The sequence below is a fragment of the Lepus europaeus genome, chromosome 2, assembly GCF_033115175.1.
Source record: "Lepus europaeus isolate LE1 chromosome 2, mLepTim1.pri, whole genome shotgun sequence".
Classification (NCBI taxonomy): Eukaryota; Metazoa; Chordata; class Mammalia; order Lagomorpha; family Leporidae; genus Lepus; species Lepus europaeus.
This window is the reverse complement of record NC_084828.1, coordinates 147,664,941-147,801,963: the sequence shown is the minus strand read 5'-3', so window position 1 is coordinate 147,801,963 and position 137,023 is coordinate 147,664,941. Positions and strand designations below refer to the sequence as shown.

At 52.8% G+C, this 137,023-nt stretch overlaps 1 protein-coding gene across 1 annotated transcript; it reads right to left on the bottom strand.

Annotated features, from left to right (window-relative positions):
* Nucleotides 1-41,699: 41,699 nt before the first annotated feature.
* Nucleotides 41,700-115,589, bottom strand: SLCO2A1 (solute carrier organic anion transporter family member 2A1). The gene is made up of 14 exons (XM_062178985.1): nucleotides 115,494-115,589; nucleotides 82,175-82,312; nucleotides 79,040-79,202; nucleotides 61,033-61,260; nucleotides 60,208-60,306; nucleotides 56,486-56,622; nucleotides 54,907-54,985; nucleotides 54,316-54,480; nucleotides 52,725-52,914; nucleotides 50,626-50,791; nucleotides 47,979-48,142; nucleotides 45,708-45,772; nucleotides 42,915-43,038; nucleotides 41,700-42,221 (listed from the first exon to the last, which is right to left on the bottom strand). The coding sequence occupies exons 1-14, from the start codon at nucleotides 115,587-115,589 to the stop codon at nucleotides 42,101-42,103; spliced, it is 1,935 nt and encodes a 644-aa protein (XP_062034969.1). The 3' UTR covers nucleotides 41,700-42,100.
* Between the last annotated feature and the right edge of the window lie 21,434 nt (nucleotides 115,590-137,023).

Below are 137,023 nucleotides of genomic sequence, written 5' to 3'. Positions count from 1 at the left end.
TTCCTCTTCCAGTCCAGCTCTCTGCTGTGGCCCGGGAGTGCAGTGGAGGATGGCCCAAGTCCTTGGGCCCTGCACCCACATGGGAGACCAGGAGAGGCACCTGGCTCCTGGCTTTGGATCAGCGCAGTGCACTGGCCGCATCGGCCATTGGGGGGTGAACCAATGGAAAAGGAAGACCTTTCTCTCTGTCTCTCTCTCTCACTGTCAACTCTGCCTGTCAAACAAACAAACAAACAAAAAAAAAAAAAAACATGTGTTCCCACTGGTTAATGGTGCTGCACAGCCTGTAGGTGTTCACTGCCCAGTTAGCTCTGCTCATAAGCAGGTGTAGGCTCAAGCATGTCCCCCCCTTTTCTATTGCGTCTTCTGGCATTTTCTTATCGGGTTGTAGAAATGCATTGCATTTTCCAGATTCTGTTCATTATATGTATGACAAATCTCTTGGTCTATGGATGGCTTTTGTATTTTCTTCATGATATATTTTTCTTAAAAAAAGATTTATTGGCCGGTGCTGCAGCTCACTAGGCTAATCCTCCACCTGTGGTGCCGGCACCCCGGGGTTCTAGTCTCAGTCGGGGCGCCGGATTCTGTCCCAGTTGCTCCTCTTCCAGTCCGGCTCTCTGCTGTGGCCTGGGAGGGCAGTGGAGGATGGCCCAAGTGCTTGGGCCCCTGCACCCGCATGGGAGACCAGGAGGAAGCACCTGGCTCCTGGCTTCGGATCAGCACAGCGCAACGGCCGTAGTGGCCATTTGAGGGGTGAGCCAATGGAAGGAGGATCTTTCTCTCTGTCTCTCTCTCACTGCCTAACTCTGCCTGTCAAGAAAAAAAAAAAAGATTTATTTATTATTTATTTGAAAGAGTTACAGAGAGAGATCATCCATAAATTGGTTCACTCCCCAAATGGCTACCATGACCAGAGCTGGTCCAAGCCAAAGCCAGAAGCCAGGAGCTTCCTCCAGGTCTCCCATCTGGGTGACAAAGGCCCAAGCTCCTGGGCCATCCGGAAGAGGGCTAGCGTTGTGGTGTAGTGGGTTAAGTCATAATGCCAGCCCCTCTTCATGGTACCTTTTGATGAACAGATCTTATTTTCAATGTGGTCAATGTATTAATCATTTCCGTTATTGTTTAGGCATTTTGTGTCCTGTTTAAATAATCTTTGTCTACTCCAGCATCATGAAGAAATTATTTGTTATCTGTTAGAAAAAGCAGTGTGTTGCCTTTCACATTTAAGCCTACAAAGCACCCAGAGCTGATTTTTGTGTGTGATGACGCATTTTTCTTATACGAATATCTAATTGGTGCAACAGTGTTTATTAACAAGTCATCTTTTCCACATGGTACCACAGTTGTGCCTTCTTCATCAGCCATGATGATTTATAAGTGGTCTGCTTAGGGAGTTGCCATTCTTTGCCTTTGGTCTATTTGGTTTTCCTTAGCTCAACACTATATACTCTAAATTATTATGACCATGTAATTTTTTCTTCAAAAATTATCTTGTTTCTTTTTACATTGTCTACATATATTTAAGAAACAGATTACCAATTCCCAGACACATACACACTCAAGCACACCTGCACACCTATAAACTCCCTGGAGAGGATTGTGATTGAAATTTTATTGAATTTATAAATCAGCTTGGGGAGAATTACATCTTTACAATATTATTTAAATCCATGAACATAATATGTGCTTCCATTTATTGGAATCTTTTTCAGTTTCCTTCAAGTTATAAGCTAATCAGTATTTAATAAATTTATGTAGAGGCCATGCCTATCTTTGTTGAACTTATTGAAAGGTATTTATTGTTTTCTGATATTTAACTTGCATCATATAATACATATTGATAAATAATTGTTGGTAGGATAGAAAAATATAAATGACTTTCCTACATTGACTTTACATGGAATTATCATGATAAATTCACATATGTATTGTAATAGGTTAGTCCACTCACAAATCCCTTGTTATAAATGTTGCTGGTAAATATTTTATTATTTGGGTTATATTACAGTACTGCTTTTCACTCTATTGTTCATACTGCTTCACTTTAGCAGCAGGGATTCCCCCCAGATTGGCTCCCATTCTTTTGATATACCTTCATCTTTGCTTTTCTTTCTTTTTCCTTTGTATTTCCAATCTATGCATTTGAAACCCATGCATGCATTTTTCAAATACACGTTTTCCATAAACTTAAAAAAAGTTTATCTTTTTATGTGCTTAAAAGGCAGAGAGAGAGAGAGAGAAAGAGAGACAGAGACCGAGAGAGATTTCATCCACTAGTTCATTCTCTGAATGCCTGCAATGGCCAGGTATGGTACTGAAGCCTAGCACTCAATCCAGGTCACCCACGTGGGTGTCAGACACCCAGTTATTTGGGCCATCACCACTGCTTCCTGGGGTCTACATTAGCAGGAAGCTGGAGTCAGGAGCCAGAGCCAGGAGGCAAACCCAGGTCCTTTGGTATATGGAACTCAGCTGTCTTAACTGCTATGCCAAATACCTGCTCCCATGATTATGTTTTAAATTTGTAATATAGTTAGATTCATCTATCACAGCCTGCATTCCACATTGAGTTCTCTTGACATCCTAGTTGATTTCTTAAAATTTTGTAGTGTACAGTTCTATGGAGTTTGACAAGTGCACTAAGTTATCCACTACTATTGAGATCTGCTCTGCTGTCCACGGTAGTCCACACTTCCCTTCACCCCGAATCTGGGCGACAACTCACTTCATTTATGTTGTTGCCTGAGAAAAAAATAATTTATTCCTTTTTATTGCTGGGCAGTACTCCATTGTATGATTCTACTAATTTTTCTTTATTCAACAGTTGAAGAGCAGTTTAGCTGTTTCAGTTTATAGCACTTAATTAAACTGCTATATACATTTACATATAGGTTTTGATGTTGACATACATTTTCAGTGGACTTAAGGATAAGTCCTAAGGTACGTGTGGGTTTAAGTTTCTAGGAGACACCAGTGATGCACATTTGGCATAGCAGTTAAGACACTGCTCAGGACACCTGCCTCCCATATTGCAGTGCCTGGGCTTGAGTCCCGCCTCTACTCTTGATTCTCAATTCCTACTGGTGTGCACCCTGGGAGGCCACAGGTGGTGGCTCAGGTGGGTGAGTCCCTGCCATCCATGTGGGAGACCAGATTGAGTTCCCAACTTCTAATTCAGCCTGACCCAACATCAGCTGTTGCAGACATTTGGGGAGTGACCAGCAGATGGTATCTCTCTCTCTTTCAAATAATATAATATCAAGCAAAAAATTTAAAAATTAGTTACCAAACTCTTTTCTTAACAAATGTGTTGGTCAAACAAATGTGGCTGGTGTGACAGTTTAAGTATAAAAAACTGAAGCTGTGGAGAATATTTTCTTATTAAATACAACTTTATCATTTTATTAGACCTCTAGCTTTTTAGCTATCACATTATGTAATATATTATGTTTGTGTCAGTGTCTGCTGGGCAGTAGCTTCTAGAATTATACATATGCACATCATGTTTCTAGTCAGTGTCAATGGATGGACTCAGTGTGAATTTTTTTCTACTCATGAATGCAAGTTGTATTATTTTACATAGATAACAGGATAACAGGGGTATCTAAATAAGTTGCAATTGGTAATGAAATTGCTTTCCTAATTTAAAAAATAACTATAAAGATTTTTAATTTTTTAAAGATTTATTTTATTTATTTGAAAGACGGAGTTACAGAGAGAAGTAGAGACAGAGAGAGAGGTCTTCTGTCCGCTGGTTCACTCTCCATATGGCTGCAGTGGCTGGAACTGCGCCGATCTGAAGCCAGGAGCCAGGAGCTTCTTCTGGGTCTCCCACGTGGGTGCAGGGGCCCAAGGACTTGGGCCATCCTTTACTGCTATCCCAGGCCATAGCAGAGAGCTGGATCGGAAGAGAAGCAGCTGGGACTAGAACCGGCACCCTTATGGGATGCCGATGCTGCAGGCCAGGGCTTTAACCCACTGTGCCACAGCGCCGGCCCCAAGATTTTTAATTTTAAAATAAAGAAGTACAAGGATACTCAAAAAAGTTCTTGGAAACTTGAATTAAATGATAAGTTCACTTTGGCACAAAACATTTTTTAAATCCACAGAGGTTTTCAACAAGTTCATAGTACTGAAAATGTATACTCTGAAGAAGCTATGCGTGGATTCCAAGGTGTTTATGCGCCAAAATAAACCTATCTTTTCATTCCATTTCAGTGAACTTTTTGAAGTATCTTCACAGATGCAGAATCTGGGAGAAACGCCAGTTCTATGACCAGGGTAGTGGCAGAGAGGTTGGCTGCTTCATGATGAAGACAAGTGCAGTTTGAGATTGGCTGAGCAAAGCAAAAGTTACTCATTATGTAAAAAATGAGTAATATTCACAGCGATTTTCAGCAAACAGTGAATTGATGTTTTCCTGACTGTAAAGTGAAATAAGAAGTGACAAAATGATTCTTCTGAAATCAGAATTAAATATACGATAAAAATTTAGGCAATTTTTCACAGGGCCTAAGCTATAATGTTGGCTAAGAGATAACTGAGCTTCTTGAACATAAAGGGAAATTATGGGACAGGCGCTGTGGTAAAGCCGTTGCCTGCAGTGCCCACATCCCGTATGGGCACCGGTTTGAGTCTCAGCTGCTCCACTTCCAATCCAGCTCTCTGCTATGGCCTGGGAAAGCAGTACGAGATGGCCCAAGTTCTTGGGCATCTGCACCCGCATGGGAGACCTGGAAGAAGCTCCTGGCTCCTGGTTTCAGACCGGCTCAGCTCCGCCCGTTGCGGCCAACTGGGGAGTGAACCATCAGATGGAAGACCTCTCTCTCTCTCTCTCTCTCTGCCTCTCCTTCTCTCTCTGACTTTCAAATGAAATAAAAAATAAATCTTTTTAAAAAAGGGATATTATTTTTAAATGGAGAAACTTCGGTTATGGTGATTTTTAAAATCATGAAGAAAATTAACATATTTTACAAAATATGATCTCCAGTTAAGGCAACAGAAAGTTGTCCATAGAATACAAGACCCTTCTAATAATAGCAAAGAGGAATTGATTCAGTTTGGAAACCTCACAAGTATTTTCCTTTAGCTTAAATAAATCATGCTCTGTAAGAGGCACTGCCCAGTTAACATTTCGGTATGTTTTGTCTCAAAGGACTACCAAATTTATAAAGAGGGAGTGCTATTTGTTGGGGCCTAAAAGATTGAACTGAATTTTTGGCAAGAATGTTTTAAATATTTTGTATCTTTCAAAAAATAATTTCTGTTAGATATGAATAAGATTGGTTTTGTCACCATGGAAGCTGCTCCATCATTGTTAAATAAAGACTCCAGACATACTGAAGTTAAAACTCGGGACTGATATGTCAAGATCTTTTGAAACAAAGCAAATGTTGACCGAATACTAAAGAACCAAAGATAAGGACATCAGTGGGATTCAAGTTTTCTTACCAGATTTACAATGCATGTGGATGACCTAAAGATAGAACAGGAAAGGAAGAAAAACATTGATTTATTAACTAGCTAAATAGGTACAAGAATTTATTATGAAAGTACAACTCTTCATAATACAAACCAATAGCAATGATTTGACACATTTTTCTAGAATGGATCAATACGTAGAAGATTTCATTTGTACTTGTCTCCACTACGTACACTGGCTGCAAAACTATGAGAAAAATTTAAAGAATATTTTGTTAATATTAAAAGCTTCAAATTGCTTTTTCAACTATGTAATACCTCTTTGATGTGATATTAATAATAGTTATTTGACATAGGTTATTGAATTAACTCAGACAAATGTAATTTAGAAGCCAGTATGCTTCTGCCTCAGGTTAAACCAATTCTAAAAACAACAAATGGGGACCAGCCCTGTGGCACAGAAGGTTAAATCTCAGCCTGAGGCACATGTATCCCATATGGGCACAGTTTATGTCCCGGCTGCTCCACTTCCCATCCAGCTCCCTGCTAATGCACCTGGAAAAGCAGCAGAGGATGGCCCAAGTGCTTGGACCACTGCACCCATGTGGGAGACCCAAATGAAGCTCTTGGCCTTCAGTCCTAGACATTGTGGCAATTTGGGGAGGGAAACAAGAGATGGAAGATCTCTCTCTCTCTCTCTCTCTCTCTCTCTCTGTATTAAAAAAAGAATGGGTTTTGTTTAAGTGTGCATGCAAATATTAAAAGAAAGCTATAATTTTGAAGGGAAAAATGTGATAATTCCATTATTAAAGCACTTTAATATATTTTGGAAGCAATTTAAATATATGAACCTAATGTTTAATCCATAAATTTAATGGAAATGAAGCACCAAATGTGCTATAAATGTAAACTGCACCCTGGATTTTCAGAACTTAATATGAAGAAATATGTAAAACCTCCCCTTAATAATTCCTTATATGTTTAATGTGTGTTTAAATAACAGGTTAAATAAGCTTTATTATTAAAAATTAGTTTTCCTTGTGTTTTTTAAAAAGATTTATTTATTTATTTGGAAGTCAGAGTTACATAGAGAAAGGAAAAGCAGAGAGAAAAAGAGAGAGAGGTCTTCCATCCAATGGTTCACTCTCCAATTGGCTGCAATTGCCGGAGCTGTGCAGATCCGAAGCCAGGAGCCGGGAGCCAGGAGCGTCTTGCAGGTCTCCCACGTGGGTGCAGGGGCCCAAGAACTTGGGCCATTTTCTACTGCTTTCCCAGGCCATAGCAGAGAGCTGGATCAGAAGTGGAGCAGCCAGGACTCAAACCGGCACCCGTATGGGATGCTGGCATTGTAGGCAGAGCCTTCACACACTATGCCACAGCGCTGCCCCACCCTGTGCTTTTTACTCTTTTGTTTTTTAAATGTCAGTGACAGTCCTCCCATGGAAAGATAATCTATCTCCCTATTGCTTCCTTTTGTAAATAATTAATTAATCCAAAAGGTAGAGCATCAGAGAGAGAGATGTTCCATCTACTGGTTCACTCCGCAAAGAGCCGCAAAAGCCAGGGCAAGGCTGGGCTGAAGCCAGGAACTCCATCCACATCTCCCACACGGGTAGCAGGGGCCCAAGCACTTGGGCCATCCTCTGGGGCCTTCTGAGGCACAAGGCACAGTAACAGGAAGCTGGACCGGAAGCAGAGCAGCCAGGACTCTAACTGGCAGTTAGATACAGGATGCTGGTGTTGCAGGCGGCAGCTTAATTGGCTGTGCTGCAATGCTGGCCCTTGTTTTTACACTTGTTAATGTGGCTACTAAGAATGTAAAACTTTGTCACATTTTATTTCCACTAGACAATGCTGCTCAGTGCTCGTTTAGGTTATTTACATACTTTAGAAATGTAGGAAATAGAACTAAAAGATACGTTTATTTTGGTGCAAAACATTTTGAAATCTATGCATAGTTGTACTTGCCAATTTGCTTTTCTACACTCCTGAATCTGCCTTCTGGAATCATTTTGTATGTGTGTGTGTGTGTGTGTGTCTGAGGAAGTTCTTAAGTGTTACTGTGTTGTTGCCAGTGATGAATTTTCTATGAAAAAAATTTTGCCTTCATTCTTTCTTTTTAATATAGCTTGCTTATTTATTTATTTATTTATTTATTTTCAAAAGATTTATGTATTGGTTTGAAAGTCAGAGAGTTACAGAGAGAGAGGCAGAGACAGAGAGAGATCTTCCACTTGCTGGTTCACTTCCCATATGGCCACAACAGCCAGGGCTGGGCCAGGTTGAAGCCAGGAGCCAGGAGCTATATCCAGGTCTCTCACGTGGGTAGCAGGGGCCCAGGCATTTGAGCCATCCTCTGTTGCTTTTCCTAGGACATTAGTAGGCAGCTAGATCAGAAGTGGAGCAGCCAGGACACAAACTAGTCTATATGGAATGGCAGCATCGCAGGAGACGGCTTTACTAGCTATGCCACAATGCCAGCCCCACTTTTTTTTAAAGGAATTTTTAAAAAGATTTTATTTATTTATTTGAGAGGTAGAGTTACAAACAGTGAAAAGAAGAGACAGAGAGAAAGGTCTTCCTTCCATTGGTTCACTCCCCAAATGGCTGCAATGGCCGGAACTGCACCAATCCGAAGCCAGGAGCCAGGAGCTTCCTCTGGGTCTCTCATGTGGGTGCAGGGGCCCAAGCACTGCTCTCCCAGGCCATAGCCGAGAGATGGATTGGAAGAGGAGCAGCTGGGACTTGAACCGGCGCCCATATGGGATGCTGGTGCCGCAGTGGAGGATTAACCTACTGTGCCACAGTGCTGGTCCCTAAAGGAATTCTTAAAAAATCTTATGAGTGGCAGAGACAGACAGACACAGACCTCCAACCCACTGATTCACTTTTCAAATGCCTGGGATCTGGGCACACAATCCAGATCCCCATGCGGGTGGCAGGAATCCAGTTACCTAAGCCATTACCTGCTGCCTCCCAGGGTCGCATCAGCAGAAACCTGGAATCAGGAGCAGAGCTTCAACTTGGGCCCAGGCCCTCTGACGGGGGATGCAGGCATGCTCACCGGCATTAGCAGAAAGCCGGACAGAGGTGGAGTGACTGGAACTCCAGTCAGCACTCCAGTGTGGCTTGCCACATCGTAACCGGCAGCTTAAACTATTGCACCACAATGTGGGCCTCCTTAGCATTCTTAAGTCTGCAGCTTTATGGCTTTCATCAGTTTGGGAAAATTCCCAGTCATTATCTTAAAATATATTTTCTTCCTCATTTTCTCACTTCTCTCTTTCTGGGACTACAGTTAACAGCTAGGTTAGACCTTTGTACTGTATACCATACACCTCTTATTTCCAGATCTTTCATCATTTCTTGTTCCACTATAAATACTTTTCTAATTAACCTTTTAATTTGCTGGTTTTCTCTTCAGCTGTGTTTAATCTTTTAAAATTCTTCCAATGCATTCCTAATTTTTTTTTAAAGATTTATTTATTTACTTGAAAGTCAGAGTTACACAGAAAGAGGAAAGGTAGAGAGAGTGAGAGAGAGAGAGGTCTTCCATTCGCTGGTTCACTCCCCAGATGGCTTCAACAGCTGGAGCTGCTCCAATCCGAAGCCAGGAGCCAAGAGCTTCTTGTGGGTCTCCCATGCAGGTGCAGGGGCTCAAGGACTTGGGCCATCCTCTATTTCTTTTCCAGGCCACAGCAGAGAGCTGGATCAGAAGTGGAGCAGCTGGTCTCAAACTGGCGCCCATATGGGATGCCAGTGTTTCAGGCCAGGGCGTTAACCTGCTGTGCCACAGCACCGGCCCTGCATTTCTAATTGATTGTTGCATTGTAAGGTCTAGAATCTTTGTATATTTGTTTTTAAAATCTAATATACTCTTTTAAAATATATCATTTTTATTGGCATTGTATTTGAGAAACTGCATGAATAGAAATAAGTTGTGGGGGGACGGGTGGTATTGTGGCATAGAGGATAAAGCTTCCTGAGATACTGGCATCCTTTATGGGCACAGGTTCATGTCCTGGCTGCTCCAGTTCCAATCCAGCTCCTTGTCAATGTGCCTGGGAAAGCAGTGCAAGATGGCCTTAGTGCTTGGGCCCCTAAACCCATGTGGAAGTTGCCAAAGAAGCTCCTGGCTTTGGCCTGGCTCAGTCCCAGTCATTGCAGCCATCTGGGGAGTGAACCAATGAATGAAGATCTGTCTGTCTGGCTCTTCCTCTCTTGCTATACACTCTGACTTTTAAATAAATAAAATCTTTTAAAAAACAGAAATAAGCTGGAGCCTAGAAGCTGTTATCCACCTCTGGGGAGGGTTTGCAGTTGTCAATGGCAGGCACCAGGGAATTCTAGCAAACTCGTGCTGCCTAAATCTGGTTTCAGAGCTGAGCTGAGCGGAGACTAGGCTGAAGGCTCCAGGAGCGCCGCCCTGTTTGTCCTAGCCTTGTTCCCATACTGCAGTTTTTTGGGTTCTCATCCCAGCACTAGGCTATTTCCCCTGGTGAGTCCTAAATTCTGCCTTTTTACCCCAATCCTTTGAGTCTGTCCAAAGCACTGCTGAGGCTCCCAGGTGACTTCCAGAATTAGTAAGTGCTCCCACGCTAGTAGCCCGAAGTTTCCTGGTCTCCGGTCTTTCAAAATCTAGGCCTACAATTTTTTTGTTTCTACCTGGTATCTCTCCAGTATCTTCAAGTGTATTTTCAAAAATTGTGCCTAGTTTTTTCTTGATGTCCTGAATGAATTCTCTGTTTTTCCATCAGAAGAAGAATATAGTTTTTCTGTATGACTTTGTGTTCCTTCATTTTACTACTAGTTCATCTTTAAATATATTTGTAATACTTATTGTGTGTATTTTCCACCATATATCTTTCTGAGATATTCATTATGTTCACTTTGTTGTGTAGTTTTTATAGTGGGGATGGCTTCTGTAAGGAGATTATTGTTAGAGGATCCAATGTATATAGGATACCACAAGACCCACACTTTGTTCCAAGATTCTATTATTTAAAAACATTTTACTTATTTATTTGAAAGGCAGAGTTACGGGGCGGGGGGAGGGAGAGGGAGAGAGAATCTTCCACCCACTGGTTCACTCTCCAAATAGCCACAATGGCCAGGACTGGAACAGACTGAAGCCAGAATCCAGGAACTTCTTCCAGGTCTCCCACGTGGGTGCAGGGGCCCGAGTACTTGGGCCATCTTCCACTGATTTCTGAGGTGTATTACCAAGGGACTGAACTGAAAGTGGAGCAGTCAAGACACGAACTGCTGCTTATATGGGATGCCAGTGTCACCGGCATCCTATACACCACAATGCTGGCGCCTGTTGCAAGATTCCTATTTGGGCGAGAGATGACCAGAGTTTGAGTTCACAGATCTTCTAATGCTCATGGAATGCTGTAGTCTTCTCTTGGTAGCCAGGAAATGGAATGAGATCAGGAGAGTCATGGAACAAGACTGTGTTCTGTTCTATGGAAGAGCTTGGTTTCAAGGAAATCAGATAAATTGATGAATTGGTTGGATGAGTAGATTAATTAATAGAAAGAATAAATGATGGATGGGAGATGGCATGGAATGATTTATGGATGGATAGCTTGGTGATGGGTAGATGGATAGGTGGAAATCTGCATGAATAGTTGTATCTATGTATGCATGTATGAATGGGTTGATGGCTGGATGGATGTTGGAGTGAATGGATAAATAAATGGATAGGTAGGGGAAGAGAAGGTTGTTGGGAGCACTGACACATGGTTTAGGTGGAAGGTCTGGAGAAGTGAATGGCTGTGTTATGTAAATGCAAGTCTGTGCTAATATGTGTGAATGGAGTAATGAGGAAGTGAGTAGATGGATTCTTGATACACGAATGGTGTAACAGATGGACACAAGGATAGAAAGCGAAAATGGATAACAAGTGGATGATAATGGGCAGATAACAGAAGGAAGTCTGGAATTAGACCTATATTTGCATCCTGAATCTGCACACGGGTTGCATATGTGACATTGAGTAATTTCTCTAAGCTTGGGCAAAACTTACAGATTCAAGGAAAACAAAGGCACACATTGCAGGGAAAACTTCAAAGGAAAAATATTGAAAATATTTTTGAGATTAAAAACATCAAAGAATACTGGACTGGTGCTGTGGATAATGGGTAAAGCCACTACCTGCAGTGCTGGCATCCCATATGGACCCTGGTTTGAGTCCCGGCTGCTCCACTTCCAATCCAGTGCTCTGCTATGGCCTGGGAAAGCAGCAAAAGATGGCCCAAGACTTGGGCCCCTGCGCCCACATGGGAGACCTGGAAAAAGCTCCTGGCTTCAGATCGGCCCACCTCCAGTGGTTGTGACCATTTGGAGAGTGAACCAGCAGATAGAAGACCTCTCTCTCTCTGTGTGCCTCTGCCTCTCTGTAACACTGCCTTTCAAATAAATAAATAAATCTTTTTTAAAAATCAAAGAATAAATATCATTAGTTGAGGGTTTCATCTGAGATTAAATTTCTGTCAATCAAAGCAGGAGCTGAGAGCTGTGGTAAGGTGTGTAATGCTAAGACTTGGAAACAATGAACTATACGATTGTATTAATGCAAAAACACCTTACAAACAGTTGTTACAAAATAAACTATAAATACTAGTTATGTAAGAAGATAATTTCACAATATATGAAAATAGGGAAAAGAGGAGAAAGAATGGCTTTGAATCTAATGTCTTCATTTTGCGGAGCAAGGGAGTTCGATGATGATGCCTAAATTGAAATATGGATGTAAAAACAATTACTCTAATGTGAAGTTTTTAAATTAACTACTTTTTAGTTTTTCTTTTTTTAAGATTTATTTTATTTATTTGAAGGTCAGGGTTACAGAGAAAGAGAGGAAGAGACAGACAGATATCTTCCATCCACTGATTCACTCCCCAAGTGGCTGCAATGGCTGGGGCTAGGCCAAGCCAAAGCCAGTAGACTAGAACTTCATCCAGGCCTCCCATGTGGGTCCAAACACTTAAGCCATCCTCTGCTGCTCTCCCTGGCACATTAGCAGGGAGCTGGATCAGAAGTGGACTAGCCAGGACTCAAACCAGTGCTCATATGGAATGCCAACATCCCAGGCGGTGCCACAATGCTGGCCTAGTAAAATTTTTGATTCACATAAGAAACTTACACATTTCCACAGGTACTTGTTTCTTGTATCTGTGTTTTGGTACCTATTATCCAACCTACTTCTGTCCTCCCTCCCCCTCCCCTTCCCAGCCTGTAGCAAACACTATTCTAAGTTCAAATCAACCATTTTTAACTGCCATATACGAAGGAGAGCATACCATGTAATAATGGTCTCCAGTCCATCAATTTAGCTGCAAATGTCAGGATTTTATTATTTTTAGTAATTATATCTGTAAATTATATAAATTATAAGAATAATGATAATAGTACTTAACAATATTTTAAAGTAATATTCCACTGTGTGGATACTCCACATTATCTTCACCCAGTCACCCATCATGGACATCTAGATTGTTCCATCTGGCTGTTGTGGATGTTGCCACAGTGAACACCAAAGCGCAGGTTTCTCTTTCATATGCTGATTTCATCTCCTTTGGATTTACACCCAGAAGTGGGATAGCTGGATCAGACGCTAGATCTGATATTAGGTTTGGAGGAACCCTGATGCTGTCCTCCATAATGGTTGTACTGCAAGGTTTTTTAGGTTTTTTCCTGCAATTATAGAAGGATCATTTATTTTCAAAAAAAAAAAAGCTCTTGAGATGCATTAACATTTATTTGGAATTTTATAATTCGTTCAGATTCTCTTTGGTTCTTTTTCAAGTTTTAAACACATAAAATTAAATACAATAATGTATTTCAAATAACACATACAAAACAATCAAATATTTGTAAAACTGTTTCAATATATCACTTAGCCCTTCTGAGCATATGCACAGAAAGATGTGTAGAATGAGGCTGTGCTAATGTAAAAGCTAATTATTTATGAGTGGTGGCATTTGAATATTTTGACTTCTATGCAGTGCTTGAATAATTTATAATAAGCAGGCTTTCTTTTTACAAAACCCATACTGATTTTTCTTTACATGAAAGAGAAAACTTAGGAAAATGAATTCTCTGCTTGTTCTAATCTTGTCATCGTGACCTTTAGTCTTTTGTTTGCAAACGCGCTCTTGTAACCTTCCAGAGTTTAACTCCAGGCTTGCCTCTAGTTCTCCGGGGAATGTGCCGCTGAAGCTGGAGACTGGCAATTGTGTTGTTTGTTTTTTGGGCATGTTTGCTACAGAAAAGCGAAGCTCTTAGGACACTTAGTGTAAAGCTGGTGACTGTCCACCAGCGTTGTGAAAGGTCTTTGGGCTAGGAAATTGAACTTGCTCTCCAGCCACTTGACAAGCAATCCCTGTCAATGTCCCCTCTGGTCTTGCCATAGCTTAGAGTTTATAAACTAAGTGGAGGCTTTGGTGAATAGGAAACTTCATGGTTCATTACTATAGTTTGGTTGTTTGCTTTTTAAAAGATTTATGAATTTATTTGAAAGGCAGAGTTACAGAGAGAGAAGGAGATCTGAGAGAGAGGGAGAGAGAGGGAGAGAGAGAGAGAGATCTTCCATCTGCTGATTCACTTCCCATACAGCTGCAACAGCCAGGGGTGGGCCAGGCTGAAGCCAAGATTCAGGAACTCCATCTGGGCCTCCCACGTACCCAAACACTTGGGTCATCTGCTGCTTTTCCAGGCGCATTAGCAGGGAGCTGGATCAGAAGTGGAACAGCCGAGACTCCAACTTGCGCCATATGGATGCCGGCATCACAGGTGATGGTTTAACCCACTGTGCCACAATGTTGGCCCAGCAATTTTTTTCTAATTCATAAAGAATGTCATTGGTATTTTGGTAGGGATTACACTGAATCTGTAAATTGCTTTATGTAGCATGGACATTTTAATGATATTAATTTTTCCAGGGTGTGTAGAAGTCACAAAAGGTTATAAAAAAAAGAAATATTGAACATGCTAACTGCTGCTCTGAGAGGTATCTGTGCCATGCTCCAGGAAGAATGTTGTCTCTGGGTCAATCAGATTGGACAGGTACAAACCCAAATTTGTACTTTTTCTGGACAATTCCAAACAGCTCCAGGACCAGGCCAAGCAGGGCTGGGATTTCTGGCCTGACATCTGGTCATGGAAATCCTGCCTATTTTCCCTCCTTGGCACAATAACTTCTGTAATCTTGCTGCTTCTCTTTGGACCTTATGTTTTTAATGCCCTTGTTCCTTTTGTCTCTAACAGACTAAAGGCTGTCAAACTCCAAATGGTCGTCAGAAAAGGCTTCCAGCCCATTCCATTGGACGACCTGAGCAGCCCTCTGGACCGAGCAGGACAGTCTTTCCAAGGCCACTGTTGCAAACCATAAGACAGATAGCAAGAGGAAAATACCCAAATCCTCCTCGATGCCCACATGCCAGCTTTGAAGAAGTTACAGAAAACAGAACTCCATCCATAATCCCAAAGAATAATTTTGGGTATTACCTCTTGAGGGGGGAATGTTAGGTAGGAAGTCAGTTATGAGCTTATGTGTGTGTAACAGGCCTAAAGAGAAGACATCTATGTCCAGCATGAGATGCATCTGCATCTCAAAGTCATCCTGACAATGTTTCAGGGGCAGCCCAGAGTTCACATCCTGCCCTGCCCCCTTCTGCCTGATAACCTGCCAGGTGGAGGTTCCCACCCCTTCTGCCTGACAATCTTCCACAATCTCCCAGGTGCAGCTTAGTATCTGCATCTCAAACACCCTGCTCCCTTCCTCCCATCTGATAACATTTACATCCATAAAGTCCTTTGTTTCAGACCTTCAAGAGAAGTTTTTCTATTTACATCCAAAAAGCCCTTTGTTCCAAGAGGAGCAGAGGTGGGGAAGCAAGACCCATCTCCTTAAAAACCCCCAGCCTCAACTGGACTGTGCGCTCAGCTCTCTGCATCTTTGCTGAGCCGCCCGCCTGGCCTGATCAGGTGTAATCTCTCCACTCAACATGTAACCTCCCTCCTTCCTCTTCCCCGGTCTCTCAGGCTCTGTCTGGAGAGGTGCCCATCCATCCTTACAGATGTCCCTTCCTAATAAACCTTGCTATTTTACCTCCCACTAAAAAAAAAAAAAGAGAGAGAGAGAGATATTAATTTTTCCAATCCAGGAACAAGGAATAGCATTCCATTTTTTTGTGCACCCATGATGAATTTTTTATTATAATATTCATTGTAGAGATCTTCAACTTTGTTGGTTAAATTTTTTTGTAAATATTTCAATTTTTTGTAGGTATTGTGAATGAGACTTCCCTTTCAGCAAGATCATTATTCTTGTATAAAAATGCTGCTGTTTGTGTGTTAACCTTGTATCCTGTGACTTTACTGAACTGCTTTATTAGTTCTAACAGCTTTTTGCTAGAGTGTTTAGGTTTTTCCACGCACAAAATCATGTCATCTGCGTGGGAATAAGAGATGGAGGAGATGTACAATTTGGGACATGCTCAATTGGACTTGACCCAAATGGTGGAGTTAGAAATGTGCAAGGGGATTCCAATACAATCCCATCAGGGTGGCATGTACCAATGCCATCTCACTAGTCCAGGTGGTCAATTTTAGTTCAGAAATGATCACACTGATAGGTCTAAGAGTCAAAGGGATCACACAAACAAGACTAGTTTCTGCTAACATTAACTGATAGAATCAAAAAGGGAGAGAAGGATCCAACATGGGAAGTGGGAGACACAGCAGACTCATAGAATGGCAGATGTCCTAAACAGCACTCTGGCCTCAGAATCAGCCCTTAAGGCATTCAGATATGGCTGAAGAGCCCATGAGAGTATGGTAGGCATGGAAAGCCAAGACACTGCGGCAAAAAAGAAGAAGAAGAAGAAGAAGAAGAAGAAGAAGGAGGAGGAGGAGGAGGAGGAGGAGGAGGAGGAGGAGGAGGAGGAGGAGAAGACGAAGAAGAAGAGCTAAATGAAAGATCTCTATGAGTGAGATACAGAACCGGGCCATCAAAGAAGGAGGTACTTTTCTCTGAAGGGAGGAGAGAACTTCCACTTTGACTATGACCCTGTCGGAATAAGATCGAAGTCGGCGAACTCAAAAGGCCTCCATAGCCTTGGAAACTCATGACTAGAGCCTAGGGGGATTACTGACACCATAAACAAGAGTGTCAAATTGTTAAGTCAACAACAGGAGTCACTGTGTACTTACTTCTCATGTGGGATCTGTCCTTAAATTAGGGTCCAATGTGAAGTAATGCTATAACTAGTACTGAAACAGTATTCTACACTTTGTGTTTCTGTGTGGGTCCAAACTGATGAAATCTTTACTTAATATATACTAAATCAATCTTCTGTATATAAAGATAATTGAAAATGGATCTTGATGTGAATGGAATGGGAGAGGGAGCCGGAGATGGGAGGGGTGTGAAGGGGAGGGAAATTGTGGTGAGGGGAAAGCCATTGTAATCCATAAACTGTACGTTGGAAATTTATTTTTACTAAATAAAAAATTTTAAAAAATCCTGTCATCTGCAAGCATGGAATTTTGACTTCCTCCATTCCAATTTTGGTGCCCTTAATTTCCCCCTGTTTTCATATCACTCTTGTTAATACCTCCAATACCATACTGACTAAGAGTGGTGAATGTGAACACCCTTGTCTAGTTCTAGATCTGAACAGCATGTTAAGTGCAATAAACCAGACACAGAAAGACAAATGCCACACGTTCTCCCTCATGGGCAGGAGCTCAGTCTGAACATAGAGTGTGATTACTGGGACAGGAAGGATGGGGATCGAGGGAGTTTGGATAACCGGCTCCAAACCAGAGCTCAAAGGAGAGAGCTCCTAGTGTTGCACAGCATTGCAGGGTGACCATAGGCCTCCATCATCTGGTGGACATCGTACAAATAGAAGAAAGAAGCTCCAAGCCTCCAAACACAAAGCCAAGTCCAAGAGGGGACGGACGTGTTGATTACCCTGTTTTGGTCGGCACCCATTGTATACCTGTATTAAAATATCACATGAGTCCACAAATACAATTATGTTAACAGAATTTTTTAAAGATTTATTTATTTATTTTAAAGTCAGAGCTATGTATATATAGAGAGAATGAGAGAGAGAGAGAGAGAGGTCTTCCATCTGCTGGTCCACTCCCCAGATGGTTGCAATGGCCAGGGCTGGGCCAGACTGAAACCAGGAGCCAGGAGCCTCCTCCAGGTCTCCCATGTGAGTGCAGAGGCCCAAGCACTTGGAGTATCCTCTGCTGCTTTCCCAGGCACATCAGCAGGGAGCTGGATTGGAAGTGGAGCAGCTGGGACTTGAACTGACACCCATATGGGATGCTGGCTGCAGATGGTGGCCCAACCAGCTACACAACAGCGCTGGCCCCCGAACTTTTCTTTCTTTTTTAAAGAAGCTTCATGGGAAATGCTATTCCTTTTAAAAAATTTTGTAAGCATTTGTAGCTGATTTTTTTAGATGAAAGACAAAATGTCTTATATGACAGTTAAGAGCCAGGGTTCAGATGCAAACGGGAAGCGGGGAAAGTGTCCCTGGGGTCTGTCTGCTGCTGCTGGGGGCTCCAGGCTGGCAGGGGCAGACTCTGCTTTGTAACCCCTGCGTCACACATGTAAAGAAATGTCTGCCTTCAGGCAGGTTGCTTGAGACCCAAGACTTGAGAAACCTATGAGTAAGGAAGTTTTCCGACTGTAGTGGTGTCATCGCAGCACATGGGTGCTATAACAAATGGGTGGCTCCAAGCCTTACAAATGAATTCGCTCGAGGGTCTGGCAGCCAAAAGTCCTCAGTGCCCTGCGCTGAGATTAAGGCGTGAGCAGTCTCGGTCCCTTCGCAGGCGCCAGGGCAGCTTCGGCTCCAGGCCTCCTCCAGAGCTCGGTGGCCGCGGCGCTCCTTGTCCGGGGCCCCTTCCCTCCGGTCTCTGCCGCCATTGTCACTTGCCTGCTTTGCTGGGACCGAGCGTCCAGTCTCCCTCTTCTGCCCTCTTGCAGGGACACTTGTGATTGTACTTGGGGCTCACACAGACAACCAAGGATAATCTCCCTGCTTTATGATACTAAACAGAATGACAGCTGCAGATTCTGGGGATCAGGATGTGGCGTATCTTTGGGGGTCATGATTTAACCCACAGTGGTAGAAAAAGTGGCAAGATTCATGAAGAGCCAGAGGCAGCTACTTCACACCCCAGAAATCAAGGATCGACCTGAGAGATGTCAAGGGGGGGATTCGCCCTGACCTGAATGGTGAAGCCGCCACCTGAGACTCTGCATCTCTGCCAAGGCAAAGCCCTCTGCCCTCCTGTGGGCAGGCAGATAGGATAAAATGGATTAGATTTGTGAGCTGGAAGACCACGCCTTCACCACGCCCCCTGTGTGATCTCATGCCCCCACCTGACCCCACCTGTACGCCCACCTGCCCATCAGACTACATGACCACGCCCCCTTGGAAGTGGATAAAAGGCCTGGAGCATGGTGGGCTCCTCTCTGTTGCCCCTGCTGCCTGTGCCTTCGGGCCGCCCGCCCTCTCTGCTTTTGCTTTGCTAGCCATCGTAAACTGCTAGTAGCTGCTCAGAGCCAAACGCTTGCTGCACGTGGCTCCTGGCCGGTTCTCTGCTTGGTGCGGCCCCAACCCAATTTCCAGACTTCCCTTTCTCCTTTAGATAGAGCCCTCACTCTCCTATGCATTTCTCTCACCGAATAAAAGCTAAAACACTTACCATGTCGTCTCATCTATTTGAGCCAGCATTCAGAATTCTCTGAATTCGTGGCAAGAACCCACACAGGTTATTGATTTCAGAAATATTGATAAGCAGATCAGTTTCACCCGGGGCTCGCCAGGTGCCCAGCACCCACCCGACCTGTAGGCCCTCTGGCCAGGGGGCAGAGCTCCCCTTGGCGACATGTCCACACTGGCTGCTGGGAACGTTCCTGGGAGCGGAAGGAAGGCAGAAAGGGGTGCACTGCTCCATGAGTGACTTGCCTGCTATCAGCCCTGCCTGCTGCACAGCGGTCAGCTCTGGCCAAGAGCGTCCCTTTGCCTGATCACACAGGGACACTCGTGGGGTCATAGCCCTCGTATTGAAGTAGGGCCCACAGCTCACGAGCCACAGAAAGGGCGGATGCTTCCCTGGGTGTGTCAGGCTGCACAGTCTTTCTCTGGACATGTGGCTTCTGCTTCGCATCCTAAAAAATCTCCATATGTACTTGACAAAGCCTGGCAGCACAGCGTAAGCTGGGGGGGGGGGGCTGGTGCTCTCCCGCCCCAGGAGGGTCCAGTCCTCTCTTCCGTTAAGTGGGGGGGGTCCTCTCCTGCTCCGCACAGGCAGATCATGGCCGTGAGGCTGTCACTCCAAAGGTGTGGAGGAGCAGCTCAGGGTAGGAGTGACTTGTCACTTCCCGACTCGCTGCTGTCACACGCAGAGGAACCTTTTGTTTCTTCTCTTCGCCTGCACCTGTCCCTACAGTCCCAGGGGCCGATTGTCAGAACTGCATAAAACTTCGTGCCAAACTGGCATTTTTAAACACTGAGATGTGTGTATGCATATTAAATGGATTTTTTTTTTTAATTCGGGAATTGAAAACCTGGATTTTATAAAAAACAAAAAAGTTATCCTTGGGAGAGGTGCCTTGTGACCCTAAACTGAATTATGTGTTTAATGATTAAGCGTTCATTTAACAAGTCAATATTGTGCTGTGACAAGAGAGAACAAATACATGCAGATATCTGGGGATGAAAACATTCAATGATAACATTTTGCCTTCCAGATGAGTTTCAAACAATAAAGACTAAAGTGTTATCACAATTTGTGCTGGTGTTCAGAGTGGTAACCCATTTTCCCCTCCACCATGTGACCTGTTTTCTCCCCTATCAAATTGTGTCAATTGAGGAAGTGGGGAAGGAAATTGTGCCTCCCTTCTTTGTTTTACTAAGTTACAATAAAATCAGACTTTTGGCTTGCTGCCATCTCTGGCTAAAATAATTAGCAGGGCGGGTGTTGCCTCCCAACCTGGTTATAGCAGCTTCGAGAACACCAATGTCAGCTGGTAGATGTCTGATAATTAGAAATACTTTCCACTGGAGGACGTTTTGTTACAAAAATCATTTCTTTAAAAAGGCAGTGGCATGCTATTGTGTAATAAGACCATGGTGTTGATTTCAATTTAAAATGCACTCAAAAAATCCCTAATTAAATGAACCTTTGGAATATCAAATATTAGATATTTGAGTTTTACTGTAAGGGTGATTTATGTGTTATCCCTGGGTGATGAGGCGATTATAACAGGGTACAAATGAGGAATGTGTGTGCACGGTACCGTGTCACATTGTAAACTTTTAAACACAGAAGCACCTGAAGCATGAACATAAGACCCAAGGAATTATGACAAAACAGCATGCCTACCGTGAGCTCAGGAAGCAGAACACTGCCATACCCACGGGCGCCCCCTCCTGCTCCCTCCCCGCTTCGGAGCCTTTCTTCCTTTCCAAATCTAACTGCCTTTTGGTCTCAAAAGGTGACGGTTTAATTTTGCCTGTTTCTGGAATCACTGGGTATGTATTCTGTTTCGTGTTCGTTTTTTTGCACAGTGAAATGTATTACATTGATCTGTGATGCTTTGGTTACCACGGTTCATGGGTATCCACTGCTGTAAGTTTTGTACACGTGTCTGTGAGTGTGTGTGCGTGAGGTTGCCAGCGAGGGGCTGTTATGAAGAGCACTGTGAGGACACATCTGCTACGGGTCTCTTGGTGCATGTGAGCAGTGCATTTCTGTTGAGGCTGAGCCTTGGAGTAGAGTTTCTGGGTCAGGTGATGTACAGGTTTTTAAATTTAGTGGAAAATTACAAAAATATTTCCAAAAGGATTACATCCCACCAGCAATCATAACAGTTCCAAATTAGCTTCTTAAAGATTTATTTATTTATTTATTTATTTTGAAAGGTAGAGTTATAGAGAGAGGAGGGGAGGTAGAGTGAGAGAGAAGGAGAGAGATCTTCCATCCACTGGTTCACTCCCCAAATGGCTTCAATAGCCAGGGCAGGGCCAGGCTGAAGCTGGGAGCCTGGAACTCAATTCAGGTCTCCCACATGGGTGGTAGAGGTCCAAACACTTGGATGATTTTCTGCTGTCTTCCCAGGAAGTGGAGCAGCCAGTAGTCAAACTAGCACTCATATGGTTGCTGGCATCACAGGCAGCGGCTTAACCCACTGCACCACAATACCAGCCCCTGCACCACATTCTTGGCAACACTTAGTAATTCCTGCTTGCTTGCTCGCTTGCTTTCTCTCTTTCTTTCTTTCTCTCTCTCTCTTTCTTTCTCTTTCCCCTCCCTCCCTCCCTCCCTCCCTCCCTCCCTCCCTTCCTCCCTTCCTTCCTTCCTTCCTTCCTTCCCTTTCTCTCTCTCTCTCTTTTTCTTTCTTTCTCTTTCCCCTCCCTCCCTCCCTTCCTCCCTTCCTCCCTTCCTTCCTTCCTTCCTTCCTTCCTTCCTTCCTTTCTCTCTCTCTTTTTCTTTCTTTCTCTTTCCCCTTCCTTCCTTCCTTCCTTCCTTCCTTCCTTCCTTCCTTCCTTCCTTCCTTCCTAGAGAGTGTGCTCCCATCTGCTGATTTACTTGCCAAATGCCTGTAATAGTTGCGGCTGGGCTGCGGTCGGACCAGGAGTCGAGGAGGCAATCCAGGTCTCCCACATGGGGGACAGGAACCCAATCACTTGAACCTCCCTGCAGCTTCCTGGGGTCTGCAGTGGCAGGAAGCCAGAGTCAGGAGCCAGAGCTGGAAGTTGAATCCAGCCACTCTGATGCAGGATGTGGTTCTTGACCGCTAGCCTAAATGCCTGCTCCCAACACTCTTTTAAACATTAGCCATTCTGGTTGAAATATTATAGAACTGTGTTTTGTTTAATTTTCATTCCCTTGATGACTAATGGTATTAAATACTCTTAAAAGTAGGTTGTTTGGGGGCCGGTGCTGTGGCTCACTTGGCTAATCCTCTGCCTGTGGCGCTGGCATTCCCATATGGGAGCCGGGTTCTAGTCCTGGTTGCTCCTCTTCCAGTCCTGCTCTCTGCTGTGGCCTGGGAAGGCAGTGAAGGATGGCCCAAGTGCTTGTGCCCCTGCACCCGCATGGGAGACCAGGAGGAAGCACCTGGCTCCTGGCTTCGGATCAGCGTAGTTCCAGCGATGGCGGCCATTTGGGGGGGGTGAACCAATGGAAGGAAGACCTTTCTCTCTGTCTCTCTCTCTCACTGTCTGACTCTGCCTGTCAAATAAAAAAAAAAAAAAGAAAAAAAAGAATAGTAGGTTGTTTGTTTGATTAAGAGACAAAGAGACAGACAGAGCTTCCATCTGCTGGTTCACTCTCTAAATGCCAGCCATGGCTGGGGCTGGGCCACCTTAAAGTCTGGAGCCAGGAACTCAGTCCAAGTCTCCCATGTGGGTGGCAGGGACTCAACGGCCAGGCTCACACCATCTGCTGCCTCTCAGGGTGTGCACTAGCAGGAAGCTGGATCAGAAGCAGAGGAGAAGACAAAGTGATTGCTAACTTAAAAGACAGAAGACTTGTGTTGACAATCTATACAGGAAGTTCTATTCTATTTTGCAATAAAAAGAAGTTAATGTAGTTGCCCAGGTTAGCGAGCTGGGAGTCTTCAGTATACTAAGATTTGTATGTAATACATTTGTGTGGGTATGCTGTTGTAATTACAGTTTTGAACATCTTCTCCATGATTTGCTGTTTTAATGATGTTTTTGATAAAACTATTTCATTTTAATGTAATTCAAATACTGTGGGGTGGGAGGGGTTGTGTGTGTAGTGTTGTAGTATTATGGGTTAAATGGCCACCTATGGTGCCAGCATCCCTTATGCATGCTGATTTGAGTCCTGGCTGCTTCACTTCTGATCCAGCTCCCTGCTAATGCACCTGGGAAAGCAGTGGAAGATGGCTCAAGTGCTTGGGCCCCTGCACCTATGTGGGAGACCTGGATGAAGCTCCAGGCTCCTGGCCCAGCCCGGGCTGTTGTGGCCATTTGGGTGCATGAACTAGTGGATGGAAGAACTCTCTCTCTGTCTCTCCCTCCCTCCCTCTCTCTCTCTCTCTCTCTCTCTCTGTAACTCTGTCCTTCAAAAAATTAAAATAAATTATCATCAAAAAGAAAAAAAAAGAGAGAGAGAGATAATTCCTGGGGACTTCTGCTTTCACCTGGGAGGGACAAAGCTGCAAGAAAACTTTGCTCCCAAAAGCAACAAGCCTGGACAACCTGCAGAGGTAGAACTTTGCATGAATCCATCAGAGAGTTGAGGCTGGAAGGCAACCAAGGAGAAACAGGACAAACAAAGCCTTTTACCTTTGTTGAATGCATAGGAGGCGTCGGCCACCATCTAAGCAGGAAAAGAAGTTAGCTGATATTGTAATAAAAGACTCAGCCAAATTTGGTCTGGTCTACCTGCGAAGAATAACTGGGAGTCTCAGACTCAAGTGGCACCTACATGGATCCTCAAGGCTTTCTCTACAGGTCTCCCCAGGTGCTCATGAGAAAGGCAGGGCAGAACAAGAGATCAAACAAGGCTCTTTTTGGTGGCACAGATGGCCAGGAGGGGATCGGCTGTGGCTGAAACACCACCCCCCACCCCCACCCCTCCCCCGATTCCTGATCTTTCATGGATTGAAACCCTGAAGACCTTGGCCTGGAGCAGCAAACCTCAACCAGGGCTATCAGAAGAGGGGTGGGAACATGTTCTAGAACAGGTCTACTTGACACCTGCCTTTAAAATGCCTAAACTTGAGCCCTGAGGAGATTCTGAGAGGACGCAGAATTTGGATGTTGAGTGTCACTAAATCAGAGGGACATACCTTGGGGCTGGCATCGATTTACCCTGACAAAATACACAAAGCCAAGTCTCCCACATGGCAATCGGCCAATAAGGGAACTGCCTATTAGGACAAAAATTAACATTCTGTAAAGATTTCAGCAATTTGCACACACACAGACACACACGGACAAACTGTTTGAGAGCTAGGTTTACAGTTAACTCTGCTAATACAACTCATTGAGACCAGAGGTCCTGCATGGGGAGTTAGTGCACAGTGACTCCTGTTTTACTTATTTAACAATTAATACTCTTATGTGTGATGTCAGTGACCACCCGAGGCTCTTGACATGAGCTGCCTAGGCTATAGAAGCCTTTTGAATACACAAACTCTGTCACTATTCAGACAAGGTCATAAGCAAAGAGGAAGTTCTCTCCTCCCTTTAGAGAAAAGTACATCCTTCTTCGATGGCCACTTCTTTCCACTGGGGTCTCACTCTCAGAGATTCTTCATGTAGGGCATTTTTGCCACTTTGTCTTGGCTTTCCATGCCTGAAATCCTCTCATGGGACTGTTCTTCAGGCTAAAGGTAAATGATTCCAGATGGAAATGAACAAAGAGGGCCCACAATGGTAAATAAAGAGTAACCGAGGTCTAACTTGATAACTTTGGTAAACAGATTGGCATTTCTACAAAGTTAATTATATACCATATAATCCATATATTAATTATATACCATATAATCCAGTAATTCTTCTCCTGGGTATTACCCAAGAGACATGAGAACATATGTTTGTAAGACACACAAGCGCTCATAGAAGCTTTTTTCAGAATGGCCTCAAGCTGGAACAGTCCAAAATGCTCCTCAGCAGGTCATGGACAAAACATTGAGATATACGTGTTGCATTATGGAGCAATAAAAGGAATGAACTCCGCACCAAAAGCACCATCCAAGAAAGGAGATGTTAATGACTTGGATCTCATCAAAATTTGAAACTTTTGCCTAATGAAAGCCCATGTGAAGAGGCTGGGATGCAAAGGTAAATGACAGACTGGGAAGAAACACCTGTAAATCATACATTGAACAGGAGACTAGCATGTAGGATTCATGAAGAACTCTAAAATGCAGCAGCAGCAAAGACAGTGTAATTGGGGACCACTGTTGTCATGCAGCAAGCAAAGCAGCCACCTGCAATGCTGGCATCCCGTACCTGCGCTCTGGTGGAGTCCCAGCTGCTCTGCTTCTGATGCAGCTCCTTGCTATTGTGTTCAGGAAGGCAGCGCATGAAGGCCCAAGTCCTTGGACCTCTGCCACCCACATGGAAGACTGTCCAGCAAATTGTGTTGTGTGAAGACACTATGTACTACCTGATTCTATAATACATATGACATCGAGGAAATGGCGAGAGATTGGAAATGAAGGATAGGTTAGAGTGGCTGCGAGGGGCAAGGGAGGGAGCAGGTGGGGTTCGTGAAAGGGCAACAGGAAAGGTCTCTATAGTATAACCTCTGTGGAGGTGGACACTCAAACCTCCATAGCTAATGGAATGTATGTCACTGAACACACACATACACACACATGCACACACATGCACACACATGCACACATACACATGAGCATACACATGCATGCATGCATATAAACATATATGCACACATGCACACACACACACATACATACACACATGTTCATACACACATACACATTCACATACACATGTACGTACACACACATGCAGATAAAGCCAAGGGAATCCAAGTAAGATAGGTGGCCCACATCAATGTCAATATTTTGGTCACTATCAACATAACAGGAAATTATACTATAATTTTGTGAACTGTTACATTTAGGGGAAACTAGGCAAATTACAAAAGGGATTTCTCTTACAACCACATATGAATCTGCAATTATCCCAATAAAATTTTCAATGAAAATATCCTACAGAAAATGAACCAAGTTCAAGATAGTTAAGACATATTTCCACTTTTTTAGTCATATAAGCATTCCCACGCAAGACTGAAGAAAGCAGATTCTAAATTTATGCCTCACCGAAACCTAGATGATCTGATCATCATAGCTCGTCCCACTTACGACACCACCCATGGATATTCTGGGAAACGAAATATTTAGCAAGTGGTCTTCAAGTATGCCTGGACTAGGTTCTCTCTACAAATATGTGACTTTTACAAGTGTACATTTTGTTAGCTGTTGAAGAAGCAGTAAAATACTTAAAGATGTAAGATGATGGGCTTAAGTCATTTGGAAAACATCCCATGACTCTTTAAGATGTGCATAATGTAAAGATTGAGAAATATTTTATAAAGTTAAAATAAGATGCATTTTGCATGAGAAGTGAACTACTGATTCATGCAACATAAATGAGTCTCAAAAGCATTATGGTGAGAGGCCATGCTTAAGATTCCACTTCTATTGAGTTCTAGAGCAGACGCAGTATTCTGTGGTGATAGACATGAGCTGACCAGTTCCCCAGGGGCAGGGGTGTGGCCACAAGGAGAGGTTGTGAGAGGACAAGGGGAGATGGAAATCTTCTATGTCTCATTGAGGTACAGAGGCTACATTTATCAAAACAAATTGACAGGCAGTGAGCATTGTTGTGGTGCAAGGGGTTAAACCACCACCTCTGATGCTGGCATCCCATATGGGAGTTGGTTGGTATCCCAGCTGCTCCACTTCCAGTCAGCTCCCTGCTAATGGCCTGGGAAAAGCATCAGAAGATGGACCAAGTGTTTGGACCCCTGCCACCCATGTGGGAGACCTGGATAAAGCTCCTGGCTTTCCATCCCTGGCCATTGCAGCCATCTAGGGAGTGCAGTAGCAGATGGAAGATCTCTTTCTCCCTCTCCCCACTCCCATCCCCACCATAACTCTGACTTTCAATAAATAAATAAATCCTTTTAAAAATTTATTTGGGAAGTAGAGTTACAGACAGAAAGAGGGAAAGACACAGAGAGGTCTTCCATCTGCTGGTTCATTCCCCAAATGGCCACAACAGTCGAACAGTTGGAGCTGAGCCGATACAAAGTCAGGAGCCAGGAGCTTCTTCTAGGTCTCCTACATGGTGTAGGGGCCCAAACAAATGGTTCATCTTCCGTTGCTTTCCCAGGCCACAGCAGAGTGCTGGATGGGACGAGGAGCAGTCAGGACATGAACTGGTGCCTATGTGGGATGCCAGTGTCACAGGTTTAGCCTACTATAACACAGCAGTGGCTCCCTCTTCAAAATTCATGCATTTCATAAGGACATTAGAAACAGTGATTCTTCCCACTGTAACCAATCTCCCATCTATACTCCCACCCCTTTTCCTCCTCCCTCGTCTATTCTCATTCTTATTTTTTATTAAGATTTATTTTCAATTAACTTTATACACATGTGATTAACTCCATACTTAGTAAAGAGTTCAAAAAACAGTATGAAAAAAATGTTCCTCAATAGTCCAGACAAGGGCTGTTCAAAGCCATTACATCACAAAGTGTCAATTGCACTTCTAGAGATTACCTTTTAGCTGCTCTATTAGTTATCACAGATCAGGGAGAACGTGGTATTTGTCCTTCTGGGACTGGCTTATTTAACTAAGTATGATGTTTTCCAATTTCATCCATTTTGTTGCAAATGACAGGATTTCTTTCTTTTATTTATTTTTTTTACCACTGTGTAGTATTCCATGGTGTATATATCCAATAATTTCTTTATCCAATCTTTAGTTGATAGATTTTTGGGTAGATTCCATATCTTAGCTATTGTAAATTGAGCTGCAATAAACATGGGGGTATAGATAACTATTTCATATGCTGATTTCATTTCCCTTGGATAAATTCCCAGGAGTGGGATGGCTGGGTCATATGGTAGGTCTATATTCAGATTTCTGAGGTATCTCCATACTGTCTTCCACAGTGACTGTACCAATTTACATTCTCACCAACAGTGGATTAGGGTACCTTTTCCCCCAAATCCTCACCAGCACTTGTTGTTTGTTGATTTCTGTATGAAAGCCATTCTAACTGAGGTGAAGAATGTCTTCATGGTTTTGATTTGCATTTCTCTGATGGCTAGTGATTCTGAGCATTTTTTCATTTATCTGTTGGCCATTTGGATTTCTTTTGAAAAATGCCTATTTCAGTCCTTAGCCCATTTCTTAAATAGGTTGTTTATTTTGTTTTTGTTGGGTTTCTTGATCTCTTTATATCTTCTTGCTATTAATCCTTTATCAGTTACATATTTGCAAATAATTTCTCCCATTCTGTTGGTTGCCTCTTCACTCTGTTGAGTGTTTCTTTTTTTTTAAGATTTATTTATTTATTTATTTGAAAGTCAGAGTTACACAGAGAGAGGAGAAGCAGAGAGAAAGAGAAGTCTTCCATCCGCTGGTTCACTTCCCAATTGGCTGCAATGGCTGAAGCTGCGCCAATCTGAAGCCAGTACCCAGGAGCTTCTTCTGGGTCTCCCACGTGGGTGCAGGGGTCCAAGGGCTAGGGCTATCTTCTACTGCTTTCCCAGGCCATAGCAGAGAGATGGATGAGAAGTGGAGCAGTTGGGACTAGAACCGGTGCCCATATGGGATGCCAGTGCTTCAGGCCAGGGCTTTAACCTGCTGTGCTACAGCGCCAGCCCCTAGTGTTTCTTTAGCAGTTCAGAAGCTTCTCAATTTGATGTAATCCCATTTGTCAATTTTGGCTTTGATTGCCTGTGCCTTTGGGGTCTTTTCCAAGGAATCTTGGTGTATGTCAATGTCTTGCAGAGTTTTCCCAATGTTCTATAGTAAGTTGATGGTATAAGTTTGTAGATTTAGGTCTTTAATAAATTTTGGGTGGATTTTTGTGTAAGGTGTAAGGTAGGGATCATGTTTCATACTTCTGCATGTGGAAATCCAGTTTTCCCAGCACTATTTGTTCAGGAGACTGTCCTAGATCCTTTGTCAAAGATAAATTGGTTGTAGATGTGTGATGTGATGTGTGGTTACAGATGTGTTGATTTCTGGCATTTCTATTCTGTTCAATTGATCTATCCATCTGTTTTATACTAGTACCAGGTAGTTTTGATTATAACTGCCCTGTACTATGTCTTGAAATCTGGTATTTCCTGTGGCTTTGTTTTTGTAGTATAAGATTGTTTTAATGATTCAGGGTCTCCTGTGTTTCCATGTGAATTTCATCATCATTTTTTCTAGATCTGAGAAGAATGTTGTTGGTATTTTGATTGGGATCACATTGAGTCTATAAATTGCTTTTGGTAGAATGGAAATTTTGATGATATTGATACTTCCAATCCGTGAACATGGAAGATTTTTCTGTGTCTTCTTCTAATTCTTTCCTTAATGCTTATTAATCCCCATTGTTAGAGATCTTTGATATCCTTGGTTAAATTTATTCCAAGGTATTTTTTTGTAGCTATTATGATCTCAGAAGTTCTTTTTCAGCAATGGTATTGTCTGTGTATACAAAGGCTATTGATTTTTGTGTGTTGATTTTTATATCCTGCCACAGGATATAAACTCTTCTATGAGTTCCAATAGTCTCTTAGTGGAGTCTTTTGGATCCCCTATATATAGAATCGTGTCATCTGCAAATGGGGATAGTTTGACTTCCTCATTCCCAATTTGTATCCCTTTGATTTCTTTTTCTTGCTTAATGGCTCTGGCTAAAACTTCCAGGACTATATTGAATAGCAGTGGTGAGAGTGGGCATCCCTGTCTGGTTCTGAATCTCAGTGGGATGCTTCCAACATTTCCCCATTCAATAGGTTGCTGGCCATGGGTTTGTCATAAATTGCTTTCATTGTGTTGAGGAATGTTCCTTTCCCTTCTTTACCCAATTTACATAAAGTTTTCATCATGAATGAATGTTGTATTTTATCAAATGCTTTCTCTGCATCTAATGAGATAATCATATGGTTTTTATTCTTCATTTTGTTAATGTGATGTATCATATTGATTGATTTGCAAATGTTGAACCATCCCTGCATACCAGAGATAAATCCCACTTGGTCCAGGTGAATGAGGTTTCTGATATGTTGTTGGATTCGACTGCCTAGTATTTTATTGAGGATTTTTGCGTCTATGTTCATCAGGGAAATTGGTCTGTAGTTCTTTCTCTGTTATATCCTTTTCAGGTTTAGGAATTAAAGTGATGCTGGCTTCATAGAAGGAATTTGAGAGGATTCCTTCCCTTTCAATTATTTTGAATAGCTTGAAAAGAATTGGAGTTAGTTCTTAAAATGTCTGGTAAAATTCAGCAGTGAAGTCATCCGGTTCTGGACTTTTCTTTGTTGGGAGGGTCTTTATTATTGATTCAACTTCCATTTTTGTTATTGCTCTGTTTGAGTTTTCTATGTTTTCATGGCTCAATTTAAGTAGGTTGTATGTGTCCAGGAATCTATCCATTTGTTCTAGGTTTCCCAATTTGTTTCCATACAGCTCTAAAATTAAAAATTAAAATTAAAAATTACAGTAGTAATTTTTGATGATTCTGTTGTCTTTACTTCAGTGTCTTTACTTCACCTTCATTTATCAATGAGATCTTTGCAGGGTACAGTAGTCTGGGTTGACAGGTTTTTTTTTTTTTTTTCTTAAGACCTGGAGTATATCTCACCATTCTCTCCTAGCCTGTGGAGTTTCTGATGAGAAGTCAGCCATGAGTCCAATCTGAAAGTAATCTGGTGCTTCTTTCATTACATTTTAGAATCGCTTTTTAACGTTTCGCTGTGGAGAGTTTGACTACAATTTGTCATGGTGAAGATCTTTTCTGGTTGTCTATTAGCAGTTTTGTGTGCTTCCTGTACTTGGATGTCTCTTTCTTTTTCCAAATTAGGGAAGTTTTCTGTAGTTATTTCACTAAAAAAGCCTTCCAATCCATTCTCTCATTCTACACCTTTAGGAACTCCTAAGACCTGTTTATTGGATCAGGTCTACTTTTTTTTCTAATTATTATTTCTTTTTTTTCTCCTCCTCCTTTTCCTTCTTTTGGTCTGACTGTAAAATTTCCAGAGATTTGTCTTCTAATTTGGATATTCTTTCTTCTGCCTGAGTCTATTCTTAAGGCTTTCCACTGCATTTTTATTTGTTCTTTTAAATTCTTTATTTCCAATAGTTCATTTTAATTTCTCTCTCTTTTTTTAAGATTTTATTTATTTATTTGAGAGGTAGACTTACAGACAGTCAGAGGGAGAGAGAGTGAGGTCCTCCATCCTCAGATAGCCGCATCGGCCAGAGCTGCGCTGATCCGAAGCCAGGAGCCAGGTGCTTCCTCCTGGTCTCCCATGCAGGTGCAAGGGTCCAAGGACTTGGACCATCCTCTACTGCTTTCCCAGGCCATAGCAGAGAGCTGGATTGGAAGAGGAGCAGCCAGGACTAGAACCAGCGCCCATATGGGATGCTGGCACCACAGGTAGAGGATTAACCCACTGCACCATGACACCAGCCCCTTTTGATTTCTCTTTAAAATCTCAATGTCATGAGAAAATTTTTCATTCATGTTATGTACCTATTAATTTGGTTCGTGGATTTACTTCTGATTACTTCTAAGTCATCACACAATCAATTTTTTGAATTCTGTTTCTGGCATTTCATCAATCTCTTCATCCTCATATTCTAGTATTGAAGTGTTGTGATCTTTGGGGGCGGAATGTCATGTTGCCTTCCTTGTTCTTGTTTCTTGAATTGCTGTGTTTATTATTAGGCATTTGTGGAGAAACTTGTTTTCTTTTCTTTTTTCCCCCTGTGATGGCTTTTTTCTTTGGACTATGCCTCTGTGGTTTAGTAGGGTGCCTGCTCTTCCCGTGAACACCTGGAGGCTTGTGCTGGCTGTGGCCAGGGAGCTCTGTTCAGTGCTCCAGGGTGAGGGGGGGTCCAAAGTGACACCCAATTTGGGCGTGGTAATCTCTTCTCCTCCTCCTCCCCCTTCTCCTCCTCTTCCTCCTTCTTCTTATCAGAGGAGAGGTTTGTTCTGCTCTGTTGGTGTATTCTCATGCTCACCTCTCCTCAAAGGAGACCGGTGCCTGGGCGTTAGCCCCAGTGTGTGCAATCTTCGTCTACACTGCCACAAGAACCACACAAAGGATCCATGTAGTCCTCAGTGTGAGCGCAGACCTTGCAGCAATGACCCTCACCAGGAAACAGGGAACCCTGAGCATGGGGAGCCATCCACCGCGGCTGCCCAGAGACCCAGCCACACCCTGCAGCCACAGTGTTCTCACAGCCCCAGCACACAAGGCTTCCACTGTTGCAAGCACCCAGCCCCCTGTCAATTTTCCCAGCCAGACTCAAGCATCTCCTCCCAGCTGGTTGCTGGGCAGAGACACAAGCTGGTGCAACTGCTTTGTAGGCCCAACATGGTGCCCACCTCCTCTCGGCTAGTTACAGGACGCTGCTGCTGGGTGGCTGGGGAGAGAGAAATGTGTCCCCTTTTTATGCTCCAGGTCGGCAGGTACACTGTCACCCACAGGGCTCTAAGCCAGACTCGGGCCAGGCTCTTCCTGCAGTTTTATAGCCAGTGGCTTGGGCTCCTGCAGTCTGGTCTCACCTCACTCTCCAAAGCTGGTGCTGAAGCTGCTGGGGTCCTGGGTTGTGTGCATCCACACCCTCCACGTAGGTCCACACTGTCCCTCTAATTTACGTGGAGCTTCCTCTGGGGTTTTCTCCCTAACTTTTACCTGAGTTTGCACTCTCTCCATTTTTCCAGTAAGAAGGTTTAACATGAATGCTTTTCATTGCATGTAAATTCCATGTAAATAAAGTAGACTTTTTAAAAATTAAGCTTATTTATTATAATCTTTTATTTAATTTTTTAGCCATACAGATCAACTTCCAAGCAGAAAACCATTAATATATGTGGATGACACTATTGTACACAGAGATAATCCAATATAATCCAAAAAACACATACCAATTAATAAGAGACTTCAGAAAAATAACTGGGTATGAGATCAGCATACACAATCAAAGGGTTGTCATGTGCCGGCAAAAAACAAAGAACCAGCTTCAAAAGACAAAATACAGACTAGCAAATGAAAAATCTATAACAGAAATGAGATGGGAAGGGCTAATGTATGTAATTACCGTCAAAATTTTAACAAATCTATAGTAGTATATAATTCCTATCTGTTTGACAGATTTACTGATTTATTTATTTATTTATAAAGATTTCTTTATTTGAAATGTTGTGTTACAGAGAAAGAATGAGAGAGAGAGAGAGAGAGAGAGAGAGAGAGAGAGAGAGATGAGAGAGACAAGACAGACAGAGACAGAGAGATTCTCCCTCTGCTGGTTCACTCCCCAAATGGCCGCACTGGCCAGACTGAGCCAGGCCAAAGCCAGGAGCCAGGAACTTCCTCCGGGTCCCTGACATGGGTCCAGGGGCCCAAGCACTTGGGCCATTTTCCGCTGCCCTTCCAGGCACATTAGCAGGGAACTCAGTCAGAAGTGGAGCAGCCAGGACTTAAATCAGTGCCCATATGGGATGTTGGCAGTGCAGACGGAGGCTCAACCCACAGTGCCAGATCCATTGACAAAGATTTAAAACAAAGTTTGAAAATTTGACAAAAGACTGTATTTGCAGGAAAACTGATACAGTTATTTCCTTCTTCTTATTTCTCTTCTTCTTCCTCTTCTTCTCCATCTTATCTTCCTCCTCCTCCTTCCCCACCTCCCCCCTCCTCCTTTTCCTCTCTCCCCTTCCCCCACCTCCTCTAAATCTTAGCTCCCACATACAAGAGAGAGCAGGTATTTGTCTTTCCACATCTGGCTATTTTCTTTTTTTTTTTTTTAAAGATTTATTTATTTATTTGAAAGTCAGAGTTACACACAGAGAGAAGGAAAACCAGGGAGAGAGAGAGAGAGAGAGATCTTCCATCCACTGGTTTACTCCCCAAATGACTGCAACGGCCAGAGCTGAGCTGATCCGAAGCCAGAAGCCAGGAGCTTCTTCCAGGTCTCCCACGTGCGTGCAGGAGCCCAAGGACTTGGGCCATCCTCCACTGCTTTCCCAGGCCATAGCAGAGAGCTGGATCGGAAGTGGAGCAGCAGGAACTGGAACTGGCGCCCATATGGGATGCGGACACTGCAGGGTGTGGTTTCATCTGCTACGCCTCTGGCTATTTTCAATTGTCTCCAGGTTTTTGGTCCAATCAGCTAAGGCTGGAACACCACTAACTAGGACGGGAAAGTCATGATGGGAGGTTTGGGGAAAAAGAGCATTCCGTGTTGGGTTTTGTCCTCTAGCAGGCCAAAGGCACCCATGATCACCACCTACTCCTCATGCCTGCTCCCCTGTGTCTTTGAGCACTGCCTGGTCCCCTGGCCCTTATCTCTCAGGCCCTTGCTCCACTTCTCCAGCTCCCCCTCCTGGGCTGTCATTCCCCACACTTAGGTATCCCATGGCTTAGCTGGACCCTTAAATGGTGTGGGTGTGTGCGTGAAAATGTGAATGGCCATGGGGCTAGGCCGGTGATGCAGGGACCATTGGAAGAGGTGGCCTCTACTTAGCTCCAATCCATCGTTGTTGGCCTGGAGGGATGGCCCAGAGTTTTGCAGGAGAAAACCCGAGATCCAAACTCTCTGAATGTAGCTCATTAAAAAACAAACAAACAAACATGTAGAAGTCACATAGGCCAATTAGAACCCACGTGTCAGCATCTGCTTTATAACAAGGCAAGTCTGGCTCCAGGACTGGCCCCTGCATGGCCACATGCTAACCCCTAGCCATCTGGGCAAGACCCAGAAGTCCCTGGGTGCAGGGGAGGGTCTGGCTGCATGCTGGTCCTGCCTGGGCTGTGGGCCCAGCATGGCATCCCAGGTCTGATCCTCTCCACCCGCCATGGCCTTAACGACAAGCAGGATGCCTCCCTCTTAAAAACCTGCCTATGACAGCCAGGTTCCCTCTCCCAAGTAAAACACGCCACTCCAGTGGCCTTCTCTGCCCAGAAATCTGTTTGCATCTCACCTCCGTTAAAACCCGCCAGGGGCTCCCCATCACCGAGAGGCAGGCAGTGTGCCCCAGTTCTGTAAGGAGGCGTGCCTGCCACCCTGTCTGCCTCAGACAGCTTGGAACTGGGTATACCACCTTCCACAAACTTGGGCTAGCACTCAGGACTGGAGGGACTCACCCCTGCTGCCCACCCCCAGCGCCCCGAGGAGCTGGCTTCCATCACCTTTGTGGTACCACCACATATACACTCCCCGCATCCCGCACTTGCACGCAGGTCTGTCTGTCTGTCTGTGCTTCTCCTTCATGGGCTGCTGCACCTCTAACTGCCCAGCTGGGGGCAGCCCTGCAGCAGGTGTGGCCTTTTGGTTATGTACCTGTCTTCCTTCCCCAAACCGTTAAATCCCAAGGAGGAAGAGGCTCCGCTTGTCTTGTTCACCCCCACAGCCTGGTGCCCAGTACTTGTCTCACTGCTCCCATCTGGGAAAGGTGGATGGTGCCTGGACACTGACCCAGCTCTGTCTCTGATGGCCGCTGCTATGTCGGGCCAGGCCGCGGCAGGTGCCCTGGTAAACGTTTGGGGATTGGAGAAGGAGCTAGCGCAGGCTCCCGAACCACCTACCCCGGCTGGGTGGGGTCCCCCAGGAGTGCTGCTGCACCTCCCGGCTAATGGCCGCCCTCTGTGGTAGGTGATCTGGGCGCCTCGGGGAAGCCGAGTGCTTCCGGGACCTCATGGCACCTGACTGTCCACTGGCCTTGTTCTTCAATGCCTCCTTTACACTCTGGTACTGAAGATGCAGACAGACCCAATGGTGCTTTGTCCTGGGGCAGGGACGGAGGCAAAGGTCTCAAGGCCGAGTTCAGAGAGCCGGCGCCGGAAGGCTCAGCCTCCAGCCCCCTTCCTCGCCCGGGGGAAGGGGCTACGGGCATGGGGTGGCGCGCGGTAACCCGCAGGACCAGGCAGCCTGCCTGCTGTGGGGCGCCCGGGGCCGCGGGCAGGGGTGCCCCCAGCCCGCCGCGAGAGCGCAGCAGCTTTGGCGAGTCGCACGGCCGATCGCGGCGGCGCCCCCTGGTGGCCGACTGCGACCCAGGGCGCCGCTGGGGCCAGGCCCAGCCGGACTCGCGCTCCGCAGACCTGGGTGCCAGAGGCCTGGGCAGGAGCACAGCTCTCTCTCAGGAAAGCAGGAGGAGGGAGGCCGGCCCAGGTTCCTGGCTGAGAGAGTGCCTTGAACTGGCATCTCACAGGGCTCCCGTGAAGACTCGATGGGCAGAGGCATGTGAAGCACGCCGGATGCCTGGAACACGCTCAGCCGTGCAGGTGCACGAGCTGTTGATGGGCACTCTGTTGAGAGCCCTTGTGGAATCCGATCTGCGTCTGCAGGGGCCGCGTGCATCGGACGGGAACGGTGTGAAAGGTGCACCTGCCGCGTCCCAATGTGCACTGAGGGGCAATGTCTGCTTCTTCCTAAGCAGGTGGTCGCCAGGTGTAAGGAGCTCGCGGTCACTTGTATGGATTTGGGGATTTTAGTATTAACCAGGGATGGGGGAGAGGGGTGAGTAACACACGGGGTCCTTTGAAATGAGCTGCGTGGCTCTGTCCTGACACCAGGGCTTCCTGAGTAGCAGTGCCATACCTGGGGCACCTGCTTCTACACTGGAGGAGAGAAAGAAAGTTGGAGTTGGAGGGAAGGAGGGGCTGGAGCAGCTCCCATTGCGCCCAGGGCTGGGGCAGGCTGTCTAGGGGCAGTTGTTCCAATATCCCTTCCAGGCCTGGGCCCAGCGAGCTCTCACAGCTGGCACAGCTCATCCCCCAAGATTGGAATCAAACCGCTTCTCGGAGCTCAGGGCACCTGTACTTCGCCCGTGCCAGAGGTCTCGCAGTGCTCTGAAGTACCTAACCCTGAAGGGCGCTAGATGAGGAATGGAGAGGGCGTGCACGATAACTGGATGGGGCCACGTCTCCTGCACCTGCAGGGTGGGCCTGCTCCTGCAGGGTCACGGGGCTGGTGAGCGCCCAGCACCATCCCCGGCTGCAGTCAGCCCACCTCCTCCACCCCATTCCTCAGCCCCTCCACCTGCCCATCCTCTGGCCCCTGACCCCACCTGGCTCCGCATCTCCCTCAGCGTCACTCCCACTCCTCCTCCTCTGAGCCAATCTTCTTCCCACCTCCTACAAACAGCCTTGGCCTTGCCTGGAACTCATTCCCCACCTTTTGGGACCCACCATCCGTGCTTCCTCCTTGGAGAAACTTTTCTGGACTGTCTTCCCCCCTCCCCACCCCCACACCTGCCCTGGCTGGCTCAGGTGTCCCCGTGAGCCACCATGTCCTCCCAGATTTGCTCCCTGTGGAGAGGATTCCAGTGCCCATCCACACCTGCTCTCCCTTTCTGCTGAGCACAGGGGTGCTCTTTCTTGCCCTCTTGGCGGGCAGGCGTGGCCATGTGACAAACTCTGGCCAATGAGCTTACAGCAGAGTGAAGCGTATTCTTTCTGGGCAAAACGCCACTTCCTCGTGCAGACCTTCCAGAACTTTCTCCCACCCCACCCCCACCCCCCGCCTCCATGGCAGCATGACCAAATGTAGGAGGCTTGGGGTCCAGGCAGTCGGGATCACTGAGGCACCTCTGGAAGTCACTGCCCTGGACTATCACTCAGACCCGCCATGGACTTGATGTGAGACAGGAACTTCTGCCAGGCCAAGTTTCTGGGCTTGGTGAGGTTTGTTTCCAGGGCACAGCCGAGCCTGTGCTGACTGATTTGCCCATGAAAGGAGCCTGTGGACTGAATGGATGGCTCAGGGGAGCTGTGGAGGTCAGCGTGTGCTTTACTCTTGTTATTATCCGGGGGCAGCAGGTCTCTGAGGGGCAGGGACTTTGCTGGGTGAGCCCGGGGCAGTGTGGTGACAGCACAGGGTTCAGGGCAGGGGTGCAGAGGGGACAAATGGGCAGGGCGTGCTGTGCAGAGAAACTTCCTTCCATTCACGATTTACCAAGGGCTTGCCCGGGACCTGTGTACGTATTTAATTCCTGCTGGAAGGTTACAATGAGCCTGCTGCTGTTGGCAGGAGACGGATGGATGCTTCTCCCAGGTATTGAGTTCCTCTGGTTGTGCAAGATGGGATTTTCTCCTGGATTTGTGCCCTCTCTGCTCTCCCCTCTCCCCCGCCCCCACCCCTCACATACACACACACGGCCACTGACACTCTGGAAGTCTGTAATATAATATTTTCATATCAGTTTGGTGCTGATGGGATTGAGGCCCCAGCCTAACCGTCTCTCTCCACCTTCAAGAGAATCACAATGTAGCTTTGTTTCTCACTGGGGCCCTCACTGGGCGGGCGGTGCTCCCATGAAGATCTGATTGATGCAGAGTTCTCAAGGCTGTTTCTTCCTAAAAATGCTCCCTCCCTCTCCCTCCTCCCTGACTCCCTCTCTCTTGTAAAAGATTTATTTTATTTATTTGAAAGGCAGAGTTAGAGACACACATAGAGAGGATCTTTCACCTGCTGGTTTCACTCCCCAGATGACCGCAATGACAGGAGCTGGGCCAGGCTGAATTAAGGAGCCTGGAACCCTATCGGGGTCTCCCACGTGGGTGCAGGGCCCAAGTACATGGGCCGTCTTCGCTGCCTTCCCAGGTGCTCTAGCAGGGAGCCAGATGGAAAACGGAGCAGACAGGGCTTGAACAGGTGCTCTGACATGGGACACTGGTGTGGCAGGTGGTGGCTGAAGCTGCTGCACCACAGCGCCGGCCCCTCTGTGACGTTCTTCTAACTCACGGTGCTGTGGGGCTCAGTCAGCCCTTTTTAATGAGCAGCTATAAGGTGCTGCTACCTGAACGGAAGTGGGTTGGTGCAGTGTTGCCTGGTTCTCCTCACCCATCTTCCGTGGCCTGGGGCTGTGGTAAGGACCACTGCTGAGGCCTCCAGGCCAAAGGGCAGTAGAGGAAGCCGTGGTGCTTGGTTCACTCTGCCTTTCCCCTTGCCTGTTCCGGGGTGGGGGGAGGGCAAGGAAAGATGGCGTCAGAAGCTCCCTGCAGACTCTCCCCTTCCTGCAGCTTTGTTCAGCCCTTGAAGGGCTGGATTGTGTGGGGAGGGGGACAGGTGGTGAGGGGCAGGCTCCCTAGGACTGGGGAATTGGGGAGGAGAGAAGGGCAGGTGGATGGCACAGATGTGGGTGTGCACAGACAGGGGACCCCAGCCCTGGGTTTGCCTCCACAGGGTTTCCAGGCTCGGGGAAAGGCAGAGGTGGGGGCAGGGAGAGGCCTCAGATTGGAAAGGGACCAAGGACCCTCAGTGGCTTTGAATGCCTCGGCACCCAAGGACCTGTGCACTGGAGCCAGAGCCAAGCAGAGGTGGGGTTACATCCCCAGCCAGCCAGGCAGCAGGATGGGGGCTGCTGACTTAAAGACGTGACCATGGCTTGTAGGAGGAGAACCGTCTCTCTCCATCCAGACCAGATCCCGGGAGAAATGTGAGCTCTTGGATGGCTTTTCGAGCCTGCCCAGTCCTGCCTACAACCATGCAGGAATCCGGCTCAGGAGCTCCGCTCCACCGTGCCATCCTCTGCTTGCAGCTGGATCTACCAAGGGCCCGTGGAGCCTCATGTCTCTCAGCGGCCAGAGGGCAGGTGCACACCCTGTGTTCTGCTGCTCTGCTGGCCTCACTCGAGAGGGGCCAGTTCAAAATGCTGTTGCTCAGCCCCTCAGGCCCATAGACACAACCTCTGGGGTGGAGAGGAAGGAGGCGGCATTGCATTTTGACAGCTTCCTCTGAGTGTCTGATGCTCACGGAAGCTTGTTAATAAGCTTTGCTCTAGAAGAGCAATGGAAGCGACACTGCCATTCCCTGCTGGCAGATGAGGGCAGATCTGATGGCTGGAGGTAGGAACGTTGGCTGAATATCCTAACTTATAGTTAGGATATTCATTCATGGACTCTGTCTCATGAACTTTGCTGCTCGTGTTGAACCCCACTTCTGGATTTAAACTCCAGGGCAGTGATTAGGACTCGGAGAGCCAAGCTCCACGGGCCGAGACACTGACCTGCAGAATAGCACTCAGAGAGCGGGAAGCTCCTGCTGCCCGCTGGTGCTGTGCCAGCAGGCTAAGAGTGCCAGTGCCTCCAGGTCTCCATGGCCGTGGGTCCCGGAGGGCTGGGAGATGTGTGTGAGAGCACAAACTCATGGGCAAGTTATGTCAATAGCAACATTATAATTATTACATCATTATAATAATAGAACAGACTGAGGGTCGAGCGGACAGCCAGCCTTCCAGATGATGGCTGGCGTGTACTGTTCAGCTCAGCTGAAGGCAGTGCCCTCAGGATTTGGTTAAACTGCAGTGAGAAAGTCCAGGGCTAGCTGCAGGCACACGTTTGTGAAGCAGAGGCATCGCCGATCCCGGCCCCTGAGGTTACGCTGGACCCCACTGCCCGAGTGAGGTCTGCACACAAGGCTTCCACGGGGACTTGCTCCAGTCTCACAGCTTGGCCAGCGACACGCACAGCGAAGCACCGCAGGAGGCCTTTGCAGAGTGGCTTCTACTATACTTCTGGAAGGGTCTGCTGGAGGCGTGGTGCTCAAGAGCCAACATCTGGCTGCTCCCTCGAGCAGGGTGGGTAGGTGCAGAGCTAGGCTGGTGGGGCCATGGGTGGGGAGGTTTGCCAGTCTCTGGGTTCTGAGAGCGTCACCCCTCCTCCCACTGTCCCTTGTTTTGGGAGGAGGCCTTCGTGTGGGTGGAGGAGGCGAGGTAAGAGCTGAAGGCGTGTGGAGAAGTGTGTATTAGAATGGCCTCGAGTCTTTATCACCAACAGGCCTCTCTCGTGGGCTCCCACCTCTGACCGCCATCACACAGCAGCAGGGTCTCTAGCCCCAGGCCCACGGGGTGCCCACCTCGCTGGGGGCAGGGAGAAGAGGCTGAGAAAATGTTGATGGACATCTGTGTGCTTTGGAACCTGGAAAGCCAGCCCCGCTGGACTGCTCGGTGGGTGACAGCCAACACCCGCGTGGCTCTGTCGCTCATCCTGGGGCCCATCTCAGCCGTGTCGCCTCACTCCTCGGTATATGGGCGGAAGTCCAACACAGAAGTCCACCTGAAGCCACCTCATCCCTCCCAGGGGAACATGGGGAGGGTCTCACCGTGATTCTGAGATGAGAGGAGCCACCAGACCCACATTGTGAGGCTGGGAGGCTGGGTGTGGTGACTGGTCCACGGGCCCCGCTCTGGTCTTCACCAGGCAGTGGCTTTCTCAGATTGACAGGTGCCCCAGGAAGGCAGAGCTAAACACAGCCAGATCCAAGGGCAGCGAGGTCCAGAGTTCCGGTCTGGACTCCGCAGGTGGTTAATCAGTGCGCTCCAACCTCCCACTATAGCAGATTCTAAGAGGGCTGGGAGTGAGGATCTGGCGGGGGAGGGAGCCTGCCTCCTGCGGGTTCCTTGCTGATTCTGAACCCAGACGCAAAGGGGCTACCACCAGGCCTCCCCCACCCCCAGCGCTGTCTTCCTTCCCCCTCTGCCCTGCCCCTCTGCAGGGTGTGTGCACTGGAGAGGGAGCTGGGTGCCCCCACAAGGAAGGCAAGGGGGGGAGGTAGCCTTTTGCTCCCAGGCTGGCCTGGCGAGGGGCAGACAGGGCTGCCTCAGTGGGCATCCAGAGTGGGTATCCCTCAGTGGGTATCCAGCACCGAGAGGAACCTGGGCGCATGGGGGCCCGCCGGCTCCGTGCCCACCCAGCCAGGGTGCACAGTGGCTCTCAGCTCTCAGCCAGGGTGCACAGTGGGGTCCTCCGGGAGGCAGAGGCAGGGAAGGCAAATGGTGACCGGGGTTTTTCTCTCTAACTTAAAGAACACAAAGGAAAGGGTGCGTTAACACTAGTAAATAAGGCAGTGTGGAGGGCGGCCAGGCTCGGGCCGGGCCGTGGTCAGATGAGGCCAGCGGCCTTCTCCTGCACGTTGTACTCTCTGTTCCTCTTCACCCGCCAGCTGACCAGGAAGAGGAGCAGCGTGCCCAGCACCTTGTAGCCCAACTGCAGGCCCAGGTACCTGTGGGGCAGGAGGGGACAGGGCCCGTGAGGCAGGGGCTCTGCGACATGGGGGCGAGGGCCACAAGGAAGAGCATCCTTCTCAGTGGCCCAGGATGGCAGCGGTCACCACCCAGCTAAGCACCAGCCATCACCCAGCTGGGGACCACTTTCTTCCTCCCCTTCATGCAAAAGGCAAGGGAGAGCAGGGTGCTCCTAACCCAGCCATCCTCACCTGTCTGCAGGGCCCCTGCAGCTCCAGACAGCCCTGAGCAGAGCCAGACACGCGGGCATCTGCTCCCTGCCCTTTGAGTCTGTCCCTCCCCCAGCCTGCTCTGCAGCGCCCGCAGCAGTCCCAGCCCCCGGCCTGGCTCCCCAGGCCCCACCTTAACCACCATTTTTGGCCAGCTGGCTGCAAGGAGTTAGATCCCAACAGTGCTGCCAGCAGCCACAGAGGGAAGGGATCCCCGGCTCTGAGCTGTGGGGCGCTGGCCTGGCGTCACTGCATGGCCACGGCCTAACCCTTAGCCTCCAGCGTCCCCCTCTCTTTGTCACACTTCCTGCTGTTATCCCTACTGAGGGAGCAGGGAGTGACACTACACTGTCAGGGTCCCCCCTCAGAGCACGGTCCCTGGGTCTCAGTGCCTGGTCTGCCTCCTGTCTTGGAAGCCTCACAGCCCCGCCATAGCCACGGGGTTCTGCTCTGGGGTCTCACCTGTCCCGGAGGGCATCATTGTCATAGTAGATGCAGGCCCCTCGCCGCCCTGAACACTGCAGGCTCCACCGGACGCAGGAGTAGTCGATGGTGAGGCCGTACAGGGCTGGAGCTGGCAGCCAGGCTGGCAGTGGCGAGGAGAGAGGCCAGAGATCCAAGATCACACAGAGCTGCAGGCAGAGCGCCGGGGGCCAGCCCCCTACTCCCCTGCAGGTTCAAGTGTGTGAGCAGTGCCCTGCCTGCCCCGGGGACCTGCAGGGACTCCGGAAAGCAGCACAGTTCACAGTGAAAGCCTGAGCTGCACTCTCAGCAGCTGCTCAGAACAGAAAAGGCCAGGGTGAGCCACAGGGTGACATGGGCGCCAACTCACATACCACACGGTGCTCACGCCCGGGGCCAGTCCCAGGTAGAGACACGCTGACCTCCACCGTGTGGCAGGCAGCACTGCGGGGTAGGGGAGGGTGCCTCACCCAGGGCCCAGGCGTACAGGTGCCGTCTTTGCAACCAGGAGGCAGGAGAGCTAGGCTAAACAACAGTTGTAGCCGCAAGGGCTCAGGGCTGCAATCTAAGATGCTTTGCAAAGGTGCACATCCTACATTTCCCCCTGTACCTAGCTGCCCTGAACACCCCAGCCCCTGGTCCCAGCTCAGCAGGGGCTCTGCCCAACGTGGGCTGCACCGTGCTGTTAGAGGCTGTTCTAGGCAGCACTGCCCGGGGACTGGGCTGTCCGTTCTTAGGGCCACTGGCTGCAGAGGGGGCCTCCCAGACTCTCCTGTGAGGGCCCTGTGAGCTGCTGCTTCCGGAGAAAGGCGATGTTCTACCTGGGGCCCCACCCACACATGGGACAGTTCTCCACTCCAGGCTCTGCTCGCTCCTGGGTCTCCAGGTGAGCGGAAGATGGGCGCTGGCTGGACACCTGGCCTCTGGGGATGCAGCCACATCCCGGTTGGAAGCAATAAACCTGCCAGGGTTCCTGCAGGAAGCCTGTTTCTTGCCCCAGAGGGCAACTGCATCCTGGGGGCGCGTGGAAGCCCCCAGGCCCACCCAGGGGTTCCAGCTGTGGTACCCACTGAGTTATCTGAGCACTGCAAAAGAACAAAAGCAGCAGGTGCTTGCAGCAGCGCCCCAGCGTTCAAGGCCAAGGCCACTAGGAGAAGAAGGGAGGCGCCCAGGGGCCTGCCTGGGGGCTGCTTGGGCTGGGAGCAAGGCGAGGTTTCCCGCCCAGGGAAGGTTTCAGCCTGGGTCCCAGATGAAGATAGGTGGTGACAGGAGAGCCTCTGCTGGGAGCCCAGGGCACAGCCCACTCCCCACGGCCCCGGTGCACGGCAGCATGGTCTGACAGCTCTAAGAACAGTAGGTCCGGGGCCAAGAAAACCCACTGAAAAAGCTGGTTTGTTCCTCAGCCTCCAACAGGCAGTGGGACTGAGCCCAGCAGGGGCTCCTGTCGGCTGGTCCTGAGAACACCGCCCTTCCTGGGCTATGAGGGAAGCCGCGGCAGGAGCACGTGTGGTGGACCCGGCTCCCTGGAAGTGCAATCCAGCTCCTTACTAAGGCACCTGGGAAAGCAGTGGAACGTGGTGCACATGCTTGGGCCCCTCCCACCCACATAGGAGATCTGGATGGAGTTCCAGCTCCTGGCTTCGGCCTGGCCCAGCCCCAGCCATTGTGGCCATTTGGGGAGTGAACCAGTGGATGAAAGACCTTTCTCTCTCTCTTTCTTTGTCTCTCTCTCTCTCCCTCTCTCTGTAACTCTACCTTTCAGATAAATACATAAATAAATCTTAAAGAAACAAATACACCCTCAGTTGAATCACTCTCAGCTTCTGTATGTTCGAGGTTTCCTGGTGAGTGGCTCCTGTTTCCATGTAGTGCAAGGCACAGCCTGGCATAAGCAGAGCAGAGAAAGCTGCCATGTCCCCTCCCCAGTGGATGCACCGGGGAGGGTCTGGTCCTCCCCTCCGTGTGTGTGTGTGTGTGTGTGTCGGAGCACGGCCAATCACTTGAGTACAGCCCTGTTCCCCCAGGCATCCAGGCCTGTGCATCCAAGGCCCCATGTAGGAGACACATGTGCTGAGTAACGGTGGGAGGAATGAATTTCATGAAGCAGAAAGGAAGCCAGGGCTGGGCTCAGCTGCTGTTCTTGCTGAGGAAGGAGTGCAAGGTTTTGTCTACAGCCAAGTCTTGGGAAAAGATCGGAAAAGAACCTGCACGTAAGGCGCTACTGGGTGCTCTCAGCTGTGTCCACTTTCTACTTCTCTCTCTTTATTAAAAAAAGATTTATTTTATATTTATTTGAAAGAATTACACAGAGAGAAGGAGAGGCAGAGAGAGAGAGGTCCTGTATCCGCTGGTCTACTCCCCAATTGGCCGGAGATGCGCTGTTCCGAAGCCTGGAGCCAGGAGCCTCCCCTGGATCTTTCCACTCAAGTGCAGAGGTCCAAGGATTTGGGCCATCTTCCAGCACTCTCCCAGGCCATAGCAGAGAGCTGGATCAGAAGCAGAGCAGCCAGGATCTGAACCGGCACCCATATGGGACGCCAGCACTGCAGGCAGCAGCTCCACCCGCTATGCCACAGCGCCGGGCCCCTGCACTTCTCTTATATCTTAGATTTGGGATTAATGTGCTAGATGAAACCTGTCCTGCCCTGGGGCACTGAGGGGAGCCGTCCAAATGTGGGGTGTCAGCACCAGCCCTGAATTATCCATTGCGCGTCTCCCGGTTTTACCCCCGCCCCACAATAGCTCTCAGACGCCCTGGAGCCTCGGCAGGCCAGGAGGGTCTTCGGCACTCACCCAGTAAGCGCATCAGCAGGAACTGGACCCCGATGGCAAAGGACTTTTCTTCCTGGTTCACCACACTGAGAAGGAAAGCGGGAGGTCAGTAGGGTTTGGGACTGCAGTGCCCCTTATCTGGGGATGAGGGGCAGCCAGCCACGCAGCATGTCAGAGGCTGCCCTGGCGTGGGCCAAATGCTCTGCCAGTGGCTCTCAAAGCAGGGTCCCTGGGTCAGCAGGAGACCCCGGGCAATGGTTAGACACGCACCTTCTTACCCTTCCCCAGTGAGTCAGAGACTCTGGGGTGGGGCCCAGTGACCCAACCTTCCAGGAGGCTCTGACACAGGTGCAAGTTGGAGAATGTGGTTGGTGTGATCCTCAGGATGGCCCGGGCCCCCCCCCCCTTCCAGGAGTGCAGGGCAGAAGATGCCAGAAGCCAAGAGCGGGGAGCCGGCAGGTGTGTTTGTGGAGGCAGGTCTGAACAACTGTCTGTGTCTCCTACCGGGAAGACGGCCCCGGCACACAGTGCCACCAGGGCCCTTGGGCTGCAGGCTTCTGCGCACAGCAGAAAGAGGGTCCTGCCTCGGGCCAGCGCTGCGGGCTCCTGACCCGCACCGCGGCACTGGGTTCCACCCTCCGAACAGCCTCGGGTTTGGGTTAATGCTCTGCTGTGGCTCTCTGCAAAATTTCTTAATCATTTGCAGCTTTATATTTTCAATTGCAACTCGTGTGGCCGCTGCTGTCGCTACACTTGCTCGCTGCAGAAGGGGAATGTGTTTGATGGAAGAAGTGTGGAGAGAAGATGGATAGCCAGCCAGGCTGTGGAGCAGGGAGGGCGGGCCTCCTGCTCCCAGGGGCCGGCCAGCAGAGGCACCTGCTGAGCGACTGGGCCCCAGGCTTCTGTGTGGCCCGAGGATGCACCGGCTCAGGTGAGTGTGTGTTAGGGCAGGCGTTCCAGGCTGAGGCACAGTGGGGAAGGGAATTCAGAAGGAGCCCCCAGGTCTCTGCCTCTGGTTGGCTTCATCCCTCCACCATCACCACCACAGCTCTGCTGGCAAATGGGAAGGGGTCCTTCTTGCAGCCCCCAAGGGATGGCCCGGTGAGGGAATACTGTAGTGCAGGCAGGGGAGACACCCACTGGGCTCCCCCAGTGGAAAGGGCCTCAAACTGAATGGAAGGGATATTCCCTTTACACCTTCAGATCCTCTGCTGGCTTCACCCACGACAGGTGCTCCCCTGGTCTTGGTCCTTGTCCTAGGCAGACTCCCTCAGACCCTCAACTGCACCCCTATTGGGCCTTTTCTGGGGCTCTTGGGCCCCCTCTGGTCTTTGTGCAGTCTGGCCCTGGCTTTCTGGCTACCCCGTCTCCTTCCACATCTCCAGTGTTTCCAGTAGTCCTATGCGTGCCCAGGGGCCAGGATGGGTGCCAGTCACGCCTGGGGGCCCTGAAGCACCATCTTTAAGCCCCGGCTCCTTGACATAAGGAGCTCTGAGCAGCTCCACGTGCTCCTGCTGAACGTTGGGAACACTGTCTCCCTGGGCCTCCTCCAGGGTGCTGGTTGCAAGGGGCACCTGTGGGGCACCAACTGGGGTCTTCCCTAGCCCAGGAGCAGGCTTGCCTGCTGCTCCCTGCATGGGCATGGCTCTCCCGAGCTGTGATGGATACCCACGAAATGCAAAGCATACATCCGGGTCCTTCTGGCTCACCCCGGGAGGCCTTGGGGGACACCAATAAACAATGCAGCAAGAGGTCCATGCTGCTCTCCGTGTGTACCAGAGCTCTTTGTGGCCCAGGAGTCTCCCATCTCCTGCCTTCAGCGTCCTTGGAACAGTGGCAGAAATGGCAGCTTGGTACCCAGCAAGCTGATGGATGCTAACTTGTCAATGGGTCCCAACAAGCGGCTGCTGCTGCTCCTGGTGCCTCTCCTAAGCTAGGCAAGGCAGGGCACGGGCACCCAGGTACTTGTTGGAACTTGGTCGGCAGTGGTCATTAGCCAGTGTGTAGAGCACCTTGCGCTTACAAAGCAGCTTGCCATGTGCTCCAGACAACGACCTGTAAGGTCAACTCTCTACACTCGTTTCAAACACGAGGAAACTGAGGCTGAGGGAGGTCAGGCCACACCCAAGGACACTCAGCCACTACATGACCAAGCTTCCCGTTATCCACACAGGACTTGGCTCATGGGGCTCACAGGAGCACAGAAGGGAGAGGAGATGAGGGCCACGGGGCATCCGGCAGAGACACGAGGGGAAGCAGAGGACAAGCCCAGGCCCTGGAGGCGCCACTCACCGCAGAACCATCATGTAGAGGGGATTGTGGGAAATGCAGGCGATCAGGGCCGCAAAGGAGATGAGGAAGATGGTGGGGAGCAGGAAGTGGGCGCAGGGGATGGGGCAGGGTCCCGCTCTCGCTGACGCCGATCCCCCGCTCACGCAGCTGCAGTTCAAGTAGACCTTCAAGAGTAAAAGGAGGGAGGGTGTTAGGATGCCACCTCCATGCAGGCCACACATCCATGCCGGCCCCTGCAGCTGGGTGAGGCTGGACGTGCAGGCTGCAGAGGAGAGCAGGCGAGGGGTTCAAGGCCCAGGGGTCCTGCCTCCGTCATCGCCTGCTGACTCTTTACACTTGCACCTGAATGCCGAGAACCCACACCAGGCAAGGCCCACCCGGCAAGGAACCAGGGCCCTGGGGAGGGGGCTCCCTGCCGGGCCAGGCCACCAGTTGCGCTGGCTTTGCAGGGGGCTGTCTGGCTGCCGTGCGTGTTATTGCAAGGGAAGACAGACACAGGGGGAGAGAAGCGGGGACACAGTAGGGCCCCCTGAGCTCTGTGCCTGTCGGGTCTCGGTGCAGCTTCCTGTCTAGGAAGAATTTCAGAGAACGAGGCCTCCGTCTCAAGCCTGCAAGTCAATATGGCGCCGCCGCTGACGTCTGGTGGGCGTCGCCTACTCTTAGGGTGTCTGAGAGCCCAGCCCATGACCACGAAGCGTCACAGCAGTTATGGGGCCCATTCTAGAACTAATCAATGGGTTTGCTTCCTGTTATCAGACATGGGGAACTCCGTCCTCTCTTTACCTTGGCTCCTGGGAAGCTCACACGTGATTTGTACACAAATTACTCTTATCTCTCTCAGTCCGGATTTTAATAGATTTTTTTCCCCTTATAATTTACTATTTTTTCCTTGATATAATGCTACTGGATTTTTATCTTGATGCACTTATGCTTTTATTGGAAACTTGTCAAGATTATTTCTGAAAGTAGATGAGTCAGAGGTAAGTAAATAAAGATAAGAAAACCACAAAAGCCACCATGGGTTCCTCCAAGCAGAAGGTAACCAAGAGAGCATCCTGTCCTCCCTCTGCCTGCGGGCCGGGGGCGGCCTTGCCTTGGCCCTTCAGAGCGGGGTGGTCCGTGGGTGCTGGCTTAGCCTGTGCCCTCCACATGGATCACCGTCCTCTGGCCATCCTCCTGGTTACAGCACAGACTTCTGTCTGCTCTTAGGAGAAAACGTGGCCCTAACCTGGCCTGCCCAGCTCTGGCCCCTGCCTGCTCCCTGACACCCCCCCGGCTCTCAGTGCCCACCCTGGTCTTTTCGTTTTTCTCTGACAGTGTGCCCAGCATATACATGCCCTAAAGACCTGTACCTGCTGTTTAAAGAATTGGTGGCACCTTTCCCCTCCTCCCTGTCTTCTTCGCCTCCCCCCCCCCCATCCTCCGTTTAGTTGAGATCCTTGGTGCCTAACCTGACCCTTCTCAACTCCTTGCACTGCAAATGGCAAAGCAGATGAGCTGCACAGGGCAGCCATGAAACAGATAAGGGGAAATTCCTGGAGACTTCAAAGAGCCCCCCACTCTTCCACCAGCTGCCTTCTACACCCCCCACCCCCAAATTCTCTTCTAACCAGATAAAACCTGAGTCCCAAATGCGCCCTGCACGCAATCTCTTTGCAAGAACAGACTGGTGCCAACCTCTCTGCATCCAATAAAGCAAGCTGTCTCTGTTGAGGTTGGTCTCCATCTCCTCTCTGGGGGTACGAAAGACCAGAACCCTGAGCTATGCCAGACCTAACACTGTTCCCTTTACCTGAAATGCTTTGCTCCCAGATCTTGGTAGGTTTTCTTTTTCTGGTTGCACAGCTCTAGACACCTCCTTGGGAAGGCCTCCAGGCACTTTCTGTCCCAATAAATCTCTGTATGGTGTGTGGACTACTTTTCCAAAACTCTTGTGCATTTATGGGACAGAATTCCAGAGACCTTGTCAGATGGACCCACGCGACATCCTCTGCACCCGTGGCTGTGCCGGGGTTTTCTCTTTGCTGAATAGCTAAACCAATGACTCGAGTCAGTTTGCAGCTGGCTGAGCCTGGAAAGCCTGGAGCCGCAGCATTCAAAGAGGGATGGATAGGACCTTGCCGAGAGAGAGCACAGGGAATGTGGCTGCCCGAGTGGCAGGCTGGTGGCCTGGAGACGCACGGGCTTCAACAGAAGTGCCCCACAGTGAGCTAGGGCCCCATCTCCTGGTCCCAGATCTGTCCCTAAACAGCTGCATGGCCTCCGGCTTCCTGGGGGCTGAGTTGTTGAACCACAGGCCTTTGAATGCCACTTCTGGCTCTGGCCTTCCAGACCTGGATCACCAGGGCCAGTCCACTCCCTGTGCAATGCAGCCAGCACGTGGCACCCAGAGGTGCGGGGCCGTTGAAGGAGTGCTTTGACTGTTCCTGCTCTGAGTATCATTAGGCTTCAAGAATGTGTGCTGGGCCTCGGCCAATCTCTAATTGACTTCGAGCTGCAGGCATGACCGGAGGGGAGGTGGAGGGAGTGGGAGGCCAGGATGCTGCTAACGAGCCTGTTGGGAGCCCCACCCAAGCCCTGCCCACCTTGGAGCCAGGAGCTACCCCCGAGAGTCCACACTGGGCTCCCGGACCCCGGCTGCCCTCACCGGTTGCTTGGAGGCTGCAGAGCTCACGTTGATGTTGCTGCAGCCGGCGTGGCAAGGGGACAGGTACTCGACACCGTTGTCTCCGCAGACAGGGTGGAAGACGGAATCCGGGCACGCGCAGTCCCCGCGGCAGGCAGGAGGCTGCGGATGTATAGAACTTGATGTGCTGCCAGCAAAACAGGAAATGAGGAATCAAACAAAGCGAGACCGAAGAAAAAACTCCAGGCTCCAGCCCAGCGTGAGTTCCTGGTTAATGGGCCTGTGCGTCTCTGTTTGTCTTGGGCCAGCGCCACCCTAGGCTGCCGGAGCCGATGGTGAGTCCACCGCTGCTGGGTAGTCACAGCACCTCCCTGTTTCTTCTGCTACTTGGAGCCCAAAGCCACTAATGACTGCCTTGGAAAGCCCCCATCAGCACCCCTTACTACAAAATGGGGTCAGGACAGCCAACTAGCCAGTCAAACCAGCCAACCATGAGTCCCAGGACAGAAATAAAGATGTAACAGAAAAGTTTCAGACAACGCAAGGGAGCGTCAGAAAGTTCATAGAAAATGGAAAATTTGGGGCTGGCGTTGTGGCGTAGTGGGTTAAACTGCCACCTGCCACGCTGGCATCCCATATAGACACCGTTTCGAGGCCCAGCTGCTCCACGTCTGATCCAGCTCCCTGCTAATGCACCTGGGAAAGCAGCAGAAGATGGCCCAAGTCTTTGGGCCCCTGTACCCACATGGGAGACCCGGAAGAAGCTCCTGGCTCCTTGTGGCCATCTGGGGAGTAAAGCAGCATACGGAATGTCTCTCTCTGTCTCTGTGCCTCTCTCTCTGTGTAACTCTTTTATATAAATAAATCTTTTTAAAAAAAAAGAAAATGGAAAATTTAAGTTCATTTTGGTGCAAAAACAAGTGAAATCCATGCTGCGTTTTCATAAGACACCCTTTTCAGGAACTCTCTGAGGCTCTCTCCTGGCTGCCCTCCCTCTACTCCTAGCTGGAAGGAGCAGCGGGACTCTGTGGGGCAAGCTGGGCTCTCATTGGCGGCCTGTGCTCTGGGTCACCATAGACGCTGCTCTACCCCCAGATTTCACGACCGATCTTCCTGTTCCCACCGTGCCTCCTGGGTATCTGACAGTCCTGGTCTGGGGGTAAGGGGTGGCACGGGGTAGGGCTGGCAGCCGAGAGTAGCTCCACTCACGATCCTCAGCCCCCGCCCCGCGGTGGGTGTCTCTGCTTGCACAGTTAACACAGGAGTTGACCACTGATTCACCTTGTCTGAGACAACAAAAGCCTGAAAGGGAGAAACAGCTCCCCCAGGCAGCACGGAGGGCCAAGACCAGACCTCACGCATGTCTGAGGACGGAGCTGGTGCTGACTTCACAGCAAGGACCCTTGGTGCACGGCCAGGGGGTGTTTGCCACGCTGAGCAGCCCTCCCGGCGCCGGGACCCCGTTTCTCCCTTGCCCAGCAAAGACAGAGGACTGCATCTCACAGAGAAAGGCAGAGGAGACACGGAGACAGGAAGACGCGGCACCCCCAGGAGACACAGCCTGAACAAAGGCAAAGTTGTTGCAGGGCAGCTTCCGGGAAGACGGAAACGCGCTCTAGCTCAGCATCCTCGGCCTCCTGCCTGGAGCCCTGGGAGCCGCACCGCTGGCCGCAGACCGCGGTGCGCGTCCCCTGCCCTCCTGCTTTAGTCTGCCTCGCTCCCGCTCCTCCTGCAGATCTCTGCCGCGCTCCTCTCATCTTTCTTCAGCAGCTCAACGAGACGCTGCGATTCTAGCCAGCCCAGAGCTGATGCTAAACACAGCCTCGTTCCTGCCTTCCTGGGGCTCACAGCCCTACAGATTCTTGAGACCAAACTGATTCGTTTCTGGCGCTTCTCAACAGAAAAACAAAAAAGGCCCGACCTCTGCTGGCTGGTGGTCCACCAGGACCCTCTGAGTGCTCCTCCTCTGGAGTACGTTCAAGACCTGATTTTCGAAGTTACAGCCTGAGAGATCAGACCAAAAGTGAAGAGAAGAGAGGCGTGAAGAAGGAAGGCCCGCGGCAGCCAGTCCCAGGCTCCAGCCCTCTGGGGAGGGTCTCTGCACCCCATTTGCCCCTCACCTGGGTGGGTAGACCTCAGCCACGGCCGGGGTGGAGCACCCCATGAAGAAGAGCGGGGCGCAGAGGATCATGGAGATGGTGATGATGGTGGCGGCCACCCGGGGGATGGTTTGCAGAGGGAACACGAACCGCTTCATGAGGATGCCTCCGAACAGCATCCCCAAGGCCGCAGCGGGCAGGTTCACCGCACCTGCGAACAGGGAGAGGAAGCCGCGTGGGCTCGTGGTCCTGGGTGTGCGCAGGCCCCAGGCTCAGCACTGGACCGCTGGGGATGGAGCGTGGCTTCAGGAAGAACACTTGATGAGTCGCACTCCAATGGGAGCAGCTGGCGATAACTGCCAGGCACACCCAGAGAGCTCCCTTGACATAGAGGATTGCCTTAGCTGGGCAACAAGTCAAGAAGCAAAGCCTGAGGCCAGCACTGTGGCATAGTGGCTTAAGCTGCCACCTGCAGTGCCGGCATCCCATATGGTTCAAGAGCTGGTTCGAGACCTGGCTGCTCCATTTCCAATCAAGCTCTCTGCTGTGGCCTGGGAAAGCAGTAGAAGATGGCCCAAGTCCTCGGGCCCCTGCACCCATGTGGGAGACCCAGAAGAAGCTCCTGGCTCCTGGCTTTGGATTGGTACAGCTCCAGCTGCTGCAGCCAATTGGGGAGTGAACCAGCTGATGGAAAACTCTCTCTCTCTCCCTCTCCTTCTTTCTCTGTGTAACTCTGACTTTCAAATAAAAAAATAAATAAATAAATATATTTTTTAAAAAAAGCAGAGCCCTTGCAGTCAGAGGGATGTGGGATAATGTGCATTTATTAAGCACCTTTCATTACCTGGGGCCACAGTGCACCACCTCACCGTGACCACATGGAGCTGGCCAGGCATGGGTGACGACCTTCGTTGCAGCAGGCAGAGTGATGGCCAGAAGTGCAACGTCAGGGCCAGGGGCCATACAAGAGGCCGGGGCTGCAGGAGCCACCCTCAAATCGCAGTTGAGTTCCGGTGGTCAAGCTCACCGGTGGGTTGGGCCAGATCATTCCCTTTGTTACCAGGTTTGGGGGTTTGGAGGGGCACCAACATGAGTGGTTGTCAACCTCAGCTGCAAAAGCAATGATGTTGGGCCCCCTCCAGAGCTGCCTCCATTGACCTGGGGTGGCCCCGGGCATCTGCGTTTTGTCAGACCCCACAGAGCGCAGCCGAGCTGAGGCCCACTGGGCCACATGCTCAGAAGCGAATGTCGCCAGTCCCCGGAGAAGGAGGAGAGAGCCCAGGAGCACCGGCCTGAGCGGCGGTCCCATAGGCCCCTTCTCCTCTGCGGCCCCAGATGACGTCAGGGCCTCTGGGAGGCTGTCAGGCTGCCAGGTCCTCGTCGGGGAGGAAGGCGCCCCCCCACGCCCCCAGCCTCCTCCCTCATCTGCCGGGAATGAGAGGAGCCCCAGCGACCTGCCAAGAACAGCCCAGATTGCCAACCAGGAAAAATGTCCTTGAAATTCTTTCTCCGAGGAAGTCCTCCCCAGTCTCCTGCCTGTGTCCGGTCTGGTCCCCCCGGGGCCCTGCCTGGGAGGCGGGCTGCCTGCCTGGCCCGCCCTCAAGGCACCCACCGATGAGGAAGTTGGCATAGGCAGCTGAGGTGCCGTACTGCTTCTCCAGGAACTTGTTGAGGAACGTGGAGAGGCCGGCGATGACGGAGGAGAAGGTGCACTGGGCCAGCACCACCAGCACGAAGAGCGGGTTCATCAGCAGCCTCAGGAAGATGCGTGGGAACCCTGCAAGCAGACACCGGGGCATCAGGGCCCCTGCCAGGCCTCCCCCTCCCCCTCGTGGAGGCTTTCCTTGCCTCCTTGGGGTCCGGGGTGCGGGAGCCACCCCCAAATCACACCTGCTGCTCAGAGGCCCATCTAGGGGCACAGAGCCCCCTCCCCCCGGGATACCCACTCAGCATGCATGTGGGCTCCAGAAAGCAAGGGTGTGCCTCAAAGAGATAGGGCAGGTGTAGGGCTGAAATGGGACTACCCCTCCACTCAAAGGGGCTGGGGGCTGGGCGGAGGGGGCGGCACACAGGATCCCAGGCAGAATCCCTCTTGGGCTGCAGGCACAGGTGCCCCGATGGCAGAGCACAGCCCCCTGTTCTTGCTGCCCACCCCCACCCCGCACCTTGCCCACCCGGGGGGGCTGCCAGCTCAGTCAGTTACGTTTAATGAAATCCACCAGGGAGCCTCTGGACTTGACCTCCTCCATCTTCGTTGCCTCATCCACTGTGGCAGGAGACCTCTGATGGCAGCAAAGGGAGTGAGCGTTAATGGTCCCTGGTCCCGATGGCTCAGGGCCGGCGTGTGTGCATGGGGTGCGGTGGGGGGGGGGGCATCAAAGAACGAGCACTTGGAGCAAACCCCACCTGCCTTCCAGCCAGCCTGGGGCTTGGGCACCAACACCTCCCACTGCACTAACGACCCGTCACTGCATATCTAGCCTCTCCAAGGCCAAGGCCAAGGCTACCTTCCTGGGTCTCGCCCCTTGTCCGTCACAGCTGCACTTCTCCCCGGCCCTCAGCTTCCAGCGCCACTGGCTTCTGAGACACTCTGGTCTCGAATGCCTTCTTTTTCCACGTCTCCCTTTCTGTCTCCTCCCTGGAGTCCCCAAGGATGAGGCCTGCTCAAGGCTCTGGGGGTGGGGGGCAGTTCCTGGCCTGCACCTGGGCACACAGCCTCAGCCGTTCGCCTGCCTCTTTGGAGCCCCTGGCTCTGCCCCATGCGGAGCCTGGCCGAGCCCTGGGGGCACGCATCAGCAGGAACAGGTGCTTCCTTGTGCTGGGCAGTACCTGGCATTGCACAAGCATCGTCTCACTCCTCGCTACCTCCTTCCCAGATCATCTCGAGTGTTTCACAGAAGAGGAAGCTGAGGGACAAATGCTCCTGCGATTACTTGGCTACTTTGTACGCAGCATAGCTACATTCAATCCCAGGTCGGCCTGACCCCAAACCACCAGGATGTGCTGCCAACTCCTGGAGCCTGGCCCCAGGGCAAGCAGAGGTCCTCACTCCCTGCCCCTCTTCCCACAGCTGGGCCAGGATTTCTTACACCTCACTGCCAAACGCCGAGCTCTATTTCCAGCACACACCTGAGCAACAGACCCGGTCTCCTCCTAGTGTCCAACCTGGCTGGCATGCGGTCCTTCCAGGTACCCCTGCAGAGCGAGTGCCTGGCCTGCCCTCGCCCCCACTCTCCGCTGGCTGTGGCCCTGGGCATCAGCCGCTGCCCCGGCTCCTGCACACCTCCAGCATGCCTTTCTTCCCAGCCACTCAACCTCCACCTGGCTGGGCTCTGCCCCCAGTCCTGGGATCAGAACAAGCTTAAGAGTCCTCAGCCAGTCTCCCTTCCCCGTGTCCCATCCTCCTCCTTCCCAGATCCAAGGCAGGACTGGAGGAGGCGCCGACGGTGCTCCCGGTCCAGGACTGGCAGCTCCTCCTTCCTCCCTCCTGCAGGGTCAGACCTCACTGCACCCCACTCAATGCCAGGCTGCCCTTGGCTCTCTAACTCAGCGGCTCCCACACTGAGTTCCTGGAGCGCCCCTGAGCCATGAAGTGCCAGCACAGCATAGAAAAGACCCAGCAGCACCCTCACCCACAGAGCTGCTGAGAAGCCTTGCACCATGAGACCCGTCCAGATCTCACCCACAGCCCGCTCAGCCCGCCGCGGCCTCTCAAGTGCACCGAGTTCCCACCCGCACGCCTTAGCTCGTCTTGCCGGAGCCAGGAGCTCTCAGAATCTTACCTCTACAACTCGGGGCATCGCTCTGGGAAAGAAAAAAAAGGGCAACGAAGTGAGAACCAAGAAGCCTGAAGAAATGAGCAGGCCCAGCCACCAGGCTCCAATCCATCGGGGGTCACCCGGGCTCAGGTTAACGGCAGCTGAAGAGAAACCAAAGGATACAGGCGTTTGCTGAGTGAATGATGATCTCACCTCACTGCAGAGAGAAGCTCCGATCCGCTGGCAGTTCACTTTCTTCCCATGATGGTGAGGAGGCCAGCCGTGGGCTAGACCTCAGTCAACACATTACGCCCTCTGCAGGCCTTTCTGGTCTCCCCAGGGGACACAGACTAATGTGTATGAAGTAGAGCATCGGAAAGTCCCCAGGCTGAAGGGGCTGGTGCCGTCACCTGCCCTTATTTTATTCCCAGCCTAAGGGCTCATCACGGGCCAGACCCTAGACCACATGCTTCCAGCCAATGATCCCACCGGTGCTCTGGACAAATCGGATAGGCCGGACTCACAGACAGGACACTGAGGACCTGCGAGATCAAGTCCCTTGTCCAAGGTTAAGGCTGCTACAGTGCCAGTTCCTTGGGCGACTTCAATTGGTGTCCACTTCTGTGCTCTTGATCCTTATGATCTGCTGCTGCTTCCCAACATCACTGATCCCTAAGAAAGGAAGCCCCCTTGATCCTGAACATACTTCTCTGTGTAAAGAAACTACCTGGGCACAGAGGGAGGGAGAGGGGGGCTTCCTGGGCGGGCTGGGAGCTCAGCTGCTGACCTCTTTGGGCAACATGGGAAGTGCCAGCAAAGCAGCAAAGATGGTTTGATGGCGAAGCAGATGACGCCAGCCAGATGACGGACAGGCCGACATGCCCTGTGGGGGGTCAGTGCCAGCCCTGCTCTGAAAGAGGGGACAGGCCCTGGGTTGTGTACCAGCCAGACTGGCATGTCAGAGGGTGGGTCTGGCTCAGTCCCACCTCCCAGCACATCTGCAGGTGGGAATGCCACGTACCACACTCCCCTACTGCATTCAGGCTGCATCCACGAGAGAAGACGTTCCCTGCCATCGCTACCTGCAAAACCCACTCAGACACCACCTCACCAGGAAGCCCTCCCAGACTGCCTCGTGCAGGGGTGCTCTCTCCGGCCTCTGGGCTTCCACTGCACTTTTCCTGTCCCCTGCCATGGTGGCGGCCCGCCCTGAGTGCAGGAGGCTGCTCAGGGTGGCGAGTCCCTGTGGGATTCGTCCTGGGGCTGGCTCCCTGAAGGGCTCCCTCGGCACTGAAGCCTGCCTCTAAGACACCCTGCGAGGTAGTGCAAACCATTTTTGGCAGGATTCGCGCTCGCGTCTGTGGACTTCCTAATGTGTTTCAGGCCTAATCTTTCCTTATTTTACTCTCACTGTGCCACCTTCCACAGGTGGGGAAACTGAGGCACACGGAGATGCAGCTACCTGCCTCAGAGCACTCGGCTTGGACGCAGGCGGCCCAGCACCAGCATCCACACACGGAACGCCACGCTGTGCTTTCTGGATGTGACTCAGAACCCACGGGTACATTTTCCCTTGAAAGGGTTCTTACTAAATCTTTTTTTAAAAGATTTATTTTATTTATTTGAAAGACAGAGTTACAGAGCAAGGTAGAGACAGAGAGGGGAGAGAGAGAGAGAGAGAGAGCGCGAGGTCTTCCATCTGCTGCTTCACTCCCCAAATGGCTGCAACAGCTGGAGCTGTGCTGATCCACAGCCAGGAGCTTCTTCCAGGTCTCCCACACGGGTGCAGGGGCCCAATGACTTGGGCCATCCTTCAGTGTTTTCCCGGGCACATTAGCATGGATCTGGATTGGACGTGGAGAAGCCGGGACATCAACTGGTGTCCATATGGGATGCCGGCCGGCACTGCCGGCTGGGACTTTAACCCTCTGTGCCACAGCGCCGGCCCCTTACATCTTTTGTTAAAGGCCGTATTTATTTATTTATTTGAAAGGCAGTTACAGAGACACAGAAGGATATCTTCCATCTACTGGTTCACTCCCTAAATGGCTGCAACAGCTGGGGCTGGGCCAGGCCAAAGCCAGGAGCCAAGAGCTCCATCCAAGTCTCCTACATGGGTGGCAGGGGCCCAAGCCCTTGAGACACCATTTGCTTCTTTCCCAGGTGCTCTAGAAGCAAGCTGGATTGGAAGTGGAGCAGCTAGGATTTGAACTGGAGCTCCTATATGGGATGCCAGTGCTGCAGGCAGCAGCTTAACTCTCTGCACCACAATGCCAGTCCCTTTTGAAATTTTTTATTTAAAGATTTATTTATTTATTTGAAAGGCAAAGACCAGCGCCGTGGCTCAATAGGCTAATCCTCCGCCTGCGGTGCCGGCACACCAGGTTCTAGTCCCGGTTGGGGCGCCGGATTCTATCCCAGTTGCCCCTCTTCCAGGCCAGCTCTCTGCTATGGCCCAGGAGTGCAGTGGAGGATGGCCCAAGTGCTTGGGCCCTGCACCCGCATGGGAGACCAGGAGAAGCACCTGGCTCCTGGCTTTGGATCAGCGCAGTGCGCCAGCCGCAGCGGCCACTGGGGGGTGAACCAACGGAAAAGGAAGATCTTTCTCTCTGTCTCTCTCTCTCACTGTCTACTCTGCCTGTCAAGGAAAAAAAAAAAAAAAAAAAAAAGGCAGTGTGACACCGACAGGGGGAGACACAGAGAGAGAGAGACAGGGAGAGAGAGAGCGAGCGAGTGAGCGAGCAAGCAAGTCATCCACTAGGTCACTCCCTAAATAGCTACAATAGCCAGGACTCAAACCAGCACTCCAGTATGGATGCTGGTGTTGCAAGTGGAGGCGTAACCCATTGCACCACAAATGCCAGCTCCATCTTTGCAGATTTTTTTTTTTTTGACAGGCAGAGTTAGTGAGAGAGAGAGAGACAGAGAGAAAGGTCTTCCTTCCGTTGGCTCACCCCCCCAAATGGCCGCTACGGCCGGAGCGCTGTGCCGATCCGAAGCCAGGAGCCAGGTGCTTCCTCCTGGTCTCCCATGCGGGTGCAGGGCCCAAGCACTTGGGCCATCCTCCACTGCCTTCCCGGGCCACAGCAGAGAGCTGGCCTGGAAGAGGAGCAACCGGGACAGAATCCAGTGCCCCAACCAGGACTAGAACCTGGGGTGCTGGCGCCGCAGGCAGAGGATTAGCCTAGTGAGCTGCGGCGCTGGCCTGCAGATCTTTTTTTTGAAAAATCAGCAATAGTTTAGAACCAAAGAGCCATGGAAGCGAGGCGAGCATTTGGCATAGTGGTTAAGGTACACTCCTGGGATCTGAGTCCTGACCCTGCTTCTGATTCCACCTTCCTGATAAGGTGCGCCCTGGGAGGCGGCAGGTGATGGCCCGAGTCGTGGAGTTTTGCCACCACATTCCTGAGTTGCTGATTCCTGGCTTTGGCCTGGCTCAGCCTCAGGTGTTTCAGAGTGAACAAGGAGATGAGCAATCTCTCTCAGAAAGTGGGCTCAGCAGCTCACTCCCCACAGCTCCAGCCCCTGGCAAGAGGAGGGGCACAGGGTCTGCTCCGGGCTGTATGAGGGGCTGCAGGAGCGTGGAGGAAGGGAGGGAAGCAGCCATGAGTTTTGGGAATTGAGGCTTTGTTGTCTGTGCTGGTTGGACGGGTGTGCGCGCACGTGTGTGTGTGTGTGTGTGTTTGTTGTGTTTGGGCTGCTCCGTGCAGCCACTGTTGGGAGCCATGTCCCCGGCATATGCTTACCTGTGTCCACCCTGCCGTAGTCTACAAAGATCTGCAGCATGACAGAGCCCAGCAGGTACCCGAATGCTGGCCCAAACACAGCAATGGCAAATAAGATGGCTGGGAATGGAAGCAGAGGAAAGGGGGCTGAGGTGAATCGAGAGGGTCCGGCAGCTCCTGGCTCCCACACAGAGGGAGGTTCCCGAACTGTCTTCCCACTGCCCCCCATGCCCATGGTGTCTCCACACACAGCCAGACCAGTCAAGACTCCAACAGGTACAGCAGCAAGGTGGCCGTTGCTACAACCAACGGGCTGGGCTCCACAAGCCAGCCCAGGATGTGCTGATGGGCAAAGCTCCTGGGAGTCCAGGCTGATGGCGCAGGCAGGACTGCTGGGGTCACAGGGCCCAAGGGTGTGGCCTGTGTGGTCTGGGATGGGCCCTGAGGATGCTCTGTGTCTTGCTCTAAGGGGAGGAGCTTGGTATTCCGATGGTCACCTGCTCTCTGGGCAAAGACATGTGTCCTGGAGGGCTGGCCAGCAGCAGTAGCTGCTGTTGGTATGGGATCTACCCTGTGCCTGGCACAGGCTTAGTACTGGCACCCATCATCCCAGGTCATCCCACAGCCACCAAGCACATAGTACCTGCCCAGCAGGTGGGGAACCTGGGGCCTTGGGATTCGGCCCCTTGCCCAGGGCCACCCAGCTGGGAGGTCAGAGCTGGCAAGCAAACCAGGCCCCCATGACTCCAGGCCTCTGCACGCATGGCAGTATCATGGGCATAGAGGGTACAGCCACTCCCCACCCCCATCCCCACCCCCACGCCCGCCCCAGCCCTCCTGACTCACAGATGTACAGGGGTGAGTTGTTGGGCTCTGCGAAGTCGTCCACGTAGGAGATGCCAAATGGCTGAATGGGCACGGTCCCAATGCCGGCCAGCAGCTGGGCGACCACCATCAGCCCCCACATGCTGTGGGTCTCCCCTCGGGGGTCCTGGGTGACGCTGTGGCACTTACTGGGGGGCAGGTCCTGCCCATGCCTCCTGCAGAGCTCGGCCTGGAAACGGCTGCTGTTCACTGCGAGGAGAGCACACCCGGGTCACCACCACCCCGGCCTCCAAGTCTGGCCTTTCTCAGGGCCAGCCCAGGACCACAGCTCCTTCCTGGTGTGTGGCAGCAGGGGACACTCTGGGAACAAAGGTGGGAGAAGGGCAGAGCGTGCACCCCGACTCCAGCAGCAACCCTACTTGGGTGGGGAGGGCGTGGGTGCCCGTTCTTTCTCCTCTGCGGGCGCAGAGGGAGCCCAGCATAAAGGGGCTCACTGCCTCCCTCCCAGAAGAGAAGGGTCACCATCAGGAGAGGGGCACTCAGGACCAAAACGCAAGCTCTTGGGTCTGCAGAGGCACTCAGGGCTTTCTTCTGCAGGACAGAGGTCACTCTGCCCCATAGAAGCCAGTGCCACCTGCAGCCCAGGCTGCGTCCTCTCTGGGTCATCATTCCCAGAGCCGTCACCTGTTAAGGAGGAGCCCAGGAGCCTTCACCCGGGACTAACAGAACTGAGGGTCATTCTCCTGGGTGGTGCTCCTGGAGGAAGTACAGCCCTGACCAAGGTGAGCCTCAGAGTCCCACAGGGAAGAGAAACGACAGCCGTGAGCCAGGTGTGCTCTGGGGTGGGCGGTGCCCTGCTCGTTGTCACACGTGCCTGGTCCAGCCTGCCCCCGCCGCTGCTGTCCTCTACCCTGAGGTTTGTACAGGACATGACTGAATACTGCTGGCAAGGAGGGGCTCCCCATCAGCCCAGGACAAGCAAATGGCGTCTCCGGCAGCTTTCGTTGCTCCAGTGACGCAGTGGAGGCAGGCTGGCTTCACACAGGGAACAGGCTTAGTCGGTTCACAGCTTTGGATGCTGAAGGCCCACACAGTGAGGCCCAGGCTCAGGACAGATGGGAGATGGATCACAGGGGAGCACGGGGTCCCTTGGCCAAACAGGAGGCCAGAGAGAGGGGAATGGAGTGGGGCTTTATAACAACCCTCCAGGGAGACCCTCCTAGGAAGGCAATGCCCCCAATGGCCCACGGACCTCCACCTCCTTAAGACCCACTACCAGCCGGCGCTGCGGCTCACTAGGCTAATCCTCCGCCTTGTGGCACCGGCACACCGGGTTCTAGTCCTGGTCAGGGTGCCGGATTCTGTCCCGGTTGCCCCTCTTCCAGGCCAGCTCTCTGCTATGGCCCGGGAGTGCAGTGGAGGATGGCCCAAGTGCTTGGGCCCTGCACCTGCATGGGAGACCAGGAGAAGCTCCTGGCTCCTGGCTTTGGGTCAGCGCGGTGCGCCAGCCGCAGCGCGCCAGCCGAGGTGGCCATTGGAGGGTGAACCAACGGCAAAGGAAGACCTTTCTCTCTGTCTCTCTGTCTCACTGTCTACTCTGCCTGTCAAAAAATAAAAAATTAAAAAATTAAAAAAAAAGACCCACTACCCCACAGCCACCATGGTAAGAACCACGGCTCTGACACAGGCACCCTCAGGGGACGCACACACTGTAAGCACACCCACGCCATAGAAGGACTAGGACACTGGATGGCCAGGCTCATCTGGACCCTGTACCAGCGGTGGGCCGGGAACACAGCACCCCGGTGGTGGCCAGCCCCCAGACTTCAGTCAGTGTCTCTCTGCACCTTCCTCCTCCCACTGCACGCCCACTCGTGCTGCTTTCCAACGCTGAACTCAAAGTGGACCAACCACACCGGCAAAGAACTTTTAGAATGGCAGAGGAGAGCGCGGCGGTGGGGTGGCCAGGCAGCTAAAACATCCGGTGAGGGCCGACATCTGGTGGTCTGGAGGAGAGCCTGCTCCCTAACCTGCAAAACTCACAGGGACTCACTGGATGTGCAACGAGGACCAGGCTGTCTCTGGGCGAGGGGACACTGCTGATCTCTCCTGGGGTGCGTCACAGTGGTGATGTTTTCCACTTTAAGCACAAGATACTTTTGAAGAGTGCAGCAAAGTTTTCAGATGAGTTTTGTGTAGGTCCTAGGCCTGCAGGGGGCTGCCTTCCTCTCCCCTGCTGCCCATCACTGCCTCTGCCCGCTCGGGGATGGGGCCCCCCTCCCATGCATAGGCTCCCCGGCCGAGAGCCACTCAACATCCTCACTGAAGTCAAGTCTGAAGTGGCAGAGGACACAACACACATTTTTGTACAGGTGCAGAAGCAAGGCTTGGGGACCGTTCTTCCACCCCTCCCTCATCCTAACACAAGAGTCCTCTGCAGGTGTAGGGGACCTTACACCTACTTCCTCCCAAGTGGAGGTGTCCTGGAGAGGAGCTGCCTGCTGGGAGTTGTGCTGCAATCCAGAAGAATAAGATGAAAAAGCACACAGCACAGGGAGTCAGGAACTTGGCTTTATCCCCAGGGAGCTGTGTGACCTTCAGCAAGTTTCTAAGCCTCTCTGAGCCTCAGTGTCCTTGGGACACAGGCTGTTAGGTGGCTGGACAGGGAGATGTTCCACAGGCTCCTGAAGAGCCAGAAGGCTATGGTTGCAGAAGGAGGCCTCCGGGTGGGGAGGGACGCCGTGCAGGTCAGCTTGCAGGCCCGGAGGCTGGGACATTCTTCATGGAAGGTGTGGCCCAGCAGTGCTGTCGGAGCCCTGCTCAAGACAGCGCCTTCGGTCTGCAAGCCCAGACTCCCGCGACACACAGCCCACAGGGGCTGTCCAGCCCACCCCCAGCCCCATTCCAGAATCCTCCCGTCAGGACTGTGCAATGTCCAGAAAAGGGTGTGGTGCTGCCAGAACCCAGCTTCCAGGCCTGACTCGGACTCCCTATGCCAGTGACCTTGACTTTCAAAGACCTCAGAAAACCCCAGGGAGGGAGCCTGCAAACAGCAGAAGGCAGGCAGCAGCTGCTGGCGCAGGCAGGCGGAGTGTTAGGTTCAGGGCTCGCTCGACGCCCTCAATGCAGCAGCCACACAGGACGCCTGGGCTGCCCGCTGCTCCAGGTAGATGCGTTCCACATACCAAGGGCTGCACTAGGCTTCAGAGTGACGGCCAGGAGAGCGCCACAGCCCTTTGCCCCTCTCCAGACCAGGACTGCTTGGGAATGAGGGCTGAGCTGGCTGCCTGGCCACGGAAGAGTTCAGGTGCTCACTCAAACCCACCTTACTGCCCAGTTACTCAAATCAGCTCCCACCTTCTCCACTGCCGATGCCCTTCTAAAGGGCCAATGCACACTGGGTCCATAAATAAAATAGCACCAACTCTGCAAATGGACATTGCTACATAAAAAAATGCAAATACTTTTGGAGTACATGTTGTCTGAAGGAACAAGGAAAGCATGAGTTCCCTAAAACCTCTGGCTGTTGTCACTTGCAAGTGTCACTTGGCTGAGCCATTGCTGTCACTCTCGGTGTGATCGTGGCTCTCTGTGACATGTCGTCTCAGACTACAGGGTGGCAGTTATGTGCACACGTGGTTTAGAGCAAATGACAACAGAGGGAAGGAGGGCCAAAGGCTCAGGCTGGGCTGGCGGCTCAGCCACGGAAGACTCGGCGGCAGTGCGGATGGCACTGCCTCACTGGGGGAGAAGCAGAGCACCCGGTCCGGAAAGGACATCTGGGCCAAGTTTCATTCGTTCTCCAGTCCTGGGGCCAACAGGGAGTCGGGTGAGCGCCGCCCTTGGGCAGGAGGTGCTCCTCTGCTTTGCAGATGCTTGAAAGAGCAGCCATAGTGTTGCTTGGTCAAATCAAACCACAGTGCAGTATCACTTCACACCCAATCAGGCAGCTACGGTCACACCACGCAAGTGTGGGCGAGGGTGTGGGGGAGCCGGAACCCTGAGCGCCGCTGGTGGGCAGGTAAAAGGGTGCAGCCACTGGACAACAGCAAGATCTTCAACAGGTGAAAGATGCAATTTCCATCTGATCCAACTGGATATAGGCTCAAAATCATGGAAAGCAGGAACTGGGCCACATGTCTGTATTCCCATATTTATGAGAGCTACAAGGTAGGCACAACTCAAATACCCATCAACAGCTGAGTGGATGACCACGCGGTATTAACCATGAGATATCCTTCAGCCCTAAACTCAACAGAATTCTAAAGACACAGAGGGAGAGAGAGAGGCAACAAGAGAGCAGGGGCGCGCACGTATTGTGGTGTGGTAAGTTAAGCCACTTGCATCCCATATTGAAATGCTGGTTTAAGTCCCAACTACTCTGCTTCTGATGCAGCTTCCTGCTAACACACCTGGGAGGCAGCTGCTGATGGCTCAAGTATTTGGGTTCCTGCCATGCACACAGGAGATTCAGATGGAGTTCCAAGCACCTGGCTTCAGCCAGGCCTAGCACAGGGCACTGCTGGCCACTTGGGGAGTAAATCGGTAGATGGAAGTCCCATCTCTCTCTCTCTCTCTCCCCTTCCTCCCTCCCTCTGTCCCTCCCTCCCTCTGTCCCTCTGTCATGCTGTCTTTCAGATAAATAAATAATCTTTTGAAAAAGATGTATTTCAAAAGATGTATTTATTTATTTGAGAGGTAGAGTTACAGACAGAGAAAGGGAGATACAGAGAGAGAGACTTCCATCTGCTGGTCCACTCCCCGATGGCTGCATCGGCTGGAGCTGCGCCGATCCGAAGCCAGGAGCCAGGAGCTTCTTCTGGGTCTCCCACGCGGGTGCAGAAGCCCAAGGACTTGTATCATCCTCCACTGCTTTCCCAGACCATAGCAGAGAGCTGGGTTGGAAGTGGAGCAGTGGGGACTCAAATGGGTGCTCATATGGGATGCCAACGGCACAGGTGAAGGTTTAGCCCACTATGCCACAGCGTTGGCCTCAAATAAATACATCTTAAACAAACAAAAAGCTGAAGGGAATGCTGAGCCCTGCTGCACTGCAGGGGGGTTGAGGGCACCAGGTGGAGTAAAGGAAGCCACACAGAAGACACACGCTGGGTGGCTCCATGGGTCGCAAGCATCCACCACAGCCAAAGGCACAGACACAGGACGCAGGACAGAGGTGTCTGGGCTGGGAGAGGCAGCGAAGCACTGGTGTAGGGAGGAGAGCTTCAGTCTGGGCCAACTGCACAACAATGCCAGCACCTGACGCCATGGAGCTGTGTGCCTGCAAAGGGTGAAACAGTACATTTCATGTTATGTGCCCAGCACGTGCCAAACCAGGCCGGGGAGCCAGGGGAGGCACCGAGAGTTCCGCCAGATTCCTGGTGGAACCAAGACACAGCAGCAGCAGGAGACAGAGAGCAGGGCAGGGAGGGACAGCGGAGGAGCCAAGAAGGCACGTGGGGGCTCCGAGGTGGGGCTGGTCCCTCCACCACACGGAACCAAGCTCAGTGTCGCCTGAGTGCGAATCCAGCCCGGGGGCACAGGGCTGCTCAGGAAGGGACCTGGCCTGCGTCCTGAGGGGAACCCCAGGAGGGTGACAATAATGGGGGGCAGTGCATATAGGCAGGGTGAAGCCTGGCTCCCAACGCCCATCTGAAAGGCGGGCGCTGACCCGTCAGGAGCTGCTCAGATGGACCAGCTGCGAATGCACGGGTGGCAGGAAGGTGGGCGGGAGGGCTGGTGCACACGCAGCCTCGGGGTGGAGGGGCATAAGATGCACAAGGCCAGGCTGTTGCACATACACAGGGTGTAAGAAAACTCCCCTGGGGGGAGAAAAGGGCCAGAGAATCCATGTTTTGTCTTAGAGCACTAGTTCTTGATTTTGCTGATGGCCACAATTTTACTAAGTCACATTTATAAGGATATCATCAGTGACTTGGCTGACAACACCCCCTTTTTAGAGGAACAGTTACTGGTCCTCAAGTAGAGTAAAATGCTGACTGATTAAGTTTTCACACGCACATGAAAATCCCCAACAGAGTTGCCCTTAAGGAAGCACCCTGGGACAAAGCTCACTGGGGACCGTTTAGCTGTTATCATTAACTTAAAAATGCCAGAGGACACGCCAGCAACTGCCTTCATTAAACATGTGGATTTTTTAGAAATAATCAAGTGGCCCCAATTACATCTCAGGCTAATGAGTCCCACCTGGTACTCCAAATGGATGCAAGTCTTTGCAAGGAACTCATCTACTGACGCCAACCTGGACAAGGGCCCAAACCCGTCCCAGGTCACGTAACAAGACAGCAGCAGTCACGTACAAGCCCCTTGGCAAGGCTACCTTGCCCCCTGGGGGTCCTGTCCCCAGGGCAGGGAAGCTTTGGGCCCTGGAGGCAGGAAGAGTAAGGCAACGCAGTGAGTAGGCCTTTCCCATAGCAGGAGATTGCTCCCTGGCCTTCTGTGGGGACAGGTGTTTGTGTCACATGCAGACACAGTGTGGGTTTCCCAAGGATTCAGTGCTGTGGGTGGCCTTGCAGTGGGTGGCCCTGGCCAGCTCACTCTGCTGAGAGCAGAGTCTTCTAGAAGTTAGATTATTAGTAGGCTCTACGCTTCAAAATAGGAGGACAGAGAGAGGTGAGTCCCAGGGGCAGGCGGCGGCGAAGAGGGACCTAGCACAAGGACCATCCCCACAGGTAGCCTCTGACCTGGGAACATGGACCCTGGGCAGCCCCGGTTCAGGCAGACCTGGGAGGCAAGGCTCTGCTCCATCCCCCTCTTCCCGGGGGGCAGAGTCCCCAGCTTCCTTGAGGTTCTCAGGCCCAGGTGAGGGAAGCAACAGTAGCCCGGACCACTTCCCACCACCAGTCCTCAGGCACTCCGGCCCGGCCCCTCCCCAGCAATGCCCCACTTAGCGAGGCCCTCTATCTTCGGAGGCTGCGAGCTCTGAGCCTGCCCCCCGTGCTGAATCCTGCGGGAAGGCCAGAGAGATGCCTGCCTGGCCCAGGTAGCACAGCCTCGGGGGGGCCAGCTGGCCCCAGCCTGGGGGGCACAGGGGAAGGAGGGCAGTGTGTTCCTTGGTCAGCCATCAGTCTGTTTCTCAGCTGCCCCAGAAAGACTCCTGAAGGCTCAAGTTCATCACTGCGCATCGCTTTTCCCCCAGGACACTGGAGGCCCGGCTTTGCCGGTTTGCACAGGGCTGTGAAATGCTAACTAGAAACAGGCCAGGACCTCTGCCCTCCTCCAGCTCCCCCGGCCCCACCCGGGCTGCACGCACAGTGCAGATACGCTGCACTGACGCCACAGTTCAGATACGCAGAATTCCACTCCTCGTGTCTGGACCCCGTCGTGGGGGTGGAGGTACAGGACACTGTGGCTGAGGCCTGAGTGGAGTGGCACCTACAGTGTCAGGGCAGGGCCGGGCAGGCCGAGGTGCACCCTGCCGCGTGGCCAGGCGGGGCTGTTGGGCGTGACAGGAGGTCGCTGCACAAAAGCCTGGAGCTGAGGCCATGTGAGAAGGCCACGGCAAGTGGGGCTTTCCTCTGACCAGTGACTCTGTCATTCGGGTAGAGCAGAGAGAGAGGGGCCTGCCGGGAAGCAGGAGGGCAGCGGTGAGCTCTCCTTGCAGTCACGGCTCTTGAGAGTCATCGCCTGTCACCTTCCTGCTCATCTGGGGGCTCGGGGTGGGAGTCAAAGAGTCCAATGGGGAGGAGGCTGGCAAACCCCACACCTCGGAAACCAGCCACAAGAGAACAATGGGGAAAGGCAGGGGTGCTTCTGGAAAGTTCTCTGGAAGTGCGGCCAAGGTGCCAAGCCCTCGAGCTATCAGCACAACTCCTGGAACCCCATTCAGAATGTTCCACTCTGAAGGACGGATTTCCTCATCCTCCTAAATTCAGCTACTCAACAGTTTCTTCCCGAAACCCTGGCAACACCCACCCACAGGCCTGGAACAGACTGTCCCGAGCTTACTCAGGACTTGAGAGCTCAAAGCCAGTGTAAACTGGGCCGTTTGCAAACGAGAAGCGGTCGGGTTCCCAGTGGAGTCCACAAGCCTTGTTAATCCGTAATGCCCGTGTAATAATAATAATATGTGCTCTGCTCCAACTACACAACGTCCGTTTATAAAATGCTTTCTACGGGTAAATGTACCCTTGAGTTTCGTCTTAAGGAACAAGAGACAGAGACTTCCACCCCAGCAGAAAGAAACAGAGTCGGGACACTGGCCTGGGACATGGTGGGACACTGGAAGAGATTCACGCCATGAAACCACAGACCAGGATCAAATCTTGTTCGACTGCTCAGCAGTCAGGGGCCTCTGAGCCTCAGCGTCCTCTTCTCCAAAGCAGATCCAGTGGACAGCACGCCCAACTGCAATATTCTTACAAGAATCAAAAAGCCGTGGCTGTGTTATATCCTGGGGCATGGTGATCCTGCAGCAAAATCACTTTTCACCCAAAGAGATAACTCACATTGAGAGACTCCAGTGGGAAGGGGGTGACAGAGCCTGGAGGCGGGCAGTTTCACCCAGGCTTTTAAGGACATGGGGACCGGGTCCAGAAACCAGAGCTAAGAAGGTCAGTGTGGGTCACGGGCAATGGATGGGTGTTGACGAAGGAGGCACCAGGTAAGCTTTCCATCTGCACAGGAAGAGTGAGCTTGGGCAGTTGGAGGGAGCGCGTTCCTCTGCTCTGCTCTGCAGCCTGAGTTTTCAAGAGCAGTTCTGTGGTTGTGCACGGAAACCCCTTCCCACACAGCTACCGTGGTGCAGAGGGGCCCTGGGGAAATGCCTCCTTCTAATGAGGGATGAGGATGAGGTGGGTGTGAGAGGGCAGCCCTGATGTGCACCACCCTCCAAAGCTCGGCCCCTCCCACTCACCTTCCACCTGCCAGGTGGAAGCCAGGAGCCAAGAACTCCATCCTGGTCCCCAGCATGGCTGGCAAGGGCTCAAGTCCTTGGGCTGTGAGCTGCTGCCTTCCCAGGTGCATCAGCAGGACATGTAAAGGCATTTCTTTAATGGATGGGAGGGGACAATACTCCTGGGTGAGCAGCATGGCAGCCTAGAGCCCTTTCATTTTAACAGCCAAAGAGACGTGTGCCTCATTAGCACGGTCTTGGGGCGGTGGGTGAGAAGCAGAACTCACTGTTCACAGAGCTATTCGACAGGCTGAGGAAGACCTCTCTGAACAAAAAAAGCGGCGGGCTGAGCCAACATGAGTTCATCGCGAGCCAGTCATACCAAACCACGATCATTTCCTCTGCTAGCCGGACTCCTCGCCGGCAGGAAGCCCAAACGTGGCGTGCCTTGACGGGAGGAAGCACGCCGACAAAGCCTGTCATGTTACCTGCTGGACAAGACAGGGGCCACGCGGCTGGAGGGCCCCCGGGGAGAACGGGCCCCAGGTGCACCCGGTGCGGGCACCGACGGCCAGCGGTCCACGAGGAAGGAAGGTGGCCCTAAGTGTGTGCGGCTTGACACGCTGTCAAGGGCAGGGCAGAAGCAGGGGGACAGCTTCCAGCCCCACAAAGGACTCTGGGAGGATGGGACGGTCAGCAGGAGCGCGGAATTAGACTCAGGGCTTGCCTGGTTCATTCGGACCAGGGAGGACGAATCTTCTGGGGGTGAACTAGGAAGCTCTCCTCTAACATCAAAGCATTCAGCCACTGGTCGGCCAAGGAGATAGGCCAAGTCCCTGGTGTTCCAACCGCACGTTCACAACGCCAGCCTGCAGCTCCCGGGACACACAGATCCAGACACGAGGCTCCTGTCTTCCCAGCAAGCCCACCCTGAGGGCACCTGCCTGGACCCGGGCAGCTTGCACCCTGCCCCTCACCCCCAAGGCCTGCAGCCTGATTTCGTGAGCAAGAGGGAGGGTTGGGCGTGGCGCTGTGCTGGGTGGTTCTGCGAAGCAGACCCGGGACTACAGAGTGGAGAAGAGCCAGACGGCATTCAGGGAGATCTAGGAAATGCCGCGTGGGAGAGAAGGAGGGGCTCACTCCTGCGATCCACACCACCCACCCACCGCAAGGCGTCTCCCCAGCCCAAGACTGGGTTCTGAGTTCCCTGGGGCGGAAGTGGGCCTGGCAGAGGTCTGGGGGTTGGCAAACGACACCGTAGGAGCTACATTCAGTCCCAGCTTGCTTGTGTCAGTAGGTTTCACTGGAACACAACGTGGCCATGGGTCGACCAGCTGTCTGCGGGAGCGTCCGCAGCCCGCGCCTCAGAGCTGGCTCCCACGGACACCCGTGGTGGGCAAGCTGGAGATATTTGCCCCGGTCCTTCCTTTCTGCAGCCAGAGAAACAAGCGAGGCTGAGCTCCTGTCCGGGCAGGGCTGGGGGAGGGAGTGCCCTCGCTCAGCCCCCTCCTCGCCCAGCCCCGGGCCAGGAAGGGGCTCCGTGGAGGCGCCAGCCTGCCCCTCCGGCAACGGCCGAGGTCCTGGTGTGGGGTTGATCTTGTGTCGTGCTCACTTCCCTTTGCTGTTTCTCCTCTCCGTGGCCCACGCAAGCTCTGAATTCTGAAAAGTCCTTGTGTTTCCGAGAGGAAGCAGCCGCCTGTTGCTTTCCCGCCCCTTGGGTGGCAGCCGTCCAGATGTGCCCAGGGGTGCCCACCTCGGGCCTGGGGGCCACGGGAGGTGTCTGGGCACAGCCAGCGCCTCGGCTCCACTAAGGGTGGGGGGCGCAGGCGAGCAGAATATCCCTCCCTGCCTCCTCTGGGGATCTGGGCACCTTGGCTGCATTGCCAAGCCGAGAGGGCTCTGATTTGCCCTTAAAACAGAGCCGGCCACTCAGCCTTGAGGGGAGGGGAGGGGCTGGCGACTTCTGCAACAGAGGACTGGAAGGTGACTCTTCCCGTCTGCCCACCCGGCTCGGCTCCAAGACCCTTCACGGGTTCCACGGATTCCTCCCAGCCTCGGCTTCCCCTGAAGACCCTGCTCTCGTCTCCTGGGAGCGCTGGTCTCTGCCGCCCGCTTCCCATCCACGCAGAGCTCCCCACCTTGCAGAAGTGGTCTTGGAGGCTTTGGCTGGGCAGCGAGACTTTTCTCTGAAGGCGCCAGGGCACATTTCCGGCCCCCACTGACATTTAGAAAATCTAAACATCCATAAATGCCTGCGTGGCCTTTGTGAAATTAGCAATTAGCTGTTAAAGGTCTCCGTGACTTCCACATTGTCCAACTCTTCACTTTATTTTTTATTTTTTTCTAAAACACATGGCTAGTCTTCATTTCCCATGCTCATTTCTGGAGCCGCTTCACTCCAGCAGTCGGCAATGGCCACATGATAAAAAGTCCGGTGGGGGGGGGAGGCGTTATTCACGACTAACAGATTTCAGACACCCACGCACAGGCAGACAGCAAGGCGAGTGCTTGACCTACATGATTTCATTTTTAATCTCACTCTCTGAACACACTATAGGTGAAGTGCTGCTGTCCGTATTCTACAGGTAAGGAAACCGAGGCTCAGAAAATGAAGTAGCTTGCCTAAGGAGACTCGGCCAGTGAGATGGGGCGTGAATGCCAAAGTGCATGCTTTACCCATCGGGCTGACCTGCACCAGGCTCTCCCGAGAGATGTCCTATGGCCTCACATGTGAGGATGCAGCAGGCACCTGCCGAGGGAGGGGTCCTGCTCCAGGCCAGAGCAGAGCATCTGGGGTGAAGACCAGAGAGAGGCTACCTTCAGATACCCACAGGCTGCCCAGCCCACAGCTGAAGGCTGCCAGACCCCAGGTCTCCACAGGGCGCAGGGAGCTTTCTGGAGGGTCTTCCGGTTTACTCAGCATCCCGTAAGTATTGTCCCTACCACCCCTGGCAGACGGCTGAGCCGCATGGCCGTGTGGGGTGGTGCACTGCGTGCAATGTGTTTGTTCCTGACAACCTTGCATAACTCAGAACGAAGTTCCCATAGGAATGCATTTGAAGCAGGAGTCACATGGCAAGCGGTCCCCATGAACTGAGGCTGCATGACTGTGTTTGTTTGCACACACTGGCACAGCACACTCCCACGCTGCCCTGGTACCCAGCTGGATTTTGGGTCACAGTCCTCCTCATCCCACCCACTGGCTCCAGGAAGATGCCCCAAGGTAGCTCAGCCCTGAACACTTCCAGCTGTTGTTCCCATCCCAGCCTGAGCCGGCTGTGCCCTATTTCTGCCATTAGAATCAGCACCAATAAAACGGGCGACACCCAATCAACTGTGTAGCCCCCTCTCCTGGCCCGTGGGTCCCCCCACAGCCCTGAGGCGAGCGGCGGGCCTTCTCACAGCCCCTCTGTCTTCCTCGGGGCGTTTTGGCTAAGAGGACTATAGTCAAGGCCAGACAGGCAGAGTGTTTTCCAATCTGAGCGACTGCCCCAGTGAAACCCATCTCTAACCACCCTCCCGTGCTGCTCTGTGCAAAGCTAATGACACCAGGATGTGGGCCCAGGCCGCTGGAGCCAGCCCTCCAGGCTGAGCAGGCCGTGGTGTGTGGTGTCTGGCAAGAAGCCATCCCCTCGGCCTGGCCCCAGCGCCCCGGGCTCCCTTGCTGATTTCATTAGCCCAGCCATCCCAAGACAGGGAAGGGCAGGGACTTGGGTCTGAGAGACTCCTGCCTCCTTCCGAGTGGCTATCAGACTTGGCAAAGCACAGGGCAGGACCCCTGGGCTAGAGGCTCTCCTCTCTGCTCCTTGGAAGCCAGACTCTGTCCTTAAACCATCCAACAGATCCAAGGCCACAATGCAGTTGTGGGAAAATGTCCAGTTCACGGGCACATTATGGCAAGGTGGGCAAGATCTCCGTGCCCGGACCGCAGCAGTCACCGCACCATTAGGCACCCTGCCCCTGCCCCATTCTTTTCCCGTTCCAGCCACCTAGCTCTCTCCACCACAGGTGTCTCACACCTACAAAGGAATTCTCACCATCATTCAGGTGATTCATCTCATAAACCTGGTCTCCACGTTCAACTGTAAAGAGAGCCTGGGGGCAGACTTTTGGCCTGGCAGTTAGGATACCAGCTGGGACACCGGCATCCTAAATTGGGGTTGCCTGGGTTCCAGCCCTGGTTCTGTCCTCAATTACAGCTCTTGCTAATGCACGCCCTGGGAAGTAGCAGGTGATGCTTCAAGGACTTGGGTTCCTGGTTCTCAGCTTTGGGTTGTAGGCATTTAGGTGGTGAACCAGCAGAAGGGAGCTCTCTCTGGCTCTTTCTGCCTCTCAACTAAATAAAAAATACCTTTTTTAAAAATCAAAAAAAGAGCCTGGTATTCAAGCAAACTGGAATCAACTATTCCCCTAGCACGTCCCTGGGTGGCTCATCCGCCCTCAGACTCCTTCAACTCCAGTGGACTACAGAGGAGCATTTATGAACTTGGCCTCTCACTGCTACTCATCCCCAAACCAAGGACACTTCCTACTTCTCTTAAAACCAGTGCAACTCGACCTCAAGCTAGTACATTAACATAAAATTAGCTCCAAAGCAATGATGTTCCCCAGGCACCAAGTAGATGCACATACAAAACCTCTCTGCAGGGGCCGGCACTGTGGCATAGCGGGTAAAGCCTCTGCCTGCAGTGCTGGCATCCTATATGGATGCCGGTTCGAGTTTTGCGGCTTCACTTCTGATCCAGCTCTCTGCTATGGCCTGGGAAAGCAGCAGAAGATGGCTCAAGTGCTTGGGCCCCTGCGCCCGCCCGCGTGGGAGACCTGGAAGAAGCTCCTAGCTCCTGGCTTCGGATCTGCACAGCTCCAGCCATTGTGGCCAATTGGGGGAGTGAATCAGCAGGTGGAAGACTTCTCTCTCTCTCTTTCTCTCTCTCTGCCTCTGCTTTTCTCTCTGTGTAACTCTGACTTTCAAATAAATAAATCTTTTGAGAAAAAAAGAAAACATTCTGCAGGGCTGTTCCCCTACCCTGACTACATAAGATTTTCTACAGGGAGAAAAATTCCATGGCAAATGGCTCAATGGGCAAATGCCTTGGAATACACAGGGACTCATCCACTAAAAGCAAGAGCGAGCAGACACAAAACATGGGGAGCACTAACACTCTCAGAACTTGAGCTGATGCAACAATCTGAAAAGGACCATGAAACACATACATTTAAAATAATTAAAGACATCAGAGAGAAACAGAATAAGGAAACACCAAGAAACCAAGAAAGTAGAGCAGATTTGAAAAACTCATAAGAACTTTTAGAAATTAGCAAAATATATGAAGCCATTAACATTTACAACATAAGGGCGGATGAGAGAGCAGATTCCCATAGCTAGAGAGTGGCTAAGTGAACAGAAAGACTTAACTTAAGGAAATCACCCAGGATACACCACAGAGGAATCCAGATGGCACACCACACTGAAAACTACAAAAGTGAGGTTAAGAGACAAGAAGCCCAGAAACCAAAATGACCAACGTGTATACGGAAGTAATTCTAGAGGAAAGGGTAGAGAAAGCAAAGGTGTGCACTATGAGATGCATTTTGGGTTGAGAGTTTTTCAGAATTAAAAAAAAAAAAATCCCTACTCTTCAAAAGGAACAGCACACTGAACTTCCGATCAGATCCGGAAGAATTAGCCCGCACTCGGCCTATGGTGACATGCAGAGCCATGGAGAAGGGGAAACCTGAAACACAGCAGCCACCGCTTCTGCCACAGTTTCACTTACCTGTGGTCAACCAATGTCTGAAAGTAGTCAACACAGAATTCCAAAAATCAACAACTTAGAAGCTTTAAATGTGCTTTCTTACTGTATATTTTTATAGTTGTTCTTTTTCTTACTGGTTGATGTTACTGTTTTACTGTGCCTAATTTAGAAATTAGACTTTACCATGGCCATGTATATATAGGAGGAAACACAGCACATACATGTACAGGGACTGGTTCTATCTGAGGGTTGACACCCACTGCAGGTCTCAAAATGCATGCCCCATAGATGTAGGCAGAATTACTGCCTAGCTAGAGAGGATAATTAGACCCAGTTCCACCAGGAGATGCCAGAAGTCAGAGATCTAGAACTCTCCAAATAACCACTCCTTCAAAACTGCATCTGTAGCTGGACCGTGAGAGCAAGGGTAAGACCGGCACGTTCTCTCTTCCACCTGAGAGGAACACTAAAGGACACACTCCAGGAAAAAGGAAATGGAATCAGCAGGCGGGTAAAGAGCACGAAGCAGTGGTGAACAAAGAAACCAGACCACTGACCTATTTATAAACAATATGATAGTTCATAACAGTCGCCACTATGCTGAGGTTAAGACCCATGGAACTAAAGTACTGTCAACAGTCATGGACGATGGGAGAAGAGAACATCTTAGGGTCTTCACTGTGTTATCTTGGAAAACATGGACATTCATCATCTTGAGGTCTGAGGCAAGCTGCACCCATGGACTGGCAGACTCAACGCAGCAAACACATCCATTCTCCCCACAGTGATCTGCGAATTTCACGTAATGCTCGCAAAACTCCACAGGAATGTTTGCTTTAGATACAGACAGGCTGATTCTAAAATGCATGTGCAGGGCAAATGACTTCGAATAAGCAATTTTGAAAAGAGTAAAATTGGAGGAATTAAATTACCCAGTTTAAGACTTAGGGTAAAGCTTAAGTAATCGAGACAGTGTGATACATTGATCAATGGGACAGAGTACAAAGTTAAGAAATTGATGCACAAAAATACTGCTAATATTATTGATAACGGTCTAAAAATAACTTAATGGAGAAAATAGTCTTTTCAACAATTGATGCTGAAACAATTTGCTATTTATATTCAAAAATGTTAAAGAACTTACAAAAATTAGCTCCAAACGAATTATAGATCTAAATGTAAATATAAAACCATAAAACCTCTAGAAAATCACAGAGGACAATCTTCCTGACTTGGGATTACGCAAAGAGCTCTTAACTGTGGCACCAAAAGCATGGCCCATAAAAGAAAACTAGAAGATAAGTTGGGCTTAATCAAAATCCAGAACTTTTTATCGGCAAACAACACTGCTAAAAGAAGGTAAAAAGATATGCTAAAGACTGGCAGGGAGTATCTGCAACTCTCATAGCCAATACGCAACCTGTGCCTAGCATCTGTGAGAACTCAGATTCAGTATGAGGCAGAAGACTTGGACAGACCTTGACCAAAGAGGACATCCAGATGACAAATACACACATTAAACAACGTCCGACATTGTAAACTTGTGTTCCCCCCAAAACCTGTCCACAGATATCTAGAGCAGCTCCATTAATAACAGTGACGGGCTGGGGACAGTGCAAACAGCTTTTGGTAGGTGAATGCCTACGGTGGGCTGCTACACGGCAGGAAAAGAAATGAGCTAGTGAGTGACACCGCAACTTGGAAGAGTTCCAGAGGCATGTGCTGGTCTTTGTGCTTCCATTTATAAGTGTGGTTGCCAGGGAGAGCGTGTAGCATAAAGGGCCAGCATGATGGAGATGGAGGAGTTCTTGGGGGGATGGAACTGCTGGCCTCCACGCTGCCTGGGCTGGTGGCTACACAAACCTATACATGGGTGAAGATGTGTAGGACTGTACATCACCCAAAGCAGGAGGTCCACTTTACCGTGTGATTTTTTAACAATTTAAAATGTAGGGATAGCTAATAATGTCTAACTTCCAAATCAGTGGGGATCAAAAAACAGGGCATTGGAAGTGGGGAAAGAACACAGCAAGCAAGGGCCTGAGACAGCAACAGCGGACCTGCGGCTGCCTCTGGGGAAGAAGTGGGGAGGCAATGTCTCATTTCTTTAGAACAAAGGCTTCCATCACCCAAGCGGCCACCAACAGACAGATGCATAAACAAAACATGTCCATGGAATGTTATGCAGCCTTACAGGAATGGGGTTCTGACACCTGCCGCAACACGGGTAAGTCTGGAAAACACGATGCTAACTGAAATGAATCAGATACAAAAGGACTGTATGAGTCTCTAGAACAGGCAAATCTGCGTTGACAAGAGGTGGGTGCTCAGTAGCCAGGTGTGGGGAGGAAGGGGAGGTGGCAGGTGCTGTTTAGGGTACACCTGCTGCCTGGGGTGGTGAAAAAGTTTTAGAACTAGTAATGGGGGTTGCACACCATTGTGAGTGTATTTAATGCCATTCAGTGCTGAATTGCGCAGTTAACAGTTAAAACGGCAAATTTTATGTTACATCTAGGTTTTAGCACAATTTTAAAAACTAGGGGACATGCGGTATAGCAGGTAAGCTAGTGCTTGAGATGCCCACATCCCGTATCAGAGTGCCTGGTTCGAGTCTCAGTTACTCCGCTTGCAATCTGGTTTCCTGCTACTGTACCTGGGAGGCAGCAGATGAAGGCCCAAGTACTTGGGTTCCTGCTACCCACGTGGGAAACCTGGTTGAAATTCCTGGCTCCCCACTTCAGCCCGGCTCAGCCTCAACTGGTGTGGCTCCACTGTTAACCCATATGCCACGAAGCCTATTCTGATACAGCTGTTCTTAAAAAATAGATATGGAGGGAAACTGATGAGTCTGGATGGTTAGCACAGGAGTTTCTGCTCTATTTTGATATGACAAATATATAATATACGCAATATATAATGAAGCTATAATTAAAATGGCAACATTTATATAAATACAACTTTAAGTATATTTTAATTGGCTTTATTTTGAGTTTTTTCATATTAAAAAGAAATAAAATAATTTTTAAGGAAAAGGGAACTCTTTCTGGGTAACTCAGCGCTGTGTGAAAACCATGTTTGTGAAGCGTGCAGCAGGCTCACCACCCCTACCCTGGTACAGGGCATCTCATTGCAATCCAGAGATCTGGCTCCCCCAAGCGCCACTCGTCTAAGCAGCAGGAGACCCGAGTCTCCCTCTCCCCAACTCACTGGGCCTTGGGGAAGCTGCTGGACACCTGCGAGGGTCAAGTCCGCATAGCTGTTCTCTGCCTCACTGGGCGTCGGATGAGATGCTAGAATGAGAGCACCCTGGCCCCGAGAATGACGCCAAGTGAAGACAGCCACAGGTCTCACTGGGATCCATGCTTCCGCTTTCCCCCTGCCAAGCACGGCTGCTGACACGGGACTGGGGGCCACTCACCGACGCTGACCGAGGTGTACTGGTAGGGCTCCGAGAGGAAGTGCGGCAGGGTGAGGATGAAGGCACCAGCCGCCAGCAGGAGACCCCCGATGCCGATCAGCCGTGGACGGTGCACCCGGCTGCCGAAGTAGCTGACAAAGATGATGAGGATGGCATTGCTGATCTGCAGAGAGAGCAGCGGGGCTGAGTGAGAGCAGAATTCCTGTCCTACCCACGCACAGAGGACAGCTTACCACACCTGCTCCAGGACAACCAGAGAGGGGAGAGGCTGTGCAGCCTAGCTGGGGCCTAGGCAGAGCTGCAGTGCCAGCCTTGCACTGGGCCATCACGGGCAGCTTCAGCTTCCCCTCTGCTGGCAGAGACTGTCGCCAGCCTCTGTCTTCTAGAGCAGGCCAAGCGAAGAATCCAGAGACCACGCAGAGCTCACAGCCTACCCTTCAACCATCTTGGGACTAAACCTTCAAGACAGAAATCCAAAGAAGTCTCCGATCCCGGCTGGCTCCTGAATCCAAGGACTCCGGCTTGTAGTCAGAGTTTCTCATCATGCCACAACCCTTAATCTATAGATGACCAAACTGGGGTTCAGAATATTTCGTCACTTACCCAGGTCCGTGGAGTTAGGTAGGAGGTAGCACGAGCTGGGATTTCTTTGCAAACACGCCCCAGAGCCTTGGGGGCCCTATCCTGCTGGCTCTCTGATCTGCTGTCCTCCACCCTCCACTCTACCCCCCCCCCCCCCCCCCCCCGCCACTCTGCCTCCAGCTGTTGTTGAGACACATCACAGGCATTCCCTGCCCTGGGCTAGTCCACAGGGCGCCCTACAAGGGTCAGCAATTCCAGGTCTGGCTGAGGGGCGGCTTCTCACTAAGCCTCCCTGATCTCCGCACTTACAACACACCTGCCAACCCCACTGCCAGTCCCACCACCGTGCCCCACCCCTTCCCCTCCACGGCTCTATCTTGCTTCCCGGCATGTGTCATCATTTGGTCTATCGTGGGTCTTATTTATTTATCTTCAGAAGGACACGTGGGCAGAGATCTGTGTCTGTTCATTCCTGTCTCCTGGGAACGCCCAACGTTGTGCGTTCAGGAAGATGGGGAGGGAGCAGCCAGGAAGACAGAGTGTATCAGGCATGCAGTTGGCACTCGTTAAAGACTTGTTGAACTAATGAATGGATGGATGAGTCCATGGTAGGTTTTCTGGGGGAGAGGACACAGTTGCTTAGCAGACCACTGCTGCCGCAGGGCCAGGAGAAAGAAGCTACCACCACAAGAGGAGGGGAGAGAGCAGGTGTGCAAGGCGGGGGCCTGGCCCGAGCAGAGACCTGCTCCAGCCTCGGCCGGAGGCGGCTCTGTGACCTTCTGGGACTTGGGCCTGGAAGGAGAGCTCTGCTCTTGAGGTTCATGGACTTTGTGAATGTCCTGTCTCCCCATAGTTTTGCTACGCTAACTGGGGCTGGCTTGGAAAGTCTGTGTGAGGGATGGTGGAGGCCCCCACCCCCACGGAAATTAGCAGGAAGGACAGGGTGGTGGGCTCCGTCCAGGCTCCCCTGGGGCCCCAACTTGTCTGACCGCTGAGGCTGGCTGTTCTCTGGCAGTGGAGCCCTTTTCCAGAGCTAGGCTCCCATAATGGATGCTTTTTCAAATCCAGGGATCTAGCTGAGAAGTGGATCTTGGGCCTCAGCACCTGCAGCCTTGGAGTGGCCTTGCTGGGACACCACAGAAAGCAGTCACAAACTGCACCTGTGCCACAGCCCTGCCCTTCTGATGTCTCAGTCCAGACAGGCCCAGGGAGCATGGAAGGAGGCAGGCAGAATGCACAGCCCCCAGGCCTCCCACCTGCCGTGTCTGCTCAGCCCTGGCCTGCAGATGTCTTCTCTCATCCACCACGTCCCTCTCCCATCATGTCCACGGCACGATCTAAAGTCAGAGTCTCAAAAAGTCCATCTGAGAGAACGGACATAAAGCCTTAGATCCGTGTTGACCTTTCACTTACATACAGCGAGCAGGCCCCCATGGCTCTGCTCTGCTAACACAGCCACGCCCTGCCAAGGCCAGCCCTGCCCTGCCTGGACTGCAGGACACAGCACTATCTGAAGAATCCAGCTGTCGGCCTGAGCTTTCTGCACTCCTCCAGGCTCTCTCCCCCAGCTCAGCAGCCCAGCCTCAGCTCGCACTGTGATCTTGCAGGACCTTTGGAGAGCCCAGGCTCTCCCGCTATCTCAGTGGCTCACTGTAGTGCAGAGCCCCCAGCCCCTTCCCACCACTTTGGACTATATAAACCCCTAGTCTGCAAGAGAGGGGGCTCTCTCTGCTGTGGGTTCCCCTGGGAGTGAGCCCCTCCCAGGCTTTATCCTTCTGAATAAACCTGGTCTAGCTGTGGCCTCCTACTCTCTTCTTTCCTGATAAATTTCATGGATGTTTTCCCCCATTTTGATTGAACTATCGCCCTGGGCAAATATTTGCCTAATCAACACCCTGTCTTCAACAAGTCCCAGCTAGGTGCTCCGTGCCCCGTGCACACTGCAATTGTGCCTGGGCCCATGCTTTTGTTCCCAGCCTAGGGACAAGGTTAATGAGATCCTAGGGTTCTCTTATCTGGGATGAGGTGGAAGACAGGAGTCACCTTATCAGCACGCTTTTGGTTGTGATTAGCGGAGGGGACTGGAACACCGTGTTGAGAATGATTCAGAGGCTGTGTCTGAACTCTGGAGGAAAGACAACTGCGAGTGAGCCACTCGTGTTGCATGCCAGGGCCAGCCAGGTTGCTGGGGGCGTCATAGAGATCTGACCTCATTCAGGTGTCAAGGCTATTAAACACCAACAGTCCCTACAAGCCTCAGGAGACAGGAGATGCCCGGGCCTGGGGCCACCCTTGCAAACCTGGGCCATTGCACATGTCCTGCCGAGTCTCAGTGCCCTTACCTGTCTGGTGGCTATGAGCAGAGCACCTGTTCAGAGGCTGTCAGCTCAGCGCCTGGCACAGGTAGAGCCCCAGGAGCTGCAGCTGCTTCTGCTATGCCCACTCCCTGGCCCCCGTGCACACATCCCAGCACCCTGCTCTGCTGCTCTCCCAGGTTCTATAGCCAGGGAGGTGCACCCCATGGGGTCTGATGGGTCAGTAGCCCGTACTTACCTCGTTCAAGCTGGAGATGAGACCCGAGGAAGAACTGGAGAGCCCGAAGCGCTTCTCGATGGTGGTGAGGCTGCTCTTGAAGTAGGCGCTGTACAGGAGCTGGCAGAGCTGCAGGAGGCCGTGGCAGAGCACGAACATCTGCGAGAACACACCCAGGACATGAGCTCTGCGCGCCGTGAGCCCCGCTCTCCTCCCAGCCTCCCCTGCTGGGGCCCAGCAGTCAGGTGGGGCTCCTCTCCCTGACTTCACAAGGCACTCACCCCACAGGAAACACTTGGAAATGTTAGCTTTCCTATCTTTGCTGCGTTCTTACCACTGTTAGCACAAACGGCCCAGCAAGACCACAGGACAGGGCTGGAGAGCCACCCCCGAGGGAAAGGCACCTGTGCTCAGCCAGGCCTCTGGGCACTCACCGGCTTAGACTGCTCCCTAGCTGCTGCCTGTCCCCTCTGTGCCACCACCCACAATGCACCAGGCCGTACCGAACCTGTCCTCCAGCCCCAGTACCACCCTCCAGGGTCTGGCTCTGATGTCTCAGTGAGAAACCCTTGGTGTGGCCTCCAGCCCACCTGGTTTGGAATAGTGTCCCCCTCACATCCTCACAAGGTTGTCAGCTGTTCCTATGGAGATATCTCGGCTCTTATGGCAGCATCGCTGATGGTGCTTGCTGCCCGAGAGGGACGATCCCCTTCCTGGAAGCCATTTGTCTCTGAGTCCCACGCCACCTGCACTCCTTGTGCTGTGGTACCAAGTACACACGAGTTCCATGGCTGAAGGGCACAGGCACACAGCAGGGAGGGCAGGGGAGGAGTTGAGTGGCCGAGCTCTGGGCCTCCTGGGCTCACAGCTCTTTCTCGAGGTTGGGAGAGTGGTGGTCACATTTCACAGAGGGCCAGAGCTCTTCCCTTCCCTGAGGGGTTGGCATCTCTGGACAGCACCTGGGGCTCCACCTCTACTTCTATTTCCTCCTGGAGCTGAGCCCACCTCCTTCTCAGGGGCCTCACCCTAGGCACTTGGGATCTCCCACCTGCCGGGCCAGAGACTTGATGAGGCCAGCAGGTGCTTCCGGCAGGCCCAGCACGCATGTCCATGCTCGTCACACCTGTGAACCTGGACGCCACTCCAGACTGCTGCCTGACCTCGGGCCATGGCCACCTCACTCCTCTCCAGTGTCCAAAGGAAACCACCCCCACAACACACACACTCAGGTGAAGTTGTGTCCCACCTCCCGTGCCCCACCTCCCTGCACAGCCCCCACTGAGTTTATTTCACACATTCCAATGTTCACATTTTGTGAGAAAGGCATTTTTTGTCCCTGGCTGTTTGCACAAATGGGGAGATGAAGCTTGAGAGAGGTGACCCCGAGAAGTAAGCGTGTGTGGGCTGAGGAGAGATGCCTGCAGCAGGCCAGGGCTGGGCCTGTCTCCCGTTCAGCAGAGCAACCTCAGCCACATCCCCCATCCTGGGCCCTTGGTCTCCCCAATTGCAAAGTAACTGGGCTAGGTCAGTGGTCCTTAGCTTTGATTGCAAATACTGTAGATGCTGGAGCCAGGGATGCCCCTGAGATACACCCAAGCCCAGACCCAGAGAATCAAAACAGGTGCAGGAAGATTCCCCACCTGACTCATTTGGAAAATGTCCCCCAGTGGTCTCTGGGCTTCAATTATGGGAGCAGGGGACACACACTGCGTGCAGAGGGTATATGTGAGGGATTAAGGGAAGAGGCAAAATGATCACAGAAATCCTCTAGTTTGTAAATTTGGGCCATGAGAGAAAAGAAAGGACGAGTGTGTGAAGTGGGCTACAGGACGTCAGGCACAACGGAATGGGACATGCCAATGTCCGATCGTCTTCCCCAGCACTGGGCATCAAAGCGCCTTCACGTGGGGAGTCGCCCGCGGCCCGGGCTGGACTCAGGAAGGAAGCGATTTCATCTCGGAGGCCTCGCCAGAGCCTCTTCCTCCATTTCCCAGAGACTGATCCCCACCCCCAAACAGCCGGCGGTCTCCTCTGGGACACACGCCCATCCTGTGCTTGTTCACGGGCAATCCCACAGTGCCGAGGATGACAACGCTCACAGCTCCGTTTCTCTCCCAGAACCTTCCCGAGCGCTTTCCGCTGAGGTCCATCTCACTCTCTGCTGGGGAAAGTCCACCCGGACACTCCGAGATCCCTAACCACTTCCCAAACGAGACTCGTTCTCTTCCCCCACAAACCACTCCTCTTTGTCTTTCTTCCGCCCTCACTCTCACTGAGAATTCTGCTAGAGGCCCTGCCATCTCGCACCTAGCATTCACCGCATTGCCAGGACCTGTGATCTCGGCACATCTTGTACGTGGCCCTGGCTGTACCTCCAGGTATATGCCTGGGCTCAGGCCCCTCCCTGGGCTCCCATGGATTTCTGCAACATCCCCCCTGCCATCGGTCTTGCCTGCCCCTCCAAATCTTCCACCCAAACACCCCAGAGAAAGCTCACGCAAGCGCAGATGCACCCCCACGCCCCAGTCAGCATTGCCCACCAGCTCCCACTTCCTACAAGACAAAACCCAATGCCCTGGGTGCAATATCCATGAGGCTACAGGTCCTGCACCCTGCCTGCCTCTTGTTGAGGCCAGCCATATCTTGCAAAGACAGCCATGCCGCCCACATGCACGTCCACCATGTGACAGCGACACTCTATCACGAGGTGGAGTCTGCGTTCTCCCCCGTTGGATGTGGGCCAATCTCAGCTACGTGCTTCAATCAGTGGGGGAGGGAAGCAGGTGTCTTCTGAGGCTTGGACCTAAGGCAGGTAGAGGATCTTCCTCTCTTAGGACCCCTGGAACCCAGACCTCAGGCGGCGTAGGGAAGCCTGGTCTTTCTTCCTCCCACAGAAGCCCCCTATGGGTGCTCCGCCAACACCTGCATCTGAGGTTTCAGCCCTCAGCTAGCATCCACTGCCAGACGTGTTACTGACAAGCCTTTGGGTGGTGCCAGCCCCACCCCTGATGCCAAACAGAGCAGAAATGAGTGAACCCCGCTGAGTCCTGGACAGACTATGGGTTTGTCAGCAAGCTAAGCTCTGGGCTGCTCCAACAGGCAGTGTTAGTGGCTGCCACACACCTTGCCCTTCAAACGCCACCAAAGGTACATGCTCAACGTGCCCCAGAGCACACACACCACGTCTTTGCCTTTGCTTTCAGTCAGCAGGGTCAGCTCCCCCTGCCCTCCGCAGGCCCCTTGCCCGGCATGTGGCTCCGTTGTGTGTCTAGTTCAAGGCTGCTTCCAAGAACGCCAGCCCCCGTTGCCGACTCCTGCACCAAGGCCTCCCAAAGCAAGCGCGGCATTCAGCAGAGGAGTGATGGCTGTCGTGACAGTCCGGAGAGAGACAAGAAGCCCAGGATCCGAGGCCTGGAGGGGCACGGTCACGTGGGGAGGACCCGGATCATGGGAGCCTGTAGAGGTTGACTTGACGGGGCTTTCAACTGAGCCTACGTGCAAGAACTGAAGTGGCTGTGTTTGCAGCCTGGGGACAAGGAAGAGGTGAACGCTACGCATGGAGCCAGTGCCCTCAGAGGATGAGTGTGCATGGAGAGGGGACAGCGAGGGCAGCTGTGGAACACGGGCGTGTGTGTGTGTGTGTGTGTGTCTTCCCCTGGTCAACTCAATCTTGAGCCAGCAGGAGCGACCTGGCGGCTGCCCACGTCCCCCGTGGCTCACGATAGGAAGATGGGGACGGAGGAGAGGAAATTTGTCCCCACTCTTTCCCAGAAAGACAACTCCTTTACTCTTTCTGCTATGCACAGACACAGACAGTTCCAGTTCCTCCCCAGGCTGCTGGGCTGGGTACTCCGGCCACAGCCAGCTGGCACCTTCCCAACTCCCCCACCCCTCACACCTGTCATTGGCCACTGCAGTCCAGCCGAGCGGCAGCACTGGCAGGGACCTGAGCCCTGGAGCTTCAGCTGCTGGCAAGGGGCAGACACGGGGCTGTGGGCAGGGGGAAGATGCTAAGGAGACAGAAAGCATGGGCAGGCAGGTCCAGTGGGGCTTTCTGGCCAGGGTCACTCGGAGTCCCAGCCACTGTCCTCACACACTGCTCTCTGTGTATAGAATCCCGGAACCAGGCTACTCAGCCTTGACAAGTACCCGCTACCTGGCCAGCATGGAGACAGAGCAAGAACGCCCCGACAGAAGGCCACGCCTAGAGAACACTGCTGTGAGAGTACTGCAGGTGCATGGGTAGGACACGAGAAGGTGTGCTAGCTGGGAGCAGCCCACACTCACCATCATAGAGGCAACACACTGCTTTGGTTTCTGACAGTCTGGAGTTGGGATCCAAACAAGCCCTGGCTCTGTGAGTGAGGAAGGGCGTGAGCTTCAGGGACGCCACGATCCCACCTGAGTTGTGGCGAGGATGGTACCAGGGAGCGCTGGCCACTGGGGGGATGCTCAGTGAGCGGGGACTTCCTCCACTCCCCCTCTTACCCCCCATAATCTGACTTCTCTGCTGCTTTTCACTTTCTGGTGGTGTGAGAACAGATTTCCACGCGGGGCACCACTTAAGCCTGAGATGCCCAGAAAAGTTTGGGAAACACTGCATACAACAGCCCTGTCTCAAAGCTATATGCAATGACGTAGGCACGTCGAAGGCCCTGAGATGCCCTTCAGTGCAGACCTGCTCGGCCATGCCCGATGCCACATTTGGTAAACGCCTTTAACTATGTAAGCCCCATGCCCCCAGCACCCCTTTATATCTAACAGACACCAGATGTTGCAGAACAGACGTTAGGGGAAGCTAACACGCCCCTTTTGGAAAGCAGCTGAATCTTGGGATTGCTTCACAACAGGAAGAGGGTAGGGATGCATTCCGTGCACTGGGTGACTCTCAAGGCCGCACTCCTTGTTTGCTGTCTCCTCATCCTATTTCATTTTCTTGGCGTTCAGTGCTTCCTAAGATTACATCCCGTGTTTGTTCTCGGTTAGTGGCACCTGCCCCATAGGAGCACAGACCTCTTGGAGGAAAGACGAGGGCCCAGTGTCTGAAACAATGCCTGGCTCATCACTGGGTCTCGGGCTTAGCACACAGTGTGTTTCCAGTGTGCTCCGGGAGCTGCAGGTCGGTTTGAACAATCTGTCTTGAGTCTCTGCAAATTTCCCTTTGTGCAGCTTCAGTCCATTTGTAAGTCACACAATGTACAAGGCACAAGGCAGCACGTGTGGAAGCAGCTGCCTCGCTCCCTCACTTGGCTCAACTCCACATCACCCAGGGATATTTCTAGACCCAGCCAAAAACCTACAGATTTGGAACTCTGGGTGGAGGGATACTTTGGTGTGGTGGAAATAGGCTACATTTTTATGGTGGTCTTATGGATACAGGCACACACATTTGTCAAAACTCATCAAGCTTGTGTGCATTTATTTTATATTAAAGATTTATTTATTTACTTATTTGAAAGAGTTACATAGAGGAAGGGCGAGACAGGAAGAGAGGTCTTCCATCCACTGGTTCACTCCCTAAATGGCTGCAACAGTCGGGGCTGGGCTAAGCCAAAGCCAGGAGCCAGGAGCTTCTTCCAGGTCTCCCATGTGGGTACAGGAGCTCAAGGACTTGGGCCATCTTCCGCTGCTTTCCCAAGCACATTAGCATGGAGCTGGACTGGAAGAGGAGTAGCTGGGACTTGAACTGGTGCCCATATGGGATGCCAGTGTCACCAGAGCCTAACACACTGAGTCACAGTGCCAGTCCCTATGTGCATCCCATTACCTATAAACTATATGTTGAGAAAAGTGGCTAAAGAAAAAAGACTTATACCCATGAAGATGCTCAGTCATGTGCTGATACTCAGAAGGGAATTCCACAGTTTTGATTTCGCTTTTTAATTTATGAACCTTGGCAATGTCATTGGAATAAGTTTGTTAATTTAAGGAGCTTATGTGGTTTCAAAACCCACGTAAATATCTAGGCTCTATGTGTGCTCATGGAACCATTGAGATTCGCACTGTGTGTGTGTGCATGCATGTGTGTGTGCAAGTGTCTGTGTGCATGTGTGTGTGCGTGTGTATTAAAACGGGCACAGCTGAGAAGAGGCAGCTGGTGGAGAAAGCCCGTGTGGGGCCGACGTCTTGCAAAGAGAGGGAAGGTTCCTGGGCTCCTCCACGTGCACGCCCTGCTCACAGCCCCGTGCTTTCCTCGATCCTGCGAGAGGGCGGACAGGAAGGAAGCAGAGAAGCTGGAGAGGCCGTGAAGATGCTTCTCCTAAAAACGAGGGGAACTACGAAAGCCGGAAGCGAGGCTGAGACACCGAGTGAAGGCACAAACGGGGCCCCGGTCCACACCACGCTTCCTTGAGGACCACAACGTGAGAGACCTCAGGACCAGGGTGCCTGGAAAAGTCAGAGGGCAGCCAGGACACGGCTTTGCTTGATGGGCCAGTCCGGGAGTCTCTCCCAGACCGCACGCTGGCAGCACCCTGACCACCATTAGTTTGCAGAGACACAGAAGCCTGGCCGCAGGGCTGCCGGGCCCAGGTGCTGCAATGCTGTCCCCATGGGACGATCACGTGCACAGTGACTGCCAGCCCACCCTGTGTCCATGCAAGGCCAGGCTGGGGCTCCCCAGCCTGATACAATTTATTGAGCTCCCAATTTGCTACGTCTGCGTGACCAAACAGGTCACTGACTCAGCAATCGAAACGGGGCAATTTTCCCACAGTGGGGAAGGAGAGGAAAGAGCAGCACAGGGAAACCCTTTCCCAGCCCCTCACAAGCTCAAGGCAAAGATCATCTGTCTCCTTCTCCCCGGGCTGGAGCCTCTGAGGTCCACAGCTCCGCTGGGAGGAACCAGAGAGTGACACAGCCCAGCTCTGCATCCAGCCCTGTGGTTCAGGGACAGCCACCTCCGTTTGTTCTTAGTTTTTCTGTGCATAACTTCCACCCCCTCGAAGCAACGTGCTTGTGCTGTAACCCCGTGACTTAGCACTGCCAAGTGCTGCCAGCGCAGCAGAGGGGCTAGCCGGCTGCCCGGCCCCACGGCTCCCTCATCCTCTCAACGCTGCAGGCTTCTCGCAGGATCTTGTTTCCATCCAATCTCTGCACACTGTGGCAAGCAGGCTGGGTGCAGGGGCACAGGGCTCCGTCCTGGCACAAACACCTGCACCATCTGACAGCTCCCTTGCTCCATGCACCAGAGATGTTGCTTGTGTCTTGTCTGGGGTTAGAGGTCAAGTGCTGTTCTGTGTTAAACCCTGGCGTTTAGCTTCACCGCTCGCGTCTGCCACACCTGCCGATTCTAAATCAGTGGCCTCCATGGAGCTGTGCCACGCCCAAGGCTTCCTGCCGCAGGGCTCTGCCTACTAGGGATTGAGGGCCCGCCCTTCTCCACCGCAATCCCTCCATCCACACCCTGGCCACCATCCATCCTGCTGAAAGGACTGACTTTTAGCCTCCTTTTTAAATGCTTGTTGGATGTTGGTTTTGTCACTTTTTATTCACTACGCTCATTATAACAGGGGTGACGACTTGTTCTGCCATCTGGAGTTAGAAACCCAATCTATTTCCTGATGCTATGTCTCGTAGACAAATCATTCTGTCCCTGCCGTTCCATGGGAAAAGGAAAAAGCTCCAAACAGTACACACAGAAGCTCCTTGACCGACGGTGGGGTTACATCGAGCGAAGCGACTATTGGGTTGAAAACGCATGTAATACAGCTGAACTACTGAGCGCCGTGGCTTAGCCTGGCTCAGCACACTCGCCCCAGCCCCCAGCTGGGCAAAGCCGTCTAACACAAAGCCTCTTATAACAAAGTGCTGCACTTCTCACAGCACTGATTGAATTCTATACCTGAAGTGAAGAGTAGAACGGTTGTGTGGGTGCAGTAGAAACAAATGCTAAATTGAACCACTGTAAGTCAGGGACTGTCTGTGTCAGCGGACCCGGCTGTCCAACCAAAGCCTGCCCAGACGCCTCCTCTCACCTCACTGCATTCCTGCACCCCGGTGCCCCGTTTCTCCGGCTAGCGCCTTCCGGGGAGTTGGTATATCTCTCAGGGGGATCATGAGTCCCACTCTGCTTCCACTTCACCTCCTGCTAATGCACCTGGGAGGCAGGGGATGGTGGCCCAGGTACCTGAGTCCCTGCTCTCTCCCTGTGGCAAACCCAGATGGAGTTCCTGGCTCTTGACTTCAGCCTGGCCCAGCCCTGCCTGTCACAGGCATTTGAGGAATGAATTAGTAGATGGAAGCTATCTCTGTGGCATTCCTAAATAAACAAATAAACTTAAACAAAGAAAAAAGAAGTGAACCCAGAAGGGTGACTCCTGGCCTTGAGTGCCCCAGTGTGGTTGAGATGCATGCACTTGGGGAGAAGGAGGGACTCGGGTGGCTCCTGGGAGCCCAGCAGAGAACTGGAGGGGCGAGCAGGGTCCTTCTCCCTGTACCCCCAGATGAAGACAGGAAGCGCGCACAGATCAGACACATCCTGGCTGGGAGGGCCTCCTCCAGCCCGCGGGCCTCCTGCAGCTCCTGCAAGGGTGTGGCTTTGGATGCAAAACCCCGGCCCCTGCCCCAAAGGGGAGCGTCTCTTTTAAGACATGATTCGGGAAATCAACTCTGTTCCAGAGCAGGAAGAATGCCTGCCTGAGATAAAGTCCCGAGATTCAAAATAGCCGGGCCGGGGTCAGAGTGGGTGGTGCCCACAGCAGCCATGGTAACAGGTACTGCTGGTATTATTAGCAGTATCATGAACTCCAGCAAGCCTTTGATGGGAAGGAGAAAAATGAGCAGGAGTTTAAAAGTGGCACTTTGATTTCCCTCCCAGCTTCCTTCTTCCTTCAGGGGGAAGCAGCGGGGCTGGGGAGCAGGGCGGGGGCCCTGCCTGGAAGGGAGCGGCCAGGGGTCGGTTGGCCAGGCTGCCCACGTGCCCCCTGCTTCCCTCCGGTGCCCCCTTGCTGGCCTCACTGCACTACCCACAAAGGGAACCTGCTGTCTGCCAGGGCTCCTTGCCCACTGAGGAAATCCATCCCAAGGCCCGGGAAGACCCGCCTGTCTGGTCTCAGCCGAGGCCGCAGGAAACCCCAACAGGCACAGAAGCAAGGGCCAAGGCACGGCTCCAGCCGAGGCCCGGCGGGGCTGAACCAGACCGGGCTCTTTGGACTTTTATTTTATTTTTTTAGCTTAGAATACTCGGCTTACATAAAGAGTCACACCTGAAAGGCACCGTACAAGATACAACCAAAAGGGTGCCGGAAGTCCAACTCTGCAGAAGCCGGTGGGGTTGGGGTTATAACCCATTTTTCTATTTTAGGTTAGGATGAGCTTATGGAAAACTGGATTTTGAGATATCAGGGTCCTGGGGGCCCTCAGAGGTACAAAGACAGAACAATCTGGAAAAAAACAAAGTGCAGGTTTCCACGGCTGTATACATGCTCAGGAAGGGAGGTAGCTGGGCTCCTGGCTCCTGATAATCCCCGGAGTGCTCAGGCACGCTCTTGGGGTTGTCCAGGGCTGTTCTGGTTCTTTCCCAGGTGCCTGAGAATGGGGAAAGCAGAGGGTGAGAGATGGCCCAGGCTCCAGCCCTTAGAAATCAGATTGAGGGGTCGGCGCTGTGGCGTATTGGGTAAAACCGCCTCCTGCAGTGCTGGCATCCCATATGCATGCCGGTTCGAATCCAAGCTGCTCCACTTCTGATCCAGCTCTCTGTTATGGCCTAGGAAAGCATTGGAAGATGGCCCAAGTCCTTGGGCCCCTGCACCCAAGTCGGGGACCTGGAAGAGGCTCCTGGCTTCGGATTGGCACAGCTCCAGCCTTTGCGGCCAATTGGGGAGTGAACCAGTGGATGGAAGACTTCTCTCTTTTTCTCTCTCTCTCTTTCTCTCTCTCTCCCTCTCTCTCTGCCTCTCATTCTCTCTCTGTGTAACTCTTTCAAATAAATAAATAAATCTTAAAGAAAAAAATAAAGAAGTCACAGAAAAAGAAGCCACAGATTGGGAAGACCACCCTGGCAGGTATGAGACATGAGCATAACCGTGCGAGACTCAATAAAGTTGTCAGATTAGTGTGAAACACACAGCTCAGGATTTCCCAGAAAAACAAAATTAGCACTGGAATTCATACAGATAGGCGTCTAAATCCTTCTTCAGAAATTCCTAAAGCCTCGTGTGTGTGTGTGTGTGTGTGCGCATGTGTGCGTTTTAAGCCAAGCTCACCTCGGTGGAGAGCAAGTGCCATCTCGTCTTTGGGGAACTTGGCCGGGGAGCCCTTGGTTGGGCTGAAGCGAGGCACCCCTGGGGAACTCGCTTTGAATCAATTTGTGGCAGGAAAAGAACATTCCAGCCGCAGGACTGTGGAAACCTCACCGTGTTATCTTCTTCCTATTCTTTGTTCGGGTAACCAGATGGGATGTCAATGTTTTTTTCTCACCTCCCGGAAGGGTTTGAAGACAAAGCCCTTCCCTTCCTGCCTTCAAGGAAAGGGAAGTTAGTTTTGTAGAGAGAAAGTGGGGATGGGTGAGCTGGTGTCGCAGGCGCCAAGCGCAGTGGCGGCTGAGCCCAGGGAGACTGGCCAGGCAGGGAGGGACCCCGGGCCGAAGGCGGGGCTGATGGCTTCTCATCGTCTTGCTTATTTATTGACTTGCCTAGCTCTGTCCCTCCTGGTCACTGTTTTGTCTGCAGGCACAGAACATGTGTTCAGTAAATACTGGCGGAGTGCAGTTAGTCCTAGCGCAGTCCAAGATCTAATGTGCTTCCTTATGTTCACAACGAGGAAAACGAGGCTCCGGAGAGGCGCTTCGCAGTCACTCAGGTTCGCTGGCGGCCGCCAGCAGCCAACGCACACCAGCCACCACACCACCCCGCCGTGCGGCTCACCACGCAGAGTTGGGAGAAGGAGGTGGCGCTGCAGTGGTTTTCACCATCATTGCCAGTTCCTAGTGCCACCTCTACGGCACTCCGCAGCGCGTGGCACCCCCCAGGGACTCCTCACTGGTTGGGACAGTTCCTTCTATCCCAGCGCTCTCGCACTTCCTCGGACTGCTCCTTCTTAGGGACCTGAGAGGAGCCCTTTTCTATCTCCCCACTTGATGCTGGTCTCCCAGTTCCCAGCCCCAGGCCTTGCACTAAATGCATTCCCACATTCAGCTATATCTCCCGCCAGTGCCTCAGACCCACGCCCAAACACCGCGGCTGCCTGCACTGCCGCTTCCCCATTCCAGTTCACGCCCGGGGCCTCTCCCTCCACACCAAGGCTGGACCCTCTGTTTCCGTCTCCTCTGCCACCCCAGGCCCAGTCCCCAGCAGCTCTCCCCTGACCTCCATCACTGCTTCCTAGCTGCTTCCCTTGCCCAGGCTGCTCTCCTGCCCCTCTATTCTTTAACCAACAGCCACAGTCATCCTTTGAAGACGCTTTGTTGACGTCTACCACGCATTTAGAAAGCGTATAAATCACCAAGTCACAGCTTGAAAATCTCACAATCCGGTGTGCCTGAGGGAAGGAACCCAGGTCAGCAGGTAGCTCACTACCAGCTTCCCAGAAGCCCCACGGGCCCTCTCAGTCCCTGCCCACCTGCTCCCTGTTGGCTACTTTGCAGCATGCTCTTCTGCAAAGGGACAGCAGAGCTCTCAAAGCTCGCAGCAGCTCCCAGCCCCGAGATGAGCATGCAAGCATAGCGCCCTCCTGCTGCCCTGCCCGCCCCCTGCTCTGGCTGTACCCACCAGGCAGCTGTCTCTGCAGCCCAAGCCACCTAGACTCAATCTCTGGTCATCAGCAGCCGAGCGGCAAATTCACGGCCCACGTCAAACACCCACGGCCTCAGAGTCTCTGGGGAGGGGCTGTCCTGTCTGCTTGGGTGGGGGGAGGGTCTTCCCTGCAGCCCCTCCTTTGCTGAGCTTCTATCATCCCGGTGGCAGGGACTGTCCTGTTGCACATCCTCTACTGCTGCGTAAGGGCACCAAGCGCAGGCTGCGCGCACAGCCACCGTGAGTGTTTGGAGCCCCGCAGCGGTCCTGGCAGCCGCAGCACGCCTGCCTCCAGCAAGGCAGAGTGGGTGCTTTCATGAGGGAGAGCAACCCGTGGGTCAATGATGCCAAATGAATATGTCAAAGGGAAAGGAGAAATGCCAGCGACGGGTGCCAAGCACTCGGCACTCGCAAGCCAGAAGGGAGTGGCGATATAAAATGATCAAATCTGATTGGCAATTCATTGTAGAAAGAGCTCTCTCCCTTCTCCCTTCTTCTGTGTTCATGATCTTCCAAAAACAACAACAACAATAACAACAACAAAACCACAAGACCAGGTTCTGGAGGGGCGGAAAGTTGCAGATTCTTTCACGTCCTTCAGCATGACACCGGGCCCAGCTCCCAACAGAATCATCTGCATTTGGAGCATGGGAGGCATGGACCCCGTTTTGACTCTTGGTCTTGCCTTTTTAGCAGACAGGAGACTGGACACTCATTGTTCTGAGCATGAAAAGGGGTACACTGGTGAGTCACCCCGGGAATAAGTTAGGGCCCTGGCAGCACGGGGAAGAGCCTTCAGCCAGGGGACCCCGTGCCGGGTGGCCTGTGCCCACCCCCCGCCACGTGCTGGCTCAGTGCCCCAACAGCTGCAGCCCCCGGAAGACCTCCTGGCAAGCCACAACACAGCGGGTTGACTCCAAGCCTCCATGGAGGTCTGAGGGCAAAGCTCCCCAGGTGTGGAGCAGGAGCCCCCGCAGCAGGTGCTGAAAGCTGGGCGAGCAGGCGCCTGCCACGAGGAATGGCACAGACAGAGGGCATGGGTGTTGGCGGTTTGTTAACAAGATGACGCACAAGGACACGCAGTGGAAACAGCTTGCTGGGCCATGTGGCAGGTGCTAGAGGAGCAGCACAAGCGACGGTGCCGGAGGGGCTCGGGACACAGGCAGGAGGGATCCCTGGAGAAACACAGATGGAGCTGGGTTTTTAAAGATTTTTAAGTATCTGCTATTTATTTGAAAGGCAAAGGCAGAGGAAAAAAGAGAGACTTTCTTCTGACAGTTCACCCTTTAAATACAACAGCCAGGGTGGGACCAGGTCAAAGCCAGGAGCCAGGAACTCAATTGGGACGTTCCATGTGGACGGCAGAGACCTAAGTGCTCCAGTCACCCCAGGGTGCACATTGGCAGGGACCTGCAATTGGAAGTAGAACTGGGACTCGAACCCAGGCATTCCCAAATGGGATGTGGGCAGCCCAAGCAGAGTCGTAGCCGCTGGGCCCCATGTCCACCCTGGAGCTGGGCTTTTGAGGAGGACTTGAAGACAAGACGAGGAGTAGAACTGGTTGGTGGGGCCAGCACTGTGGCATAGTGGGTAAAGCCACTACCTGCAGTGCCAGCATCCCATATGGGCACTGGATTGAGTCCCAGCTGCTCCACTTCTGATCTAGCTCTCTGCTATGGCCTGGGAAAAAGGGAGAAGATGGTCCAAGTCCTTGGGCCCCTGCACCCACATGGGGGACCCGGAAGAGGCTCCTGGCTCCTGGCTTCAGTTTGGTGCAGCTCCTGCCATTGCGGCCAAATGGGAAGTGAACCAGCAGATGGAAGGCCTCCCTCTCTCTCTCTCTCTCTGTCTCTCCTTCTCTCTGTGTGTAACTCTGACTTTCAAATAAATAAATAAGTCTTTAAAAAAAAGACCTCGCTGATGTGCAAAAGTCTGCTGTAGGTGGGAGAAGGAAGCCAGGTCAAGAAAGGGAACTGTGCCCTAGAGGGACCATCAGGCCACCTCCAAAGCCATCTGAGCAGGTAGAAGGCTTACCACGCCCTTTTGAAAGCTGGCCCGCCACAGGGCAGACAGCAAGGAGGCTGCTGCAAGGCTTGGGGCGGGTAGACAAGCCTCACGCAGGCAGCAGCAGTCGCCAGCGAGCGCCGGCAGGAAAGAGGTTCAGGGAAGGCTATGGCTGACGGCCAAGGAGTCTTGTGTGTGGCGGGGGGGGGGGCATTTCAGGGAGGCCCTGGGGCTGGGGGAGACCAAGCACAGGCATCCAGGAGGCACTGGGAGTGTGGAGGCACAGCCAGGCAGGTCAGGCAGGGACACGGAGGGAGGAGGCCACTGAGGGAGGAAGGGAGGGAGGTGGGGACGGAGGGTGGAAAGCGAGAGAGCAAGGGAGAAAGGGCAGTGGGGGGCGAGGGGACAGGGAGAGAAGCCCCCCTCCTCCTGCCCACCAGGGCAGCAAGACCAGGGCTCTCCAGACTTAGGAAGAGCTGGCAACAACTTGAGTCACAGATCTGAGCCAGGGGGAGCAGGGGGCTACCTGGCCGTGACCTTGGCAGCAATCGCTACTGGTTCCAGGAAACGAGAGCCTCATTTCCGCCAACACCCCAGCCTCTCAACAGGAAGAAAGGACAGGGCCCCTTCTGGAGCTTGTGGAACCCAAGGGCCCATCCCCAGATGAAAATGGGAACCACTGGCTGCACGCAAGGTCTTGAAATAAGTCTCCTCTGGGGCTGCCACAGTGCTGGAGCTCCCCGAGCAAGACTGCAGCCCCCAAAAGGTGTCTTGTCTCCGGTCCCTGCTCCCTCTGCTCCTGCTCCCTGAGGCTGCGGCCTCAGCACTCTGCGCACGGGCACGCTTCGGCAGAGCGCAAAGCTTCCCTGAAACAGAGCCCCGGAGGCAGCTGCCAAGAGGGCTCCACAGGCTCAAGCAGCCCGGACTCCAGGAGACCAGGGGACCAGCACTGGACAGAGCTCCAGCACAGCTCAACTCTCACTCTGCAGACAGCCAGGGCTCGGAGCCTGTTTCGCAGCTCCCGGCACGCTGGGTTTGGTCCCAGCGGGGTCTTTTGTCTTGTCTTCAGGTGGGCAGAAGTCTGTGCTCTGGCCCCCTGCCCAGCTCGTAGCTCCAGGAAGCAACAGGAGGGCAGGGGTCAGGTCATCTGCTGGGTCTTCTCTGGTCATCTCCAGCCAGCACAGGGGCAGAGGCACCTGCTTGTCTGGGAAGGCTCCCTCCTGCTTGCCTCTCTCCATCACCTCTGCTTGTTCTTGGACCTGCCCAGACACGGTCTTCTGTAGCCTCCCCTTGGGGACTTTCCTAGATGTCCTACAAGGCGCTCCCTCCACTCACTGGCCCCTGCCTGCCTCCCTCCTCCCTCTCTCCCTCAGAAGAGTGAGGAGGGAGAAGAGGAAGACATTTGTCTGACCAGGGAAAGGTGGAAGAAACTGTAGCAAGGTGAGAGCCAGGACCGTGGAAACCACCTAAGTCCTTTCTCAGCCATCTTCGCCAGGTCCAGATGAGAGAGCAAAGGAAACTGTCAGGCGCAGAGACCAAGGTAGAGGCCAAGACAGGCACGGTTGCTTCTGTCCAAGATAGTGCCCAAAACGTGTCTCCCTGGTTCCTGCACCCTCTAGCACTCCCCCGGACCCTCACAGCCACAGCTGTGCCTCGGGGAGCCACCCAGAGCCTCAAGGCCTTCCAACACCATGAGATGTGCAGTCTGAGCGTGGGCATATTAGGAGATTTTCACTCCCACAATGAATGACTGACACAACTGACTTCTAAAAAGAAAGGTGTGTTCAGGTCATAGTTTCAGAGGCACAAGTCCTGGATGAAGCAGGCCCAGGGGTTTGGTCTTTGATGAGGGCAATTGGCCTGGCAATGATGGAGCGTGTGTGAAGGCAGGTGCACAAGATGAGCAAAGAAGCAGAGAGAGTGGCTGGCTTAGACTCAGGCTTTTACAGGACTGGGTCGTTTCCCTCCTCTTAGTACCATCAGCATGTAACTCTGGGTATCTATGTCTGCCCGAGTCCAGGAGTCGCACTGCATTCCTGTAATAGCACTCGGTAATAAAGACAAGAGCAGATGCAAGGAGGAAGGCAAAGCTGCTCCTCCAATGCCCGGTTTCCCTCCAGGATTTAACACGAAGCTGTAAGTATCACCAGGGCACTCCTGACATCAGCCTGCTGCATCATTTACCATTTCCAAACTATCTGGGGGGAATGGAACTCAGCCTAGCACAGCAAGCTCTCGTGGCCCGGCACTTCCAGAGATTCTGCAAATCCCTTGCCAAGAAGGCTCTGCCTCGGCACCCTCCTGCCCTCCCATCTCCCCTTCTCCCGGCTCAGGCTGAGGTTCACAGCTTGTGGCTTTTGCCTGGATCGCAGCAGGAGCTCTGGAACACCTTCAGTGGCCTATCGGGGATGCTCCCCAAACTTCCTCTCATCAGTTACGGCTCCTGCATTAGAAGCTCATGTTCTTTGGTAACTATCTGAACTTGATACAGACTCCTGCCTCCCAATCACTGTCGTGACTGCTTGGGCCACAGGTGCATCTCTGTTCTGAGCAGCGCTTGCCTTTACAGCAGATGAGCTCAACCTTGGCTACGTCAGAGTTGCCCAGAGGCCTTGCTGAAACAGCTTGATGGGCCCCACATGTAGTTTTCCATCCAGTAGGCCGGGGATGGGGCCTAGCAGTTTGCATTTCCATGTGATGGTGACATTGATGGGCCGGGAATGATATTTTGAGAACCACTTCCTTAGACTCGAGTAGGTCTTCCTGGGTTTTAACCTGATTCCTTCCTTCTTGGAATCTCAAGGCTCAGCCTCTACAAGGGACTGCCAAAAGTTCATGGACAAGGCTGCATTCTCATTGAATTCCATTTTCCTACGAACTTACAAGAGTCCCCTTGTATGTGCAAATCCGTTCTACTGACCAGCGCACCCTCTGGGATCAGCCGGAATCAGTCCCCTGATTTCTCGGCACTTCCCTTGGCCACCTGCCCATCTGAGCACGGGGCTCCTTACCGGTGAGAATCTGGCTGCACTGTCCACATGGACCGAGGGTTCCTTTCCCAACTACTTTGTCTCACCTGGAGCTCTTGCAGGCAAGTGCAAGGGAATGTGGTTTCATCATCCACACCTGGAGGATTCTGGCTGGGATTTCTCCCTGCAGGTTTCAAAACTCATGAATGAAATCGTCAATAAGCACCTTTAGATGAGGAAGGATTAGCTAAGCAAATACCGACGCCTACCAGCCGCAGCCCCGGCAGCGGCAGACATGAGCTCACCGCACTGTTCCAACGTTGCTGACCGATTCACGTCCGCAGCCCAGGGGCCTGCGACCTTCGCAATGGGCCACGGAACACAGACTGTAGGCAGCACAGGCACAGGCTTCCAGTCACTGAGGCCACGCTGCTGTCAGGTGGGCAAGGCTCCGGCAGAGCTGGTGCCAGGGAGGGAGGCAGACCTTGGCCGTGGGACTTTCCGAGGCCCCACTGCAGGCCTCCCAGTCGGTACTCAGCCCCATCAGTGACTCTGGCTCCCCACAACCCTCTTTGTGGGCTTCCCTATTGCTCAGGGGTGCTCACCCCTCCGGAAGCCCTCTGCCTGCTGCTGCCTCATTTTGTCCTTCGCAGGCCCTGAATGTCACCGCCCTGTGATCCTAGGCCATTGTCTTCCATGTGTCCAGCTGACAGGGCTACCGTCCCTGTTCATTCAATCAAACACGAGTCTAGGCTGGGGAGGGCATCTGCAGGCGTGTTCCTATTTACCGCGGAGTTGCCCTGCTTTTCCAGCCTCCTCCTGTTTCATTCCATGGCTTGATTTTCCCTCTTACTCTCCTCTGCTTTGGAAGGTATGCAATCCATGTCTTCTGCCTTAATGACTAGCCACTGTCTTATCCTGTTGGTCATGACTATAATGAAACACCCGAGGCAGCTCACGTATAAAGAAAAAAGGTTTCTTTAGTCTGCAGGTTTGGAGGTTAAAGTCCATACAGCACAGCATAGGCTTGGGCTCTGCCAAGGGACCTGTGGCGGCTGGCAGAGTGCAATTCAGGAAGAGTCACAGGGCGCTCCGGGAAGCAGACTGACTGCTGGGGCGACCTCCTGTGAGTGGAGCCACTCAGGATTTGTCTTTCTGTGTCCGGCTCGTCCCATTAGTGTAACCTTGTTCAGGTTCATCGCCTCTGTAGCAGGCGTCAGAACTGCCTTCCCTTTTGAGACTGCATAATTCCCCACCGTGTGTCTGCACTGGGTTTTCATCCATTCAGCCACTGAAGGACACCTGAGTCGCTTCCCTCTCTGGGCTACTGAGAATCCCGCTGCTGTGAATGCCGAGACTCTGCTCCCAATTCTCTCGGATGTTTACGCAGAGGCAGAACGGCTGTGTCATACAACTTGCATTTTCAGTCTTCTGAGGACCTGTCATGTTCCTTTTCACCGTGGCTGCAGCATTTCGCTTCCCTGTGTAGTGTGCAGCTTGGTCACTTCTTTGCCAACACTGGTTACTCCGTTCTTGTTTTTATAATAGCCATCCTACTGGGCGTGAAGGGGTATCTCACTGTGGTTTTGAACTGCAGCTCCTTAATGATTAGCGATGCTGAACGGATGTCCATGGTCTTGTTGGCCATGTATGTATTGTTTTGGGAGAAATGTATATTCAAGTCCCTTGTCAATTTTTAAGAGGGTTGTCTGTTGTTGAGTTATAAGAGTTCTTTAGATAATCTAGATATTAATCCCTTATCAGATTTATGACTGCAAATATCTTCCCCCATTCTGTAGGTTGCTTTTCCATTCTATTGATTATGTCATTTGATGCACAGAGGTTTTTTGTTTGTTTGTTTTTACTGTTGGTGTAATACAAGTTGTCTATTTAAACATTTACTGTCTGTGCTTTTGGTGCCAAGAAATCCTTGACAAATTCAAGGTCATAAAGTTCCCCCTATGTTTTCTTCTAAGAGTTTTCTGTCAAAACTTGTTTATTTATGTATTTGACAGGCAGAGTTACAGAAAGAGGGAGAGACAGGTTGGCGCCGAAGCTCACTTGGCTAATCTTCTACCTGCGGCGCCAGCACCCCAGGTTCTAGTCCCGGCTGGGGCACTGGATTCTGTCCCGGTTGCTCCTCTTTCAGTCCGGCTCTCTGCTGTGGCCCGGGAGTGCAGTGGAGGATGGCCCAAATGCTTGGGCCCTGCACCCAAATGGGAGACAGGAGGAAGCACCTGGCTCCTGGCTTTGGATCGGCGCAGTACGCCGGCCGTAGTGGCCATTTGGGGGTGAACCAACAGAAAAGGAAGACCTTTCTCTCTGTCTGTCTGTCTCTCTCTCTCATTGTCTAACTCTGCCTGTCAATAAATAAATTAATTAATTAAATAAAAAAAGAAAGAGGGAGAGACAGAGAGAAAGGTCTTTCATCTTCTGGTTTACTCCCCAAATGGCCACAACAACCAGAGCTGGACCAATCCAAAGCCAGGAGTTTTTTTCCAAGTCTCCCACATGGGTGCAGAGTCCCAAGCACTTGGGCCATCTTCCACTGCTTTCCCAGACCATGGCAGAGAGCTGGATTGGAAGACGAGCAGCTGAGACGTGAACAGGTGCCCATATGGGATGCTGCAGGTGTAGGCTTAGCCTACTACACCACAGCACCAGCCCCCTCTTCTAAAAGTGTTTCAGTTTAGGTCTTCTATCTAGGTCTTTGATTCAATCTGAGTTAGTTTTGTGCCATGAGGTAAACATCACCACACCATTAGACAGTGTAAGTTCAATTTCTGGTTCCATCTGGCACAGTCTTGAGGTCTTAATTTTCAGGGACACTTTCCCCAGGTCCTGTTAGAGACGAACCCGCGGGCTGTCCTTGGTTTGTGGATGGAGTGCTTTCAGGTGTCCTCTCCCCCAGGGGCCCAGCTCCATGAATGGGTCTGAGTTTCTCCTCGCCCTGCTGTTTTTGGTACCTGTGGGATGACTAAAGCCCAGTCTCTGCTTAGGAGCTCCTTGAGGGTTTTGAAAGGCAGAGGAGACAGACAGAGATCTCCCATATGTTGGTTCATTCCTCAATTGCCTGCAGCAGCTAGGGGTTCAGCCAGATCAAAGCCAGGAGCTGGGGACTCTATCTGGGTCTCCAAGGACCCAAGTACTTGAGCTGTCACCTGCTGCCTCCCAGAGTGTACACCGGGAGTAAGAAAGAATCAGCAGCAAATCCAGAACTTGAATCCAGGAACTCCATTAAGGGGTGTGGGTGTTCCAAGCAGAATCTCCCCCTTTAAAAAAATTTATTCATTTATTTATCTGAAATGCAGAGTGACAGAGAGAGGGGGGCACACACAGACACAGATCTTCCATCTGCCAGTTCACTCCCCAGGGGGCCAGAACAACCAGGTCTGGACCAGGTTGAAGCCAAGAGCCAGGAACTCCACCCTGGTCTCCCACATGGGTGGCAGCAGGGACCCAACTACTTAGATCATTTTCCTTTGCCATCCCAGGCACGTGAGTAGGAAGTTGGATGGGAAGTGGAGTAGCAGGGACTCGAACCACTGCTCCCATATGGGATGCCAGTGTCTCAAGCAGTGGCTTAGCCTGCTGTTCGCATCACAACACAGCTCTGGCCCCCAGCAGCACCTTAACCTCTCTACCAAATGTCCAGCTTCCAGGATTGTTGACTGATCCAATCCACACCCGTGTCTCCTGCTGCAGAGTGCCCAGGTACCCTCATTGTTCTGGTGTTCATTTCTCTCACTTGAAGATTTCACTTTTCCTTTTGAAAGCTCAGCCACGCATTTAAATCTTTGGTGCTATTCTGTTTCATGGAGCATCTCTAGGAATTTATAGCAGGGGGGTGAGGGTATACCATGTTCTGTGAAGTAGTCACATCGATGGAAATCATAATCCACTATAGCTCTTTATGGCCCTTCTTACTCCATCTAGCACTGCCTTTGGAAAGAGGGACTTTGTCTGTTTCATGCTGCATCCTTCATACAGGGTTTCCATGCGAAAACCAGGAAGGTGACTAGTTAAAATTCAGAGTTCCTGACTCCATGTGTATTAAGCAGACTCCAGTTCAGACTCTGCTGATGTCTCTCACAGAAACCAGCCTTTCTCTCTCCCTCATATGACATGCTTTGTACCTTGCATTTGTCTGCGCATCCAGGCACTGCCCCTCTTACTCACAAGGGCTCTAGCCCACTCTGGATCATCACAGCATCTCCAGTGGGGATAGTAAGTGACCAGTAACAATGAATGAAGGAGTAAATGAAGCTCAGGCAGCCATCCCCGGTTCAAAAGCCCTGCTGTTTACAATCCTGACCGAAAGCTCCCTTGCAGATAGGGGGTGCCCAATCAAGGCTCACCAAATGACTGGGTGAGCCCACCCGTGGCTGCTCCCCCATCCTCCCAGGTGTGAACCCCAGGCTCAGGTCCAGATCTCCAGTCTGAAGATCCAGCCCCAGCTTCTGTCCTCACCGCCTTGCCCTCGGGCCCACTCTTCCTACAGGGCGAGCAGCCGATCAGATACACTGGTTTCTCTAAGATGTTTGGCCAACACTTAGGGCTGGATTCCTGAGCTCTGAGCCAGTCCCTGGGAGTGGGCATCAGGAGAGCAGAGAGGGCTTCCTGGGCAGAACCACTTCCTCATCTTTCCAGAAAAGAAAATGTTCCACAATCTTGCCCCTCTTTGAAACCTAAAGTACCGTTATCTCACTGTGCCGCCATCCCTTGGGAGCCGTGAGACGCAGATATAATTGTGGATGCCGAAATGCAGGGGAGTCGGAGACGGCCCTTCGGGAAATGGACTTGGAGATGGCCTCATCCTCTTGGCTGCCGTCCCAGCCACATCCAGGTCCACGCTCTGGGGCCGGGAGGCAGCCACTGCATTTCACACATCACACTGATGTCCCAGTGCTCCTGGCACAGGAGGGTGGGCCGTCACCACAGACTTCAGGGCTGGTGAATTGTCAGTTTTTTCTCAGTGTAAATATAGGACATGTTTATAGTAGAAAAATGCAAACCCTAGACATGCCCAAAGAAGGATTCCCATACAGCGAGAACCAGCACCGTTCAGCTCCTGGAGTCTTCTTGCTCTGCATGCACTGACTTTTACCAATTCAGATCATCTCTACCTATTTTGGTCCCTCTGCCTCCTTGTACTTAACATGAGAAGATGGCCTCTTCCCCAGGGTTTAAAAAACCATTTGTAAGTGATATTCCCTAGACGGATGTCCCATTTACTTACTGACGCTCTAATCGTTAGATGCACAAATTATCTCTTCACTGTAAGTTTCTGGGCAGATGACTTCATGACACAACACTGTGTCGCTGGCCAGGTTTCCATTTCTGCCCCCTTGGTTGCCCCATACCCACGCCAGGTATAAATGTTCACATGCCATCCAGCCAGGGTGCAGGTCTAGGTTCACAGTTGGAGCGGGAGACTATACAGCAAGACAGGAAACCAAGAAATGAATACTTTCAGGACAGTCAGTGTCGAATGTACCTTGGGGAAATACAACAATAAATATAAATGAGCCACTCAGCTGCATCTATTAGGATGAAGCAAGGAAGTGGCAAAGCTCTGGCTCAATTGTTCTGGATTTACAGTGAAGTGCAAGAGAGGAAAACAATTGTAAGACACAGTCTTCCCACAGAGCCCCAGCTCCAGCTCTATGTAATGGGGCAGGTCCCATGGGCCTCAATGCCCTGTGCTGTACATTTTGGATGACAGGCATCCCCAGCACAGCAAGGGGGCTTAGTCAAAGAGTGTTTCCAGCCTTGTCTGTATTATTTCACTAAATCTTCAGCATGATGGGTACCCCCAAACAGTTGCATTCACACCCCCTTGTGTTTTGTTTGAGGATACATACACATATGTATCCTCATAAAATGCGCCGTGTCTGTGATGCTAGCTCAGGAAATCATAACTGCTGCTTTTAAAAAAAAGGCTTTGGTGCCAAGGGTAGGGATTCTGAATTTTTGTAATTTTTAAGGCAACCAAAATAGAGTTAATCAATGATTGTACTCAGTCCTTGTAGATTTTATACATTTTCATCTGTGAAATTCAGTGAGGCCATGCGCTCCCAGGTCACTGACAGCTCTTCGAAGGAGGAGGCTTGAGCTGCAACAAGGAAGGTGTTGGCAGCACAGGAGGACAGAGTCCCAGGAGCAAGAGGGGTCTGAAAATGAAATGGACAACCAAGAGCCCCGGGAGCTCATGGCCCAGGTCAAGGACAGGTTCCAGAGGCAGAGCCTGTTCAGGAGACAGGACTGGTTCTTCATTAACTTGGCACTGCTGGTCTCGGGTGGGAGAAGAAGAAGAAGTGGTGCACGGCCCTGGAGCCCAGGCCAGGACCCACAGGAACATTCCTCTGACTGTGAGGAGAGATGTCCCCTGTGAGAGCTCCCTCCTGGGCCCTCAGTCCATGTGGTTCCCAGAGAGCCCTTCTCTACCCCTGCAACAAGCTGTTGTCCAGCTGACAGCTCAAGGATGGACTCTGTTGTGTGTCCAGGGCTCCTTCAGATGTGCCCTTGATACTCTGGGAAAGCTCCCAAGGTCAGGGGGAAGGGAGAGCGGGGGTGGGAGCACAGGCAGGAGAGGGTGGGAAGGAGGAGTGGGAGAGCTGGGGTGGGAGCAGCCCTTGGAACCTGCTGTGGATGGGACATGGTCTGTCTGCAGAAGTCCTTGTGTAGGAGCTTGGTACTGAGGGTGTGACTGTTAGGAGGTGGGGCCTGCTGGGGGCAGTGGGCCATGGTGACGATGCCCTCCGAAGGGCTTTAGCGAGTTAGCTCCCGCACAGCAGGTTGTTACAGAGCCGGCGTGGGCTGCCCTCCTGCTTCCACTATCACCACGGACCCTCTCTCTCACATTTCAGCCACACAGTGCCAGGAGGCCCTGGCCAGTTGCTGCTGCCAGCGCCATGCTCCTAGTGCCTCCAGAACTGTAAGCAAATGCACCTGTTCTGTAAAACCTACCATTCCCAGGTATTTCCTTCTAGCAACATGGGGCAGGTGAAGACAGAGCTGACGAGGGCATCACCAATGTGTAAGGCCTGGGAGGGCAGGGTTTCCATGGTGGGGAGGTCTCTGCCTGTCCTGTGCTGCCTTCCTGTAGCAGCCACAAAGCAGGAGGCACCCATGTGAGTGGTGACCAAGTTCGCTGCAGTGACCAGAACCAGCAAGGAAACCTCTGTGATCTGGGGCCACACATGACACCCAGTGGTGCCCACCTTCACAGCCCAGCTTGGCTCCTAGAGGATGGTGACCCAGGCCTGCTTTCTGTCTCAGCCCTGCCTAGTGGCCTGCGGTTAGAGGGGCTTCTGGGAGGGAGAGCCTGCTTTCCACCAGAGATGACAGCTTCTGTGAGCTTTGCCCAGTTGGGGATACACAGGTCTCGGCTCACCACTGCAGACACCAGCCGGGAGCCGACGCTGCAGCACGGTCTGGGTCTGCTCTGCAGTGCACCCAGCTCCCCATCACTGGGGCCATGCAAGTGGAGGAATGCAATGTCTTTGAGCAGATGAACTTTGTCATCTCGCTCCATTCTGAAATTCAGTAATTCAGAGACCAGGAGTCACCATCTTTGGTTTTATCAGCATTTGTGAGATATCAAAATGACCAGCAATGGGCACGGGATGGGCAGGGAGAACCTCCATGGATAAGCAAGAAGGAGAAGCAAGCCTTGCCGCTCCCCAGGAGCCCAGCCTCGGGCCTCCTGGCTCTCACCCACCTGCCCTCTGCACCTCCCATTTCTTCCTCCCATGGATTCCCGAGGTTTACCTCTGTTTCCAGCAGCACCCAACCCTCCTTGCTGAATTTCATTGCTGTAAAATGCTCGGCAAGGAAGGCAGTAGGGCGACCAACTTGTCCCAGTGGGCCCAGAGCTTCCCTTCTCCAGGTTAGAAGCCAGAAGTCCTGTGTGCTGGGACCATGCTCAGCACTGGGCAGATGGAGGCGCTCGGTCACGCCAGGGGCCAGAGCACTCGCAGGCCACTGTGTCTGGGAAACTCAGGTGCAAACAGCAACCCGGAGCAAAGGGCCTCACACAGCAGGCACTCAATAAATGCTTGCAGAGCTCCCAGCTGCCAGCCAGTTTCCCTCAAAGGCGCTGTGAATCACAGGGGAAGCTGGAAGTTTCCAAAAGGGCCCGGGGCAGAGCGTAGAACGGCTTGTCAAGCAGTCTGAGAAACTTAACACTCTCATCCTATCCTGCAGTCTCCTTGGCAGCCCATGGGCTCGAGCAGTGACTGCAGAAGCCGCCAACCCCTTCCCTGCACCAAGGCCCTTCCCTAGGGGTGGCCCACAAGACTCAGTCCCGGAGTCTCCTGACACCCACACTGCACACACCTGTCCCACTTAAACTGCCCAGGTACCCTTCCCTGTGAGCCCAACAAGCTGCAGGGTGGACTAACCAGATAAACTAGTTCCAACGTGGATGCTGCCTGTCTTGTGTTTCCAAGTTTCCCAGCTCAGTCTGCCCCACCTGGGAGAGCACATTTGGGAGACACGGGGGAGCCCCGGCACAGCCGCCTGGAGCATCAGCGTTCCTCCAAGATTTCGGAGGAAATACGACATACCATTCGGAAACACATATATAGCATGTGCAGAAAAATATAAAATTTATTTGGCTTTCAGATACAACACAAGACTGTATCAAAACCACAGGCCACACCCTAGCCACTACCCCCCATCCCCTCGTTCTACCCCTGTGTGGAATCTGTTCACTCCCTCCTGGAATTCCGCAGTAAGCCTCTTTGCAAACACAAGCCCAAAACCATGTCCTAATGGAGGCCCTCCAGCCTCTGCACCTGGCGTCTCCCAACAGGTGGGATAGAGCGCAAACAAAGTGGAACTTGTCTTCAGGACTCCCAGGTCATGCACGCTAAATTTCTAAGACAGGATTATTAGTCTGCCACATTTCTGGAGGTTGGGGGACAGCCTCGGGTGCTGATGAGACAGTTCCCAGAAGCCTCACATCCTGCTTCCAGCGGGTGCCCCCACGCTGCACCGGAGCCCCCAGTGTTTCCCCAGGAGTCTCTTAGCATTTCCACCTTGCAAACTGAGCAGCTGGAGAAGCAGGTTCTGGGCATGGGGAGGGCTGCCCACTGGGCAGGACGTCCCATCCTTCAACCCCTGTGCAGGTGCACTGAAGCCTGAGGCTTCTCACCTTGGTTTCACTCCCCACCCCTGGGCAAATTTAATCCATCCCAACAATGAGGCACACCCAGGGAATCAAGGTCCTCTAAACCAATGGACGGGGGATGGATCAAACACAGCTGGGTGCTTCCTGCCAAGTTTCAGAACAGATCTCCCAGCAAAGCTCAGGCCCAACTGGCCCTACTCCTACTCTCATCTCAATCAGCAACGTAACGGCATGAGATGAATATCTGATAAAGGGACTGCAGAGATCCCCAGACTCAGGCCCTAATGCTCGCTGACAGCAAGAGAACCTGTGTCACGGGAAGATGGGGGCTGGGAAAGGAGACAACCAGGGGGGAATTCCTGCTTCCCACATCCGGGGAATGCAGCCTTGGGTGAGCTCACCTGACATGGAGAGGCTCACTGCTCGCTCACATTAACACTGGACACATTCGGGAATGTGGATTTCAAATCAGGCTCAGGGGAAAAGACGCCCCACTCAGCTGAGGCCAGAAGAAAGGCCAGAACCATCAATACAAGAGCTTCCATCCAGCTCCCAAAGCAAGCTTTAAATCTGCCCTTAAATCTCTCTAAAAGCCAAAATAGAAGGGAAACTGAACGGGTGATAACATTTGGTATCCATCAGAGAAACGTAGCTGTGCAGGCTAAAACCAAGCTGCTACCCAGCTGTAAGCCCGCTGAGCTCCAGTAGTCACGGCAGAGCCGTTCCCGCACAGGCCAGCGCCACGGAAACGCAGACCAGACCCAGCGGTGCGGCTGACTGGTTCCGACCAGGCGCAAAGGTGATTCTGCAGCAGAAGCCGGGGCATCTCAGCAGCAGGTGCAGAACCGCCAGGCAGCCACAGAGCGCTCCAGCCTTGGCCTAGACCTCACCTGCATGGAAGCGAATTCAGGCTAGAACACAAATGTTAACGTAAAATTAGGAAACCTTTAGAAATAAAGCACTAGGGACAAAGGCTCATGAGGAGTTCTCAGGCAGGACCCAAAAAAAACTAAAAACTGAAAAAGTAGAATTCATCAAAATTAAACTTTCCCTCTGTAAAATACCCTGTCAAGAGGATGAAGAAATGAGCCTTGGATCAGAAGAACCAGTCTGCTGATCACATACACAGCCACGGGCTTGGCTCTGACTTACACACAGGACTTCCAAAACTCAGAGGTAAAGAAAACGGGCAAAACACACGAGCAGAAATTTCAACAGAGAAGAAAGACAAATATCAGCAAGGCACATGAGAAGACGTTCAATACCATTACCCACTAGGAAAATGCAAACTAAGACCATGGTGAGCTGTCACTACACATCTACATGAGTAACTCAAAGAAAAAGTAGTGACAAAACCAAACGCTGACAAAGCAAATGCACCTCTCACATGTTGTTGGAGCAGCCCTAACCCTAACCCTAACCCTAACCCTAACCCTAACCCTAATGCAAAACCACCACCAACTCTTGAAAGTAGTCTGTCGGTTTCTTAAAAAGCTTCAATATGCATCCTATGGGCACCCAGAAACAACAATGTGTATTCATACAAAAGCCTGGACATGGTCATTCACAGCACACGTGTTTGTAACAGTCCCAAGGTGCAAACAGCCTAACTGGCCTTTAGCAAGCAACCATTTCAACAAATTCTGGTACAGCCACATGATGGAATACTACTCAGCCATGAAAAGGTACAAATGATTAATAAGTCCACTAGCTCGGATGGATCTCAGGACCGTTGGGCTAATCAGAAAAGGGAATATATCGTGTGATTCCATGTATAGGATATTTCCCAAACGGCAAAGTGACAGCGATGGAGCAGAGAGCCCGAGCGGCGGATGGCGGTTGAGAAGGGCTGTCAATGTGTTAGCACAGGAGAAATCCCTGCAGTGTTGGCTCAGCTCTACCTTGAAGAGGTGGGGTGGTGGTTACACAAGCTACACATGTGATAGAGCCACATGCATACTCTTTTTAAATTATTATTATTTGAAAATCAGAGTTATACAGAGAAGGAGAGTCAGAGAGACAGAGAGGTCCTCCATCCGCTGGTTCACTCCCCAATTGGCCACAATGGCCAGAGCTGCACTGATCCAAAGCCTGGAGCCAGATGCTTCTTCCTGGTCTCCCACGTGGGTGCAGGGGCCCAAGCACTTGGGCCATCCTCCACTGCTTCCCCAGGCCACAGCAGAGAGCTGGATTGGAAGTGGAGCAGCCGAGACTCGAACCGGTGCCCATATAGGATGCTAGCACTGCAGGCACTGGCCCCAGAGCCACACACATACTTGATAGCAATGTTGATTCCTGCTTTTGATACTGTCCTGTAGTTATGTAAGAGGGACCCACTGGGAGAAACTGGGCAGAGTCTACACAGTGCTTCTAAGTGCTACTTTTCCTATGAATCTATAGTTGTTCCAAAATAAAAAGCCCTTCAAACACTCAGATCAACTCAAATTGTTTCTAGCACTGGGAACTCAGTTGATCCTCCTGTGATGCCCCCCTAAGGGAGACCCCAAGTACCGCAGTGGCAACTCTTCTGTGTTGAGTCTCTGGGAGACACACAAGCATCCACTCCTGCGGCTGCTTCTTCACGGCCCTTCTCAAGGGCAGCCAAGGGCAGAACGGCCAAGCACAACATAGGAACAGGGGCCACACCTGCCCAGACTCACACAAGGTGCTCTAAGGGGTCCATCCACGGCCCCTTCTCCATCCCACCACTCCTGGCTCTTGGGTGCTCTACGCCCAGGGCCTCCCAAGGCAGAAAGGAGGTTGAAGTAGGTTCAAGCCATGGGACAGGATGAAACGAAGCGGGAGGGTGTGGTTGAGGCTGGGGGACTGATCCCCTGCATTCCTCTGCACACAGTGTGGCCTCAACAAGATCGTTGTATCAGTTCTGCTTCTCCCAGAATGGAAAAAACACGCAGCCACTGTCACAAACAAAGCAGCATGATCAGGAAGAGATGAAAGGAGCGATCTGAAGTGCCCCCTCCTTCTGCTCCGTGTCGGTACGGTGTGGCGATGGTTGGGTGCGCGTCGAAGCTCCCTGTGCTGCAAGTGAGGTAATGGCGTCATAGCTCCGACGTCATTGCAGGGAGCCCTTACGGCTAATTTACCCTGGCAACCACAGAGAGATCTGTGGTCAAGGCTTAGGACAAGGGCACCACCTTCAGAAGGAGTTCGGGCAGTTCTGGCAGCACTGGGTTAGCTCCCGTGAGAGCGATGGTTGCAGAAGAGTGCGCCCGGCCCGCTGGCCCTTGCTTCCTCGCTTGCACACACACCCCTTCTGCATTTCCCTTTCTGCTTCCCCTCCATGCTGGGATGCAGACCGAAGGCCCTCGCCGTAGGCTGAACGGATGAGGCCGCCCCATCATGGACTTTCAGCCTCCAGACCCGTGAGCTCCCTAAACCTCTTTTCTTTAGAATCACCCAGCTTCAGGTAGTTGGTGATCACGACACAAAACGGATCGAAACAGTCAGCATGGCCAGGAGAGCACGAGAGGTCAAGGGGGCTCTGAGTGCCAGCCGGGGGGGGGGGGGGGGGAAGGATTGTGTGATGCCTGATCACGGGTTGCTGTGGTTCTCCCCTACACACACACACACACACACGGCAAGGCGCTGCTCCCTGGAGTCCAAGGCCCGAATAATGCCCCCTCTGCATGCAAGAGGGCGGCGGAGGAATCCTGCAGCACAGGCATGTTTTCCTGACTACCAAACAGGTGGCTGCAAACGGAAAAGTTAAGCCCAAGATGCCTCCCCAGGGTTGGAGGTTCAGGAAGCTGGGGCCATGGGCCACGACCCGGAACTGGCTCTCCTAGGTCAGAGGTCCATGGGGCTCCTCAGGTGCTGCTGGGAGAGCTGCCGTTTCCAGTTCTTCCCCAGACTTCCTGCCCCACTGGGCTGCCCCGCTGCTGGTGGGCTGGCCATGCTCTCCCTCCCCTGGGCCCTGGCTCTGGAAATTTCCTGACATTTGCACAGCAGGGACCAATCGACCGCTCTTTCTATAAGATAACCTCGGTTTGGCCCTCAAGGAAGGTTGAGTTTTAAGGAGAAACAGATCTCCCTGTGGCTGCCAGGGTAAGGGCTCCCTCCAACCAACACCTTCCACCCACATAACTGCGGGGCAGGCCTGGTTTTCATTGAGAGTTAGTGCTGGGGGATGGCCTGCTCCCTCTCACAGCGACTGCCAGGCAGGTCCCCTGCTGCCTCGGAACAACACAGGCAACAGAGGCAGCCTGTAAATGAAATATAATTGTGCTTATTGCTGCCAGAGGAGGCAGGCAACCCCTCTCCCTGCCCCCACACTTGCAGGCTCTCCACATGCAGTTCAGGTGGCGCCAAGCACCCTGCAGCCACGACGGCTCCCCTAGGTCCCAGCTAGGGTGTGCGGGTGTGTCCCCAGGGCCCCGGGGAACAAGCCCACCATGGGAGCCACACCACGCTGATGGTGAGGGCAGGGTGGCAGAGTGGTTAAGGCCTCTGGTTCCAGAGTCTCACCTATGCACTTCTTCTCTGCTCCACCTGTCTTTTGCGTGTCCACACACATGAGATTGGCATCACGAAGCCTTCTTTTCTTTCCCATCAGTGGAGACAAGGGCAGGACCCACCTGGTAGGGCTGAAGACAGGACAGCATGCGAGGAAAATCCCCGACACCATCACGCAGCTCAATTCCTGCTAGCTGCCCCTGTTGTCCTTTGCACATTGCTTTTGGGGTGAACTATTGCTCTCCTGCACTAGTAACTACGGCTCATGGGAAGGGTGGGGTATTTGAATGTGCCAGAACACTTGTTGAACAGATCCACAGCTCTCTGCTATGCCTGGGAAAGCAATGGACAACGTCCCAAGTCCTTGGGCCCCTGCACCCACATGGGAGACCTGGAAGAAGCTCCTGGCTTCGGATAGGCTCAGCTCTGGCTATTACGGCCATCTGGGGAGTGAACCAGCAGATGAAAGACCTCTCTCTCTCTGTCTCTCTCTCTCTCTCTGCCTCTCTGTAGCTCTGTCTTTCAAATAAATAAATAAATTTAAAAAGAGAGAGAGAAGTAGAAGAAAAAGAAGGAAGGAAGGAAGGAAGGAAGGAAGGAAGGAAGAAAGAAAGAAAGGAAGAAGAAAGAAATGAGAACAGACCCAGCACCGGCGCCCAACCCCAAAGAGACCAGCGTGGTGCACAAGGCTCTGCTCCTGAGCTTCATCCTGTGTCATCCAACAAAGCCCCACCTTGTGGAACCACTCTTATTACCCACTTTCCCAGGAAAGGTGAAAAACTCCTCTCTGCACTCCCCCCCGCCCACCCGCCCCCGTTAGAAAGCAGCTGGTGGGACGTGGACCTGAGTCTTCCTAGCGCATTCTCCCCACCTTAAACCAACACGGGGGGGGGGGGGGCTTTGCAACAAAACGGTTTGGTTAGTTTGCCCCAGCAAACAGGAACCTAGAAAATGACAGACCCTCTGGCTGGATGTCCTCTGTTGTCACCAGGTCACGCCTGTCATAAGACGGTGCAGCACATAGCACGCTGGGAGGGTGCAGGGTACTCCTTGGGAGGAGGAACTCACCCTTCCAACAGCAATGCCCCGGGACTGGGTGGCCCCAGGAGGGAAAGGCTTCAGTGACCATAACTGGCGGGATTTCTGGATCCCAGCTGTGCCTGGGGCTACACCAACTTGTACCTGGTTTCAGTGAGGCTAAGTACGGATATCTCCAAACTCCCATCTTAGAATTACTACGGATCAACCGAGGTAAGGACTAGGAAACTCGGGTTATTAACAGTTAAGAACAGCTCTTCACTGCGCTGGGCACCTCCGACCTCAGTGCGGTTAAATCATCAGCGGTGAGAAATGATTTATATCTGTCTATCTATCTATCTATCTATTCAATGAAAGATGCTGCCGTAAACGCACTGATTTTTAGGTACTCGGGTGGGGGCACCCAAAGGGACCAGCCTCCTCCAGCGTCCCTTCACCGTCAGATACCTGCTCTGGAACCCCCTTCTTGGTGAGAACGGAGGGAGACTGTCTCTTGCTCTCAGTCCTCCCCCCGAGCCTTTGCCTCAACCCTTGCCACTAAGTTCCTAACTTAAAAATACCCACATTTCGGCCGGCGCCGCAGCTCACTAGGCTAATCCTCCACCTTGCGGCGCTGGCACACCGGGTTCTAGTCCCGGTCAGGGCACCGATCCTGTCACGGTTGCCCCTCTTCCAGGCCAGCTCTCTGCTGTGGCCAGGGAGTGCAGTGGAGGATGGCCCAAGTCCTTGGGCCCTGCACCCCATGGGAGACCAGGATTAGCACCTGGCTCCTGCCATGGGATCAGCGCGGTACGCCGGCCACAGCGCGCTACCGCGGCGGCCATTGGAGGGTGAACCAACGACAAAAAGGAAGACCTTTCTGTCTGTCTCTCTCTCACTGTCCACTCTGCCTGTCAAAAATAAAAAAAATTAAAAAAAAAATACCCACATTTCAACAGCTGTCTGCTGAAACTTCTCTACAATGCTTGAAACCGTTAAGAAGCGTGAAGATTCTGAACTACCTTAAAATTGCTGTCTGATGTATACTCAGCTGTGAGTTCCATTCGGTCTTTATTTACCGTGGGGTGGGGAGACAGCAGAAGCAGGAGTGGGGAGCCCAGCGCCGCCACCAGGAACAATCTGAGAAAGTACATGGTGGGGCCCACTCTGGCCTCCAGACCCTCTTCAGTCCCCCACACGGAAGCAGCCCACACAGATCTCCTTCCTGGCTTTGCATCCCCTGGTTGCATCACTGGAGGCTTTGCCCAGCTCCATGGTACCACACGATTGTGGGCAATGACCTCCGTGCCCCACAAGCCCAAGGGGGCTCTGGTGAGAGTCCTGCAGCCTCCCACGTCTTCACCCAGCAACATCACCCGTGCCTGTGCCTGTGCCTGTGCCTGGTTCCTCCTCAGGAACCAACAAAACAGCCAGAGTGTGGACTCAACGGTTCTGGGGCCCTTGCATTCCTGAGAGCGGAAACGCACTTCCCACCCCATCCTCACCACGGCCAGCACCTCTCTGCCTGCTGCTCCCCATAACTAACCCGGGGCAGGCACCTGCGTACACATCTCCGAGCGGACCCAAGGGCCATCTGCAGATCAGGAAGGCTGGTCCAAGCATGCAAGCTGGTTGCCGGTCTCTCCAGCCTCTCAGAGAGGCGGGCAGGTGGCACAGCCCAGGAGGGAAAACGTCCCTCGGCCACCCATTCCAGGGCGAGGTGGGCTCTGACCCGCGCAGTCTGGGAGGGACCACAGCCTGTCCCCGATGCGGTGCCACCCTTCGCACCTCCAAGCCACTGCCCGCAGGAGACGCCATGGGGTTCCTCGGGATGCGCCGTGCGCTGTTTCAGCCCGAGAGCACGCAGCTTCCTCCCCGGGTGCCGGGACTCGGACTCGGTCCCGTTCCGGACCCTGGCGACGGCGTGTGAACGCTCGCACCCGCAAGCGTGCGCCCAGACCCCGGGGTTGCGACCCGGGATCCCGCGGCGCCCCGACGACTCCACTCACCTTAATGTTGCCGAAGACGGAGCGGGGACAGCGGCCGGCTCGGCCAGCGGAGGCGTCGCTGCCCCGGCGCGCGCCGGGCTCGGGCAGGAGCCCCATAGTGGCGGGCGGCGTCCTCGGTGTCCCGGCCGAAGCGGCGGCTGCAGGGCCCGGGGCTACCGCGAGCAGGGGCTGGGCCGGCGGGCGGCGAGCGCGGCGCGCAGACTGAGCGAGGGAGTGCGCGCCCAGAAGTTTTTATAAAGCGGCCGCCGCCGCCGCCGCCGCCGCCGAGGAAACGCGCGCTCCCTCCTCCCCTCTCGCCGCCGGTGTCCCAGGCCTGAGCCCCCGCCCCCACCCCCGCCGCGGCCACCCCTCGGACAGGTGTGACGCGGCGGCCCGCAGCGCGCGCCAGCGACCTGGGCCGCGACCCGCGGACTGCGCGCTCCGGGAAGGACCCGCCTGCCCCGAGGGGCGGGGGAGGAGCGGGGCGGCGGCCCGGGGAGCGGCCCCGCGGCTGCGGGGGGCCGCGGCTGCAGGGGCGGGGTCGCCCCGGGACTGGCGGACCAGGGAGGGGACTCGGAGCGCCGGGGCGGGAGGGAGCTGGAGAGAGTCGGGGGGTGGGGGGAAGAAGACGGGGCGGGGCAGCAAAGGGGCCTCCAGACGCGGGAAGAGGAGGCACCGCGTAGAGAGCGGGGTCCCAGCACGGTGGGGAGCCGCCGCGCCCCGACGCCCTGGGGAGATTTACGGAGCTGGCTTCGGCTTGTTTGCACTCGCCCCGCAAACCTGTGCTCACAGTTCCGGTGATGGCTCCGAGGCTCTGTGCTGAAGACTGATTTATATTCGCACTGCTCTTTGCACAGCAGAGGGGGCGGGTAACAAGGTGGAGAGGTGGGGGCCGCCCGGGGCTGGGCCCGGACTCCCTGGCCCCTGGCCAAGGTAAACTGCAGGCGCTGTCGAGTGTCAGCGACGACGCTGGTCTGGTCTGGCTTGGCTGCGGGGGAGGGGAGCCCTTGGACAAACGCGACGCACCCCACTGACCTTCCCAGGGGGGGGGAGTGAAGAGCAGATTTATTCTTATTCTTTTTCTCCCGGAGAGTTTCTACCACCAGGATTGTGACGGGGAAGAAGGTGAGGCTTTTCCAGAAGGTTCTGCCAAAAGCCATTGCTGCAAGAATCCAGTCCTGGAGGCGCTTTCCAGCCCCGTAATTCCTCAGGTCCCCTGCAGAGTCGCCCTCTGCAAGTCCACCCCACCTCCAGGAGAAAATGCTGGTCCTTCCAGGAAGCCATTGCTTCTACTCAGGGCGTCGTGCCTTTCTGCCCCTGGCCTGTGTCCAGGGGCTCCTCCTCTCCACCTGCAGCCCCAGGAGCAAGGACAAGGCCGTATCCAGAAGCTGGTGGTCTCACTCACCCACAGAGCGTGGCGGATGGGAACAGGGCCTGCAGAAGCCACAGATTTGGAAGAGGCACTCATGTGAAGTTGCCGGTCTGTCCGCTCCAAGAACTCGGGACCCTAGGACATCTACCACCCCAGGGTCACCATGAGTGCTGAGTGTAACAGACGTGGCACTAGCACCCACATGCACCAGTGCCTGCAGTCCAGCATCAGCCATGCAGTCAGAGGTGCTGTTGGGGGCCGGGCTCCATGGACGAGATGCCAGAGAGCCCACCTACACAACGGCTGTGAGCTGTGCATCTGTGTGGTAGGTGGTGGGGTAGGGCCCTGACCTCAGCTGTGCTGACCCCAAGCCTGACCTGAAGCACGGGGTTGTTCAAGAAGTCCTCCAGTTCACAAGTGCAAGCAACCAGGGACTGGAGAAGGCCTGGGCCAAGGTCACAGGCACACAGGGCCACTATGGCTGCAGCACCTTCCTGCTTGCTCTGGCAGAGTCCCAGGGAGCATTGGAATCTGCAGCCCTCACCTCACCCAGCTGCCTTAACCTTGCCCTCCACTGTGATCAGGGCCAGCATCACCTCCAAAGGAAGAGTCTGTTTGGGAAATGCTTCCAAGTGGAACTCAGCTAACTATAACACAGATCCAGCCGGAGACTGAAGGGGCCGGCGCTGTGGCACAGCGGGTAAAGCCGCCACCTGCAGTGCCAGCATCCCATATGGGCACCGGTTCAAGTCCCGGCTGCTTCACTTCCCATCCAGCTCTCTGCTGTGGCCTGGGAAAGCAGTAGAAGATGGCCAAGTCCTTGGGCCCCTGCACCCACATGGGTAGACCTAGAGGAAGCTCCTGGCTTCGGACAGGTGACTTAAGTGAGATTTATGTGTCTGAAATCATAAATAGGTAGGCCAGGGTGGCATGTGACCTAGGCCCATTCAGAATTCTTGGTATGTGACTCTCATCCCTACACGCCACCTCCAGCCTCCTCTCCTAATTCCAGGGAAGAGGTAGAAGACAGGAACCAGGAAGAAGCAGTGTTTACATCGGGGAAGAAAATCATGTGCAGCCGCTTTTCCTTACGTCTTGGGCCCACATTGGGTTGCAAAGCTTCCCTCTGCAAAGGATGTCAAGAAATAGAGTGCACACTCTGGCTGCACCCTGAGCGAGACTGGGATTCTAGTAGGGAAAAAGAGAGAAAATATTTGTATCTTCCAGTGTCTATACACAGAGTAACCCACTTCCTTATAAGAGCACACCAGGTCTGCCTTCAACACTGTCCATCCTTCAATTTCAGCAAATAGTTCCTAGCACTGAACACACACACACACATACCTGTGCAGGCACACATGCACGCAGACACACACATATACATACATATTGCACACACACGTGCACACACAGATGCACACATACAGGGAGAACAGCTGCTGACTTCAAAGGCTCTCTGGTCTCAGGGTAGGGAGCGAGAAGAAAACACATCAGTGCATGGAAGAGGGGCCTTAACTCACTCCCGGTCACAGGAAGGCATTTGAGGGGTGCTGACTGTCCGGCTGGCCCTCTGGACTGAAGGAATGTAAATCCCAAGGTTCCAGGCCTAGGACAGTGCAACCATGAGCAATGGCGGGGGGAGGGGCAGCGGCGAGGGGCACACTGGCAAGCTGTTAAAGGTGACTGAACCAGCTGTGTCACGGGGCCCTCCCTGGACCATGTGAGAGAGGCCCAGGTGATCTGTAGGGGGAACCCCAGGAGCGAGGCCTGTTCTGCAGCAGTGGGATGCTGGTGCCAAGCAGAGAAGGGCTGGGGCAGTGCTGGGGGGAGCTGGGCCACACGTGTCAGGGAGGAGACTTCAGCAGTGACTCCCAGGCCTGGCTCCGGTGTCTGGACATCTCTTGATGTCCACCCTGAACAGAGGAGCAGCGGCTATTGGGGGAGGCCAGTGGGTCCCCCAGGGCTTTTTGGGGGCTCACCCTCTCTGGAATATATGGAAGTAAAGATGCCCAGCAGACACATGGGTGCACACTGGTGCAGCGTTCAGGGTGCATGCTGGGCTAGACATGGGTGCTGGGGATCCCACTGGAGGTGGTCGTTGAGCCTGGGGAGGGAGGACTCTCCCAGTGAGAATGTCTGGGTGACAAGGGTGTCCTGGGGCCCTGGATAGTGAAGGGGTGTAAGTCAGGGAAGGGGAGCGCTGCTAGAGGCCAGGGGCAGTGTTGCAAAGAGAGAAAGGGGGCGGGATCCTGTCCAGGACGCTGAGGGTGGTCCTTGGTGGTTCAGTGACCAAGGGCCTTGGCAAGAGTGTTTCCACCTGGACACTGAGCGGGGGCCAGACCACATGGGTTGAGGAGGACCTGGATGGGAGAAAGGACAATCAGCAGCCACCCCCAACTTCCCCAAGGCTGCAAAAGGCAGGAGAGAAGCACAGAGTCATGGAGAGCTTCAGGCTGTTTGCTCTGCCCCAAGTGTCTCTGGCTTTGTCGCTGCCAGCTGCAGACTCCGGCCTCTGGGCTCCTGCCCACACTGTCCCCCCTCTGCCGGCACTGCCTGGTTCATGATGCTGTTTCTACACTTTAAGGAATGGCTTAAGCCATTTACTACTTGTTCTGGGTCCCCATGACAACAGTCAAAACATGCCTTGCAGGGACAGGCCAGCCACCTACATCACCACTTGTCACTCAGAAAACTTGAAGTCACCGTCTCCATTTTACAGATGAATAAACTGAGGCTCAGGACTCTTTCCTAGCACTCACAGTGTGCTCCTGTTTTTATGGCCACAGCCAGGACAAAATGCATGGTGGCTGCGTGCACAGCCCAGGCGGTCAAAGACGCTGACAATCCTTCAAACGAGCTGTGCTACCTTAGACGGCTTACTTAACCTCTCAGATTCTCAGTGGCTTCTGGCCACACCGAAGGTGGCAATGTGCACCTCACAGAGTTATATGACAGCACAGAGAAGGGGTATAGCGTGCCAGGTGCAGTGAGCCCTGGGTGCAGGCAGCTGCCCTTGCTGAGCTGGGTGGTGGCATTGTTGCCTTTTCCTCCAGCTCAGCTGTGAGCTTCTTGGGGACAAAGATTCTCCTGGTGTCCCACATTTCCCCAGAGTACCTCATTACTTAGAAATATTTATTAAGGGGCTGGCGTCTTGGCACAGTGGGTAAAGGCCACCGCTTGCAGCGCTGGCATCCCATCCTGGAGCACGGGTGTAAATCCCGCTGCTCCACTTCTGACCCAGCTCCCTGCTAATGCGCCTGGGAATGCAGTAGAAGATGGCCCAAGTGCTTGGGCTCCTGCACCCCCATGGGAGATGCAGATGAGGTTCTGGGCTCCTGGCTTTAGCCTGGTCCAGCTCTGGCCATTGCAGCCATTTGGGGAGTGAACCGGAGGATGGAAGACCTCTTTCTCGCTCTGTCTCTCCCCCTTTCTCTGAAACTCTGCTTTTCAAATAAACTAAACAAATGAATCTTTTTAAAAAAATTTATTTTTATTATTTACTTGAAAGTCAGAGTTACACAGAGAGAGAAGGGGAGGCAGAGAGAGTCTTCTATCTGCTATTTCACTCCCCAGTTGGCTACAACAGCCAGAGCTGCGCCGATCCAAAGCCAGGAGCCAGGAGCTTCTTCCTGGTCTCCCATGTGGGTGCAGGGGCCAAAGGACTTGGGCCATCTTTTACTGCTTTCCCAGGCCATAGCAGGGAGCTGGACTGGAAGTGGAACAGCCGGTTCTCGAACTGGTGCCCATATGGGGTGCTGGCACTGCAGGTGGCGGCTTTACCTGCTATGCCATGGCTCTGGCCCTGATATATAAACCTTAATTAAAAAAATAAATAAAACAAGCCTCATCTCTTCCACCTCCTTGAGGCTTCTGGTTTTCTCTTAGCCTCAGCCTTGTCTGTTCTCACTACATTTGGCCGTGGACTTGTTGGGGGGTTTCTCAGTCCCCGGGCTACACTGTCCATTCTGGCAGCAGCTGGTGGATGAGCCTGGCAGTTCGGGTACCCGGCTGTGACCGTTGATTGAATCCGGCCCCCTGAATCCTTGTGTGTCACCTACCCCTGGGTATGGGGACTAGGGTTCCCCTGTGACTGTGTCCCCTCTGGGCAGGGGGCAGCTCAGCAGCCAATGGTTCCCCCACTCTGTCACTGCCCTGGCCACTGTCCTTCGGTTGTATTTCCCACACACAGTGCTGACAGCCTGTGCCTGCTACTGGAGCAGCATGCCTTTCCTCCTCAAAGCACACCGACCCGAGAGGGTGTTTCTATGATCAGTCTTTCCATCTGGAGAGACTAAGGCATGCAGAGGTAAAACAACTCAGTCAGACACGGAATCTGAGCTCCAAGGGACACAGCCACAGCATGGGGGCAGGTCAAGTCTACTGCCCACCCACAGGGTGGTCCTTCAGGGGTCAGGAGCCCACCGTGGTGCCTCGCCCATCCCCGCCCCCTAGGAAGGCCCCCTGCTACCTCCTGAAGCTGCAGCCTTCTGAGTTCTCCCTACATGAGGCTCTCACTGGGTCAGCTTCGGGGCCTACTCCTCCCACCGGGTTTCTGCAGCAGCGCCAACCCTCCTTCTTAGGACCCCAGGCAGACTTGGCCCCAAGCCCCACCCCCTACCCGAGAAAGCACAGCCTGGGAAGGGCTGCGGAGGATGCCACGGCGGCTGGGTGTCCTGCCTCCTGCATGCCACGTGGGGTCCACCAGTGCTTGCTCAGGGACAGGTTGCCATTGTCGTCCATGAATCACCTCTGCAAGGCCTGGCTCTCGGGTTCCAGCTCCCAGTCTCACCCAGTGGAGGTCACTCGCTGCTTTGGCAGGAGGAGAAACCCCAGCAGGCCTCGCCCTGCCTCCCTCTCCCGTCTGTTCCCTGAGCTGCCTCCTCCCTGGGTGTGGGAGCCCCAGCTGCACTCCAGCTGCCCAGGTTCAGCTCATAGCCCCCAGGGGTGCTTTGGCAGCTGGTTCTAGGCTACGCCGGCCCCTTGCTCCTCTGCCCCTTGGTCCTACTGCTGTCCCTGGACACCGTTCCATGAGCACCTATGGTGGCCTCTGTCTTGTGCCGGACTTGGGACCCAGTGGGGCCTCCTAAGCTTGCCAAGCAAGCAGAAAGCTGTGGTTTATCTCTCTGCTGTGATGCTAGGTTTTAAATTGCTTGTTAATCTTTGCACTGTACTCTTTCAAAAATCATTCTCTATCCTCCAGGGAGACAGAAAATGCTTGTGTAATTCCTCCGTTCTTCCACGCCACAACTTAAATTTTGCTGAATTCTCTTCTTTTCCCATTCTTTCCTAGAAACCTGTTTTTACTTAGGAGAATCACAGTGCCCATTTGCATGCGACTTTCGGCAATAGTGTTGCAGCTGAGGGGCTGCAGAGGCCTCCGGGAGGCATTTGCACCCCTGCTGGTGCTGGCCACCGAGGATGCCTCTAATGTCCCTACTTTTCAAGAGTCACTCCAGGGGCCGGCACTGTGGCGCAGTAGGTTAGTCCTCTGCCGGCAGTGCCGGCATCCCATATGAGCACCAGTTCTAGTCCCAGCTGCTCCTCTTCTGATCCAGCTCTCTGCTATGGCCTGGGAAAGCAGTAGAAGATGGCCCAAGCGCTTGGACCCCTGAGCCTGCATGGTAGACCTGGAAGAAGCTCCCGGCTACTGGCTTAGGATCAGCTCAGCTCCAGCCATTGTGGCCATTTGGGGTGATCCAGTGGGGTGGAAGGCCTTTCTCTCTGTCTCTCCCTCTGAATGTCTGTAACTCTACCTCTCAAATAAATAAAATCTTAAAAAAAGAGTCACTCCATGGCTAACGTTGTGCAAAAGGTCTTTGCTTTAGGACTGACTGCCAGTGGGCAATCACTCAGCTCAGCAGGTTTGAACACTCCCAGGTATTTTTCTCCATGATGTTCCAACTCATTCCTCAGGCTGCATTGCCATGACTTTCACCTGACACCCTCCTGGTCTCTCCAGATGCAGGTCTGCACGGCAGGGGACATGGCATTGGCCATACCAGCTCTAGAGTCCAACCCTAGGGACTCCCTGCAGCTTTCCTTGTCCCCCAAAGTCCAGACAAAGCTCTGGAGCCCAGAGAGACTCATCAATCCGTTTCACTGCCTCACGGATGTAATGGAGGAGGGTAGCTGTCCTGATCGAAACCCCTGAGGCTGCTGGCTGTGCTGGAGGAAGAACATGGTGCCCATGACTGTAGGTCAGCCTTCCTGTATGGGTGGGTTCCCAGCAAGAGCAGGGGTCCTCACCTGCACATTCAAGACACTGGACGTCATGAAGCAAACAGGGGTTCTTCTCTTGTCCTGTCTCCACACTGTCATCTCACCAGCTGTGTGACTGTAGGCAAGTCATCGGATCTCGCTGTGCAACACCAACTTTGCAGAACTGTTGCAAGGGATGCACTAGACCTGCAGCCCTCAGTCATGGTCACCATTAGTAGCATTGGTGCTTTCTCCAAGTTCAGCAGTGCTTCCCTCCTGGCCTGGTCCTCTCCGCAGCTGTTGCTACTCTTCATGGGAGGCCCTGCTTCTCCCAGGAACCAGGTGAGCTCCAGGGCCCTGTTCCCCCCTCTCCCACCTGGGAGTCCCCAGCTCAGCCCTTGCATCATCTTCCTGGAAGTCCAAGACCTGGACACCGTCTTGGCTGCAGCACAGGCATGTACACGCACATACACACTCATGCATGCATGTACACTTACATGCACACACAGACACATGCACACTTACACACATGCACACATATACATACAGGCAGACACAAACTGCACAACCCACACATGCACATACATGTACACGTGCGCACAGTACATGTGCACACACGTGCACTCATGTATATATGCACATTCATGTGCACTAAACACACATGTATAAACACATACACATGCAATATAGGCATGTGGGCATGCATGCACACACAGGCACATGCACACACAATCATGCACACACACAATCATGCACACAGGCACACGCACACACAATCATGCACACACACATACACATGCACACAGGCACACACACAGTCATGCACACACATGCACACAGGCACACACAATCATGCACACACACATGCACACAGGCACACGCACACACAATCCTGCACACGCACACACAATCATGCACACACACGCATGCACACAGGCACACACAATCATGCACATACACATGCACACAGGCACACGCACACACAATCATGCACACGCACACACAATCATGCACACACACACGCATGCACACAGGCACACGCACACACAATTATGCACACACATACACATGCACACAGGCACGCACACACCCTGCAGGCAGAATTCCTTGAAGCTCACCTGGTAACTTCCTGGTCAGAGGCGCCCTCCCTCTGTTCTCCCTTGAACCTTTTGTCTGTCAGCCTCTGAAAGCCCCAATAAGGAGGTTCTCAGAGCCTCTCTGTCTACTCCCTAGAGGTCCCCCAATGCCCGTGGTGCTGTGCCATCCCTTAGGGTCATGTGCACCTTGTCTCCCGGCCCTGCGCTTGCTTCTGGGAGGGCTCTCCCTTGCTTGCCCTGCTTCTCGGCCCCCTTCCCTCCCAGACCCCTCGTTCGTCCAGGTCTGAGGCTTCCTCACTTACCAGAAAGGGCTCAAGTCCCCTGACTCCCGGCTCCCAGGGGCACTGAGCCCGGTTTGTGTCTCCCCTGGGAAAGGGAAAGGGAGCCAGCACCCTGCCTGGCCGCGCACACACCCTCTGTGCACTGTTTGGAGTCACCCCGTACCAGGTGCCTGTGAGCCTTCAGGGCAGGGACCAAGTGCAAACACAAGTGCAGACAGCAGGATGCCACCCACAGGGCTGATGCCGGAAGAGCCCGCCGCCTTGCTTGTCCTGCACTTAAACAGAGCTTGGGCTCAGGATGCTGGGGACAGACAGTGGCTCCCCAGCTCCTGGACCCCAGCTGACACCTGTTCTGCCCAGCCGTACCCCCAGCCTAGCCTGGCTCTTCTAAGCAGCATCAGCTCTGCCCTCTCAGCTGTAAACATCAGGGGCTATAAAAGCCATGTGGGGCCCTTCACGTGGGCCCAGGGTTCACAACACACCCTGGGCCACACTCGGGGTGCTGAGTCACCTGATGAAGTCACTGGAAGTCAGGACTCCGCCCAGTTCATTGGTCCCAGGAAAGGGAGCACTTGGGGGTGTGGCCATGTTGCAGGGGCTCAGGCTGTGCAAAGGCCTGGGGCGGGAAGGATCGTGACCCCCGGATCCCTCATACCAGGGTACGGGGACTGCCCTGTGCAGGAACTCCCAGGTGTCCATGGATCAGACACCTGCTGTGTGCCCCTCCCCAAGGCTGTGCCTCTTCAGGTGAAAGCACCTGGCCCCTCTTTGGGTCTTGCGCCTGCTACTCTAGGTTGGGAGACCCAGTGAACTGATAGCTGCCAGGGTAGGAGTGAACGGCACCCAGGCCTGGCTGCTCAGGTCCCCCATCGAGAGTCAGCTCTGGGTGCTCACAGGGCTGCCAGCAGCCAGGGTGCCTCCCCCAAGGTCAGGGTCTGGGGTGTCCTGGGGAGGACCCAGAGGAGTGGGCATGTGGACGGAGGACACTGAGGCTAAAGCCTTGAGCCCTGGGTTCCACCAGGCCCCTGCGTCTGGACTTTGCAGTCTTGTGAGTCCATAAATTCCCTTTATGGCTTAAGTTTTCTTGGTTGGACTTCCAGTTGCTGGCATCTAAACGAATCCAGTAAATGAAGGGTTGGACAACACTGGGCAATTTACACCACGGCCACCAAGGGAGGCCCGGCTCGGGGCTGCTGTCCCTTCTCACAGAAGAGGACCTGAGGCTTGGAGGTTAAGGTCTTTCCCGTCTGTGTGAGAAGGCACTGGGACCCAGCACCAGGTCCTCTGTGGGGACCAGGCCCGGAGGCTGAGAAGGTGACAGAGCAGAGTGGGGACTGCCCAGGACCCAGGGAGCCAGCCGAGCCACCAAGGGCTCCAGAACGTGCAGAGAAACTGTTGTGTGTGCAGCACCACCCAAACTGGCACCCACGAAGCATCTGTAGCAACGAGGCAAACGCTTGTGTAAAAGTTGGACATACATATATCACATACCAATCATTACAACCATGTTTTCAAAAAATTGGCACATAGGACTTTAGAAGGTGGCAATATGGATTTAAAAATTTTTCTTTGGGGGCCAGCATTGCAGCAAAGCAGGTTCCATCTCTGTCTGTGATGTGCCAGTTTGAGTCCCAGCTGCTCCACTTCTGATCCAGCTCCTTGTTAATGTACCTGGGAAAGCTGTGGAAGATGGTCCAAGTGCTTGGGCCCCTGCAGCCATGTGGGAGACCTGGAAGAAGCTCGAGGCTCCTGGCTTTGGCCTGGACCACTCTTGGCTGTTGTAGCCATTTGGGGAGTGAACCACATGACAGGAGATTCTCTCTCTCTCTCTCTCTCTCTCTCTGTAACTGCCTTTCAAATAAATAAATAAAATAAATAAATCTTCAAAAAATGTTTCTTTGGCATTTTTCTAATTTTTGTGGTATTGGTTTGTAACACAGCAAATAGAATAAGCTGTTATAAAAAAATAAGAGGCCTGAGGAACCACTGGATAAGACAACAGCTTCCCTTCAGTGCCAGTTTCAGAACTGACAGCTGTCACCATGAAAGCCAGGTCCTGGTGATGTCAGGGAAGTTGCTCTTAGCCCCACCCTGCCCTGACCCCTCTTAGTGGATGTAGCAGGGGCCTCTCTGAACTATGGGAGGGCATGGGGCGGCCTCCCAGGCCACCCACCTTGCTGTTAACCATCCAGTCAGTGGCCTCTGCCCAAGGCCACACCTACTCTGCCTTCAAACGGGAGCTTAGCAACTTAGAGTGCCACTCCAAGGTCATGCTACGCCTCTCCTCTTGGCCACAGTCACGGCCATATGTGCTAGCACTGCCGTAGCCCAGACTTTCCCACACACACTGTGCCTGCCACGGCCTGGGGAGTTCCATCTGTGGGCCCCTTCACCTGGGGGGGCCTGAGGCTCGAAAGACTGAGCACCAACCCTCGGCACAGGGCTAAGGCAGGGCAGAGCTGGAACGTGAGCTGCAACCCATCTGATTCCGAAGTGCAAGCCTCTGGCCAAGCTGGACATCAACTCTAGTCCAGAACATTCCTGGGTGACTGATTGGTCCTTTTTCACAAATATGGGCTGAGCGCCTGCTACACACATCTGTGCTTTCTATTCACAGAGGAGACATGGAGGAAGAGGAGGCACCAGCAACCCCAGAGGCTTATAGCTTCTGGGTCAGTGGGTCTGCAAGAGGGTCCAAGAATCTGTATTTCATTTTTCTTTTCAAATTTTATTCATTTGAATGGCAAAGTTACAGAGAGAGACAGAGGGAGAGACTTTCCAACTCTTGGTTCACTTTCCAAATGGCCGCAACAGAGCCAGGAGCTTTATCCGGGTCTCCCACGTGGGTGGCAGGGGCCATGCACTTGGGCCATCTTCCACTGCTTTCCCAGATGCATTTGCAGGGAGCTGGACCAGAAGTGGAGCAGCCAGCATACAAACCAATTCTTATATGGGATGCTGGCATCGCAGGTGCCACAATGCCAACCTGAGAAGCTGCATTTCTAACAAATTCACCCGGGGCTGCTGGGCCGGTGGCCCCACTGGAAGAACCCCCGCTGGATGTCCTCAGTGGGGACAGCAGGCTTGGATGCTGGAGGGCCACTGCCATTTCCACCAAAAGACGGGTTTGGGCTCTAGGTGCCCCGCGTAGTTGGCAGTGGAGAGCCCCCTGTCACTGCCTTGCTTCTGGGCCAGGACTCACTCCAGACTCATCCTCCAGCCTCCTCCTGCTCACTGTTGCAGTGGCTGGAGAGCAGAAGGCGGGCAGCTCCGGTCCCTAGTGATGTGCAAAGCTCAAGTCCGTGGCAATCAGGGGTGGTCCGGCTATGCTCCTTCCTGCCTCCCCAAGACAGTCAGACGCCACTGTTGCGTTTTCTGCACGCCTCATTCTTGTGTATCAAGAAGTCCCAAAGCCACCCTTTCACAAAGACCTAGGAATGTGATCCATGACCCCTCACCACACTCTTGCAGCTTCCTCCAGCACCACCCTGGGCGCGCTCGGGACAGCTGGGGGGCTGTCTCTCCGAGGATGGGGGTAGCAAGAGCCCAGCCCCAAGGCTGAGGTCGGCATTGCCCGCCCTCCCCACCACCCACCCAGGGCACAGCCCGGCTCCTTCCTCTCTGCCCTTTGTCTGCCCCGGGGGAACTAAATAAACCTCAAGCACCTTGCCAAGCCGGCCCTGTTTTCCGCAGTCGAGGAGGGCTGATCGTATCTGCACAGGAAGAAGGGGGCTTGTTCCCAGGGGGCTGAGGGTGGCTGCACAGGGCCGCATGCAGCTGCGGAGGCAGGGGTTGAGTTTCCTTCGACGAAGCCTGAAAGTATTTGCTATTTTCTTTGGGAGGACTGTAATAAAACGGTACTCACTTCCTTACCGAGCGAGGGCAGATCTGACTCAGTCATTCAAGGCAGCCACGCTTTGATACCAGCCCTTGGCGCAGCGCCCGTGCGCAGCCTGGCCCTCCGAAGGTGCTCAGTAAATATTTGTTGAATGAATGAATGCGTTCATCCCAGAGGCTCTGACGTGACCCTGGCGACTCTCAGCTAGAGTTCTTCCTGTTTCTTTTAATCCTTCCCTTTCTAAAGGTCTCAGATGGGGCATACAAAAAAAAAAAAAAAAAACAAAACAAAACAAAACAAAAAAACAAACCAACAACAACAAACAAAAAAAACCCAAACCCTCTGTCATCCTGCAGCTGGCCTCCAGGGAACAATAAGATGGTCACTCAGCAATGCACAAATTAAAGTTCCCTGGCCAAGGGCTCCCTGCCCACTTGGAGCCCAGTCAGCCCCCCATCTAGTGCCCCTATTCCTACTCCCAGAAGGAGCCCCCCCTAACCTTCAGAGGGTCTCTAACTGGACACGAATGTCCAGGGCTATCTGCCTTTCTTTGCAAGTCCACGTGTCAGGGACCCTGTGAGAGCAGGGCTGTCCCTGGCCCAGCGAAGCCACCCCTCCCCACGTGGGTTCCTCCAGCAGGTGCTCCCCCTGCCTCCTGGCCTCAGGATAATAAAGAGGGGATGGGTCGGTGAAAAGCAGTTGAAAGAGGATTTTAATGATGCATTCATTTATTTGAAAGGCAGAGCAACAGAGAGAAAGAGAGAGAGAGATCTGTTATCTGCTGGTTCACTCCCCAAATGCCCACAACAGCCAGGGTTGGGCCAGGCCAAAGCCAGGAACCAGGGAATTCAATATGAGTCTCTCACATGGGTGGCAGGAACCCAGGGGCTTGAGCCATCATCCACTGCCTTCCCAGGATGCACGCTAGCAGGGAGGTGGCGGGGAAGTGGAGGCGGGACTCAATCCCAGGTACTAGGATTCGGGGTGGGGGCAAGCCAAGTGGTGACGCACTGTGCACAACACCCACCCTATGAACAGTATTCTAACAGGGTTGAATTGAGCATCAGTAAGTTAAAGCGAGCCTACCTTGCCTGGGGCCAGGAGCTGGGAAGACGCACTCAGAGCTGTGGTCCTTCCCACGCCTGGCTCATCTTCCTCATCAAGCTCTCTGTGCCTGCCTGATTCAAGGCATGCCATACCCAGATAGAATAATGCCAGGATACAGTAAGTGTTGAGTTTGATGTCATGCTTTTCTAGTTTGTGTTAAACTCACATTTGCAGAAACTCCCAGGTTTGTTTTCCTACCTAGAGCCACGTCAGGTACCCCTCATGGAAAGCCCCTGGCCGTGGAAGAATTCCCACGCATTGCTCCAGCAGGTGAGGTCATGTGCCAAGTCCGGCTGGCCAGGGCAGGCCCGGGGCACAGCTCACACAAGATGTACTGCCCACTGGGTGATGATGTGCCCAAGGTCGCAGCCCCACGTGTCCCTCCCTGGGCTCAGAGGCTTAAGTGACTTCTCAGAGCAAGCTCCTGAGACCAGCATGGAGGTCCCCCAAGACCAGGTCTGCTGGCCACCTCCCATCCTGATTCCCTGTCTGCACAAATCAACGGCTCCTTGATTTCCCAGGAGATCATTCAACGTCTGATCTAGTGCCTGCCCTGGCATCTTAGAGGAAACCACAACGGGAAGTAATACAATGTTGCCAACAGGTTTCCCACTCAACCTGCCAGTGACTTCAGCCAGAGAACCATGGTTGCTGCACCACTCGAAGCTGGGGAGTGTGGGGGGTGGGGCAGCCCACAGCAGCCACCTGGGTCTGCCGGAATGGGATCCCGTTTCGAGACACCTTCCTAGGGCCACCCCAGGTGTTGAAACCGCCTCAAAAGCCCATGCAGGGAAGCAAAGCAAAGCGTGCTACAGACGTTGTGTCTTGGATCAACATCCACCCTAAAGTGTTTCGCAAGCAAACGCTCAGCCTCAAGGCTGAACTTTGCAGCGTAAACGGACAAAGTCCATCTAAGTTTTCAAATAGTAAACATTTTCCAGTAAATATTAATTCTGTTTATATCCCTAATCCACACATGCTATCAGTAAGGCTTAAAAGTGTTATGGAAGGCGGTGTTTGGCCGAGCAGTGACAAGCCACCCTGGAGAGCCTGGGTTTCACACTCAGCTCTGGCTGCTGACTCCAGCTTCCCAGACCCTGGGAGACAGCGGTGATGGCTCAAGTAATTGGGTCCCTGCCACCCATCTGGGAAACCTGGATTGAGATCCCAGCTCCCTGCTTCAGCCCAGCCCAGTCCTGGCCATGGCTAGGCATTTGGGGAGTGAGGCAGCAGATGGAAACTCTCTTGATGTGTCTTTCTCTCTCTGTGTGGCTCCCTTACTTTCAAATAAATAAATAAATAGATTTTTTTTTAAAGAAGTGTATTAAAGACCCAGAATAAACAACCCTTAGTTACTATTTAGTCGACAAATGTGTGCAATGGTGTCGTGAGTCCGAGTTACGCTGTCTGGAGTCCAGCTCTGACCTTCCTCAGGGGCCATCTGCGGGGACGTCCCTGGTGTCACCTTCCTGTGTGTAACACCACCAGGCGGATGTCCTGGTCTTGCTGCAGTTGCTGGGCTTGCCTTCTTCCTTTTCCAAAACATATTCACTGGCAAGGAAGAGAAATGCAAAGGAGATGGTGGGAGGGAAACCTCATAGACCCTGCTAGCCGGTAACTGCCATAGCAGGTGCTGACGAGAGTGCTTGGGTCACTTTCTAGAATCCAGAGAGGAGCACTACTGGCGGAGAGGTCCGGCTGTTCTGTGGTTACCAGCTCCTTGCAGAGCCTCCAATGCCTGGTGGCACACACCAGTGGGTTGTCAGATAAAACGCCGGATGCCCAGTGCTATTTAAATTCCAGACACACAGCAAAGTCTTGTTAGTGTAATGATGATACCGTGAATATTCCATACTTGGAACAAACATACACTAGAAAAGTTAATGACTATTTATCTGAAGTTCACAGCATTTCTAGCTGCACAACATAATACCCTCTATACTAGGAGGCTGGGGCTGTAGGTCACCTCCAAGGTGCTGGTGCCAAGCTCTCAGCCTGGCCAGGCCCCCCTGGAGAGCCAGGTGACAGGAACACTGCTCCTGAGTGAACTCCCCAGGGGATGGTCTGTTTCATCCCTCACTCCAGTAAGGCACCTTTCATCTGAGACACAGAGATGTGCTTCAGTGGGGTGGAAGTGAACAGCCAAGTTCAACGTGAAAAGCAAGGACGACCAATGGAGTCAAGATGCTTTTATACCCAAAATGTGATGGCTTCTTGTTTGGATGTGTCAGATGACAAATGTAAATGAGAGAAGGACTTGCAAAAAAGATAATAATTGGGGCCAGCACTGTGGCTCAGCAGGGTAAGCTGTAGCCTGTGATGCCAGCCTCCCATATGTGTGCTGGTGTGAGTCCTGGCTGCTTCACTTCCAATCCAGCTCCCTGCTAATGTGCCTAGGAAAGCAGCAGAGGATGGCCCACATACTTGGGCTCCTGCATCCACTTGGGAGACCTGGACTGAGTTCCTGACTCTTGGCTTCAGGCTGGCCCCGGAGTGAACCAGTAGATAAAAAATCTCTCTAACTCTGCCTTTCAAATAAATGAATGGATCTTTTAAGATTTTTTTTTTTTTTAGAAATTAAAGAAAGAGACAGCTCTTGTTATTAACTCAATTTCTCCTGTAAATTGGAGTACAGACTCTCACCAGTTCATCTGAAGTATAGGACACACCCATTCCAGCTGGAGGAGAGTCAGGGCCCACTGGGGTGAAGCCTGTTAGCACTGGCTGGCAATGCCGAGGGTGGCCCTGGAGGGTCTGTGTGGGGCAGCCAGGAATCGGAGCCTCAGAGCCAAGCAGTTGACCGTGCTGTGGAGGGGCAGGCAGCCCTGGGGAGGGACAGCCTCCAGAAGCGTGAGTGCGTGAGCCACTGTGGGGATGGTGGGGGCAGCCTCCATCAGGCTGTCCACAGGCCCCAGGCTCTGCAAGGGCTATGGACTAGGCCAAGCCTTCAAGGTTGGTGCAGGGGGCTGCTGGGTAATACTCCAGAGAGAAACCTGGGCCAGGGCTTCATGGCCTGTGACATGGACCCTTCTGGGTGTGGCGGGGGCCTGTGTGCAGGTGGAAGCCTCAGGCTGCAGAGCCCTGCTGATTTTTCTGGGAGCAGCCTGTGTGATGTGTGGGGCGTGTCTGCAGAATGGAGTCTTTGCCAGGGTGCCCAGGGTCTGCCTGGCACCCAACTAGGCATGAGAGGACAGTGGGGAGAGTATGACGTGGCCAGAGAAGGCCAGGGAGGCATCACTGAGTGGACCGAGGTGCTGGGAGCCACGCTGTCTGGCCTAGACTGCTGGAACATGGGACAAGCATTTAGCTTTTACCTCTCCCTGCTGTTGGCCAGGAGCCCTCTGTCAACACCAGGTCTGACAGCTGGCCCAGCCCTGGCGCCAGCTCCTGTGGGACTTTGGACAAATCACGCCTTCCCTGGGGAGCTGTTTTCTCATTAGTGCAGAAGGGGAGGCCCAGGGAGCTACAGCTCGGTGTGCTCGGGGAAGGCACAGCCTCCCCTGCAAACCCCGCGCCAGGCTGGCCAGATCCCCACCATCATCATCAGTGTGGAGCCAAAGCCAGCGGCTGCACCTGGGCTCCCTCCGCATGCAGTCACCGGCCACGGGTCAGGGCCCGGGTGAAGGGGCCTCAGCCTCTGGCACCCTGCCCAAGCACTACCTCTCAGTGTTGCCAAGGAAGTTTGAAAGTGAAAATGCCTGGGGAGAAAGTGAAACCGGCTTCCCCTCTCCCTCTCCCACCGCCCTGGGGGGGAGGGACAAGGACCCAGCCCAAGGGACAGGGCGAAGGTCGCTCTGGATCCCTTGCAGGGGAATGAGGGGGCCTTTGACATCTACTCATTCCCGCCTCTTCATTCAGAGTCCTGAATGGCTCTGGTCCCTGGGAACCCACGAGTTGACATGACAGCCCTGCCATCCAGGTGACCCGGGCGGCCCGGCCCACCATAGCCTGAACTGCCGAGAGCAAAGGAGAGGTTACTCACGCACCAACCACACAGAAAATTGCCTCCATGCTTGGGTGGGCACAGCTGGTACTTACCTGGGCAGGTGTAGCCATTCTCAGGTGTATGTATATACAGGAGACACCTCACCCCCACCGTCCCACACCACACACACGAGCACACGACTCGCCCCAGCTACAAACCTACAGACACACTCAAACACACTCTCCCACTGGCCCTTGCCCCCGCACCACACACATACACACACACAGTGTCCATGGACACAAGACACATTCCTGGGTGTCCACTCAGCCCTGCCCATGCACACGTCCAGTTCACAGACACACAGCCTGGGGTACAGCTTTCTGTTGACAACAAGCCCCGGACATGCTGCTGTTCCCCAGGACAGACCTGGACAGCAGCTCCCTTCCGCTGCCCCAGGCTTGAAGTGGCCCCAGGCTGCCTCCCCTTGGGCCAGTGGGATGGCACCTGTCACTGAGATCCCTTCTGTGGCTTCCCGAGTTCTCCAACAGCAAGGAAGATATCTTTATTTCCACACCAGAGAGGCTCTTCCCAGCCACAAGAAACCCAGACCCATGCAAGTGACTTGGATTGACAACTGCTTCTTTCTTTCTTTCTTTCTTTCTTTCTTTCTTTCTTTCTTTCTTTCTTTCTTTCTTTTAAGAATTATTTTAAAGGCCGGCGCCGTGGCTTAACAGGCTAATCCTCTGCCTTGCGGCGCCGGCACACTGGGTTCTGGTCCCAGTCGGGGCGCCGGATTCTGTCCCGGTTGCCCCTCTTCCAGGCCAGCTCTCTGCTATGGCCCGGGAAGGCAGTGGAGGATGGCCCAAGTCCTTGAGCCCTGTACCCGCACGGGAGACCGGGAGAAGTACCTGGCTCCTGGCTTCCGATCAGCGTGGTGCGCCAGCCACAGCGGCCATTGGAGGGTGAACCAACTGCAAAAAGGAAGACCTTTCTCTCTGTCTCTCTCACACTATCCACTCTGCCTGTCAAAAGAAAAAAAAAAAGAATTATTTTACAGCCAGAGAGAGAGAGAGATCTTCCATCAGCTCACCGCTCCCAAATGACTGCAATGGCCAGGGCTGGGTCTGGCAGAGACCAGCAGCCTAGAACTCCATTCAGACCTCCCATGTGGACAGCAAAGGCCCAAACATCTTCCGCTGCTTTCCCAGGCACATTAACAGGGAACTGGATTGGAAGCAGAGCAGCCAGGACTCAAAGTGGGATTCTGGCGCCTTAGCCCACTGCACCACAACACAGGCCCCATGGCTGTTTTTGTAAAGAGAGAAAAACCCCAAGTGCTGTGGTGAGTCAGTGCAGGGTTGGGACACAAACCCAAGCTGTCAGAAGCCCATCAAGGTAGCCCAGGAAAGCTGCGTTGCCAAGGTGACCGCTATCTGGCTGCTCCCTGGAAACTGGTATGCATGGCTCCTGCTGGGTAGATGTGCTGTTCTCAGAATGCAGCTTTGGATCTCTGTCTCTGCTTCTCACCCTGTGTGCCCCCAGTTCACAGCTCCCTGAGAGAGGACCTGCAGGGTGAAGTGGGGTCCAGCCCGTGTGGAGCCACTCTGCAGCAGAGGGAGCAAAACACTTGCCAGGGTGGAGCCTAAGAACAGATGGGAGAGCCAGCTGCGGTCAAGGGCAGCGGGGCACAGTCAACATGGAGCAGGCATGGCTTCGAGTGCTGTCAGTGGGAGATAGACAATTGCTGTAGAAGATAGGATGGTTTCTTAGGACACCTGCATCCCATACGAGGGCACCTGGATTCCAGTGCGGCACTGCTCCTGCCCAAATCCAGCTGCCTGTTCATGCACACCCTATGAGATGATGGCTCAGGTAATTGGGTCCCTGTTGGCCTGGCCTAGCCCTGGCGGTTGTGGGCATTTGGGGAGTGAACCAACAGATAAGAGATCTCCGTCTATTTCTCTCTGTGTGTCTCTCTGTCTCTCAGATAAAAACAAAAACAATTGTAGCTGGTGGTCTTTGGAAATCCATACTGCAGATATTTCTTGTTCTCCTCACTTGGTAAGATTCATCTAGGAAGCAAAATTGAACTCTCTTTTTAATTAGGATTTTATGACTCCCAGGACATCTCTGTGAATTCCAGCTGAATCAGGCTGCTCAAGTTGGAGGTATGGAGAGCTACCGCGTGGTGACAGCCAGGAAACTCCCTATGAAATTAAAAATTCATTCCTGCTAGTTAGAGGCAACAACGATAAGGAAAATCCCCCGTGATAGGTCCCAGGGAGCTCAGGCGGCAGGGTTCACACTGCGACTGCAAGCAGACAGGACAGTGGCTGCCTTCTTGGAAACTCCAGCACAAGCTGCTGAGAACCAGGTGCATGGGGGGCCACCAGGGACTCCTCAGACACGTAGGGCCCTGGGCCAGCTCTTCCATCATCCGCCTGCGCAGAGGCCACCTCTGCTGACACTGGACGGAAGATGGATGTCCCAGGTCACTCTAGCCCCATTAGCCCCACACACAGGCTGCTAATCCACTCTTGGAACTGTCAGGAAAAGCCCATTTTAGGTTGATCCTTTGCACAAATAGATTAGAGGCCACAGACCAGGCCTCTGCTCAACTTCTGTTAGAAAACAGCCATATTTAGGGCGGCCGGCCGAAGCATGCAGGGAGCAAAGGTCTTCAAAGGCTTCATTGAAAACACTTGGCCGGGACTGAATGGTCCCACCGAAGCTGAAGTCCCAAGCAGGACTCCCCGCGGGCATGAAACACCCGAGGCCAGGACCTGCTGTGGAGCCAGCATGTCTACAGAACCACTTGCTCCTGAGGGCCAAAGGCAGCCGACCTCCGGCTTCCTGGAGCTCAGGAGCAAACTGGGAGCAGGGCGGTGGGGCTGGAATTCAAGCCCATCTGCCCCCAGGCCCCTGGGTGCGTCAGCCAGACACACAGGAAAGGGGGCGCGGAGCCAGGGGCGTTGGCTGTGGCGTTTCGGCAGCCTGGGTCCTGGCAGCTCCTGGCTGCCTAAATCAGGAGCGAGCCAAATAAGGAGACTGCCTCGACCCTTGTGCTACAGGCGATGGTTCTGTGACGGCTGACAGGACCCAGAGGCAGCCTCGATTTTTGGAGGGGAGAGTATGTGGGTGGCCTTGTTTGGCCAAGAAAACCTCATTTTGTTTTTATTTTCCCCTTGACTTTGCAGAAGGAGTGGGGTTCTTTCTACTGCATCCCCTGACCTGAAAACTCTCCCCAAAGTGTGGCCCTTTGCAATGCTGGTTTGCTGGTGTCATCACTCGGACTTTAGCCCCATGGGTGACGAGGGGAGACCAGAGGACACCACGCCAGGTCTGATTTAATCAAAGCTGGCTCAGGACAGGAAGGCACTGAGGTGAGCCACCCCCATGGAAGTGAGCCCCTGTCAGCCTCCCGGGACTGGGCTGCTGCATGGGTGACCTGAGAATCTATGGCTCAGGGCCAGACGCTTAGCACGCACAGATCTCAAAGCCCTCACAGCCCCACGTGCCCAGAGAGAAGCTTCAGGGCATGTGGAAGGAAGAAGGGGTTTGGGCACAGGGTCAGGGTGTCTGTCTGCCCCTTTCCAGGGAGTGCATATGGCCTCTCTCCCCTGACTGCCCACAGAAAAGGATCCCCTTCCCTCTCAGTGTGACCAAGACTCTTCCAGAAGCACGCTTCTCATGGGTGTTCAACAGCGTGTTCCTGGGGCTCTCTGCTTAGGGA

Bases quoted from the DNA above. Each gene is read 5' to 3' on its own strand.
- SLCO2A1 (XM_062178985.1), bottom strand. From the start codon at position 115,589: ATGGGGCTCCTGCCCGAGCCCGGCGCGCGCCGGGGCAGCGACGCCTCC. The intron at 50,792-52,724 runs GTGAGGGGCAAA...TTTTGCTGGCAG, and splicing joins GCTGAGGTCTACCCACCCAG to CACATCAAGTTCTATACATC. The intron at 42,222-42,914 runs GTGAGACCCCAG...CCTGCCCCACAG, and splicing joins AATGATGCCCTCCGGGACAG to GTACCTGGGCCTGCAGTTGG.